Source organism: Stegostoma tigrinum, chromosome 7, assembly GCF_030684315.1.
Source record: "Stegostoma tigrinum isolate sSteTig4 chromosome 7, sSteTig4.hap1, whole genome shotgun sequence".
NCBI lineage: Eukaryota > Metazoa > Chordata > Chondrichthyes > Orectolobiformes > Stegostomatidae > Stegostoma > Stegostoma tigrinum.
The window spans coordinates 102058639-102202817 of record NC_081360.1 but is presented as its reverse complement, the minus strand read 5'-3'; the positions used below and the strand labels follow the sequence as shown (position 1 = coordinate 102202817).

The following is a 144179-nucleotide window of genomic DNA, read 5'->3' as shown; positions in this document are numbered from 1 at the left end:
GCTCCTCCCACCTCACTCACCAGTCCACCATTACCTACCTGCACTCACCTATCACCATCCCACCTACCTTCCCCAGCCCAAACCCCTCTCTCTATTTATTTCAAAGCCCCCTTCCCCTCCTCCATTTCTGATGAAGGGTCCCGGCCCGAAACACCAGCTTTCTTGCTCCTCTAGGAATAATTGGGTGTTTTTCTGAATACCAGGTGGTGAAGACAGGTTAGATGCAGGAGTTGAGTACAAGTGTTGGGGATGTGATGTTACAGTGGTGAAAGACATTGGTAAAGCCACATTTGGAGTACTGCATGCAGTTCTGGTCTCCCTGCTATAGTAACAATGATATTAAACTGGAAAGGGTGTAAAAAAGATGTATAATATGTTACCAAGACTAGAGGGTTTGAGTTAAAAGGAGAGGCTAGATAGGCTGGGACTTTTTTCCCAGAGGATAGGAGGTTGAGGGGTGACATTATAGAGGCTTATAAAATCATGGGAGGCACGGACAATGTGAATAGCCGAGGCTTTTTTTTCCCTGGGGTAGGGGAATTCAAATTGAGAGAACATAGATTTAAGGTGAGAGGGGAAAGATTCAAAAGGGACTTGAAGGGCAATTTTTTCACAAAAGGAGTGGTGCATGTATGGAGTGAGATGCCACAAGAAGTGGTAAAAGGCAGGTATAATTACAATATATAAAAGACTTTTGGACAGGTACATGGACAGGAAAGTGTAAGATCTTAACAAGGTCAGCCAGGCACACCTCATAGATATGAGCTCCCTAATTGGGGCTGTTAATTGGTCCAATGAGAGAGCCTCAGCTCTCAGATAACAGCTGGAATGTCAGACATCCTGTCACTCAAGGAACTGGCTCTGTGGGAGCAGAATCTGTGTCAACAGCACTCCATGTGAAAATAAAGGATGACCTGGTGACAGGATACTGGCCTATGTGGAGTTATTTAAATGAGACGAGAGACGATCACACTCCTCAAGAAATTATCTTGCAACTCTCCTTTGAGTTGGGAATTAGTATTTCTGGCATCATGCTGTAATTTATGAAGCTTGACTCATTTGATGATGCCATTGAAGACAGGGCCCACCCAGTATGCGGAAAGAAAAGTGTTATTTTGTTCTAGGCAAATAATGTTGGGCCAGATTGAAAGCAATGAGTAATTTTCCTGACAGCTTGTAGACTCACAGACCTTTCAGTTGTTAGGAGCCTAATATTTCCTGAAGCAGCAGGTATGAAAACTTTTCCAGAAATGACGGATTTATTTAAGGAATATTACGACTCCCATCCTCCTCTAATACCAAGATGCAATCGGTTTTACTCAACAATTCAAGAACCATGGGAATCCGGATCAGGGTTTTTGACTAGGTTAAGATGACTAGCAGAGGTATATGACTCTCGTTTAACCCTTAATGAGATGCTGAGAAGCTGCTTGGTATGTGGAATTAATGATGTGGCTACACAGAAGCACCTACTAGCTGAAGCCCAACTGGACTTCAAACAGGCACTACAACTGGCTTTATAATTAGAAAATGCAGAAGGTGGAGTATATGTTTCTGAGCATTCTGACATCCTCATCAGTCCAACTGAGGTTATGGAACATCACTTGAGTGAAGGAAGTTTCATAGTGTCTTTCAGGACTTTTCCTGAACAGGGGACTGCAGGCCAGCCCGCAGCAAAACCCAAAACAAAGCCCAGCCTTGTCTAAACAGTTAAAATTTTCTTCAGGTACCAAGCTGACAAGTCATTGTAGTTGCTGCTGGTATGAGGACTCAAGACAGCAAAGGGTCCCACTGGATATAAAGTGAGTAGGACAATTCAAAGGCCAATATCCAGGAGAGTGCACTCCCTGGAAAGTCCACTATGTCTGGTTTGGAACAGTTAAGTTGCTTAACAACATCCAAATCAGATCCAATCAAAGTAAACGTCTGGTTAAATGATCACCGATTTCTAATGGAGGTCGATATTGATGTGGCCATTTCAGTGACCACAGAATGCATTCTTTAATAAAAATTGCCTAAACTCCAACCCTTAGGTTTGCACAAGACCTCTTCTAGACTGAGAACCTATACTGGGGAACCATTACAGCTTAAGGGAACAACTTCAGTTCTCATCTCATGAGGAGCGGCTGGTTCAGTTATGGCTGGTTGTAGTAAAAGGCTTGAGCCCAAGCTTGTGGGTAAAAAACGGTTGAGAAAGATTAATTTAAATTAGTTCAACAGTTTTCAATTAAAAAATGGCTGCCAAAGTGAAGTCTTAATTAAATACCTAGAGGTTTCTCAGATAGGTATAGGGACTATGAAAGGAGCCATGGCCACATTACATGTTGACCAGGAAGCAATTCCATGATACTGCCAGGCCTGCTCAGTGCTATTTGCCTTACAGGCAAAAGCAGAGGCAGAAATCAGAAGACTGGAAAGCGAAGGAATCATCAAACCAATCCAGTTTGAGGAATGGGCAGCACTGGTCGTACCAATTGTGAAACCCAATGGGTCGGTTTGCCTTTGTGGGAATTTTAAGCAAATTGTAAACTGCTTTTCACTGCTGGGTAAATAACCGATTAAGAAAATCCAAAAAAATTCATCGCATAGAGAATTTGTACACAAAGCTGGCAGGAGGGGACTGTCTTTCACAAAGCTGGACGTGAGATATGCGCACTGGCAGTTGTGGTTAGATGAGGATTCCCAGAACTAAGCTACAATTAATACCTACAAGAGTTTGTACCAATATACAAGACTGCCATTTGGGATATCATCAGCCAGTGCAACTTTTCTGCAGACAATGGAGAACATTTAAAAGGTGTACCTCAGGTTGCCATTGATCTAGATGACGTGCAAATAACAGGGAAGATTAATAAAGAGAACTTACAGAACTTGGATATCATCCTTAGACATTTCTCCCAGGCGGGCGTAAGCCTTAGAAGGGAAAAATGTCTGTTCTAGACTCCTACATAATCTACTTTGAGTTGACAAGACCGCTTAAACTCTTTGGAAGATAAAGTGAAGGTGATCAGTCTTCTAGCTCCCACATCTGTACCGGAGCTTAGGTGTTTTCTTTGGCTCATGAATTATTATGGAAAGTTCATACATAACCTGGCCTTCACCTTGGCAGCTTTGCATCAACCCTTCAAAAAGGTTCAGCATTGGAAATGGTCACATAGCCAAGCCACAGCTTCCAGGGAAGTGAGGAAACAGCTATCATCCTCCAAGATGTTGGCACACTATGGTCCCAGGTGAGATATGATATTAACATGCGATACCTCAGTGCCATATGTGGAGGCATTATTAGCTCACAGGATGGCCCAATGGAGAAGACTACCCAATAGTGTATGCATCCAGGATTCTGAGGAAGGGTCACCAGACCTGAAACGTTAACTGTGTTTTCTCTTCACTGATGCTGCCAGATCTTTTCCAGCAACTTTGTTTTTGTTCCTGATTTACAACATCCGTAGTCCTTTTGGTTTTTATTCCAAAATAAAGCTGTTGGCAAGATGTCATGTTTTGTGGTCATGATTGGGTGCAGACATAGACGCTTTGGTGGAGAGAGCACAGACTGCCAACAAGGTCAAAAATTACTGCCAGCATGCCCCCCACATTCAAAGAAATGATGAGGTAAACCCTGGACTCAGTTCCACGTTGACTGTGCAAATTCTTTCATGGACTTAATCTCACTCAAAATGGCTGTATCAAATGCAGGGACGACAATAGAAAAACTGCATGCATCTTTTATAACACATGGGACTGTTGATCACAGGTTACAGGCCATCATTTACCAGCTGGGAATTCAAGTATTTCCTAATGTCGAATGGTACTCATCATGTAAAGACAGCTCCATACTATCCTTCATCCAATTAGTACCAAACTGTCCTACTTGATGACAGCACCACCCCTCATTCAAGTACAGGCATAACTCCAGCAGAATTGTTACTGGGGAGAAGACTCCACATCAGGTTAAATCTGATCTTCCCAGACCTGGGGGGTAGGGTGAAACAGCATCAGAAACTGGTCGCAAGTCTCAGCTAAGTTAAAGAGAGAGTTTATTCCAGGGAAGGAAATTTGGTGTAGGAACCACAAGAATGGCCCTGCATGGGTGAGAGGCATGGTTGATGCACGGTCAGGTCCAGTGACATATAAAGTTCAGCTAAGTGCGATGGTCCTGAACAAACATGTAGACCATATAAAAGGTGCAAATTCATAAACATTGTGGAAGCCCGCTGGGAAACCAGGTGGGTGCCCCGTTCCTCAACAGCTTTTCTAACTGTTCTGGAACTCATGGGTTTTCCCAGGTATTTGAAGATTCCTCAGGATCTGGGTAGGATGTTGCCAACTATATGCCTTTGCCACATGAAGAAGCAAATGAACGTCTTGCAAGACGCTCCAGTCGCAAGGGGCGACCTACAGCCACCCATATCAGAGGCACAGTTGGAGGAACTTGGCTCAGTGCTAAAATGCCCCAGGTGTAACACAAAAATATTAGAACTGGCCTATGTCCTCAGATTCAGAAGGACAGGGATGTGGTGATCAGCCAAGTGGACATCGTAGAATATGACATCCCTGATGGTGGCTGTTATTCAGGCAGCCATGACTGACAGATAAGAACAGGAGCGTCTGATATCCGAGATAATGAGAACTGAAGATGCTGGAGAATCCAAGATAACAAAGTGTGGAGCTGGATGAACACAGCAGGCCAAGCAGCATCTCAGGAGCACAAAAGCTGACGTTTCAGGCCTAGACCCTTTATCAGAGAGGGGGATGGGGTGAGGGTTCTGGAATAAATAGGGAGAGAGGGGGAGGCGGACCGAAGATAGATAGAGGAGAAGATAGGTGGAGAGGAGAGTATAGGTTGGGAGGTGGGGAGGGGATAGGTCAGTCCGGGGAGGTCGGACAGGTCAAGGAGGCGGGATGAGGTTAGTAGGTGGGAAATGGAGGTGCAGCCTGAGGTGGGAGGAGGTGATAGGTGAGAGGAAGAACAGGTTAGGGAGGCGGGGACGAGCTGGGCTGGTTCTGTGATGCAGTTGGGGAGGCGGGGACGAACTGGGCTGGTTTTGGGATGCAGTGGGGGAGGGGGAGATTTGGAAGCTTGTGAAGTCCACATTGATACCGTTGGGCTGCAGGGTTCCCAAGCGGAATATGAGTTGCTGTTCTTGCAACCTTCAGTTGGCATCTTTGTGGCACTGCAGGAGGCCGATGACTTTCCATATTAAGCAGACGTTCACCTGCACATCTGCCAGTGTAGTATATTGTATCCACTGTGCCCGGTGTGGCTACCTCTACATTGGGGAAACCAAGTGGAGGCTTGGGGACCGCTTTGCAGAACACCTCCGCTCCATTCGCAATAAACAACTGCACCTCCCAGTCACGAACCATTTTAACTCCCCCTCCCGTTCCTTAGACGACATGTCCATCATGAGCCTCCTGCAGTGCCACAATGATGCCACCCGAAGGTTGAAAAACAGCAACTCATATTCCGCTTGGGAACCCTGCAGCCCAATGGTATCAATGTGGACTTCACAAGCTTCAAAATCTCCCCCTCCCTCACTGCATCCCAAAACCAGCCCAGTTCGTCCCCTCCCCCCACTGTATCCCAAAACCAGCCCAGCTCGTCCCCACCTCCCTAACCTGTTCGTCCTCTCACCTATCCCCTCCTCCCACCTCAGGCCGCACCTCCATTTCCCACCTACCAACCTCAACCCGCCTCCTTGACCTGTGCATCCTCTCCGGACTGACTTATCCCCTCCCCACCTATCTTCTCCTCTATCCGTCTTCGGTCCGCCTCCCCCTCTCCCTCTATTTATTTGCGCCTGATATTCTGTTCACTTTTTGAGCTGGCTTTGAGAGAGCTGGATCAGTGTCAAGGCCTCTCCACATGTAATTAAAAGGTGAATTAGTGATGGGTTACTGACCTCTGTGGAGAAAAGTTTAAAGAGATATAGGTCAAATGTGGGCAAATGGAACTAGTTCAGTTTAGGAAACCTGGTTGGCACGGACAAGTTAGGCTGAAAGGTCTGTTTCCATTGTGTATGATTCCATGACTCTGGGAAGGATGTTCCCAATATTGGGAAGCCCAGAACCATAGGTTATAGTTTAAGGATAAGGGGCAAACCTTTTAGGACTGAGATGAAGAGAAATTCACATCAATGCTGCTTTCAATCGAGTATAGCATCAAAGAGCCTTAGCCAATTGCTATCAATAGGCAAGTTCTCTGTTAGTTGTAGTCATAGGTGGCACATAGAATGTTGGTCATGGTTCATGGAGGTCAGTCATCACAGCTCCAGGATATCTCTACAGAAGTTCCTCAAAGTAGTATCCTAGGTCCAACCATTTTCAGCCGTATCATAAATGACCTTCCTTCCATCATTATGTCAAAAGCGGAGATGTTTGCTAATGATTGTGCAATGTTCAGCACTCATGGCTCTGCAGATAATGAAGCGGTCCATGTTCAAATGTAACAAGATCTGGACAATATCCAGGTTTGGACTGATAAGTGGCAGCTCTCATCTGTGCTGCACAACTGCTAGGCCATGACCATCACCAATAAGAGACAATCTGACCATTGCCCCTTGACGTTCAATGGTGTTCCCATCATTGAATCTCTCACTATCAACAAGATTGGGTTTACCATTGACTCCCTAAAGCCATCTATGAGGCACAGGAGTGTGACGGGATACTGTCCACTTGCCCGGATGGGCACAGCCCAACAATACTCAAGAAGCAACACTCAAGAAGCTCGAAACCATCCAGGACAAAACAGCCCATTTGATTGCCACCATATCCGCAAACATCACTTACGCCACCGCTCAATAACACCAATGTATACTATTGACAAGCAATTCACCAAAGATCTTCAGACAGCACCTTCCAAACCCACAATCACTTCCATCTAAAAGGACAAGGATAACAGATACATAGGAACACAGCCACCTGCAAGTTCCCCTCCAAGCGGAGAGACACAATGGCCTAATAGTATTATTGCTAGATTGTTAATCCAGAAACTCAACTAATGTTCTGGGGATCCCAGTTCAAACCCCACCATGGCAGATGATGGAATTTGGATTCAGTGTAACTATCTGGAATTAAGGGTTTGATGATCATGAAACCATTATATGTGTCAGGAAAAACCCATCTGATTCACTTATGTTCTTTGGGGAAGGAATCTGCCACCCTTACTTGGCCTGGCCTATATGTGACTCCAGACCCACAGTAAGGTGGTTTACTCTTAACTGCCCACTGGGTAATTGTAGATGGACAAAAAGTGCTGACCTAGCCAGAGATGCCATTTCCATGAATGAATGAATAAAAAAAAACTCGGAAATATATTAATATATCAAGAAACATCTGGACAGCTCCATACCATCCTTCATCCAATGGTTTGGCAGAACGAGCAGTCCAAACTTTGAAGGCAGACTTAAAGAAACAGTCTACAGTTTCCCTAAGTACCAAACTGTCCTACTTGATGACAGGACCACCCCTCATGCAACTGCAGGGATAACTCCGGCAGAGTTGTTACTGGGAAGAAGACTCCACACCAAGTTAAATCTGATCTTTTCAGACTGGGAGGCAGGGGTGTGTTGGGTAAAACGACATGAAGAACATCAATGCCGGTCGCAAGTCTCTGGTAAGTGAGAGACGGATTATTTCAAGGAAGGAAATTTGGTGTCGGAACTACAAGAATGGCCCTGTGTGGGTGAGAGGCACAGTCGATGCAAGGTCAAGTCCAGTGACATATAAAGTTCAGCTGAGTGTGATGGAGAGATACGGATCATGCAAGTACAGGTAGTTTTAGTATGAAAGGGCAAAATGTGCTCTTACAGGCTTGTTGGGCGTAAGGGCCTGTTCCTGTGCTGTATTGTTCTTTGTTCTTCAGTGTTGCACGTTCAAAATCCTGGAATTCCCTCCCTAAGGACGTTGTGAGTCAGTCCATAGCAGGCAGACTGCAGCCGTTCAAGAAGCAGCTCGCAACCACATTCTCAAGGGCAACGAGGGACCAAAAATAAATGCTTGCCAGCCAGCAATACCCACAACCCACAAATGAAAGGCAAAAGCACACTTTTTTTCACCCAGTGTGATGAGCCTATGGAATTCACTGCCACAGAAAGTGGTTGAGAACAAAACACAGTGTGTTGTCAAGAAGGAGGTAGATGTAGCTCTTGTGGCTAAAGGATCAAGGGATATGGGGGTGAATGGTATTAAGTAATTAGTTCAGTAATCAACTATGATGATCTTGAATGGAGGAGCAGGTCCGAGGGGTTGAATAGCCTACTCCTGCTCCTACTTAACATAGATTAAGAGGGACAGGTGTCCCTCCATTGCACTGAGTCTGCTGCTCCCAACTAGTCTGCCTTTCTGCTGACACCCTGTAGGAGCCCTCGCTTTGTTTCTGTCATCCCATGTCATGATCTGACCCTTGAAATCCTAGTAGTGCACTGGCGAATCTGTACAGCGCTCAGTCTCTCCTCCTCAAATCTGGAGTTATGTAACCCACACCTCAAGATGAACCAGAGCCCAAGCTGAAGATGCCAGGTGATTTTGCAACATTGAATAAGAATGCAGGCAGGTTGTAACAGCAACACTGAAAGCAACCACAAATTGGAGGAAATAAACACAAGCTTGAATGTGCCTCAGGCAAGCAATTTTCTAATCTTGGCCATGCCGACACAAGTATGCACAGCCAAACAAAGCAACAGCTGCAGTTGGGAGATAGTAAAGTTACATAATCTTACTTGCAGCCCAGACAAAAGCCATTCAGCCCATCATGCCCATGATAGCTCTCTAACAATCACATCCAATTCATCCCACTCCCCAGTGTCTTCCACATTGTGGAAAATCACATTCACATGTTAGTTAATGTGTCCCAGTACATGTCTAATTGCTTTTTTAAAAGCTCCTCTGCAATCTGCCTCCAGTACGCTCTTAGAACATGCATTCAGGATTTTAACAACGCTCTGAGTGAAACAATGTTTTATTTCCTTCAGCTCCTATTACCAGTTACCTTAAACCCCAGAACCTCTGGTTAACCGCCATTTATCAGAGGAAACTCTGTCCTGTCAAACCTGCTCTAACAAGCTCGTCATAAGTTTGGATACTTCTATTCGGGATCTTCTTAATCTTGCCTGCCCAAAATGAAAAATCGTACCTTCTCCAGTCCCTATACACACCCATGATCCTAGTCTCATTCTAACAAAACTCTTCTGCACTGTCTCCCAAAGTCATGCCATTATCCGTAAAATCAGGCGGTGTCTGGGATTGAACACTATCCTCCCACTGAAATTGAACCAGTTTGACTATAACTTCCTCCTGTTTGCATTCTATGCCCCTTATATTGTGTTTTTTTTTGGAAAGGGCAGGGGAGGGTGCTGAGAAAAGTTAACTAGCCATAGCCCCTTGACTGACTACTCCTTTCCAATAAGCAAATTATTCAGTTTAAATAGGAAGACATTTGACAGAGCATGTTGATTGTTCAACTTACCTTGAAACTTGATCAGTAAATGTCTTTTCTCCGGCCTCTTCAAAAACTGAGTCCTTATGGTGCAAGAGAAACAAAAGCTTAAAATATTACAAAAAACTATTCACTGTTGCATGTCTTCCAAAAGGACTGAGCTGAACTAAAAGACTCTCAACTATATTACAGTTAAGTCCCACCCCTCATCAATACATTTTCCCCTGTAAAGAAAGAGCAAAAAAATTTCAGTTCAAAACAGGAAATCATTAACGTGTCAAGTCTGAATTCATTCTCCTTTAGCTGAATATTTTACAAACTTGTCTGCTCATGCATCAAAACTGTTTCCATTTCCAACCTCCTGGGCTGTGCTGGTGACTAATAGTTTTTAAGAACTTTAGCCTTTAACCTTTCTTTTCCTTCACCGTTTCATGGGGGTTGGCACTGTCTCTCGGAATCAGAAGAAGCTGCAGCTCCTTTTGTGACTCTCTCCATTCACGGTACTGTCCAACAATGGGATTGTATCATGAAGATCCCTTAATGTAGTTCCGTCTGAGCTGAGCACATTCTTCATCAGATTTCTGTGTATCTCTGAATTCAATCAGTTGCTGCGTTGTTCTGGGTAGTTTGCTGTTGTTATCAATGTGAACGTTTTCACCTCTTCAGTGAAATCTACACCTCCACCTATAACTTTCCCCCCAGGAAAAGGGACAAATCATTTGCTGTTTGCACAAGCATACACTCTTTCCATTAAAATCTCATCACCTCAGTTACAGTCATTAAACATGTAGATGTTTTAAAAGTCATTTACTTTAACAGTCACTGAAAGTTTACCTCTATCTCGAAGTGAAGTCTAAGAAGTTAACCTGCCAATTTTTCACAAGCCCAAGTACGGATCATGTTTTTTTTTCTATACTACGTATCCCGCTCAGTATCTGGTCAATGAATGGGATACTTAGTAAATAGGTATACATTTTCCATCTACCTGCATCTGAAAGTGTGCAGCAATCAAGCCTATAGAATCTACAGCAATAATAGTAGATAGTCAGTGGTGTAGTGGTAATATCACCATACTAGCATCTAGTAATTAAACCTAATGCTCGGGGGATATGCTTCCAGTCCCACCAGGTTAAAATTTGAAATTAATGGAAGTTTGGAATTAAAAAGCTAGTCTACTGGTGATCATGTTGATTAGTATTAAAACCCATCAGGTTCACCAATGCCTTTCAGCAGAGGAAACCTATTTTGCCTCTTCTGCCTGGCCTATATTTGACTCCAGACCCACAAAGCTGTGTTTGATTCTTAACTGCCTTCTACGTAATCAATGTACCAACTCTGTAATCTGGTACCAAGCTCCTACTTTTCCCTCATATCCCTGGACACCTTTTCTATCCAAATAATCATCCAATACTTCAAATGATCCCACCTCCACCACATTTCCATTGCATTCCAAACCCTAGAACATGTTCTATGTTCTATAGAACAGTACAGCGCAGTACAGGCCCTTCGGCCCTCGATGTTGCGCCGACCTGTGAAACCAATCTAGAGCCCATCTAACCTACACTATTCCATAGCTTCTCATTGTGTGAAAAAGTTAGTTTTTCACTTGAGCATCTTGCAGATAGTGCAAGATAGTTCACATTGCATCAGAAATCATGGGAACTGCAGATGCTGGAGAATCCAAGACAACAAATTGTGCAGCTGGATGAACACAGCAGGTCAAGCAGCATCCCAGGAGCACAAAAGCCGACGTCTCGGGCCCAGACCCTTCATCAGAGAATTTTGGGCCGGAGACGTTGGCTTTTGTGCTCCTGGCATGCTGCTTGCCTGCGTTTGTTCATGTGCTGTGTTCATCCAGCTTCACACTTTGTTGTCTCACATTGCATCATGTAGTGTTGCACAATGCTGAATCAGGAGGTGAGTTACTCGTTGCAGTATTCCTAGCCTCTGACCTGCTCTTGTAGCCATTGTATTTATATGTCTAATCCAGTTGAGTATCTGGTCAGTGGTAAAATCCAGGATGTTGATGTTTTGGTACCAGGACTGTCCCCGATCAGCGGCTTGTTGGTTTTATCCTAAGTGAAATAATCTCAAACAAAAACAAAGTTGCTGGAAAAGCTCAGCAGGTCTGGCAACATCTGTGGAGGGGAAAACAGAGTTAACGTTTTGGGTCCGGTGACCCTTCCTCAGAACTGATGGTGGCTGGGAAAACATCAGTTTATATGCAGAAAATAGTGAGGTGGGTGGAGTGGGGAGTAAACAATAGGATAGAGCCAAAGAGAGAGAAAGACAGTTGGACAGACAGAGGAGTTGCTAACAATCAGGCTGGGAAGGTGAGTAGTGGTTAATGGGGACTGTTAGTGACTAACAACAAGGGGTGTGTAGCGGCAGACTATGTGGTAACAAGGCCCGGTGTGTGGGGCCTAGGACATGGGAGAGTTTAGGCCCTAAAATGATTGAACTCAATATTGAGTCCGGAGGGCTGCTGGGCCCCAAGCGGAAAATGAGGTGTTGTTCCTCCAGCTTGCGCTGGGCTTTACTGGAGCACTGTAGCAAGCTGGAGACAGAGATGTTGGCCAGGGAGCAAGGTGGTGCATTGGAGTGGCAGCATTTGCAGTTCTTTTGGTTTTTATGAAGTAATCTCTTGTTTCAACATGAAATCAATCTCCTTTGTTACCTTTGGCAAAAGCTGATGAGGACCTTTTCTGGATATAAATTGACGAAATAGTTTTGTTTCAGCTCAGAGGGTGATGTGTTCACCTTTCCCCATTACACAATCATAGAATTGTTTAAATGAAGGAGGAGGTCATTCGGCCCTTCATATCTGCACTGGCTCTGTGAATGAACACTTCTGCTAGTGTCAATCCCATAAACTGAGACATTCTTCCTCTTCAGATATCAGTCTATTTCTCTTTTGAGCTTTTTATTTGAAAATTCCTTCCTCATATTATCAGGTAGCACTTTCTAGTACTTGACCACTCACTACAGGAATAATTTTTTTCCAATGTTTTGTTTGCTTATTTTACCAATTACTTCAAATTTGTGCCTACACCCCTTGATACGTTCACCAATGAGAACAGTTTCCACACCACTTTACCCAACCTCCAAACAATGTTAGTCTCATGATTTTGGTAACTTCAACAAATCCCTCTCAACCTTCTCTTCTTCAAGAAAAACAGTTGCATCTTCTTCAATTTGTCTTCTTAACTGAAGCTCTTCATCCCTGAAAGCAAACCTCATTATCACAAACCTCATCTGTACTGGCTCCAGTGTGTTCGTATCCTTCCCAAAGTGTGGTTCCCAGAACTGTACACAAACCTCCAACTGGGGTCTAACCAGTGTTCTTATGCAAGTTCATCATAACTTGCTCAGTGGTATGCTGTATACTTTATTAACAATTGCTAGGACACTGAATGCTTTGTTAACTGTACTGCCAACCTGCCCTGCCATCTCAGCTACGCCAATGGGCTGAGAAGTGGTAGATGGAATTTAATTTAGATAAATGCGAGGTGTAACATTTTGGTGAGACAAACCTGGGCAGATCTTTTCCCTAGGTTTAAGGGGAGGGGTAAGATTTAAGAGATCAGAGAGGCAACTTTTTCACACAGAGGGTGGTGCATATATGGAATGAACTGCCAGAGGAAGTTGCAGAGTCGGGTACAGTAATAACATTTGAAAGACATTTGGACAGATATGCGAATAGGAAAGTTTTAGAGGCTTTTAGGTCAAACACAGGCAAATAGCACTAGTTTACAATGGAAAACATGGTCAGCATGGACAGATTGGACCATTCCACGCTGCATGACTCTATTACTCTATACCCAATACGCTATGCTCCTGCACACCATTCAGACTTAGAAAGATAGGAACAGGGGTTGGCCATTCAGCCCATCAAGCACAGCACACCATTTAATTAGATCACGGCTGATTATCTACTTTCCTTTGCCAAAACCTTATCCCTTGATGTCATTGGCAACTAGAAATCTATCAATCTTTGCCTTAAACCTGTTCAAGGACTGCACTTGCAGTCTCCTTTGGGGTCAAGAATTCCAGAGATTCACCACCCTTTGAGTGAAGAAGTGCCTCCTCAGCTCAGCCCTGAGTCTATGGTTCCATACTCACCAGCCTGGGGAAGCATCCTATCTACATCCATCCAGTGACATGCTATAAAAATTTCAATGAGATCACTCTTCAAAATTCTTAAAAATACAGACCCAGTTTCTTCTGTTTGTCCTTATAAAACAAGCCCTTCATCTCAGGGATTACTTTGGTGTAAAGGTAAAGTCACCATCACTCTGCTTCCTGTCACTCAATCAATTCCACATCTACATTACTCCTGCCTCTTCTATTCTGTGAACTATAATTTACCCATGATACTGTTGCATAGTGATTTGTCAGATGCTTTCTTGAAGTCGATGGACACCCATCACCTGCATTGTCCTCTTCAGCTCTCTCTGTTATCTCTTCAAACATTCTGCGATTAACTGTGGAAACTCAGCTTGGAACTTCTTCAGCTTTTCAGCTTGATTTCCTAGTTCTACTACTCTGCAAAATAGATGCAAGTATGCACAGGCTTTCTTGTTTAAGCGTGATCAGCTCTGGTTTTGGATCACCAAGAAGATATCTATGATTTTTTTTCTCTCTCTCTCTATACTGAAGGGTTGTAGTCAGTTGTCCTACAACCTTGAATTCTGTCCCTCCTAGTCTATTCAGTTTTATGTGTGATGGCAGAAGAGAAGTTTTTCAGCCATTATATAGTGTCAGAAAGAACCAAAGCACCTGTACCTGTGTCTCACCTTAATGGTCCCCTTGTTTCTATCTACAAGGATATTACCATTCCAGTGGCTCCCATATCCCTCCTTGAACTTACCAGAAAAAGGTACCTTCATCTCATTCACATATTCAATTTTATGGATCTTGCCATTTTTTGAGGCCCCTTCTTTTGGTGTATTCTGTGAAGCTCTTTCTGTTCCACATGGCTTGTAAGGCAACCTTTTTACAAAAATCGCACTCAATATCTTTGGTGAGATGGTTATCCTGCTATTCTTGCCTGCCACTGTGGACTGGGATGGTTGATCAATGCATTTCCTCCCTTCCCTGCTTTGTATGGCCACCTCTCTATCATTCCAAATCACAGATCAGTGTTTCTGCCTGAAATCAGCTTGTCCACTCAGTTGGACAGCTGTTGTCATTGTTAAGCCAGCACTTGACTGCAAGTGGTCAACAGTGCTTCATCTGACCCTAACACCAGCACATTTTCTCTGGTGACCTTTACTTATTTCCTTCTCCCCCTCCCCCTTTGCTCTTTGATTATTTAGTATTTTTGACTTTTTTTTTAGACCTAATGTAACATATTCCATTATACAATTATTCTATGGTACCTGTGTGCAAATTTTTAGGGGAAAATAATTAGATGATATATTGGAACATCATCATCTCCAAGTTCCCCTCCAAGCCACTCACCATCCTGCCATGGGAATATATTGACGTTCCCTCACTGTCGCTGGGTCAAAATCCTGGAATTCTATCCCTAAGGCCATTGTGGGTCAATTACGAAGCTGTGGACTGCAGCAGCTCAAGATGACAACTCACCACCACCTTCTCAAGGGCAACTAAGGACAGCGAATAAATGGTGGCTGAGCAAGCAGCACCTACATCCCACAAGTGAATAAAAAAGGAGGAACTCCTTCTCTCAGAGAGTTGTGAATCTTTGGAATTCTTCACTGTAGAGCACTGTTGAGGCTAGGTCATTCAGTTTATTCACAAGACTGTGATAGATTTTTAATCTGTAATGGAATCAAGGGTGATGGGGATAAGATGGGAAGGTGAAAGTGGGAATTATCAGATCGGCCATGATCCCATTGAATGCAGACTCGATTGGCTGAATGACTTACTTCTGCTCCTATGTCTTATGGTTTCCTGTAGTTACTTCAACAAACAGCTCATCGTCCCCAACTTCAATGAATTCACTCAATCACCAGATTCCCAAATGTTTAGGGCTTTTTTCGGCTCAATGGTAGTATCTCTGCCTCTGGTTTGAAAGGTCCAGATTCAGGTCTTATCCATCCTGGAGATGTGACATAATGTATCCAAATGGGTTGACTAAAATAACTGCACTACGTATCCAGTTACACTCAGTGATGATCTTACTTCCTCGCTTGATCTCAGGATTTGGGTGATACGTCAACTTTGATTGATGTAGTGTCCTCATCCCTATAATTCTTTTCAGATACTTCACTGAACCATAACTGAGCAAAGTTTAGAAAAGGAGAGAAGTAAGGCAGGAATTCCAGAATTTAGGGTCCGGGCACCTGAAGGCACAGGTCTGTGGTCCTGCAATTGAAACTGGGGGTGCTAAAGAGGTCGTATTTGAAGGAGTGCAGAAGTCTCAGATTGTCATTTTAAGGGAGATTCTAGAGATAAGGAGAGTGAAAACCATAGAGGAATTTGAACAAGAGAATGAGAATTGAGTCTCCCTCTCTCAAAGGCGATATACTTGCTTGAGTGAGTGCAATGGAGGTTCACTCAGCCGATACCAGAGGGTGGCAGGACTGTTCTCTGTGAAGAGGTTGGCTTGACTTTTTTTAACTTACTCGTGGGGTGTCGATGACACTGGCTGACCAACATTCTTTTCCATCCCTCGTTGCACTTGAGAAAGTGGTGCTGATCTATTTTCTTGAACTGCTGCAGCCCAAATATTGTAGGTTGACCCATGATGCCCTTGGGGAGGGCATTTTAGGATTTTGACCCAGGAGCACTGAAGGAACAATGATAGATTTCCATGTCAGGATGGTGAGTGGCTTGGAGGGGAACTTGAAGGGGGTGGTATTCCCATGTATCTGCAGTCCTTGTCCTTCCGGATGGAAGTAATTGTGGCCTATGTGACACCCTTGTTTAAAAAGGGAGAAAGGCAAAAGATGGAATATTACAGGCCGATTAGCCTAACCTCAGTCGTCGGTAAGATTTTGGAATCCATTGTAAAGGATGAGATTTCTGAATATCTGGAAATGTATGGTTAAGTAGGACAAAGTCAACATGGTTTCATCAAGAGGAAGTCAAGCCTGACAAATCTGCTAGAGTTCTTTAAGGAAGTAACAAGCAGGGTAGGCCAAAGAAGGCCAATAGATGTTATCTACCTGGACTTCAAGAAAGCCTTTGACAAGATGTCACATAGGAGACTGCAGTGTAAGATAAGGGCCCATGGTGTTAGAGGCAAGGTGCTAGCATAGATAGAAGATTGGCTGTCTGGCAGAAAGCAGAGAGTGCAGGTAAAGGGATCTTTCTCAGGATGGCAGCCAGTGATGGGTCACTGTTGGAACCAAACTTTTCACTTTATATGCTAATTATCTATGTGAAGGAACTGTGCGCATTCTGGCTAAGTTTGCAGACGATACAAAGATGGGTGGAGGTTCATGTAGTATTGAGGGGGTGGCAAGGCTTCATAAGGATTTGGACAGGTTAAGAGAGTGGGCAAAGAAGTGGCAGATAGAGTACAACATTGGAAAGTGTGAGGCCATGCACTTTGGTAAGAAGAATAAAAGCATGGACTATTTTCAAAATGGGGAGAAAATTCAGAAGTCTGAAGTGCAGAGAGACTTGGGAGTTCTAGTCCAGGATTCCCTCAACGTAAACTTGCAGGTTGAGTTAGTAGTGACGAAGGCAAATGCAATGTTGGCATTTATTTTGAGAGGACTTGAATATAACAGGAGGGATGTACCACTGAAGCTTTATAAGCCCTGGTCAGGCCACATTTGGAGTATTGTGTGCAGTTTTGGGACCCATATCTCAGGAAGGATTATTGGCCCTGGAGCAGGTTCAGAGGAAGTTCACGAGAATAGTCCCAGGAATGGAAAGCTAACATATGAGGAATGTTTGAGGGGGACTATTCTCATTGGAGTTTAGAAGGATGACGGGGGATCTAATTGAAACTTACAGAACACTGAATGGCCTGGCCAAAATGGATGTTGGGAAAATGCTTCCATTGATAGGAGAGACTATGAACCTTAGGCCACACCTTTTAGAATGGAAATAAGGAGAAACTTCTTCAGCCAGAGTGGTGAATCTATGGAATTCACTGCCACAGAAGGCTGTGGTGGCCAGGTCATTGAGTACATTTAAGATTGAGATAGATGGGTTCTTGATTATCAAGGGGATCAAGGGTTACGGGGAGAAAGAGGGAGAATGGGGTCGAGGAACTTATCAGCCATGATTGAATGGCGGAGCAGACTCGATGGGTGGAATGACCCAATTTCTGCCCCTATGCCTTATAGTTTGAAAGGTATTGTCAGATACTTTAGAGACCTTTGAGTGACTCTTGGATAGGCACATGAGGATAGTAAAATGTAGGGCATGCAGGGTAGATTGATCTTGGTAGGATAATAGGTCAGCACAGCATTGTGGGCCGAAGGGCCTGTACTGCGCTGTATTGGCTTATGTTCTATGTAAACATATTTGGTGAATTCCTGCTGTGCGTCTCATAGATGGTATACATTGCTGCTACTGAGCATCGGTGGTGGAGGGAGTGGATGTTTGTGGAGGTGATGCCAATCAAGTGGGCTGCTTTGTCCTGGATGGTGTCAAACTTCTTGCCTGTTGCTGGAGCTGCATTCATCCAGGCATGTGGGGAGGATTCCATCACCCTCCTGACTTGTGCCTTGTAGATTTTTATTTTCGGTTAGCACAGACTCTTTTTCCTTTCTTTAATCATGCACAGAATGATGGCATCACTGTGTAGGCAGCAGTTATTGCCCATCCTTCAACACCATTATCCCCCCCAGCCTGATTTCAAAACTTCATGACCTTGGTCCAGGCTCCACCCCCTGCATCTGGATCTTAAGCTTTCTGCCTCACAGATCGCAATCAGTGAAGATAGGTAACTGTACCTCCTCCACAATAATACTCGACACTGGAGACCCCCAAAGATGCGTCCCCAGCCTCCTACTGTACTACGCGTACACCCACGACTGTTACCAAGTTCTGAATGAACGCTATCTACAAGTACACTAATGTTACCACTGTAATGGACAGATAACTGACAATGACAAGACAAAATGCAGAAGGGAGATAGAGGGTTTGGTGACATGATGCAATGAAAACAATCTGTCTCTGTGTTGGCAGAACTAAAGAACTGATCATTGACTTCAGAAAGGAAGGAGAATATACCCCCATCTAGATCAATGGAACTGAGGTTGAGAAAGTGGAAAGCGTCAAGTTCTTCAGAGTGATGATAACCAACAACCTGTCCTGGACTCCCCACATAAGTGCGACAGTCAAGAAGGCACAACAACACCTCTTCTTCCTCAGACAGCTCAGGAAATTTGGATTTTCCATAAGGTCACAAACTTCTATAGATGCACCATTGAAAGCATAGTGTCCGGGTGCATAACAGCCTGGTATGGCAACTGCTGTGCCCAGGACCATAACAAACTACAGAAGGCGATGTGCACAGTCCAGACTATCATGGAAGCAGACCTTCCACCCATGGACTCCATTTACATGACTCGCTGCCACGGAAAGGCTGCCAACATCTTCAAAGACCAATCGCACCCTGGTAATGATCTCTTACGATGTCTTATATCAGGTAGAAGATACAGAAGCCTGAACACACACACGAGCAGGTTCAGGAACAGCTCTCTAGCCTCCAATAATGCTGATCTTGCTAACATTGATCTTGCCTAGCGCATGCCCTGTACAGTGTAACCTGCATGTCTCTGTCTAAGACTTTTTGATCTGTACATCCTTGCTTACTATGAACTACCTTTGCTCTTTGTACAATTAGCTTTTCACTACACTTCAGTACACATGACAATCAATCAATCCCTAATTACCCAGAGAGCAGTTAGGAGTCAGATGTAGACCAGACCAAGTGAGGATTGCAGTTACTTTCTCTCAGGGACATCAGTGAGCTGAATGGGATTTTCCTGACAATCAGGCAATGGATTCATCATTAGACACTCAAATTCCAGATATTTATTGAATTATTGTGGCGTGATACGAACTCAAATCCCCAGAACATTATTCGGGTTTCTGGGTTAACAGTCCAGCAATAATATCACTCGGCCATCACCTCCACTCACAGTACTCCTGGAAGAGTGGGTGGGTGGTGGGGGGGTAGGCGTAGATGGAGGGAGCAGGGGTTTCACTCTAAAGTCAATATATCCCCCCTAAGGTTAATAGGTATTTGTGCTCAGGTCAGAGATTACCTCTGATCTAACTGAATGGAGAGCAATGTTCCAGGGGCTGAGTGGCCTCATCCTGAGTCAGTTGGTGTATTGAATGATTGCAAATGCACATGTCTGCTTATATTTTTTCTGAAGAGGTGTTTCAACCTGAAATGTCAGCGTTCCTGCTCCTCTCATGCTGCTTGGCCTGTTGTGTTCATCCAGCTCTACACCTTGTTATCTTAGATTCTCCAGCATTGGCAGTTCCCATTATCTCTGTCTGCATATATGTTTGTACACATGAATTATGTGTGTGCACGTGCCAGTGCGTGGGTGTGTGTTTGTCTAGATATTTCCTGGGAACAGCTATAGCTTTACTGGGGTGCTTCCATGGATATATAGCAATTCGTGAACATTATGTAGAGCAAGATGCTACTTCCTTAGGCTATCTAAGCACCTGTCTTGTGTCGCAACTCATCTATTCCCCTGTCCCCAAAGTTGCGATGAGTAAAGATGATCTGAGTACAAGAAATGACTCATTCAAGCGGCAGTGTGGAGGAACAGCGGGATCTTGGTGTTCAAGTGCATAGCTCCCTCAAAGTTGCCACCCAGGTGGATAAGGTTGTTAAGAAAGCCAATGGTGTTTTGGCTTTCATTAACAGGGGGATCGAGTTTAAAAGCTGCGAGGTTATGCTGCAGCTCTACAAAACCCTGGTGAGACCACACTTGGAATATTGTGTCCAGTTCTGGTCGCCCTATTATAGGAAAGATGTGGAGGCTTTGGAGAGAGTGCAAAGGAGGTTTACCAGGATGCTGCCTGGACTGGAGGGCTTGTCTTACAAGGAGAGCTTGACTGAGCTCGGACTTTTCTCTCTGGAGAGAAGGAGGAAGAGAGGTGACCTGATCGAGGTGTACAAGGTAATGAGAGGCATGGATAGAGTCGATAGCCAGAGACTTTTCCCCAGGGCAGGATTGACTGCCACGAGGGGTCATAGTTTTGAGGTGTTAGGAGGAAGGTATAGAGGAGACGTCAGAGGGAGGTTCTTCACCCAGAGAGTTGTGAGCGCATGGAATAGTTTACCAGTGGTAGTCGTGGAAGCTGAGTCATTAGTGACATTTAAGCGACTGCTGGGCATGCACATGGACAGCAGTGAATTGAGGTGAATGTAAGTTAGGTTATTTTATTTTTGGATTAGGAATATTCCACGGCACAACATCGTGGGCCGAAGGGTCTGTACTGTGCTGTACTTTTCTATGTTCTATGTTCAAACTGACTTGAAGTTATTGACTCATTTTGACTTATGTTTAAAAACTAGATGTGAGCAAGACATCATAACCAGCAAGTGTTTGGTGGGGCAGTGTAGAGAGAAGTTTACTCTTCCTTTAACCCAGTGCTGTACTGTACAAGGAGTGTCTGATGGGGACAGTGTAAAGGGAGCTTTACTCTGTATCTGAGTCAGTGCTGTACTTATCCTGGGAGAGTCTGCTGGTAATAGTCGTAGAGGAAGCTTTACTTTCAGTTTAAAAGAATGGGGGGATTTCTGTATCTAACTCTGGTCTCAGTCAGGTGCCATGCTTAGTCACAACATACCAAAGAAGAAGGGGCATGACATGAGCCACGTCCAGCTGTGATGTTTTTCATAGAAATCTTTACTGTAGACTGGTTTTCTTGCAGTTTTCCTGTCAGGACCTGTTGCAGAATAGGGTTACACTTGAGCACAAAATAATCTAAATCAGACTGCATTTGTGAGCAACTCCTCATCCTCAAGCAGAGTTGAATGCAAAGAATATGAACCAATCATTCCCAGTGTAAGTTGTGCTGAGCTGGTACTTCCCTGCCCTTGGTTTTTTGTGTAATTAGGAGATAATTCTAAGAACAGGTTTTGCTTCTGTTTTCTTTATTGGGATATGTGTGTCGCTGGTCAGGACAGCATTAATTGCACGTAAGCACAGTGGCTTGTGAGGCTACTTCAGGTACAGTTAAGAGTCAATTGCATTGCTGTGGGTCTAGAGTCACATGTAGCTGGATTGGCAGATTTCCTTCCTTTAAGGACTTGTAGCGATTGGTACATCTGAATGGCTTGTGAGGCTATTTCAGAGGGCAATTGAGAGTCAACCATGTTGCTGTGGATCTGGAGTCACTTGTAGGCCAGAAAAGGTGAGGGTGGCAGATTTCCTTCCTTAAATGGCATTAGTGAACCAGAAGAATTTTTTCCGACAATCAGCAATGATCTCATGGTGATCAGTAGATTCTTAATTGAAGACTTTTTAAAAATTTAAATTCCACCATCTGGGTGGGATTCAAACCCACATCACCAGAATGTCACTTGGGTTTCTGGATTAATAGCCTAGTGATAATACTACAAGGCTATCACGTACCCGTGCTTACAACACTGGTAAGATAAGGCCCCACGGTGTTAGAGGCATGGATAGAAGATTGGCCGTCCGGCAGAAAGCAGAGAGTGGGGATAAAGGAGTCTTTCTCAGGATGGTAGCTGGTGACAAGTGGTGTTCCGCAAGGATCAGTGCTGGGACAACAACTTTTCACTTTATGCATTAATGATCTAGATGAAGGAACTGTGGGCATTCTGGTTAGGTTTGCAGACGATACAAAGATAGGTGGAGGGATGGGTAGTATTGAGGAGGTGACATGGCCACAGAAGGATTTGGATAGGATAGGAGAGTGGGCAAAGAAGTGGCAGATGGAGTACAACGAGGGAAAGTTGAGGTCATGCACTTTGGTAAGAAGAGTAAAACCAAGGACAATTTTCAAAATGGGGAGAAAATTCAGAAGTTTGAAGTGCAGAGACTTGCGTGTTTCAATCCAGGATTCTCTCAAGGTAAACTTGCAGGCTGAGTCAGTAGTGACGAAGGCAAATGCAATGTTGGCATTTTTTTTTAAGAGGATTGAATATAAAAGGAGGGATGTACTACTGAAGCTTTATAAGGCTCTGGTCAGGCCACATTTGGAGTATTGTGTGCAGTTTTGAGCCCCGTATCTCAGGAAGAATTTACTGGCCCTGGAGTGGGTTCAGAGGAGGTCCACAAGAATAGTCCCAGGAATGGAAATTTTAACATATGAGGAGTGTTTGAGGAGATCTATACTCATTGGAGTTTAGAAGGATGATGGGGGATCTAATTGAAACTTACAGAATACTGAATGGCCTGGCCAAAATGGATGTTGGGAAGATGCTTCCATTGATAGGGGAGACTATGACCTGAGGGCATAGCCTTAGCGTAAAGGGAAGTCCTTTTAGAATAGAGATAAGGAGAAACTTCTTCAGCCAGAGAGTGGTGAATCTATGGAATTCACTGCCACAGAAAGCTATGGAGGCCAGGTCATTGAGTACATTCAAGACTGAGATTGATAGGTTCTTGATGATCAAGGGTTATGGGGACAAAGTGGGAGAATGGGGTTGAGGAACCTATCAGCCATGATTGAATGGTGGAGACGACTCGATGGGCCAAATGGCCTAATTTCTGCTGCTATGCCTTATGGTCTTATGATATCTACCCGACAATGTGAAAAATTGCCCAAGTATGTCTTGTACACAAAAAACAGGACAAATCCAACCCGGCCAATTAATGCCCTATTAGCCTACTCTCGATCGTCACTAAAGTGTTGGAAGGTGTCATCAACAGCGCTATCAAGCAGCACCTGCTCAGCAATAACCTGCTCAGTGATGCCCAGTTTGGGTTTCGTCAGGGCCACTCAGCTCCTGATCTCATTACAGCCTTGGTTCAAACATGGACAGAAGAGCTGAATTCCAGAGGTGAGGTGAGGTGACAGTCCTTGATATCAAGGCTACATTCGACCAAGTGTGGCATTCAGGAGCCCTAGCAAAACTGGAATCAATAGGTATCGAGGGCAAATGCTCTGGTGGTTGGAGTCATACCTGACACACAGAAAGATCGTTGTGGTTGTGGGAGGTTAATCATCTCAGCTCCAGGACATCTCTGCAGTAGCTCCTCAGGGTAGTGTCCTAGGCCCAACCGTCTTCAGCTGTTTCATCAATGACTATCCCTCCATCATAAAGTCAGAACTGAAGCTGTTTTCCGATGATTGCACAATGTTCAGAACCATTTCATGACTCCTCAGATACTGAAGCAGTCCACGTTCACATACACCAAGACCTGAATAATATCCAGGCTTGGGCTGAGAAGTGGCAAGTGATATTCACGCCACACAAATGCCAGGCTATGACCATCACCAATAAGAGACAATCTAACCATCATCCCCTAACATTCAATGATGTTACCATCACTGAATCTCCCACTATCAACATTCTGACAGTTACCATTGACCAGAAACTTAACTAGACTCACCAAATTAACACAGTGGCTACAAGAGCAGGCCAGAAGCTAGGAATGCTACAGCGAGTAACTCATCTCGTGACTCCTCAAAGCCTGTCTGCCATCTACAAAGCACAAGTCAGGAGTGTGTTGGAATACTGCCCACTTGCCTGGATAAGTACAATCCCAACAACACTCAAGAAGCTTGACACCATCTAAGATTGGCACTACTTCCACAAGCATCCACTCCCTCCAACACCGACGCTCAGTTGTAGCAGTGTGTTCTATCCATAAGATGCACTGCATAAATTCACCAAAGACCCTCATATAGCACCTTTCAAACCCACAACCACTTCCATCTAGAAAAACAACGGCATCAGACATATGTGAACACCACCACCTCCAGGTTCCCCTCCAAGCCACTCACCATCCTGACTTGGAAATATATTGCCGTTCCTTCACTGTCACTGGGTCAAAAACCTGAAATTCCCCCCGCCAATAGCATTGTGGGTCAACCCACAACCGGAGGACTGCAGCAGTTCAAGGCAGCTCACAAAGGGTAACTAAGGATGGGCAAGAAATGCTGGCCAGCCAAGAACACCCACATCCCATGATAGAATGAATAGGGAAAACATGGACATGAGTGAACCAGATGGATTTTTACAATGATCAGTAAAGTTTTCATAATTACTGTAATATGTTCAACACTCCCATCAATTTTTTTGTTTGTTAGTGGGATGTGGGTGTTGTTGGTTGGGCCAGCACTTATTACCCATCCCTAAGTTGCCTTTGAGAAGGTGGAAGTGAGCTTTCTTCTTGAAACTGCTACAGTCCATCTGCTGAGGGTAAACCCGCAATGCTGTTACGGAGGGAATTCTAGCATTTTGACCTAGTGACACCAAAGGAGCAGAAATACAATTCCAAGTCAGGATGATGAGTAGCTAGGAAGGAAATTTGCTTGTGGTGATGTTTCCATGCTTTCCTTGCACTTCTAGAAAAAAGTGGTTGTGGGATTGAAAGATGCTAGCTTTCAAGTCTTGGTACATTTCTGAAGAGCATCTTGTAGGTGGTACACAGTATTGCCACTAAGAGTTGGTGGTGGAGAGAGTGAATGTTTGTGGATGTGGTACCACTCAAGTGGGCTGCTTTGTCCTAGATGGTGTCAAGCTCCTTGAGTGTTGTTGGAGCTGCACTGATCAAGGCAAGTGTGTAGTATTCCATCACACTCATTTTGGACCAAAATGTTGACTTACTGGTCCCTCGAATGCTGGCTGTCCTGCTGAGCTTTTTCAGCTTCATACCTGTGGACTCGAGAAGTGAGTTACTTAATACATGATTCCTGGTAACTGAACTTCTCTTAGAAACACAGAAGCATAGAAAATGGGAGCTGGAGTAGTCCATTTGGCTCTTTGCCCCTGCCTAAGCCATTCAATATGATCATGGCTGATCATCCACTTTCACCCTACACACTTTGAATCATGTCTAGGTCCTTCTTGAATACATTCAATGTTTTTCCCTCAACCACTTTTTGTGGCAGTGAATTCCACAGGCACACCACTCCATGAGTGAAGAAATTTCTTCTCATTTCAGTCGCAAATGGCCCACCTCCTATCACTAGACTGTGACCCCTGGCTCTGGACTCCCTGGTCATCAAGAACATTCTTCCTGCAATTACCCCATTAGAAAAAAGGAGAATATGGCCCCGTCTAGATCAATGAAACTGAGACTGAGAGTGAAGAGCATCAAGTTCCTCGGACTGACAACAACCAACATAGAACATTACAGCGCAGTACAGGCCCTTCAGCCCTCGATGTTGTGCCGACCTGTCATACCGATCTCAAGCCCATCTAACCTACACTATTCCTTGTACGTCCATATGCTTATCCAATGACGACTTAAATGTATCTAAAGTTGGCGAATCTACTACCGTTGCAGGCAAAGCGTTCCATTCCCTTACTACTCTCTGAGTAAAGAAACTACCTCTGACATCTGTCCTATATCTTTCACCCCTCAATTTAAAGCTATGCCCCCTCGTGCTCGCCGTCACTATCCTAGGAAAAAGGCTCTCCCTATCCACCCTATCTAACCCTCTGATTATTTTATATGTTTCAATTAAGTCACCTCTCAACCTTCTTCTCTCTAATGAAAACAGCCTCAAGTCCCTCAGCCTTTCCTCGGAAGACCTTCCCTCCATACCAGGCAACATCCTAGTAAACCTCCTCTATACCCTTTCCAAAAGCTTCCACATCCTTCTTATAATGCGGTGACCAGAACTTTACACAATACTCCAAGTGCGGCCGCACCAGAGTTTTGTACAGCTTCACCATAACCTCATGGTTCCGGAACTCGATCCCTCTGTTAATAAAAGCTAAAACACTGTATGCCTTCTTAACAGCCCTGTCAACCTGGGTGGCAACTTTCAAGGATCTGTGTACGTGGACACTGAGATCTCTCTGCTCATCTACACTACTCAGAATCTTACCATTAGCCCTGTACTTTGCCTTCTGGTTACTCCTACCAAAGTGCATCACTTTACACTTGTCTGCATTAAACTCCATTTGCCACCTCTCAGCCCAGCTCTGCAGCTTATCTATGTCTCTCTGCAACCTACAGCATCCTTCGTCACTATCCACAACTCCACCAACCTTAGTGTCGTCTGCAAGTTTACTAACCCATCCTTTTATGCCCTCATCCAGGTCATTTATAAAAATGACAAACAGCAGTGGACCCAACAGCAACCCTTGCGGTACACCACTAGTAACTGGTCTCCAGGATGAATATTTCCTATCAACTACCACCTTCGTTCAGCAAGCCAATTTCCGATCCAAACTGCTATATCTCCCACAATTCCATTCCTCCGCATTTTGTACAATTTTTTTTCAATTTTTTTTTGCTGTTTGGATTTCCCTGTTAACGGTGCTCCTGCACTTTTTATTGTCATCTTGTGATTCACTAGAGCCCAATAGCTTAAACCCAACGTACGCCTTCTCCATTTTCCTGATTAGAGCCTCAAAAATCCTCATCACGCAGGGACCCCTAAACCTGCCAGCTTTTCCCTTCACCCTAATAGGGACATACTATCCTTGGACTCTTCATATCACATTTTTAAAAGTCTCCTATTTGCCAGTCGATCTGTCCCGGACTCCCCACATAAATGCAGCAATCATGAAGACACAACACCTCTTCTTCCTCAGGCGAGTCAGGAAACTTGGCACGTCCATAATGTCCCTCACCAGCTTCTACAGATGTACGATCGAAAGCTTACTGTCCGGGTGCATAATGGCCTGGTATGGCAACTGCTCTGCCCGCAACCGTAAGAAACTACAGAAGGTGGTGCGTACAGTCCAGACCATCATGAAAGTCAGCCTTCCATCCATGGACTCTGTTTGCATGTCTCACTGCTGTGGAATAGTGTAACATCATCAAAGACCCTAAACGTCAGCTTTTGTGCTCCTAAGATGCTGCTTGGCCTGCTGTGTTCATCCAGCTCCACACTTTGTTATCTTGGATTCTCCAGCATCTGCAGTTCCCATTATCTCTAACCTGCAATGTAACCTGTATGCTTTTAAGGCTTTTTGATCTGTACATCGTTTGCTTTCTGTGATCTACTCATACCGCTCATAAATAAAACTTCTCACTGTACACGTGACAATAAATCAGTCAATCAATCAATCAATTTTATAGGTTTCTATGAGATTGCCTCTCATTCTTTTAAACTGCAATGAGTAACCGATCTAGTCTCTCTTTGTACATCAGTCCTGCCATCCCAGGAATTAGTCTGGTAAATTTATGTTACACTCCCTTTGCAGCAGAACATTCTTCGCCAGAAAAGGAGATCAAAATTACACACAATAGACTCAACATATACACAGTAGTCGTACCATATTGTTTAAATGACGAGCCCAGTTCAGTCTCTGGTCAATGATAACTTGTCAGAACGTTGATAGACGGGTTTCAGTGATGGTATTGACAATGAATGGCACATTGTGATGGCTAGATTGTTTCTTGTTGCCAGTGGTCATTGGCTGGCATCTGTGTGACATGAATGTTACTTACCTCTTATCAGCCTAAGCCTGGATATTGTCCAGGACTTGATGTATTTGGACACAGACTGATAGCCGACGAGGGGAGAGGCCATTCTAGACTTGGTGCTCGGAAACGAGCCGGGGCAGGTATCAGATCTTGTGGTGGGAGAGCATTTTGGTGATAGTGACCATAACACTCTCTCATTCTACATAGCTATGGAGAAGGAGAGGATTAGGCAGAATGGGAGGATATTTAATTGGGGAAGAGGAAACTATGATGCGATTAGACACGAGTTAGGAAGCATGGACTGGGAGCAGTTGTTCCATGGTAAGGGAAGTATAGACATGTGGAGATTGTTTAAGGAACAGTTGTTGGGAGTGATGAGTAAATATGTCCCTCTGAGACAGGCAAGACGGGGTAAGATAAAGGAACCTTGGATGACGAGAGCGGTGGAGCTTCTAGTGAAAAGGAAGAAGGTAGCTTACATAAGGTGGAGGAAGCTAGGGTCAAGTTCAGCTAGAGAGGATTACATGCAGGCAAGGAAGGAGCTCAAAAATGGTCTGAGGAGAGCCAGGAGGGGGCACGAGAAAGGCTTGGCAGAAGGAATCCGGGAAAACACAAAGGCATTTTACACTTACGTGAGGAATAAGAGAATGGTCAAAGAAAGAGTAGGGCCGATCAGGGATAGCATAGGGAACTTGTGTGTGGAGCCTGAGGAGGTAGGGGAAGCCCTAAATGAGTTTTTTGCTTCTGTCTTTACGAAAGAAACGACCTGTGTAGTGAATGAAACCTTTGAAGAGCAGGTGTGCATGCTGGAATGGATAGAGATAGAGGAAGCTGATGTACTGAAAATTTTGTCAAACATTAAGATTGACAAGTCGCCAGGCCCGGATCAGATTTGTCCTCGGCTGCTTTGGGAAGCGAGAAATGCAATTGCTTCGCCACTTGCGAAGATCTTTGCATCCTCGCTCTCCACTGGAGTCGTACCTGAGGACTGGAGAGAGGCAAATGTAATTCCTCTCTTCAAGAAAGGAAATAGGGAAATCCCCGGCAATTATAGACCGGTAAGTCTCACGTCTGTCGTCTGCAAGGTGTTAGAAAGGATTCTGAGGGATAAGATTTATGACCATCTGGAAGAGCATGGCTTGATCAAATACAGTCAACACGGCTTTGTGAGGGGTAGGTCATGCCTTACAAACCTTATCGAGTTTTTTGAGGATGTGACTAGTAAGGTTGATGAGGGTCAAGCTGTGGATGTGGTGTATATGGACTTCAGTAAGGCATTTGATAAGGTTCCCCATGGAAGGCTCATTCAGAAGGTCAGGAGGAATGGGATACAGGGGAACTTAGCTGCTTGGATACAGAATTGGCTGGCCAACAGAAGACAGCGAGTGGTAGTAGAAGGAAAATATTCTGCCTGTAAGTCAGTGGTGAGTGGGGTTCCACAGGGCTCTGTCCTTGGGCCTCTACTGTTTGTAATTTTTATTAATGACTTGGACGAGGGAATTGAAGGATGGGTCAGCAAGTTTGCAGACGACACAAAGGTCGGAGGTGTCGTTGACAGTGTAGAGGGCTGTTGTAGGCTGCAGCGGGACATTGACAGGATGCAGAGATGGGCTGAGAGGTGGCAGATGGAGTTCAACCTGGATAAATGCGAGGTGATGCATTTTGGAAGGTCGAATTTGAAAGCTGAGTACAGGATTAAGGATAGGATTCTTGGCAGCGTGGAGGAACAGAGGGATCTTGGTGTGCAGATACATAGATCCCTTAAAATGGCCACCCAAGTGGACAGGGTTGTTAAGAAAGCATATGGTGTTTTGGCTTTCATTAACAGGGGGATTGAGTTTAAGAGTCGTGAGATCTTGTTGCAGCTCTATAAAACTTTGGTTAGACCGCACTTGGAATACTGCGTCCAGTTCTGGGCGCCCTATTATAGGAAAGATGTGGATGCTTTGGAGAGGGTTCAGAGGAGGTTTACCAGGATGCTGCCTGGACTGGAGGGCTTATCTTATGAAGAGAGGTTGACTGAGCTCGGTCTCTTTTCATTGGAGAAAAGGAGGAGGAGAGGGGACCTAATTGAGGTATACAAGATAATGAGAGGCATAGATAGAGTCGATAGCCAGAGACTATTTCCCAGGGCAGAAATGGCTAGCACGAGGGGTCATAGTTTTAAGCTGGTTGGTGGAAAGTATAGAGGGGATGTCAGAGGCAGGTTCTTTACGCAGAGAGTTGTGAGAGCATGGAATGCGTTGCCAGCAGCAGTTGTGGAAGCAAGGTCATTGGGGTCATTTAAGAGACTGCTGGACATGCATATGGTCACAGAAATTTGAGGGTGCATCCATGAGGATCAATGGTCGGCACAACATTGTGGGCTGAAGGGCCTGTTCTGTGCTGTACTGTTCTATGTTCTATGTTCTATGATACAGTATCTGAAGAGTGGTGAAAACTACAGAAAATTATGCAAACATCAGCATTCATCCCACACTTCTGACCTCATAATAGAGAAACCATTAAAGATATAGAAGCAGAATTAGGCCATTAGATCCCAGAGAGGCACCACCCTCTATTTGTAGAAATTCCTCTTCATCTCAATTCTAAAGATCATCTCTTAACTCTGAAGCTTTGCCCTCAGCTCTTACTCTCTCCTACTCATGGAAACGTTTCCTTCATGTCCACTCTATCTAGGCCTCTCAGTATTCTGTAAGTTTCAATCAGATATTACCTCATCCTTCAAAACTTCAACTTCAGAATGTTTGCAGGATACTGGTGTGATTGATTAGCTGTCTCCCTTCTCTGAAGCTGGGGAGTGTTCTTCAAAACACAGGTAATTTGTAATCTGCAACATTGCGCTGAAACACGAATTTCCAAATTTTTTTTATTCATTATGAAATAAGTAATTTTGTGTCCTATTCAAAATAGTTGGAAGGTGAAATCATTACTCAATACCTTTGTGGAAAGGAACTTATTTATGTAGCATTTTCCACAACCTCAGTACTCCATGAAATATCAGCCAAGTTCTTCTGAAAGTGCACTTGTTGGAAACACAGCAGAAAGTTTCCTCTGATAACAAAGTGTGTAGCTGGATGAACACAGCAGGTCAAGCAGCATCTCAGGAGCACAAAAGCTGATGTTTCAGGCCTAGAGTTTCCTCTGTCTGCTCTCTGAGGTGGTTCCATGATCTCAGGGCACTGAGGGCAGATATACTCTTCCTGTTGATGGCAACAACTTATTCACAAACCACCTTTAACAAAGCGAGATGCCCCAAGGTGCTTCACAGGAGTATTATAAAACAAATTATTAAATTGAGACACATAATATTCAAAGAAGCGCATTGCAAATTCAAGGAACAGCACCTAATTGCCTGTTTTAGGCACCTTAAGGCCTCAAGATCTCAAAGATGGAATTTCATAACTTTAGAAACTGGTCATGTTAAATCAAGTTTTCCAATTTTCTTATAATCCGTTCCCCCACAGCATTGTTTTATTTCCTTTGCTCTTTGTAGAGAGGATCTGTTCTCTCCCTTTCACACGTTAATTTATGCTCATTTTACATCTCTTTTCTCCTTCTCCAAAATCAACATTCTTTTGACTTTTTGCATGGTCCTCTACACACCTGCCCTCTTGCTCACCTTCTACCTCTGTCCAGAGTATGAAAAATAATACTTCCCAACACCTTTCAGTTCTGAAGATGAGTCATCCTGGACTTGAAACATCTCTTCATAAATGCTGTCAGACCCACTGAGTTTCTCCAGTCAACTTCTGTTTCTGAAGAAGAGCCCTGACCTGAAACATTAACTTTCCTGCCCCTCTGATGCTGCCGAACCTGCTGTGTTCCCTCTGATTCCAGCAGTTCTTGTTATTTCCAATTTCTGTTTCCATTTGTTTCACATGAGGAGATATTGGGTCAGATGACAATATTATAAGACGATAAGAAACACGAACAGAAGCCTTTGGGCTTCTCAAGCCTGCTTTGTCATTCTTTCATATTAGGGCAGATTCCACATTCCTCATGTCCATTTTCCTGCATTTTCCCCATTACTCTTGATCCCCCTTCTGAATCTATCTCAGTCATAACCTAGACCAAAGAGCTAAGTTTTAAGGAGTGTCATATAATCATGGAGCCATATAGACCCCTCTTTGCTCTCACATTACCTTAAGATGCCCATGCGTTTCCATACTCCACTGCTATGGCTTTACGAGGGTACTGTAGGTACTGCAAAACTGTGGGTTCTTCTGGGTACTCCAGTTTCCTCCCACAGTTCAGAGAAGTGCAGGTTAGGTGGACTGGCCGATAACTAAATTGTCGATAGTGTCCAGGGATGTGCATGATTTGTGGATTAGCCATGGGAAATGCAGGGTTACAGGGATATCATACTATGGGAGAGATGCTCTTCAATGGGTCAGTGTGGGCTGAATGGCATGCTTCCTCATTGTAGAGATTCTATGAGTAGTACCTCTGTTGATTTGCATTCTTTCTGCCTTTTTAAAACTTGCTGTAGTGTTCTGAACGTTCCTAGACAGCCAGAGTTTTATGGGCAAATTGCTCCTACATTTCACTCTTAACATTGTTGCACTTCACTCCATTGCCAAAGCACCTTTCCTCAGGTTCTGGATTTCTCCTCACATATCTAGTCTTCACAGGATGAACTATCAGGGAAGGAACATGGATGCTTGTGGTCTCACGAGTATGTTCAGGGAGAGGTTGGAAGCCACTAGTTGAGGAGCGCTCACTGTCACCATTGTGATGGAAATCAACAGGAGGCAAAGGGGAAGAAAATGTTGCAACCACACTCGGAATGCAGGGGCTGCAGGACCCAAAGATGTGAGACCCTTTAGAGGGAAACAATATTACTCTTTATCCAGGCATTGTATAGGAAACTGACCTGTAGGGCCCCTCAACCCTGACCATCCTAAAAGCATTAGCCCTCTGTTTGCTGTGCAACTAACTCTGTCCCACACATCACTGAGCACTTCATTCACGCCAACATTTTGTGACAGAGGTTAGAGAAAGATTAGGGGTGTTGTAGGATGAGGGGGAATGGTGCTAACAGAACCAATTGTCCTCATGCGTCTTGTTCCTCTTGCATCCACTTGCTGTTGCAGGCTCTCAACATAGACATTGATCTATTGTACATCCTATGTGGACATGGAGTCAGACATCATGCTGGCACTGTTACTTTTGAGGCAAGAGATTCAAAAAAGCAAGTGTAGAGGCAAAACTGTTCAGTTTATTCAAAAGTGAGAATTCATAAATAATGCAATACATTTGTGTCTTTCTCTCCCTCCCACTACATCTCAGCGTAGTCCCAAGTTCCACAGCTGGGAGCCTGCTCAGCAGTTTGGCCTTTCGTTGGGTGGCTTGGGTTGTAAATGTGTCTAGACAGCCCAGACATGCTACGTTCTCCTCACCAGAGACAAGTGGACTATCTAGGGGATCATTGCAAGAGTTGCTGTGGAATTGACTGAGGTAACAGTGGGTGGCAGGGCTTACAATGCTGTGCAGGTGGGATAATGGTGAAGATTTGATTGATTTGATCATTGTCACATGTACTGATACAGTGAAAATCTAGGCAAATCGTACCATACTTAAGTACATCAGGGTAACAGAACAGAATGTAGAATATATAGTGGACAAATTTTGAGAAGTCAACAGTTGAGTTTTGCAGTGCAGGATACCCCTACCTCTGACCAATAGTCACTGTGTTTATTTGACAAGCCCAGATGAGTTTCTGCTGAATCGTATATAATCATAGAATCCTTACAGTGTAGAAACAGGCCATTCAAGTCCACACCACCCCTCCAAAGAGCACCCCACCCTGAATCATTTCCCACGTCTAATCCACCAAACCTAAATATCCCTGGGCACTATGGACAATTTAGCATTGCCAATCCACCTATCCTGTACATCTTTGGACTATGGGAAGAAACCCACACAGACATGGGGAGAATGTGCGAACTCCACACACACAGTTGTCCAAGACTGGAATTGAACCCAGGTCCCTGGCACTGTGAGGCAGCAATGCTAACCGCTCAGGCACTGTGCTGCCCAGGTAACTTCCAGGATGTTGATGATGGGATTCAGTGAAAGTAGAAGCACTGAATATCAAGGACAATGGTTAGATTGTCTCTTACTGGAGATCATTGACTTGTCCTGTACTCCCTACAGAGGGGATCTGATTGAAGTGGATAATATTCTAATAGAGCTGGACAGACTAGATGCAAGGATTCTAAAACTGAGGAACACAGCCTCGGGATACAAGGTAGACCATTAAAACAGTGTGAACCCTGGTAATGAACCTTTGCAATTCACTTCAACAGATAATCTTGGAAGGCAAGTCACTAAACATGTTCAAGAAAGAGATAAATAAATGTTTTGGACTTAAAAGTGTCAAAGAATATGGGGAGTAAGCAGGAATATGTATTGATTTGAAGGATCAACCATGATCATATTGAATGGCTGAGCAAGTGCTGTGAGCAAAGGCTAAGTGGCTTACTCGTGCTCCTAATTTCTATCCATATATTAACATTTTTATAGACAAGGGAGTTGCTATGTCTGAGATGGGAGCCCCAGGAAGTACAGTGTTGAGGCTGGGTGGGCCAAGGACTATTTGCAGAAGCTATTCATGTTTCAGAGGCTTTTCCCATTATCAAACTGGAGGAGGTTTTGACTCATTCAGGTCTCGTTGCTTGTTAGGTCTAGGGAAAATATGGTAATGGGCCTTAGCAATAATGGAGAAGATGGGAAGGCATAGCTAGGCCTCTTCACCAATCACATGGAACTTGTTCATCTCACCGTGCCTAATATCAGACATTGAATATGAAGAGTAGAGGGACCAAGGATAAATGTGTTGCAATCTTCACTTCTCCGTTGGTGACTGGGCCTTGAGGAGACTGAGGCCTAAATCTGCAGAATTTCTTCCTGAAAGCTCGCTAACTCCCTTTTTTTCTTGAACGATACATCCAAAGTTTTGGCAAAGAACTGTGGCTTGGGTTGTGGATGAGGTTGTTGACTTGGTCACCGAGTTGGCTTTTTTTCTTCAGACCATGCAAGTTGACATCATTAGTGGAGCCTCGGATGCAGCAATGTTATTCTACTCCGCTTGGAATTTATACTGCCCAGTCCATTATAGTGAGTACTGTATTCCATAGTGAGTACTCCACCCATACTTCAATTGCAAACATATAGAATTGGACCCTATGTATCAACCCATACAGACCAAAATCGGAAATGACAGTACTCACCATAACAAACCAGACAGTATAAATTCCAAGCAGAGTAGAATAACATCACTTCATCGGAGGCTCCACTTATGATGCCACCTTAGCATGGTGACAAAACATCTGAACAAAACAAAAGCCAGCTCAGCGAGCAAGTCAAAAACTCAGTACATCCAGAAACCCACTTTTTTGACGCAAGCTTTCAATGAATTCTTATAGTCCCTCCTCGCATGGCTTGCTGTCAACCTCGGAGACCAGATTCCATGCTTGATCCTGCTGTGTTTAAATACAGGAGACTTTTAAAATATGGTATTAGGCCTATCCACCTGCTCACCGGCAACCTGCCCACCTGTCACATGGGGTCTGCCCACTCCTTACTGCTCACACCCCCCAGCTTATTTCCATTGTACAGGTGAGTCGCTGGAGTGAGCGGACTGTGCACACACTTAGAGGCCACTGAGGACCTTCAAGTAGCCAATAAATTACCAGTTGAGGATCTCATTCCACCTCTTCCACTATTTTACCTTTGACAGGGGGAGTAGATAACCCAGCAGCTTTCATTTGATGACAAGGGACAGAAACTTTTCTCGTTGGTGAGTGGTTGGGGTGTGTGCAATACACCTGTCTTTCAACTGCCAGGTATAGAAGGACTGTCTTTTGTCTTATGAGGAGAGGTTAAGCAAGTTTTGTCTGTACTCGTTGGAATTTGGTAAAATGAGAGGTGGGCGTATGAAAACATACAAGAGTTTTGAAATAGAAATCGGGACATAACACGAGCACTTTATCGGAGGCTCACTGATGATGTTACCTAGAATGGTGATGAAACGTCTGAAAACTAACCTTCCAGCTCAGCGAGCAAACTCACATCCAGAACGTACAAGAGTCTTAGGGGACTTGACAAGGTAGATGCGGAGAGGATGTTTCCCATTGTTGGAAAATCTAGGACCTGAGGCATCATCTCAAAGTAAGGGGTCACCCAGTTAGCATCAAGATGAAGAGGAACTCCTGCTCCCAGACAGTTGTAAATTTGTGGAATTCTTTACCACAAGACCTGTTAAGGCTGGATCATTAAGTATATTCAAAACTAAGATAGACAGATTTTTCAGCAGCAAGGAAATCAGTCGTTATGAGGAAAGGCAGGAAAGTGGAGTTGTGGATTATCAGATTAGCCATGATCTCCTTAAATGGTGGAGCAGACTCAATAGGTTGAATGGCCTACTTCTGCCATAACGTTGAATCATAGGAACATGTCATGATGCAGAAAATAATCAAGAAATCTAACGGAATGCTCGTCTTTATATCTAGAGTATAAGGATGTAGAAGTTATGCTACAGTTATTCAAAACCCTAATTAGACCCACTAGGAGAGCTGTGAGCAGTTCTGGGCACCAAACCTTAAGAAGGATATATTAGCCTTGGAGGGAGTACAATGTAGATTTGCAAGAATAACATCTGGACTTCAGATTTTATGAGGAAAGATGATACAAATTAGGCCTGTTTTCTGTAGAATTTAGACCTGTTTCCTCTAGAATTTAGAAGGTTCAGTGGTTATCTGATCGAAGTCTTCAAAATATTAACAGGAAAAGACAGCAATGAATTATTTCCACTGGTTCCAGTGGAAATAATTCATTGCTGTCTTTTCCTGTTAATATTTTGAAGACTTCGATCAGATAACCACTGAACCTTCTAAATTCTAGAACCAGGGGACATAGAATCTCAATAATGTGGAAGCAGGCCACACCAACCATCTAAAGAGCATGCCACCCATAACCTTGTATGTCCAATCCACTTAGCCTGCATACCTTTAGATTGTGGGAAGAAACCACAGCACCTGGAGGAATTCCACACAGACACAGGGTGAACATGCAAACGCCACAAACACAGTCACAGGTGGAATCAAACCTGGGTCCTTCGCCCTGTGAGGCAGCAGTGCTAACCACTGAGCCACTCAGACAGAGTCTGATAATTATTGCCAGAGATGCTAGAAAGCACATCCATGCTCAAATTGTGGTAGATGTTTAGAAGTCTCTTCCACAAACAATAGTGGATGCTGGATCCATTGTTAAGAGTTAGGCCACAGATCAGCCGTGATCGCATTGAGGAGGCTTAACGGTCCAAGGGCCTAGTCCTGATTCTCCTCCCCATTTACTTGATTGAGTGCAGCCTCTACAACACTTACGAAGATTGACGTTAGCCAGAGTAAATCATTCTATTTGACTGGCATACTGTCCACCACCTTCAACATCCACTCCCTCCACCACCGATGGTCAGTAGCAGCAGTGTATACTATTTATAAGATGCGCTGCAAAAACTCACCAAGGCTCCCACCAAGCACACAACTACTACCATCTCGAAGGATAGGAGTAGCAGATTCATGGGAATACCACAATAAGTTCTCCTCAAAGCCACTCACGATCCTGACTTGGAAGTACACTGCCGTTCCTTCAATGTCACTGGATCAAAATCCTGGAACTCCCTCTCTACCAGCATTGTAGGTCAACACAAAGCACATGGACTGCAGCAGTTCAAGTAGGCAATCATCACCACTCTCAAGGGCAATTAGAGATGGCGATAAATGCTGGCCCATCCAGTGATGCCCATGTCTCATGAAGGAATAAAAAAAGTTAAAGGGTCTGTTGAACATTTAATAATAACCTTGGCAATTCACTAACCATTGTAAAACCCCATCTGGTTCACTAATGCCCTTTAGAGAAGAAAATCGGCTGAACTGGCCTGCATGTGACTCCAGACTTAGCGGCAATGCAGTTGACTCTTAGGTTTCCCTGAAATGGCCTCACAAGCCACAAACCAGCACTTTCTCAAGGTAACCAGAGACGGACAATAAATGCTGGCCCAGTCAGTGACATCAACATACCACAAAGGAATAAAAGAACTGAATAAATAAATGCAGGTTTTTATTTGTTATTGCTGGAAAATGCAGTGGAGTCAGAAACACAAGTAACCAACAAGAGACAAAGATCAGTTTGAAAATGCAATAAATCATCGGCAGCGCTTTGTTTAACCTCCCTACAAATAAGTTCAAGAACAGTAAAAGACACCAGTGAAATGGATCAGACTAAATTAAGTCACCAGTGGTATGTCAGCGGCTACTTCTCCAAGTGCATCATTGGCTAAGTATTAGCCTCTGTTCATAAACTTACAATTCCAGACAATAGCAGTTCATCTTGCAAATATTATTGAGCACTGGGGGTACAAATAATGAACACCATGAAATGAAAAACCATACTTCAAGCAACTGGCTCGAAATGTATTGGACTTCAACACACAATGCAGAACAAAAATATCAAACACATTTAGAGATGTTCACAAACATCTCCTATCCCACTTAATCTCTACAATAACCCTTATAAAATGTAACACTAATACAGCAAACATCTACACGCTTTTATCTAAAATTAAAAAAAAGAGTAAGACACAAGGTTATCTTTGGTTTGGTGTTCCTTACAAAGAAAGAGGGAAAATAAAATTAATTAAGCTAAATATTGGCACTAGAGCCAAAGCGATCCCATCAATTAATCAATGCCTGCCCAGAACTGGCACTGTGCACCTTTCCCGCGTTCCATTGATGGGATCAATAAGAACGTTCTGGGCAGTGTGTTCGAGCACAGAGAGAAAAACGCAGTTCCACTATCCACCCATTGATTGGAGACAGGGAATCATCTCAGGGTCATGGCGATCCCAATGTTGACAAGATTCTTCATATGAAGGATGTTGCAGGTTGGGAGAGTGAGAGGTCCTTTATGTCCCCATTAAGACCCTAGCATCTTCAGGAGTTAGAGATTAATCTCTAGGATGTCACCAACAGCAATAACTAACCTGTGACTAAAATTGTGCAAAGGCTTTCAAATTCTTTGAGGCCTGTTTGAAATATTGGAGGAAAGGGATAAGGAATTGGGAAAATATTCTTACAGGAGATTGAAAATCATTAGTCAGGAGACCAAAAAAATGTTCTGGGCACTGAGGTTCAAATCCCTCCGTGGCAGATGGTGGAAATTGAATTAAATTTGGAATTAAGAGGCTGTAGATGACCATAAAATGATTGTCAATTGTCAGGAAAAACTTACTGGTTCATCAATGTCCTTTGGGGAAGGAAACTGCCATCATTACCTGCTGTGGACTACATGTAACCCCAGACCCAAAGCAATATGGTTGACTCTCAGCCGCCCTCTGGGCAATTAGGGATGGGCAATAAATGCTGCTGTAGCTGGTGACATCCATATGCCGTGAACAAATGAAAAAAAATTGGGAGTAAACAATCTGTTACTTCCCATAGGTATTGGGAATGTGGAAAATCTCAACAATAGATATATCATGTGTTTGGAAAGATATTTTTGTGAACTCTTGGTTTCTGTGTTGTATATTGCAGATGTATCAGCCCCTAATGATGATTAGGTTACTGTCTATACCATCTACCAGAGACTGTGGGAGTTTGTAATTCTCATGATGAAACTTCAAGCTGAAGTCTAACCATAACTGGAACCTTGGGCATCCCCTCATTTGGAGTTGAACCATCGTTCAATTAATCAAATTTGAAAGCATAAACAGTATGGAGGGGTTGATTGACCTCCTTCTAGTCCCAACAAATGACAGACATTTAAAGAGTTGAAGCAAAATGTTACGCCACTCTAGGAGTCTAGACCATACATAGAGTATCATGTGCAGCTTTGGTCTCTGTATCTGAGAAAGGATGTTCTGTCTGTGGAGGGAGTGCAACAAGGTTTACCAGACTGTTTCCTGGGATGATAGAACTGCTGTATGAAAACAGTTTGGATTGGTTAGGACCATGTTCACTGGAGTTTAGAAAACTATAAAATTCTAACTGGATAGGATGTTCCCAATAACCATGGAGTCCAGAAACAGCAGTCACAATTTAAGGGCACAGGATAGGCCATCTAGGACTAAATTGAGGAGAATTTTTTTCACCCACAGAGTGGTGAGCCTGTGGAATTGTCTGGCACAAGAAGCAAATGAGGGCAAAACATTGAATATTTTCAAGAAAAGTTGAGATACAGTTCTCGGTTAAAGAGATCGAAGAGTGTGGGGAGAAAATGGGAACAGGTTATAGAATTGAATGATCAGTCATGATCACATCGACTGGCAGACTGGCTTGAAGGGCTGAATGGTCCAGTCCTGCCCCTTGTTTGTATGTTTCTATATCTGGCCCTTTTCAGAAGAATCCCAGAACAAGCAACAAACTAAAATGAGGTGTTCACTGCAGCAGGAGCACAGTTACCTGGCAGCAGCATAGTAAGGATTTAAACCAAACTCAGGAAAGGAGGCAGTCACATAGTATGGCTGCAGCTGGACTACAAGAAGATACAACTTCGACTTCAGCCTGATTCTGACACTCCAGTCTTTGCAGCCATTCTTCACAAGAGAGAATTTCCTTGGGAACAGGTGAGGTCAAAACATGGAGTCTCAGCTGGAGAGGCACAACACTGCTCACCCCTTCACAGCATCAGCTGAAAGCAGACTCCACGCTAACCTGAACTGTAAATACGAACAGGATGTGCCTGAGGTCTTGTCGAACATCTTGTGGAACATGAAGGGACTGAATGTATGGCTGTTAAATTGGCTAGTGGCATAAAAATAGGTTGAAATGTAAGTTATGAAGAAGACAAAATGAATCTACAAAAAGATACAGGTAAGTTAAGTGAATCGGGATCAGATCAGAGTATAATGTGGCAGAATGCAAATTGGCCCACTTTGGCAAGGAGGATAGTAAAACAGCACATTGTGTGATTGGAAAGAGATTGCAGAGCCCTGAGGTGCAGAGGGACCTAGGTGTCTTTATACGTTGAATCACAAAAATTGGTGGACAGGTATAGCAGGTGATTAGGAACATACATGGAATGTTGGCATTTACATTCCAATCCTCTTACAGAAAATGTAGGAAGTTTTAGTACAATTGTACAGGGCCTTGGTGAGGCCACATACAGAATATTTGAGTATTGTATAATAGGTGCCCTTATTTAGAAAATACATTATGAACATTCCTAAAAGGTTTGGTTGATTCATTTCTGGGATGAGAGGCTTGCCTTATGACGAAACGTTGAACTTGTTGGGCCTTTATCCAATGGAGTTGAGAAGAATGAGAGTTTGGTCTTATTGAGACATAAAACTCTCTGAGGGGTCTTTTCCTTCCAATGAGATACAGGAGAGAACTATTGAACATGGTAAAAATAAGGGATTTCCAACTTAAGACAAAAACTACAACGTTTTTCTCCCAGAGAGACCTGAGTCTGTGGAACTTTCTTCTTGAAATTTTGAGTCGACAAGATTATTTAATGTTTTTAAGGCTGAGATAGAAGATTCCCGAGTATGCAGGAAGTCAAATGTTATTGGGGTTCGGTGGGAATGTGGAATTAGGGACAAAAATCAATTCAGCAATAATCAAATTGAATGGCATGACAAGTGAGGTGATGGTCTAGTGGTACTTTCACTAGATTATTCATCCAGAAACTCAGGTAATGTTATGGAGACTGGTTTCAAGCTTTCCAATGTGGATGATGGAATTTGAATTCAGTAAAATTCTGGGATAAAGAGCCTAATGATGACGGTGAAACTGTTGTCAATTGTCAGGAAAAGCCTATCTGGTTCACTAACGCCCTTAACGGAAGAAAACAGCCTTACCTAGTCTGACCTACGTGTGACGCCAGACCTACAGCAATGTGGTTGACTCTTAACTGCTCTCTGGGGTAATAACTGCTGGCCTAACCAGAAAAATCCACGTCCAATGAATAAGAAAAACAGGCTCAAAAGGTCAAATGGGCCTCCACTTGCTCCAATTTCAATGCTTCAATTGGAAAATTGTTTGATTTCTGCTATGAAAGGGAACCAAAGTATCTTTAAGATACAACCTTTTAGATAAATGGTAGAATGGGCTTGTGGGACTAAATGATCTCCTATAATTTCAGAGCCACTGAGCAGCTAAGATTTGTGATTAGAAAACAAGGAAGAATATTAGCTTCAACAAGAATTAGGTTATGAGATGAAAAAGTAAAATCTCACACACACACTCCCAAAAAATTAGTGGAACCACTTGGTAAGCTGGAGATAATTCAAGGCTGAGGAAGGCACAATTGGCCCAACCTAGTGAAATAGTCACAAATGAAGCAAAACATTTTATCAAAAGTACCAAAAGGAAGAAATAAAATCATCAACAAAAGTAACTGGGTTCATTATGGCTCTCGCTCAATGTTCTGGAATGTTCTAAGATTGTAAACAAAACAATTTGTCATTAATTGTCCTATCACTACTGATTTTTTTTAAAATTACCTAAACCCAAGAACAAAAAAAGTAAAGATTTCATGAAGAATTAAACTAACCCAAGACCAGAGAAACAGAATGAATGATGAATTCAATAATGAAAACAAAAAAAATACTACACATGCTACCTGGCTGAGCCAGTTCTGTTGGATTGTACCTGATTGTATTGCTTCAGGAAAGGATCAGCCTCTCAGCTCCTTCCCCAGTCTCCAGCAAGGGGTCTCCCTTTCAATTATGAAATCTGGCTCTCAGTGCCTCAAGCACTACAAGACAAGTCTTAGAACCTACAGTCGGTCCAACAATTACTGGACTTGATTTGGAATGTTCTGGATATCAACAAAACAGCACCAAGGTGTATAAGCCAGTTGGCTAGTTTTAAAATTCTCAACACCTGTCCAGTTTACCTAAACTTCACCCTAACCCCTGTCACCCTGCCCTCCCACCCAGCCCTAAATCCAGTGTCCCCTCCCAATCCGGCTCATTCCAGTAGTTTTACAAGTTGGTGATATTTAAGCCGAAAGAGTGAGAATGAAATGTGAATCTTTCCAGTTGAGGTCCCTAGTTGCTTCAAGCGTTGACTCTCTCCAAATCTCAAGGTTGAAGAGCCCGTTCCATCTGCATCACCCACGCAGACCTGTGAAAAGTAACAGAAGATGTAGTTATCCAGTAGGATGGTGAGGGATCAAGTGGATTACCCAGTTCATCAGTGAGATTAGAAAGAACGGTAACAACAAAGTTGCCTGAGCCTGTTACACAAAGACAGGAGGCGATTCAGCCCCTAAGGTGGTAACAGGAATAGGAGGAGGCCATTCAGCCCTTCAAGTTATTACATATAAACAGTAAGCAGCCATTAAGCCCCTTGAGCATGTTACACCTATCAATAAGTTGATCTATAATCCAATACCATCTACATGATCAATTACAGAACACTTAACCAGTAAAGAAATTACTAACGGCAGAATGTATTGAGAGAAGAGATCCTGGAGGTTTGTAGGACTGGATGAGGTTAAAGAGATGGTGAGGGTAGAGTGGAATTGGGAAAACAAGGAAAAAGATATTAAATAAAATCATTGTTGGATGGAGTGTCAACGTAGATCAGCCAGCACAGGCCAGTATACCCTCATCTCTGGTTCTCTCTGGAGCGTCTTGCAAACATTTCAGCTCTCCTACAGATAGCAGCAGCTCTCAATGTCATTTTGGGGCAGTAATGTATCACCATTGTCTGGTAGAAGGCTTTTCTGTGTTTCAAATGTTTACAGGGATGTCTCAGATTGACTGCAGGACATTCTGAAGGGGGAGGGTGAACAGCCAGCTGTCGTGGTGCATGTAGGCACCAACGTTATAGGTAAAAAATGGGATAAGGTCCTACAAGCAGAATTTAGGGAGTTAGGAGCCAAGTTAAAACATAGGACCTCAGAGGTAGTGATCTCAGGATTGCTATCAGTGTCATGTGCTAGTCAGAATAGAAATGAAAGAATAGGCAGGATAAATGAGTGGCTTGGGAGATGGTGCAGGAGGGAGGGGTTCATATTTTTGGGACATTGGGACTGGTTCTGGCGGAGGTAAGACTATTACAAATCAGACGATCTACACCTGGGCAAGACTGGAACCAATGTCCTGGGGTGCTTTTGATAACGCTGTTGGGGAGGGTTTAAACCAATGTGGCAAGGGGATGGGAACCAAATGAGGAGGTTGGTAGACAGTAAGGAGGTAGTAACTAAAGCCTGTAAGGAACTAGATAATGAAGTCAGTGTGACGAAGGGGAAGAGTAGGCAGAGAGCAGATGCTGAACACAAAGGGACAGGTGGTCTGAGATCCATTTGTTTTAATGTGGGAAGTGTAGTAGGTAAGGCAGATGAACTGAGGGCTTGGATTAATACCTGGGAGTGTGATGTTATTCCTATTACTGAGACTTGGTTAAGGGAAGAGCAAGATTGGCAACTAAATATCCCAGGATATAGATGCTTCAGGGGGGATAGAGAGGAAGGGAAAAGGGGTGGAGGAGTTGCATTACAGGTCAAAAAGGATATTACAGCTGTGCTGAAGGAGGGCGCTATGGAGGACTCAAGCAGTGAGGTAATATGGGCAGAGCTCAAATAGGAATGGTGTGGTAACAATATTGGGGTTGCTTCCAACAGCGAGCGTGAGATAGAGGTTCAAACATGTAGACAGATTATGGAAAGATATAGGAGCAACAGGCTGGTGGTGATGGGAGATTTTAATTTTCCCAACATTGGCTGGGATTCACTTAGTGTTAGAGGTTTAGATGGAGCAGAATTTGTAAGGAGCATCCAGGAGGGATTTCTAGAGCAATATGGAAATAGTCCAACTCGGGAAGGGGCCCTACTGGACCTGGTGTTGGGGAATGAACCAGGCCAGGTAGTTGAAGTTTCAGTAGGGGATTATTTTGGGAATAGTGATCACAATTCTATAAGTTTTAGAATACTCATGGACAAAGACGAGAGTGGTCCTAACGGAAGAGTGCTCAATTGGGGGAAGGCCAGCTACAGCAAGATTCAACAGGAGCTGGGGAATGTGGATTGGGAGCAGCTATTTGAGGGTAAATCTACATTTGATATGTGGGAGGCTTTTAAAGAGACATTGATTTGAGTGCAGGGCAGACATGTCCCTGTGAAAATGAGAGATAGAAAGGGCAAGATTAGGGAACCATGGATGACAGGTGAAATTGTGAAACTAGCAGAGAGGAAAAAAGAAGCATACATAAGGTGCAGGTGACTGAAAACAGATGCAGCTTTGGAGGAATGTTGGGAAAGTAGGACCAATCTGAAATGAGGAATTAAGAGGGCTAAAAGGGGTCATGAAATATCCTTAGCAAACAGAGTTAAGGAAAACCCAAAAGCCTTTTATTCGTATATAAGGAGCAAGAAGGTAACTAGAGAAAGGGATGGCCCACTCAAGGACGAAGGAGGTAAGTTATATGAGGAGTCAGAGAAAATGAGTGAGATTCTTAATGAGTACCTTGCGTCAGTATTCACCGAGGAGAGGGACATGATGTATGCTGAGGTCAGGGATAGATGTTTGATTACTCTAGGTCAAGTTGGCATAAGAGGGGGAAAGTGTTGGGTATTCTAAAAGGCATTAGGGTGGACAAGTCCCCAGGTCCGGATAGGATCTATCCCAGGTTGCTGAGGGAAGCAAGAGAGGAAATAGCTGGGGCCTTAACAGATATCTTTGCAGCATCCTTAAGCACGGGTGAGGTCCCGGAGGACTGGACCATTGCTAATGTCCCCTTGTTTAAGAAGAATAGCAAGGATAATCCATGTAAATATAGACCAGTGAGCCTAATATCAGTGGTGGGGAAGCTGCTGGAGAGGATACTGAGGGATAGGATCTATTTACATTTGGAAGAAAATGGGCTTATCAGTGATAGGCAGCATGGTTCTGTGCAGGGAAGGTCATGTCTTACCAACTTTGGTAATAGAATTCTTTGAGGAAGTAACAAAGTTGATAGATGAGGGAAGAGCTGTGGATGTCATGTACATGGACTTCAGTAAGGCATTTGATAAGGTTCCCCATGGTAGGCTGATGGAGAAAGTGAAGTCGCATGGCATCTAGGGTGTACTAACTAGATGGGTAAAGAACTGGCTGGGCAACAGGAGGCAGAGAGTTGTAGTGGGGAGGACTTTCTCAAAATGGAGAACTGTGACCAGTGGTGTTCCACAGGGATTCGTGTTGGAACCACTGTTGTTTGTGATGTACATAAATGATTTGGAGGACGATATAGGTGGTGTGATTAGCAAGTTTGCAGATGACACTAAGATTGGTGGAGTAGCAGACAGTGAAGGGGACTGCCAGAGAATGCAGCATTTTGTAGATAGATTGGAGAGTTGGGCAGAGAAATGGCAGATGGAGTTCAAACGAGGCAAATGCGAGGTGATGCATTTTGGAAGATCTAACTCAAGAGCAAACTGTACGGTAATTGGAAAAGCCCTGGGGAAAATTGATGCACAGAGAGGTCTGAATGTTCATGTCCATTGCACCCTGAAGGTGGCAACACAGGTCGATAGAGTGGTGAAGAGGGCATATGGCATGCTTTCATTCATTGGACGGAGTATTGAGTACAAGAGTTGGCAGGTCATGTTACAGTTTTATAGGACTTTGGTTTGACCACATTTGGAATATTGTGTACAGTTCTGATCGCCACATTACTAAAAGGATGTGGATGCTTTGGAGAGCGTGCAGAGGAGGGTGACTAGGATGTCACCTGGTATGAAGGGCACTAGCTATGAAGTGAGGTGGAGTAGATTAGGATTAGAAAGATGGAGGTTGAGGGGGGCCCTGATTGAGGTCAACAAAAGTGTGAGAGGCATAGACAGGGTGGATAGCAAGAAGCTTTTTCCCCCCAGAGTGGGGTCTCAATTACTAGGGGTCACGATTTCAAGGTGTGAGGGGAAAAAGTTTAAGGGAGATATGCGTGGAAAGTCCTTTACACAGAGGGTGGTGGGTGTCTGGAACATGTTGCCAGTGGCGGTGGCAGGGATAGGCACAATAGCGTCATTTAAGATGTAACTAGACAGATACATGAATGGCAGGGAGCAGAGGGTTACAGATCCTTGGAAAATAGGTGACAGGTGTAGATAGAGGATCTGTATCAGCGCAATCTTGGAGGGCTGAAGGGCCTGTTTCTGTGCTGTAATTTACTTTGATAATGGGAACTGCAGATGCTGGAGAATCCAAGATAACAAAGCGTGAAGCTGGATGAACACAGCAGGCCAAGCAGCATCTCAGGAGCACAAAAGCTGACGTTTCGGGCCTAGACCCTTCAGTCAGACTGGAAGTGCAAGAGAAACTCACCAGGTCTGACAGCATCTGCGGAAACAGAAACAGTGTTAACATTTCAGGGCCAGGATGCCTCTTGTTCAGAACTGAAAGGGGATGTAAAATGGTGCTTTTTTTGTATGCTGTTAACAGTGGGGGACAAGGAGCAAGTGGAATAGACAGTGAGGTTGCCCAGAGCAAAAGACGAAGTGAGTATTAATGATGGTAGGGGAGAGAGATCGAGTTATCACAGGTGTAAAAGCAGAAAGGAGGAAACAGGTCCACTCTGATGAAGGAGGCCCGAAACGTCTGCTTTTGTGCTCCTGAGATGCTGCTTGGCCTGCTGTGTTCATCCAGCTCCACACTTTGTTAACAGGCCCACTCTTCTGTTTTTATTCCACAATTCCAGCATCTACAGTATTGTGCTTTTATTTCAGGCATTCTACTATTCTCTAAAGAGTTGGTTAGCTCAGTTGGCTAGACTGTTAGTGAGAGATGCCTGCACTGGCTGAGGCTACCATGAAGACGTTCTCCCCATGCCTGAGGCACAGTGACCCTCAGGTTAGACTATTACCTGTTTGTCTCACCCTAATAAGAATGCAGCCCTATGTCTTGATAGAGCTATGGTGATTTTATCTTTACTGTTCTAGGCCAAGTGAAAGATCCCTGGTCCTGCAGGATCCTTTTAGATTCTGAAATCCAGCCATCAGATCATCACTCAAACCTTCCCTTGGCAAGTCATGTTGCAGCTGTATAAGATTTTAATTTGACCACATTTGGACTATTGTGTGCATTTCTGGTTGCCACACTATTGTAAGGGTGTAGAGGCTTTGGAGAGGGTGCAGAAGAGGTTTATCAGTGTTGCCTGGTTTGGGGTGTACTAGTTATAAGGAGAGGTTGAGCAAACTTGTTTCACTGGAGGCTGAGGGGCGTCCTGATAGAAGTATATAAAATTATCAAAGACGTGGATAGGGTGAATAGTCGGAGCCTTTTTCCTGGGGTGAATATGTCAAATAGTAAGGTGCATAGGCTTATGATGAAGTATATGGGAGACATGTGAGGGAAGTTTTTTTTATACAGAGGATGGTAAGTGTCTGGAATGCGCTGCCAGGGAAGTGGTAGATGCAGGCACTGTAGCAATGTGTAAGAGGCAATTAGACAGACATATGAATAGGCAGGGAATAGAGGGATGTGGACCATGTGCAGGCAGGTGGGAATAACATTAGAATGGCATCATTTTAGGCTGAAGGACTTATTTCTGACCTTTAGAGTACTCTGTTGCTTCTTCAATAGAAATCTGCTCAAAATGCATAGTCTGTAATTATAGAAAAAGCCCACCAACTCATTGAAGTAAACATCTAAAGTAGATGTTATCAAAGTGGAACATCTACAATCAACACTCAATTGAAACCCAGGTCTGACAAGAGAAAGGGCCGCACTAATACTCAGTAAAAGCCAGGAGGCACTATTTAATCTATTTTCAATGTTCATGTTGGCCATGGTTCTCATGGGGCAGCTCTGTTGCTTCAGAGTCAGAAGATTCTGTGTGTGTTTGAGTTCCCACTCCAAAAACCTGAGCCTATAATCTGGATGGACACTCGCTGTGGTGACCATCTATGGTCTGATTGTCATCTGTACAAGTTTGCTTTCTAATACACTGCACTTCAATGGCTCTAGAAAAAAAATAGTAGATTGAAAACAAAAACAGAAATTGCTGGAAAAGCTCAGCAGGCCTGGCAGCAATTGTGGAGAGAAGATAGGGTTAACATTTCAGGTCACTCGTCATTGAACCTGAAACATTAAATCTGCTTTGACAATACAGATGCTGCCAGGTCTGTTGAGTTTTTCTAGCAATTTGTTTTTGTTTCTGATTTCCAGCACCTACAGTTCTTTTGGATTTTTGAAATTACGTCAGAGGCAGTTCACAAAAGAATCATTAGATTAATTCCAGAAATTAGTCTTATGAAGAGATATGAGTGGAGTCTTCATTGATAATGTCAGAAACAGAAAGAAGTTGCAGACTAGGTAAGGACACAGGAACATGAAGAAGCCATTTAACCTCTTTTACGCCATTCAATCGATCATGGGTCCTCTGTAACACCATTTCTCTGCTGTGTCTGTGTAACCCTCCAAAGCCTCAGCTAATAACCCCACAATCTCCATTTAATAAAGGACTTCATTTGGGATGTTCTTCCTCAGAAAGCAGGTAGAGGCAGGGTCATTCAAGGTTCCTGATTAACGAGGAGGTGAAGGGTTCATGGGTGGAGGAGTGGCTGAAAGGTAGAGATTTTGTCACAATCAGATCAGCTTTGTCCATATCAAATGGAAGTGCAGTGTATTGAAGGCCAAGTGGCCAACAGATGCCTCTAACTGCTAGGGCTCATAAACACAGGGTATCCCAAAATCATTTTTACAATCAATGATGCACGTTTAAGGTATAGTCACTGTTTTCATGGAGAAAATCTAATTTGCATACAATAAGACCACGTGAGCTTGCAACAAATATATTGCCAAGTAATAGGCTTCCAGCAATACTGTTTGGAGGAATGAACCCCATCTCTTCTTTAAATACTGCCATCTTTTACACCTACCTCAGGGAACTAACAGCTCCTCAGTTAAACATCTCACCCAAGAGACAGCACCTTCAGCGGCACTCCTCAGTACTACATCGAGTATCAGCCTAGATTTTGTGCCAAAGACCTTGATGGGATTTGAGCCCAAAGCTTCATGGCTCACAATTTAAACTTGATTGACCTCAATAAATGATCAATGATTTTACCTGCTTTGTCGGCACAGGCGCCATCCCTCTCCTGAGCAAAGTTCAGTCGGTTCTGCTCAACAGCTGTGCCATTTGACTCAGGGCTGCCACTCCTCGGTTGGTGAGGGAGCTCTCCTGATGCCCGATACGCCATGTTCAGCTGCTCCTGTGCAAGCTTTAAGTGTCGATGAACTGCCTCGGACATCTCAAAGTTCCCTGGCCCTAGTCCACCAAGGTTGTCCCGGTACGGCACATTTCCATTGCCCAGCTTGGTCTTGTCTTTGCGAAGCACAGAGTGATAGCCTGGAGGGGCATAAGGGGTACTCTTGGAGGGGCGGTGGGAACGGGAGGCCTGCCGCCTGCCCCTCAAGCCATCCCTGATGCCACCGAGGCCAAGGTGGAAGAGCTCAGCAAAGTTGAGCAATAAGCAGAGACTACTGACCACATACATGATCAACAGGAAGATGGTTTTCTCTGTGGGACGTGACACAAAACAGTCGACGGTATATGGACAAGGAATCGTACTGCACACAAAGCCAGGAAGCACCTCAAAACCGTACAGAAAGTATTGGCCAGCCAGGAAACCCATTTCAAACAAAGTTCTCATCAGGAGCTGGAAGACATACATCTTCATAAGTCCATCTTCCTTGATACGCCTCCTGCCATCATGTGGCTTCTTCTCGGGCGTTTTCTTGTCAGCCTCAGTCTCGGGTTCATGCTCAATCTCCTCGCAGACCATGGGGTCCTCCTCGTCATCACCCTCTGCCTCCTCATAATCCCGGGCAGCTCCCCGATGCACAATGGGCATCTTTCTCTTGGGTTTTGGCTGGGCACCCTCCATCCGGGCTATCCGGTGTATGGCATAGCCAAGGTACATGATGGATGGCACTGAGATCATGATGATCTGGAAGACCCAGAATCGGACGTGGGAAAGGGGTGCAAAGGAATTGTAGCAAACGTTCTCACAACCTGGTTGCTGAGTATTACATGTGAACTTGCTTTGTTCATCATGGTAGATAGGCTCACCGCCAACTGCCAACAAAACAATGCGGAAGACAATGAGGACTGTCAGCCAGACCTTGCCAACAAACGTGGAGTGGTTATGGATCTCCTCAAGGAGTCTTGTCAGGAAGGACCAACTCATTGTGGAAGAGTGAGACCTTCAGCACAAAAACACTGAAAGAAATGAAGAGAAGATAACCATCAAGCCTGCTGAAATTAACTTCAGAACACAGAAGCAGCATGCATGGTATGGGTGTACACCAGTCAGCCCCTTAAACCTAAGATTCTGTCTGATCTGACTATGGTGATAGCTCCACCTTTTTATCTGTCCCCAGTAAGCATGAAGAGCAAAAATGCATCCAATTTAAACTTGAATACTTATAATGACTTAGTGCCCAATGCCGTCTGGCTTGAATATTCCACATATTAATGGTCTTCAAGAGAGAACAAAATTATCCTTGTCTTAAAGAGGGAAACCCCTTCTTCTTAAACTATGTACCAAAGTTCCAGACTCCCCACAAGAAATATCCTCCCAGTATCCACCCTACTGTTCTGAAGAAAGGTCACTGGACCCAAAACATTAACTCTGCTTTATCGCCACAAATGTTGCCAGATCTGCTGAGTTTTTCCAGCAATTCCTGTTTTTGTTTGTGATTTTCCAGCTTCTGCAGTTCATTGTTTCGCTCAGGATCAATTTTGTTTTTCATTCATTTACAGACTTTGGATGTTACTAGCTAAGGCCACATTTATTGCCCATCCCTAATTACCCAGAGGGCAGTTAAGAGTCAGCGACATTGCTGTGAGACACATGTAGACCAGATCAGTTAAGGATAATAAAATGTGAGGCTGGATGAACATAGCAGGCCAAGCAGCATCTCAGGAGCACAAAAGCTGACGTTTCGGGCCTAGACCCTTCATCAGAGAGGGGGATGGGGAGAGGGAACTGGAATAAATAGGGAGAGAGGGGGAGGCGGACCGAAGATGGAGAGTAAAGAAGATAGGTGGAGAGGAGAGTATAGGTGGGGAGGTAGGGAGGGGATAGGTCAGTCCAGGGAAGACGGACAGGTCAAGGAGGTGGGATGAGGTTAGTAGGTAGATGGGGGTGCGGCTTGGGGTGGGAGGAAGGGATGGGTGAGAGGAAGAACCGGTTAGGGAGGCAGAGACAGGTTGGACTGGTTTTGGGATGCAGTGGGTGGGGGGGGAAGAGCTGGGCTGGTTGTGTGGTGCAGTAGGGGGAGGGGACGAACTGGGCTGGTTTAGGGATGCAGTAGGGGAAGGGGAGATTTTGAAACTGGTGAAGTCCACATTGATACCATATGGCTGCAGGGTTCCCAGGCGGAATATGAGTTGCTGTTCCTGCAACCTTCGGGTGGCATCATTGTGGCAGTGCAGGAGGCCCATGATGGACATGTCATCTAGAGAATGGGAGGGGGAGTGGAAATGGTTTGCGACTGGGAGGTGCAGTTGTTTGTTGCGAACTGAGCGGAGGTGTTCTGCAAAGCGGTCCCCAAGCCTTGGAAGCCACACCGGGTACAGTGGATGCAGTATACCACATTGGCAGATGTGCAGGTGAACCTCTGCTTAATATGGAAAGTCATCTTGGGGCCTGGGATAGGGGTGAGGGAGGAGGTGTGGGGACAAGTGTAGCATTTCCTGCGGTTGCAGGGGAAGGTGCCGGGTGTGGTGGGGTTGGAGGGCAGTGTGGAGCGAACAAGGGAGTCACGGAGAGAGTGGTCTCTCCGGAAAGCAAACAGGGGTGGGGATGGAAAAATGTCTTGGGTGGTGGGGTCGGATTGTAAATGGCGGAAGTGTCGGAGGATGATGCGTTGTATCCGGAGGTTGGTAGGGTGGTGTGTGAGAATGAGGGGGATCCTCTTTGGGCGGTTGTGGCGGGGGCAGGGTGTGAGGGATGTGTTGCGGGAAATGCGGGAGACGCAGTCAAGGGCGTTCTCGATCACTGTGGGGGGAAAGTTGCGGTCCTTATAGAACTTGGACATCTGGGATGTGCGGAAGTGGAATGTCTTATCGTGGGAGCAGATGCGGCGGAGGTGGAGGAATTGGGAATAGGGGATGGAATTTTTGCAGGAGGGTGGGTGGGAGGAGGTGTATTCTAGGTAGCTGTGGGAGTCGGTGGGCTTGAAATGGACATCAGTTACAAGCTGGTTGCCTGAGGTGGAGACTGAGAGGTCCAGGAAGGTGAGGGATGTGCTGGAGATGGCCCAGGTGAACTGAATGTTGGGGTGGAAGGTGTTAGTGAAGTATCAATGTGGACTTCACCAGTTTCAAAATCTCCCCTTCCTCTACTGCATCCCTAAACCAGCCCAGTTCGTCCCCTCCCCCCACTGCACCACACAACCAGCCCAGCTCTTCCCCCCCACCCACTGCATCCCAAAACCAGTCCAACTTGTCTCTGCCTCCCTAACCGGTTCTTCCTCTCACCCATCCCTTCCTCCCACCCCAAGCCACACCCCCATCTACCTACTAACCTCATCCCACCTCCTTGACCTGTCAGTCTTCCCTGGACTGACCTATCCCCTCCCTACCTTCCCACCTATACTCTCTCCACCTATCTTCTTTACTCTCCATCTGCGGTCCGCCTCCCCCATCTCCCTATTTATTCCAGTTCCCTCTCCCCATCCCCCTCTCTGATGAAGGGTCTAGGCCCGAAACGTCAGCTTTTGTGCTCCTGAGATGCTGCTTGGCCTGCTGTGTTCATCCAGCCTCATATTTTATTATCTTGGAATTCTCCAGCATCTGCAGTTCCCATTATCTCAGTTAAGGATAGTAGTTTCCATCTGTACAGGGCATTAGTGAACCAGGTGTTTTTTTCCAACAATTGACATTAGTCATTATTATATTCTTGATTCTAGATTTTGTCTTACTGAATTCAAAATCTGCCATCGGCTATGGGAGGATTTGTACCCAGGTCCCCAGAACATTACCAGGGACTCTGGAGTAATAGTCTAGTGACAGTATGAAATGTTCCTATTTACCTTCCTAAGGGTAGAAAATAGAAGCAAGAATAGGCCATTTGGCCCTTCAAGCCTGCTCCACAATTCAATATGATCCAACTCAGTCTCCTGTTCCTGTTTTCTCCTTGTATCCTTTATTCCCTTTGCCCCGAAGAACCACATCTATGTTCTTCTTGAATATATGCTGGTATTCTTTTGTGAATTCATGGCCCTGACCATCCAGAGTCCTCTGTACCACTCAGTTCTATAATAAAGCTGCATTTCTACTTGACCTGTCCAAGTGGAAAAGTTCACATTTACCCACACTGCCCTTCATCTGCCAAATTTTGGCCGCTCCTATCTGTATCGTTCAGACTCTCGAAATCTCACTTTCTCAGCCACCCTTGTTGTCATTGGCAAATTAGAGGAAGAGAACAAAGAGTACAAAGAACAATACTGCACAGGAACAGGCCCTTCAGCCCTCTAAGCCTATGCCAACACATTTTTCCTTTCCATGCTAAAACTGTCTTCACTTACAGGATCTGTATCCCTCTATTCCCTTCCTATTCATGTTTTCGTTGACGTGTTTCTTTAATGAGTAGTGTAATACCACCTCCTTGTGGACATTGTTTAACAATCAAAATAAACCAGTTTTAATTTGGTGATGAGTTTCAGGTGTTGCACTGTTTAAATCTACCTCACAACAGTACCATAGGTGACATGGGCAAGTTCAGCCATTTCACATTTGGCCTTTTCAAAGTCATCACTGTAGATTAGGAATAGTTGAGACCCCTGCACAGATCCCTGTGGCACTCCACTTGTTAGACCTGGCCAATCTGAGAAAGATCCATTTGTGCCTATTTTCGGCTTTCTGTGTGCTACCGATCTTCTACCCGCACTAATATACTATCCCTACACCATGTGCTTTTATTTTACAAAGCAATCTTTGATGTAGTACTTCATCAAATATCTTCTGGAAATTCAAAGTACACCATATCAATAGGTTCTGCTTTACCCACCTTCCTTGTTATTTCCTCAAAAAGTTCCAAGAAATCAGATAAACACAATTTCTACTTCCATTCCAGAGTCAGTTTAACTCTGCCTGATCCATTTTCTAAGTATCATTCTATAACCCTCTGTAATGGATTCCCACAAATTTCTAATGACAGATACCAGTCTAACAGGCATTTCCACTTTTCAGTCTTTCTCTTTTCTTGAATAGTGATATCATGTTTATAATCTTCCAGTTTGTTTCCAGAATCTAAGAAATTTTGGAAAACTATAACCAGTGCCTCCATGCTCCCTGCAACTACTTTTTTAAGATTCTAGACACAGTCCATTTGATCCCGGCGACCTTTCGACCTCTAAGAGTAATATTTTTCATTTTTCCTTAATGCTGGTAAATGTTTTAAGTTCCTCCTGTCCTTCACTTCTTTTCAACTACCTATGAGATTTTTTTTTAAAAGCTTCCACAGTGAAGATAGAAAGTCTGTTCAACACTTCTGGCATTTCTTTCTAATCCATGGTCATTTCCCCAGACTTACACTCGAAAGGAATAACACCTGCTTTAGCAACACAAAAAATACCACAACAAATTGGAAGATGGCAACACAGGGTCCAGCTTATCACAGATGGTCAAATTCATAATCTCAGTTATACCCGAAAGCAGGAGTCACAGCTAAACAAAGAAATCACTGCAGTGGGAGATAATGCTGAGTGCTAACTTAATCAGAGCAGTAGCAACCCCTGCCAATTCTGTTAGGACATGGTTTCAAAACCCACCATGGCCACTGATGGAACTAAAACTCTAATCATTAAAAAAATATGAAATTGAAATGACGTAATATATTGTATTGATAACTCTGATGCTATCCCTGATCGTTATAAAGACCCTTTAAGTCACTCAAGTCACGTGCAGGTGCAGTAGTCCATTAGGTGGCCTTGTGGAATGGTAGCTTTCGTCGCAAGAAGATTTGCATATCGACCACACTTGGAGTACTGTGTGCATTTGTGGTCTCAGGAAAGATATTATTGCCATATAGGAAACATGTGATCTCTAGAAAGATTACTGGACGTTGCCTTAGCTGGAGCAATTCGGCTATGAAGAGAGACTAGATAGGCTGGGATTGATTTCCTTAGAGCAGCGTCACTGCTCCCTCAGCCAGTGAACAGCAGCATTGTCCCCACAGCCAGTGCACAGCAGTCCTCATGTCCCCCACAACCAGTGCACAGCAACGTTGTCCCCAAGCTGTGCTGAGCAACACTGCTCCCCCACCCAGTGCACAGCAACCCTGTCTGAAGTACTATAGACCCCGAAAACCTCAGGCCTTCGTTAATGCACCAGCTGGTCCTCAGCGCTGTGTAGAAGACCTGTTTACCAATCATTGATATCCAGAAGTATATGTTATACTTAGAACTATCAAATCATGCATTATAGGAGAATGCCATTCAGACCCTCTAGAACTATTACATAGAACATTACAGCACAGTACAGGCCCTTCGGCCCTTGATGTTGTGCCGACCTGTCATACCGATCTCAAGCCCATCTAACCTACACTGTTCCATGTATGTCCATATGCTTATCCAATGACGACTTAAATGTACCTAAAGTTGGCGAATCTACTACCGTTGCAGGCAAAGCATTCCATTCCCTTACTACTCTCTGAGTAAAGAAACTACCTCTGACATCTGTCCTATATCTTTCACCCCACCTCTGTACTAGTTATTTCAGGAAGCAATCTGGTTAGTCCTATTCCCCTGTTTTTTCCCCATATTGTTGCAATTTCTTTTCTCATCAAGATTTATTTATCTCTCCTGTGAAGCTTGCTCCTGAACTTGTGTCCTACCAGGCAGTTTATCACAAATACTGAACGCGCAACAGAGGCATGGTAGCAGACCCTTTGGTCCAACCAGTCCATGCTGACCATTGTCCCAAATTAAAATTAAATGAAGTTAAACTAGTCCCACTTGCCTGGACTTGGCCTGTATCCCTCCAAACCTTTCTTATTTGTGTACTTATCTAAATGTTTTTTAAATAGCGGTGCCCAGATCCAGCACATGCTTTGGAAGTTTATTCCATACACGAAACACTCTCTGTGTAAAGAGATCCCCCTCGTGTCCTTTTTAAATTCCTTTCTCCTCTCACCTAAAAATATGTCCCATAGTCTTGAAATCGCCCATCATAGGGGAAAGACACCTGCCATTCACCTTATCTATACCCCTCATGATTTTGAAAGATCCTATAAGGACACACCTCAACCTGCAATGCTCCAGTGAAAAACGTCCCAGCCTATCCAGCCTCCCCCTTATGTTAATTTTGGTTCTCTTGCAACAACCTTGACCATGTGCTATCCATTTATCAACCAGTCAGCCAATTGGAAACACTTTCTCCTTTTTTAGGCTACCTCAGCAATTCATAATTTTGCTTTGCCTCTTAACAAATACCCCATTACATCATACACTCATAGATTTATAGAGTTCTACAGCACATAAAAGGTCCTTCAGTCCTCTGGGCCTGTGCTAGTCCAAATGAACCACCTAACTCTTCTAATTCCATTTTCCAGCATTGTATCCCTTGACATTGCAAGCAGGCACCTAAATACTTCTTAAATGTTGAGGATTTCTGTCTCTACCACCCTTAAGTAATGAGTTCAAGATTCCCATCACCCTCTGTGTAAAAACGTCTTTCCTCATATTTTGTCTAAACCACCTGCCTCTTAGCTTAAATCATGGCCCCTGATTACTGATCTCTCTACCAAGGGAAAACATTCTTCCTATTTGTCCTATCCATGTCCATCTTCATTTTACCCCCCACCCCCCACCCCGCCTCAGTCTCCTCTACAGTAAACAGAATGGCCCCAGCTTCTCTAATAAATCCATCCAACTTAATTCCCTCACTCTTGTCTTTGTGGCTCCCTTTCTGAATCCTTCACATCTCCTTCCACACCTGTGGTGTCCAGAATCAGACAAAATGCTCTATGCAGAATCACTCAGAGGAAATAGGGACATAAACAATGTCAACCTGTCTCATAGATAACAAGGTGCAGAGCTGGATGAACACAGCAGGCCAAACAGCATTAGAGGAGCAGGAAAACTGACATTTCAGGCCTAGACCCTTCTTCAGAATCGTCAACTTTCCTGCTTCTCTGATGCTGCTTGGCCTGCTTTGCTCATCCAGCTCTATACCTTGTTATCTCAGATTCTCCAGCATCTGCAGTTCCTACTGTCTCTCAACCTGCCTTGTGTTGGCCAAACCTAAAACCACAGGTATGCCCAGCCTGCTGCTTATTAGGTGGTTGGTTTTAGTTGTTACATATTGATAATTGGTTGGTGCAGTGATGAGCTAACAGGTTGTGCAGTGAGTCCAGCAACAAAATGAGAAATGATCAGGGAACATTCTCCTCTGAACTCCTCCACATCCACTCAGACATTTCTGAAACATTCACTGCTGCCTCTTGCAAATCCCTGGGCCAATGTATGGCCACGGTCAGGAAGCCTGTCTGAAAAGGAACATAATTTATTGCTGCTCCTCCATTCATGTTTATACCTGATCCAATATAACCACACCTCTGCTCTTTCTTCCCTTTCCTGTAACACGTGATTCCCCAACTGACCTAGAATCTATCCCTCTCAGCCTTAAATATACACAAAGATTCTGACCCCACAGTTAAACCAGGTTCTGATAAAGCTGTCCTGAAGAAGAGTAATACCCAAAATGTTGACTTCACCTGCTGCCTGGCTTGCTGTGTTCTTCCAGCATGAATTGCAGCATCTGCAGTTTTTATTATCTCTGATAAAGCTGAGCTGCTTTGGGCCATTTCGGAAGGCCATTAAGAGTTAACTATGTTGCTGTGGATCTTTTATCTCAGGTTGGCCAGACCAGGTAAGGTCGGAAGATTTCCTCCCCTGAAGAATGGTTAACTAATTAACCTACCTATCAATATTTCCACTTTACGTCCCAAAGAGTCTTCCGTTTGCGCAGCTTTGTAAGTCCCGAGCAGCTATTCTTCATGTGCCTGGAAGGTATTCAACTATAATGTGCTCTTGTCCTCATTAGGCAATACACATTCCACATAGGGGCCAACATCTTCAAATGAAGATAATAGGAACTGCCAATGCTGGAGAATCTGAGATAACAAGGTGTGAAGCTGGATGAACACAGCAGGCCAAGCAGCATCAGAGGAGCAGGAAAGTTTGACGTTTCAGGTCGGGATCCTTCTTCAGAAATGGGGAAGGGGAAGGGGATTCTGAAATAAATAGGGAGACAGGGGGAGGCGGATAGAAGATGGATAAAGGAGAAGATTGGGTGAGAGGAGACAGACAGGTCAAAGAGATGGAGTTAGAGCCAGTGAAGGTGAATGTAGGTGGGGTGTTAGGGAGGGGATAGGTCAGTCCAGGGGGATGGACAGGTCAAGGGGGCGGGATGAGGTTAGTGGGGAGGAGATGGGGGTGGGGCTTGAGGTGGCAGTAATGGTTAGGGAGGCGGGGACTAGTTGGGTTGGTTTTGGGATCTGGGTCGGGGGAAGGGAGATTTTGAAGCTTGCGAAGTCAACATTGGTATCCTTGGGCTGCAGGGTTCAAGCGAAATAGGAGATGCTGTTCCTGCATCTTTCGGGTGGCATCATTGTGGCAATGCAGGAGGCCCAGGATGAACATGTCGTCCGACGAGTGAGGAGGGGAGTTGAAATGGTTCACGATGGGGGGGTGTAGTTGTTTGTTGCGAACTGAGCGTAGGTGTTCCACAAAGCGGTCCCCAAGCCTCTGTTTGCTTACCCTGATGTAGAGGAGGCCATAACGGGAACAGCAGATACAGTATATCACATTAAACAGATGTTCACCTGCACATCTGTTAATGTGAAAAGTCTTCTTAGGGCATGGGATGAGGGTGAGGTATAGGGGCAGGTGCAGCACTTGCTTCGGTTGCAGGGAAAAGTGCCGGGGGTGGTGGGGCTGGAGGGGAGTGTGGAGCGGACAAGGGAGTCACGGAAAGAGTGGTCCCTCCGGAAAGCAGATAAGGGTAAGGAAGGAAAAATATCTTTGGAAGTGGGATCAGATTGCAGATGGCGGGAATGTAGGAGGATGATGCGTTGGGTTTGGAGGTTGGTGGGGTGGCACGTGAGGACAAGGGGAATTCTGTTTTGATTATTATTGCGGATAGGCGGTGTGAGGGATGAGTTGCGGGAAGTGCAGGAGACATGATCGAGGGCATTTTCGATCACTGCGGAGGGGAAGTTGCGGTTCTTTAAAAAAGAAGACATCTGGGATGTTCGGGAGTGGAAGGCCTCACCCACACCCTCCACCTCCTCCAGAACTTCCAATTCCCCACTCCCCAACACCTCATTTTTAATACGGACATCCAGTCCCTATACACCTGCATTCCCCATGCTGATGCCCTAAAAGCCCTCCACTTCTTCCTATCCTGCAGAAAAGACCAGTTCCACCTCCAGTGACACCCTCATCTGCTTATCCAAACTCGTCCTCATACTCAACAACTTCTCCTTTAATTCCTCCCAATTCCTACAGACAAAGGGTGTGGCCCTGGGTACCTGCATGGGGCCCAAGCTATGCTTGCCTCTTCGGCACTCCCGAACATCCCAGATGTCCTCTTTTATTAAAGAACCGCAACTTCCCGTCCGCAGTGATCAAAAATGCCCTTGAAAATGCATTTCCCGCAACTCATCCCTCCACCCCCATCCGCAATAATAACCAAAACAGAATCCCCCTCGTCCTCTCGTACCACCACACCAACCTTCAAATCCAATGCATCATCCTCCTACATTTCCGCCATCTGCAATCTCCCCTCTACCAAACACATTTTTCCCTCCCACCCATACGTGCTTTCCGGAGGGACCACTCTTTCCGTGACTCCCTTGTCCGCTCCACACTCCCCTCCAGCCCCACCACCGCCGGCACTTTTCCCTGCAACCAAAGCAAGTGCTACACCCGTCCCTATACCTTCTCCCTCAACCCCATCCCATGCCCTAAGAAGACTTTTCACATCAAACAGATGTTCACCTGCACATCTGTTAATGTGATATATTGTATCTGCTGTTCCTGTTGTAACAAACAAAGAAACCAACAGCACAGGAACAGGCCCTTCGGCCCTCCAAGCCTGCGCCGATCAAGATCCTCTGTCTAACCTGTCATCTATTTTCTAACAGTTTGTGTCCATTTGCTCCCTGCCCATCCATGTACCTGTCCAAATATATCTTAAAAGACGCTAACGTGTCTGCGTCTACCACCTCCACTGGCAACGCGTTTCAGGCACCCACCACCCTCTGTGTAAAGAACTTTCCACGCATATCTCCCTTAAACTTTCCTCCTCTCACTTTGAACGCATGACCCCGAGTAATTGAGTCCCCCACTCTAGGAAAAAGCTTTTTGCTATCCACCCTGTCCATACCCCTCATGATTTTGTAGACCTCAATCAGGTCCCCCCTCAATCTCCGTCTTTCTAATGAAAATAATCCCAATCTATTCAACCTCTCTTCATAGCTAGCACCCTCCATACCAGGCAACATCCTGGTGAACCTCCTCTGCACCCTCTCCAAAGCATCCACATCCTTTTGGTAATGTGGCGACCAGAACTGTACACAGTGCTCCAGATGTGACCGAACCAAAGTCCTGTACAACTGCAACATGACCTGCCAACTCTTGTACTCAATACCCCGCCCAATGAAGGAAAGCATGCCATATGCCTTCTTGACCACCCTATTGACTTGCGTTGTCACCTTCAGGGAACAATGGACCTGAACACCCAGATCTCTCTGTTCATCAATTTTCCCTAGGACCTTTCCATTTACTGTATAGTTCGCCCTTGAATTTGATCATCCAAAATGCATCACCTCGCCTTTGCCCAGATTGAACTCCATCCGCCATTTATCTGCCCAATTCTCCAGTCTATCTATATTCTGCTGTAATTTCTGACAGTCCCCTTCACTATCAGCTACTCCACCAATCTTAGTGTCATCTGCAAACTTGCTGATCAGACCACCTACACCTTCTTCCAAATCATTTACATATATCACAAACAATAGTGGTCCCAGCACAGATCCCTGTGGAACACCACTGGTCACAGGTCTCCAATTTGAGAAACTCCCTTCTACTACTACCCTCTATCTCCTGTTGCCCAGCCAGTTTTTTATCCATCTAGCTAGCACACCCTGGACCCCATGTGACTTCACTTTCTCCATCAGCCTGCCATGGGGAACCTTATCAAACACCTTACTGAAGTCCATGTATATGACATCTACAGCCTTTCCCTCATCAATCAGCTTTGTCACGTCCTCAAAGAATTCTATTAAGTTGGTAAGACATGACCTTCCCTGTACAAAACCATGTTACCTATCACTGATAAGCCCATTTTCTTCCAAATAGAAATAGATCCTATCCCTCAGTATCTTCCCCAGTAGCTTCCCTATCACTGACATCAGGCTCACCGGTTAATAATTACCTGGATTATCCTTGCTGCCCTTTTTAAACAAGGGGACAACATTAGCAAGGCTCCAGTCCTCTGGAACCTCACCCGTGTTGTGGCCTCCTCTACATCAGGGAAACCAAACGGAGGCTTGGGGACCACTTTGTGGAACACCTATGCTCACTTCGCAACAAACAAATACACCTCTCGTTCGCAAACCATTTCAACTCGCCACCCCACCCCCAAATAACTCCATGGACAACATGTCCATCCTGGGCCTCCTGCATTGCCATGATGATACCACCCAAAAGATGCAGGAACAGCATCTCATATTTCGCTTGGGAAGCCTGCAGCCCAAGGATATCAATGTGGACTTCACAATCTTCAAATACTCCCATCCCCTGACCAGATCCCAAAACCAGCCCAGCTAGTCCCCGCCTCCCTAACCATTCCTCCCACCTGAAGCCACACCCCCATCTCCTACCCATTAACCTCATTTCGCCCCCTTGACCTGTCCGTCCTCCCTAGACTGACCTATCTCCTCCCTAACTCCCCACCTACATTCACCTTCACTGACTGTAACCCCTCCTCTTTGACTGTCAGTCTCCTCACCCTATCTTCTCCTTTATCCATCTTCTATTCGCCTCCCCATCTCCCTATTTATTTCAGAATCCCCTCTCTCTCCCCCATTTCTGAAGAAGGGTCCAGACCCGAAACGTCAAACTTTCCTGCTCCTCTGATGCTGCTTGGCCTGCTGTGTTCATCCAGCTTCACACTGTGTTATCTTCAAATGAATCCCAATTTAGAATGCCCTTGGATCACACCCAGAGATTGGAGCAACAATGCAGTAAGTAGCAGATGCACTGCCATTGGAAGCTGCAACTTTCAGCTGAGATACTAAACTAAGATCCCAGACTGGCCTCTTGGGATGTGAAGGATCTCATTCTCACCATCTTGAAGAAGAGCAGGTGGAATTCTCCCCACTGTTATGAGGCCAACATTTGAAAAATACCTGGAGAGGCATGGTGGGTCAGTGGTTAGCAGAGTGCCTAGGGACCCTGGTTCAGTTCCACACTTGGGTGACTCTCTGTATGGAGCTTACACATTCTCCCCATCTCATAGCCCAAAAATTTGCAGGTTAAGTGGATTGACCATGCTAAATTGCCCGTTACAGTACAGGATGTGTAGGCTAGGTGGATTGGTCATAAGTGCAAGGCTGCAGAGATATGGTAGGATGCTGTTTTGGGAATTGGTGTGGACTCAGATGGTCTTCTTCCATATTGTAGGGATTCTATGAATCAACAGGCCTCAGTCAAGATTTCAGATACTTTTTTGTTGGGAGGTTGTGAAATTTACATATTTTAAACTTAATTTTTAGAAGGCATCTGGATGAGTATATGAATAGGAAGGCTTTAGAGGGATATGGGCCAAATACTGGCAAGTGGGACTAGATCAATTTAGGATACCTATTTGACGTGAACAAGTTGGACCGTAGCGTCTGTTTCTGTACTGTACAACTCTATGACAATATAATTTACAATCAAGATCACAGCCTTGATGAGACTTATCTTTCAATATGTTTGATCAACTTCAGCAAGTATCCAAGGCAGGAGGGTGAATGCAACTGGCAAATCGGCACATTTGTTAAGAGTTACAACACAGTGCATCTGGACAAGAACCTGGACAGGATCCTGTTTAGAAGTAGTGGAGAGGAGCTGCTTAAAACCCTGACGCTCAATAACCAACATCAGAACATCGAAAACAGGAGCAGGAGTTAGCCATTCAGCCTCTCGTGCCCACTCTGCGCCCCAAGATGATTACGGCTCATCATCCAACTCAGTCTGCTGTTCCCTCTTGTTCCCCATATCCTTAGATCCTTTCAGCCCTAACAGCTCTAACTCCTTCTTGAAAACATTCAATTTTATAGTCTCAACCGCTTTCTATGATAGCAAATTCCACAGGCTCACCTCTCTCTGAGCGAAGAGATTTCTCCTCATCTCAATACTAAATGGCTTCCATATCCTTAAACTATGACCCATGGTCTGGGCTCCCTGTTCATTGGGAACATCCTTGCTGTGTTTACCCTGTATAGTCCTGTTAGAATTGTGCAGGTTTCTGTAACTTCTCCCCAATTCTTCTGAACTCCAGTGAATATAATCTTGATTGATCAGTCTCTGTTCATACACCAGTCCTACTATCCCAGAAATAAACCTGGTAAACCTGTCAGCTTTATTCATGCCTGCCCTTAATTTATGGTATCTTAGTTTTACACTCCACTTCACAAGTGGAAATACTTCCTCCGCTGAACTCCATTGATATTTATAGACCTCTGCCTGGTCACCAATCTAATCCCAGTGGGAATTCTGCAGGTGCGCACATGCAAGACTGGGGAAGAAAATTTGCTGGAGGAAACCGAGACCTCACAGCAATCGTATCCAGGTATTAAGTGTGCTGAAGAGTTTCAGCCCTACTACTAACTGCTCCTTTCAATAAGCAAACTTGTCTTGTGCAAAGGGAAGCCTTGTTAACAAAGCAAGTTGTGTAACTTACCATAAAACTGAATCAATAAATGGCCTTGTTCCAAACTCTTCGAAAACCGACTCCTTACCGTGCCAAAGTAAAAAAAGGAATTTAAAATATTGCTTTGAGCACTCCCTGCTGTCATGGCATCCAACAGGCACTGAGCTAAACTAAAAGACACTCAGCTATTTAAAAATTAAGATCCTCCCCTTGAGCAACACCTTTCACTCAGTAAATTCTGAGGAAGAAAATTCCATTTCAAAACAATGAATCAATGATGCGTCAAGTCTGGGATAATAATCCTTTTGCCCAACACTGTGCTAACCTGTCTGTGCATGCATCAAAACAGCTTACATTTCACAACATGCCAGTTCTGCTAATATTTGAGAGCAATTTACTGCCTCATCTTGCTCCCCACTTGACAATTTATTAGCATAGGGGAGTTAGCACTTTCCCATAGGAACGGGAGTAGGCTATTCAGTCACTCAAGCATATTCCATCATTCACAGAGATCATAATTGATCTGTGGCCTGACTCTATATGCTTCCATATATAATTTATCTATCTCAAGTTTAAAATTAACCACTGATACAGCATCTACTGTTATTTGTGGAAAAGAGGTAAAACCTCTATCACCCTTTGTATGTGGAAGTACTTCCTAACATCTCTCCTGAACAGATTGGTCCTAATTTAACAACTACGCCCCCTAGTTCTCTAATCCCCAACCAGTGGATTTACAGGACTACCCTGTACTCTCTTATTTGTATAACACCATAACAAATAGAAACAGGAGTAAGCCTTTCAGCCCCTAGAGCCTTCTCCACCATTCAATAGGATCATGACTTATCTGACATTCCCCACATTCACTTTTCATGTAACTCCTTGATTCCTTTTCCGATCAAGAATTTATCTATGTCGGCATTAAATATACACAAGGACTCTGTTCCCACAACTCTCTGTGGCAAGGAGTTTCAAAGACTCGCTACCTTCTGACAGAATAAATTCCTCCTTACCTCAATCTAAAAATGGTGCCTCTATCTTGAACATTTTGATCAGACAACCTTTAACCTTCTAAATTCTAGAGAACATAGATTTAATTTGTATAATCTCTCCTCATAATTTAATCTTGGAAGACCAAGTATTATTCCCCCCAAGATCAAGATATCCTTCCTAGGGTGTGGTGCCCATATCTGGTCACAGTAGTGTCAAGTGGGCTGTAACCATGGTTTTGTACAAGTGCACATAACTTCTGCATCCTTATACTTAAGTCCTCTAGACATAAAGGCCAACATTCCATTAGCTTTTTTTTATTATTTTCAACGCCTGTTCGTGCTGGAAAAGCTCAGAAGGTCTGGCAGTGTCTATCAGAGTTACTGTTTCAAGTCCAACATGGCAAGTGGATGATACAGGAACAAGGCACATAAGGACAACGGGTTCTGTTGTTCTGTTGGCACTACTCCCCCTTGTCCTGCAACGTCCCTAATCTTTCTGTAACCTCCGGGTCACAAATTGTTGGTGTGAATGAGGTGCTCAGTGATGCGCAGGACATGGTGCTGCATAACAAACAGGGGACTAATGCTGTAAGATGGCTGGGGATTAGGACCCTGCAGATCTGTGTCCTATATAATGCCTGGATCAATGAGTAATGTTTCCCTCTCAAGGGCATAACATTGGTGGATTCTGAAGCCCATCCCTCTCTTACCCTGTCCACTCCAAGTATAATTGCAGCCATTTTCTTCCCCATTGCCTGCTGTCGATTTCCAGCACAATGGAAGGTAACAGTGGATACTCCTCAACCAGTGGCTTCCAACCTTTGCCTGAATATATTGGTGAGACCCCAAACATCCATGTCCCCTCCCTGATAGCTCACTGTGTGTGCCCTAATTGCCACATGCCCCACCCAACTCATCTACATAAGCGTGCAGTTGCTGACCTGGCCCTCCTCCAGACCAGGGCGTACTCTATCCCCACTTTGAAGCCAGAGTGCTCCTGACCATGGGCAAACCCTTCGCACTTCTGCATTACCCTATTCCGAATCAATGCTTTACTGTATTCCACACCCCCTTACAAACTATTGCGTCCTTGACAGTTATCATCCATCTTCCCCAAAGCCTGCAGTTTCTGACAGGTTCCCGAGTCTTCCTTCTATGACGGCAGTCCCCCTCGTCCCACTGCCCACCTTTTGCCTTTGTTTCTGTGGACTGTTTGACAGATTGAGCATGGCCCATTGCCTTCAAAGCCCAGAAAGTGCCCAGATCCAAATGATGCTTGTGGATCTCCCCAACCTCATTGGCCAAAACCCCTGTCTCAGGGCCGTAGGACAGGTAGTGACCCACTCCCCTGGACTGCAGAGGCATTTTCCACCTGACTGATGTTATCCCGACCAGACATCTGGCTATGCTCAATTGCCTGGTCTGGTTTTGGGAGGCTGCCCTTGACTGACTGTGCCGTGACCCCCAGACTGACAGTGCCTCCATGGACTTCAGTGGGGTCCACTCCCCTGAGACTTTGAGATAGGATTGCTTGCTTGCTGCACATGCAGTGTGTTTGTCGTGGAGTGGATGCAAGATTAAGGAGACAAGCTGCAGAATAGCAAGATGTGCACCAACCAGATTGATATGGTGTTTGGCGCAGAGCAACAGAGGTTCCACAAAGCCAGCGGTGAACCGAAGTCATTGGTTCTTCCATCTGACTGCGATGTCAAGAATTCTCGATGCCTAGCTTATTATATTTTTATTTATACATTCATGTGATGAAGGTGTCGCTGGCTGTGCCAGCATTTATTGCTTATCCCTAATTGTCCAGAGGGCAGTTAAGAATCAACCACAATGCTGATGTTCTGGAGTCATATAGGCCAGATAAGGTAAGAATGGCAGTTTCTTTCACAACAGGTCATTAGTGAACCAGATGGGTTTCCCCAACAATTAAGAATTGTTTCATGGTCATCATTAATTACAGATTTAATTCCAGATTTTTGCTGAATTCAAATTCTACCCTCTGCCATGATGAGATTCAAACCTGGATCTCCAAAACACCTACACAGGACCAAAACCCCACCTCTTCCTCCGGTACATTGATGACTGTATCGGCGCCGCCTCTTGCTCCCCAGAGGAGCTCGAACAGTTCATCCACTTCACCAACACCTTCCACCCCAACCTTCAGTTCACCTGGGCCATCTCCAGCACATCCCTCACCTTCCTGGACCTCTCAGTCTCCATCTCAGGCAACCAGCTTGTAACTGATGTCCATTTCAAGCCCACCGACTTCCACAGCTACCTAGAATACACCTCCTCCCACCCACCCTCCTGCAAAAATTCCATCCCCTATTCCCAATTCCTTCGCCTCCGCCGCATCTGCTCCCATGACAAGACATTCCACTCCCGCACATCCCAGATGTCCAAATTCTTCAAGGACCGCAACTTTCCCCCCACAGTGATCGAGAACGCCCTCGACCGCGTCTCCCGTATTTCCCGCAACACGTCCCTCACACCCCGCCCCCGCCACAACCGCCCAAAGAGGATCCCCCTCGTTCTCACACACCACCCTACCAACCTCCGGATACAACGCATCATCCTCCGACACTTCCGCCATCTACAATCCGACCCCACCACCCAAGACATTTTTCCATCCCCACCCCTGTCTGCTTTCCGGAGACACCACTCTCTCCGTGACTCCCTTGTTCGCTCCACACTGCCGTCCAACCCCACCACACCCGGCACCTTCCCCTGCAACCGCAGGAAATGGTACACTTGCCCCCACACCTCCCCCCTCACCCCTATCCCAGGCCCCAAGATGACATTCCACATTAAGCAGAGGTTCACCTGCACATCTGCCAATGTGGTATACTGCATCCACTGTACCCGGTGTGGCTTCCTCTACATTGGGGAAACCAAGCGGAGGCTTGGAGACCGCTTTGCAGAACACCTCCGCTCGGTTCGCAACAAACTACTGCACCTCCCAGTCGCAAACCATTTCCACTCCCCCTCCCATTCTTTAGATGACATGTCCATCATGGGCCTCCTGCAGTGCCACAATGATGCCACCCAAAGGTTGCAGGAACAGCAACTCATATTCCGCCTGGGAACCCTGCAGCCTAATGGTATCAATGTGGACTTCACCAGTTTCAAAATCTCCCCTTCCCCTACTGCATCCCTAAACCAGCGCAGTTCGTCCCCTCCCCCTACTGCACCACACAACCAGCCCAGCTCTTCCACTCCACCCACCGCATCCCAAAACCAGTCCAACCTGTTCTTCCTCTCACCCATCCCTTCCTCCCACCCCAAGCCGCACCCCCATCTACCTACTAACCTCATCCCACCTCCTTGACCTGTCCGTCTTCCCTGGACTAACCTATCCCCTCCCTACCTCCCCACCTATACTCTCTCCACCTATCTTCTTTTCTCTCCATCTTCGGTCCCCCTCCCCCTCTCTCCCTATTTATTCCAGAACCCTCACCCCATCCCCCTCTCTGATGAAGGGTCTAGGCCCGAAACGTCAGCTTTTGTGCTCCTGAGATGCTGCTTGGCCTGCTGTGTTCATCCAGCCTCACATTTTGTTGTCTTGGATTCTCCAGCATCTGCAGTTCCCATTATCTCCAAAACATTACCTGGCTCTCCGGATTAACAGTCCAGCAATAATACATGCCTTCCCCAGTTGTCGAGTTTGGTAAAATGGGAGGCTGAATGTTAGTGAGCAGAGCTTAATTTAACAAACAACAAGCCCCCTCAATTAGCAACTAGCTGCATGGCTCAACAAATGCATAAAAGATGCAGCAAGCTGCGTAAGCCATTAAGAGACCTCGCTCAACTTCGTCTGACTCTTACACAAATCCCATCAATGACTGAGGACCCTGTATGATTCTGCCCTATTACTTTTCAATTCTCTGCCTCATTAGGCAGTGGTGGCAGGGTCCTTAAATATCATTACAGTGGAGGTAGATGATCCTTATTAGGCAGGGGAATGGAAAGTTATTGAGGAAGTAGATTGGAATGTGGAATTTGAAACGGAAACAGATCAGGCCTGATCCTATTAGAAAATGACTTGATAGGTCTCTTGAAGACAAGACGTGAAGGAAGGAGACCAGAGATAATGGGAACTGCAGATTCTGGAAAACCTGAGATAACAAAGTGTGGAGCTGGATGATCACAGCAGGCCAATCAGTATCTTATGAGCTCAAAAGCTGACGTTTCGGGCCTAGACCATTCTGATGAAGGGTCTAGGCATGAAACGTCAGCTTTTGTGCTCCTAAGATGCTGCTTGGCCTGCTGTGATCATCCAGCTCCACACTTTGTTATGAAGGAAGGAGACTTCCTCCATACAGAGGAGTCTAGAACCTGAGGAAGGGCTTTCTGGCTGTACGGTGAGTGCAACAAAGGTGAGGGTGAAATGTAGGAGCAACAAGCCGTAGAACACTGGCTGTCAAGGAATATTTAGAACTCAACTGCGGGTTTTAAAAAGGTACAAAGAATGCAAATCAGTGGAAGCGCTAGTGGAGCATAGAAAGTGCAAGGGCATCTTAAGAAAGCAAATGGGAGATCAAAGACACTGTAGGGATTCTATGATTCTAAGAGGAGCCTGTTGATGAATTTTTCTTTTTCTTTATTCATTCACGGGATGAGGGCATCGCTGGCCTGGCAGCATTTATTGCCCATCCCTAATTGCCCAGAGGGCAGTTAAGAATCAACCACATTGTTGTAGGTCTGGAGTCATGTGTGGCCCAGATCAGTTAAGGATGGCAGGTTCCTTCCCCAAAGGACATTAGTGAACCAGGTTGGTTTTTCTGACAATTGACTGCATTTATGGTCATCATTAGATTCTTAATTCCAGATGTTTATTGAATTCAAATTCTACCATCTGCCATAGTGAGATTTGTACTCGGAATCCCGACAACATTGTCCAGGTGTCTGGACTAACAGTCCAGCGATAATACCACTGGGCCATTGCCTCGCCCCAAATGGCACTCCTTAAAATTTAGCTCTTTGACCTAGGTTATGACCAAGATAGATTTAAGAGCAATGGGAAAAGTGCAAGAAAATGGACATAAGGAGTGTGGGTTCAGCACTTATTCTACTGAATGGCAGAGCAACAAAAAGGCCTACACGTGTTCCTGTTTCTTATGGTTGTATAATATTGATATCCGACCCAATATCTCCTCATGTGAAACAAACAGAAACAGAAATTGACTGGAGAAACTCAGCAGGTCTGGCAGAATTTGCGAAGAGAGAAGCTGTTAACTTTTCAAGTGGTTCCTAGATGGCGGCGCTGGCAAAGTCTCAGGTCCTGAGCCCATCTGCTCCAGGTCAGCCGCATCCTTCTTTCTCTTTCGTTTTCGTCTTTGCTTTTCTTTAACTTTATCTTCTTCTTGGTGGCTGTATCAGTGAGGCAGGGCGGCAGCTTTGGCCATGTGGTAGGCCCGGATTGGGTCTCCTAGCCATGTCAGTGAAGCAGCAGCTGCAATTTGGCTGTCTGGTAGACCCCGATCAGGACTCATAGCGATGTTGGTGAGGCAGCAGCAGTGGAGCAAGGGTCTCCTGGTGCATTAGCTGAACTCGGAAAAAGGACTCATTGTGGCCCAGAATCACAACACCTTACAGAAACCCCAAAGACCTTAAGAAAGTCCAGATTTGTGCTTGACAAGGATTGTAAAATTGAACATTATTTCTTATTTTTCTGGCTTTATATTTTTTGTCAATAGAACAGAATATGAAGCTTTATTTAAGTTAACTTTTTTTTATTCATTTTGTAATCCAAAATGGTGCCAGATCATGGCAACAAACCACTTATGACTGTATCCTCCCAAATACATAGAACAATAAAATCACTCTTCCATTCATTCCAGGATCACTCATCTTCAGAACTGAAATATGTTGGAAATATTATTTTTCATACTTTCAACAGAGGCAAAGAAGGAGCAAGAGGGCAGGTGTTTAGAGGCCCAATGCGAAAAGTCAAAGGGAACATTAATGTTGGAGAAAGAGAAAAGAGATGTAAAATGAGTGTAAATTAACGTGTGAAAGGAGGAGACCAGGTCCTCTCTACTAAGAGCAAAGTAAACAAGACAGAAACAAGACAATGCCGCGGGAAGGGAATATAAGAAAACTGGATGACTTGTATAAATAACAATGTGTAGAGCTGGATGAACACAGCAGGCCAAGCAGCATCAGAGGAGCAGGAAGGCTGACGTTTTGGGCGTAGACTCTTCTTCAGAAATAACATGATCAGTTTCTAAAGATGTGAAATTCAGTATTTGAGACCACAAGACTGAAAAGTGTCTAAAGGAGAGGATGGAGCGCTGTTCCTTCAGTTTGCATTGTGCTTCTTTGGAACGTTATGTGTCTCATTGTCATACTTTGTTTTATAATGCCCCTTGGAAGCACCTTGGGGCATTTCACTGTGGTCAGGATCAGGATTCCCGGAAGGTATGTTGCCTCCCTGGTGCCAGGGTCCGGGACGTCTCCGATCGGGTGTATTAAGGTTCTAAAAGGGGAGGGCGAACAGCCAGAAATCGTGTTACATATTGGCACAAATGATATAGCCAGAAATAGGATTGACGATATAAAAAGTGATTTCAGGGAGTTAGAATGGAAGCTGCAGAGCAGGACGAACAGAGTAGTGTTCTCTGGTTTACTACCGGTGCCACGAGATAGCGAGGCGAGGAACAGGGAGCGGGCACAGCTGAACACGTGGCTACGCAGATGGTGTAGGAGGGAGGGCTTCAGATATGGAGATAATTGGGATGCCTTCTGGGGAAGGTAGGACCTGTACAAGAAGGACGGGTTGCATCTGAACTGGAAGGGGACCAATGTCCTGGGTGGAAGGTTTGCTCGAGTAGTTCGAGACGGTTTAAACTAGTATGGCAGGGGGGTGGGAACCTGAGCTGTATACCAGAGGTGAGAGTTGATGCAGGTGAGGCAGTAGCAAGAGGTAGACCAGCTAGTGGGAAGGAACCAAGGGATCGGTTAAAGTGTGTTTGCTTTAATGCAAGGAGTATCAGGAATAAAAGTGATGAACTTAGAGCATGGATCAGTACCTGGTGCTATGATGTTGTGGCCATAACAGAGACATGGGTTTCTCATGGGCAGGAATGGTTGCTGGATGTTCCAGGGTTTAGAACATTTAGAACATAGAACATAGAACAGTACAGCACAGAACAGGCCCTTCAGCCCACAATGTTGTGCCGACCATTGATCCTCATGTATGCACCCTCAAATTTCTGTGACCATATACATGTCCAGCAGTCTCTTAAATGACCCCAATGACCTTGCTTCCACGACTGCTGCTGGCAACGCATTCCATGCTCTCACAACTCTCTGCCTAAAGAACCTGCCTCTGACATCCCCTCTATACTTTCCACCAACCAGCTTAAAACTATGACCCTTCGTGCTAGCCATTTCTGCCCTGGGAAATAGTCTCTGGCTATCGACTCTATCTATGCCTCTCATTATCTTGTATACCTCAATTAGGTCCCCTTTCCTCCTCCTTTTCTCCAATGAAAAGAGACCGAGCTCAGTCAACCGCTCTTCATAAGATAAGCCCTCCAGTCCAGGCAGCATCCTGGTAAACCTCCTCTGAACCCTCTCCAAAGCATCCACATCTTTCCTATAATAGGGCACCCAGAACTGGACGCAGTATTCCAAGTGCGGTCTAACCAAAGTTTTATAGAGCTGCAACAAGATCTCACGACTCTTAAACTCAATCCCCCTGTTAATGAAAGCCAAAACACCATATGCTTTCTTAACAACCCTGTCCACTTGGGTGACCATTTTAAGGGATCTATGTATCTGCACACCAAGATCCCTCTGTTCCTCCACACTGCCAAGAATCCTTTCCTTAATCCTGTACTCAGCTTTCAAATTCGACCTTCCAAAATGCATCACCTCGCATTTATCCAGGTTGAACTCCATCTGCCACCTCTCAGCCCATCTCTGCATCCTGTCAATATTTAAAAAGAATAGGGAGGGGGGAGAAAGAGAAGGGGGTGTAGCACTACTAATCAGAGAGGGTATCACAGCTACAGAAGCTTCCATTGTCGAGGAAGATCTGCCTACCGAGTCAGTATGGGTGGAAATTAGGAACAGCAAGGGAGCAGTCACGTCGTTAGGGGTTTACTACAGGCCCCCCAATAGCAGCAGGGAGATTGAAGAAAGCATAGGTCGACAGATTTTGGAAAAGTGTGGATGCAGTAGGGTTGTTGTAATGGGTGACTTTAACTTTCCTAATATTGATTGGAACCTCCTTCGAGCAGAAGATTTGAATGGAGCTGTTTTTGTAAGGTGTGTTCAGGAGGGTTTCCTAACGCAGTACGTTGACAGGCCGACAAGGGGAGAGGCCATTCTAGACTTGGTGCTCGGAAACGAGCCGGGGCAGGTATCAGATCTTGTGGTGGGAGAGCATTTTGGTGATAGTGACCATAACTGCCTCACATTCTACATAGCTATGGAGAAGGAGAGGATTAGGCAAAATGGGAGGATATTTAATTGGGGAAGAGGAAACTATATCGCGATTAGACATGAGTTAGGAAGCATGGACTGGGAGCAATTGTTCCATGGTAAGGGAACTATAGACATGTGGAGACTGTTTAAGGAACAGTTGTTGCGAGTGATGAGTAAATATGTCCCTCTGAGACAGGCAAGAAGGGGTAAGATAAAGGAACCTTGGATGACGAGAGCGGTGGAGCTTCTTGTGAAAAGGAAGAAGGTAGCTTACATAAGGTGGAGGAAGCTAGGGTCAAGTTCAGCTAGAGAGGATTACATGCAGGCAAGGAAGGAGCTCAAAAATGGTCTGAGGAGAGCCAGGAGGGGGCACGAGAAAGGCTTGGCAGAAGGAATCAGGGAAAACAAAAAGGCATTTTACACTTACGTGAGGAATAAGAGAATGGTCAAAGAAAGAGTAGGGCCGATCAGGGATAGCATAGGGAACTTGTGTGTGGAGTCTGAGGAGGTAGGTGAAGCCCTAAATGAGTTTTTTGCTTCTGTCTTTACGAAAGAAACGAACTTTGTAGTGAATGAAACCTTTGAAGAGCAGGTGTGCATGCTGGAATGGATAGAGATAGAGGAAGCTGATGTGCTGAAAATTTTGTCAAACATTAAGATTGACAAGTCGCCAGGTCCGGACCAGATTTGTCCTCGGCTGCTTTGGGAAGCGAGAAATGCAATTGCTTCGCCACATGCGAAGATCTTTGCATCCTTGCTCTCCACTGGAGTCGTACCTGAGGACTGGAGAGAGGCAAATGTAATTCCTCTCTTCAAGAAAGGAAATAAGGAAATCCCCGGCAATTACAGACCAGTAAGTCTCACGTCTGTCGTCTGCAAGGTGTTAGAAAGGATTCTGAGGGATAGGATTTATGACCATCTGGAAGAGCATGGCTTGATCAAATACAGTCAACACGGCTTTGTGAGGGGTAGGTCACAAACCTTATTGAGTTTTTTGAGGATGTGACTAGAAAAGTTGATGAGGGTCGAGCTGTGGATGTGGTGTATATGGACTTCAGTAAGACATTTGATAAGGTTCCCCATGGTAGGCTCATTCAGAAGGTCAGGAGGAATGGAATACAGGGGAACTTAGCTGCTTGGATACAGAATTGGCTGGCCAATAGAAGACAGCGAGTGGTAGTAGAAGGAAAATATTCTGCCTGTAAGTCAGTGGTGAGTGGGGTTCCACAGGGCTCTGTCCTTGGGCCTCTACTGTTTGTAATTTTTATTAATGACTTGGATGAGGGGATTGAAGGATGGGTCAGCAAGTTTGCAGACGACACAAAGGTCGGGGGTGTCGTTGACAGTATAGAGGGCTGTTGTGGGCTGCAGCGGGACATTGACAGGATGCACAGATGGGCTGAGAGGTGGCAGATGGAGTTCAACCTGGATAAATGCGAGGTGATGCATTTTGGAAGGTCGAATTTGAAAGCTGAGTACAGGATTAAGGATAGGATTCTTGGCAGTATGGAGGAACAGAGGGATCTTGGTGTGCAGATACATAGATCCCTTAAAATGGCCACCCAAGTGGACAGGGTTGTTAAGAAAGCATATGGAGTTTTGGCTTTCATTAACAGGGGGATTGAGTTTAAGAGTCGTGAGATCTTGTTGCAGCTCTATAAAACTTTGGTTAGACCGCACTTGGAATACTGCGTCCAGTTCTGGTCGCCCTATTGTAGGAAAGATGTGGATGCTTTGGAGAGGGTTCAGAGGAGGTTTACCAGGATGCTGCCTGGACTGGAGGGCTTATCTTATGAAGAGAGGTTGACTGAGCTCGGTCTCTTTTCATTGGAGAAAAGGAGGAGGAGAGGGGACCTAATGAGGTATACAAGATAATGAGAGGCATAGATAGAGTCGATAGCCAGAGACTATTTCCCAGGGTAGAAATGGCGAGCACGAGAGGTCATAGTTTTAAGCTGGTTGGAGGAAAGTATAGAGGGGATGTCAGAGGCGGGTTCTTTACACAGAGAGTTGTGAGAGCATGGAATGCGTTGCCAGCAGCAGTTGTGGAAGCAGGGTCATTGGGGTCATTTAAGAGACTGCTGGACATGCATATGGTCACAGAAATTTGAGGGTGCATACATGAGGATCAATGGTCGGCGCAACATTGTGGGCTGAAGGGCCTGTTCTGTGCTGTACTGTTCTATGTTCTCTGTAAAGGTGTTTCATGAATAAGTGTTGTCATTAACAGGAAGGGTATGTCTGCCCTCCGTGCCCTAAGATCATTCAACCAAATGAGAGAACAGATAGAGGAAAGTTTCGGCTGTGTTTCCTACGTTGCAACAGTCAGTGCACTTCAGGGAGAACTCGGCTGAGAACTCATGAAGTACTTAAGTTGTGAAATATGCTATATATCTAAAATATAAGTTCCTTTCCAAAAAGGTACCTTTTACCACTGAGTATTGAGTAACGATTTCACCCTCCAACTACTTTGAATAGGACACAACATTACTCATTTCACACATTTGGAAATCGGCGTTTGTGTGCAATGATGCAGATCACAAGTTATCATTATAGCAGGAAGTCAAACCTGTGTTTCTGAAGGACGCACCCCAGCTTCAAAGAAGGGAGAGAGCTAGTCAATCCACTGGTATCTTGCACACACTCTGAAGTTGAAGTTTTGAAGGGCGGGAGTCAATCTGATTTAAACTTACAGAATACTGAGAGGCTTGGATAAGAGGAAATGAAGAAAATGCTTCCATGAGTAGGAGAGACTAGGACCCAAGGGCACAGCCTCAGAGTGAATGGACAGTCTTTAGAATTGAGATGAGGAGGAATTTCTACAGTCAGAGAGTGGTGAATATATGGAACTCATTGCCGCAGAGAACTGTGGAGGCCAGGTCATTAAATATATTTAAGACAGAGATAGATAGGTCCTTGATTATTATGAAGACCAGGTGCTACAGGGAGAAGGCAGGAAAATAGGGTTGAGAAACATATCAACTATGATCAAATAGCGGAGCAAACTTGCCTGGGCCAAATGGCCTAATTCTATTCCGATATCTTATTGTCTTGTGATCCCTCTATTATAAAGTCAGAAGCGTGGATGATCACTAATGATTGCGTAATTTTCAGAAGTATTCGCCACTCCTCAGATACTGTGTCAGTCTGTGCCCCAATACAGCAAGACCTGGACAATATCCAGGCTTAGACTGATAAGTGCTAAGTAATATTTGTGCCACACAGTTGCCACCCAATGACCATTGCCAGCAAGAAATAATCTAGCCATCATCATGTGACATTCACTGGCATCACCATCACTGAATCCCCCTCTATCAACATCCTGACAGGTTGCCATTGACCAGAGGCTGATATGGACTCACCATTTAATCAATATGGTACAACTGCTATGTGCCATTTTGGTCTATTGTGTACAGTTTTCGTCTCCTCATCTGATGAAGAATGTTCTAGCTATAGAGGGAGTGCAACAAAGGCTTCACCAGACTGAATCCTGGGATGCCAGGACTGATGTATGAAGAGAGACTGGATCAGCTGGGACCATATTCACTGGAGGTTGGAAGAATGAGGGAGAATCTCATAGAAATACATAAAATTCTAATAGGGCCAGACAGGGTAAATGCAGCAAGATGCTCTTGACCAGGGAGGCTACAGCCAGGGGTCAAAGTCCAGGGATATGAGGTAAGCCTGGGACAAGCAGAAATTTCTACACTCACTGAGTGGTGAGCTTGTGGAATTCACTCTCACAAAAGGTGATTGAGGGCAAAAATTGAATGTTTTCAAGAAGGACTTAGGCATTGTTCTTAGGGCCAAAGGGATCAAAGTATACAGGGAGAAAGTGGAATAGGGGACTGAATTGGATCATCGGCTATGATCATATTGAATGGTAGAGCAGGCTAAAATGGCCAAATGGCCTACTCCTGCTTCTATTTTCCATGCTTTTGTGTTTCTAACAGAAGGGCAGTTAATTGGAATCCCTCAACAGATGACTCACTTCCCCTACCTTCAGTTCACCTGGGCCATTTCCAGCACATCCCTCACCTTCCTGGACCTCTCAGTCTCCATCTCAGGCAACCAGCTTGTAACTGATGTCCATTTCAAGCCCACGACTCCCACAGCTACCTAGAATATACCTCCTGCCACCCACCCTCCTGCAAAAATTCCATCCCTTATTCCCAATTCCTCCGCCTCCGCTGCATCTGCTCCCATGATGAGGCATTCCACTCCCGCACATCCCAGATGTCCAAGTTCTTCAAGGACCGCAACTTTCCCCCCCACAGTGGTCGAGAGCGCCCTTGACCGCGTCTTCCGCATTTCCCGCAACACATCCCTCACACCCCGCCCCCGCCACAACCGCCCAAAGAGGATCCCCCTCATTCTCACACACCACCCCACCAACCTCCGGATACAACGCATCATCCTCCGACACTTCCGCCATCTACAATCCGACCCCACCACCCTACAACGCATCATCCTCCGACACTTCCGCCATCTACAATCCGACCCCACCACCCAAGTCATTTTTCCATCCCCACCCCTGTCTGCTTTCCAGAGAGACCACTCTCTCCGTGACTCCCTTGTTCGCTCCACACTGCCCTCCAACCCCACCACACCCGGCACCTTCCCCTGCAACCGCAGGAAATGCTACACTTGCTCCCACACCTCCTCCCTCACCCCTATCCCAGGCCCCAAGATGACTTTCCATATTAAGCAGAGGTTCACCTGCACATCTGCCAATGTGATATACTGTATCCATGGTACCCGGTGTGGCCTCCTCTACATTGGGGATACCAAGCGGAGGCTTGGGGACCGCTTTGCAGAACACCTCCGCTCGGTTCGCAATAAACAACTGCACCTCCCAGTCGCGAACCATTTCAAGTCTCCCTCCCATTCTTTAGATGACATGTCCATCATGGGCCTCCTGCAGTGCCACAATGATGCCACCCGAAGGTTGCAGGAACAGCAACTCATATTCTGCTTGGGTACCCTGCAGCCCAATGGTATCAATGTGGACTTCACCAGCTTCAATATCTCCCCCTCCCTCACTGCATCCCAAAACCAGCCCAGTTCATCCCCTCCCCCCACTGCACCACACAACCAGCCCAGCTCTTCCCCTCCCCCCACTGCATCCCAAAACCAGCCCAGCCTGTCTCTGCCTCCCTCACCTGTTCTTCCTCTCACCCATCCCTTCCTCCCACCCCAAGCCGCACCTCCATTTCCTACCTACTAACCTCATCCCACCTCCTTGACCTGTCTGTCTTCCCTGGACAGACCTATCCCCTCCCTACCTCCCCACCTATACTCTCCTCTCCACCTATCTTCTTTTCTCTCCATCTTTGGTCTGCCTCCCCCTCTCTCCCTATTTATTCCAGAGCCCTCACCCCATCCCCCTCTCTGATGAAGGGTCTAGGCCTGAAACGTCAGCTTTTGTGCTCCTGAGATGCTGCTTGTCCTGCTGTGTTCATCCAGCTTCACACTTTATTATCACACTTCACAAAGTCTGCCCACTATCTCCAACTCACAAGTCAGGAGTGCAATGGAATATTCCCCACTTGCCAGGATTGGTGCAGCTCCAAAACACTCAAGAAGTTTTACACCATTCAAGACAAAGCAGTTGCTTGACTACCACCACATCCACAAACATTCGCTCCCTCCACCATGACTGTCAGCAGACGCAGTGTGTACCATCTACAAGATGCATTGCCAAAATGCACCAAGACTCCTTAGACAGAGTCTTTTGAACCCATGATCACTTCTTTCTAGAAGGACAAGGAAACATCACCACATGCAAGTTCCCCTTCAAGCCTGTCAGATCCATCCTGATGGGAAATATATTTCTGTTTCTTCAGTGTCACTGAGTCAAAATCCTGGAATTCCCTCCATAACAGCATTCTGGGTTTACGTACCGCATATGGACTGCAGCTGTTTTAAGAAGGAAGTTCACCTCCACCTTCTCAAAGTCAACTTAAGGATGGACAATAAATGTGGGCCCAATCAACAACACTCACATCCCATTCATAAACAAAAAAAATGAAGCGAGTGCTGAACATACAAAAGTAATTATGACAACTTTACTGATCATTGTAATAATCCATCTAGTTCACTCATGTCCCCAAAGGAAGGAAACCTGTCAATCCTGCCTACATGTGACTCCACAACCACAGCAATGCAATTGATTCTTAACAGTCCCTGAATTGGCTTCACAAGCCACTACGCTTACGTGCAAAAAATGCTGGCCTGACCAGCGACACACATATCCCATTAAAGAAAACAGAAGCAAATCCTGTTGTTAGAAATATCTCCTAATTACACCAAAAAGGTGGGGAAGTACCAGCTCAGCACAACTTGCACTGGGAATGTACGTTTCATATTGTTTGATTTCATCTCTGCTTGAGGATGAGGAGTTGCTCACGAAGGCAGTCTCATTTAGATTATTTTGTGCTCAAGTGCAACCCTATGCTCCAACAGGTCCAGACAGGAAAACTCTGTGTCATAAAAATTGACTTGACCACAAGGAAATCAGTCAACAGTAAAGATTTCTATGAAAAACATCAGAGCTGTATGTGGCTCACTTCATGTCCCCTCTTCCTCAGTTATTGTGACTAAGTATGGTACCTGACTGAGACCGGAGGCAGATACAGAAATCCCCCCATTATTTTAAACTGAAAGCAAAGCTACCTCTACACAATTATTAGCAAACACTGCCAGGACAAGTACAGCATGGAGTTAGATACAGAGTAAAGCTGCCTCTACACTGTCCACATCAAACATCCCCAGGACAGGTACAGCAAGGGCTTCGACACAGAGTGAAGCTGTGTCTACACTGCCCCATCAGACACTTGCTGGATGCCATGTCTTGCTTGTATCCAGTTTCTAAACATAAATCAACAAAAATTGAGTCAATAATTTCCTGTCAGTTTGAATGAGCCATTTCCTGCATTCGCTTCATCTTTTACTGATCACAATTTTGGGGACAGGGAAATAGATTTTGTGACACAAGACAGGTACTTAGTTGGCCCGAGAAGGTAGCAGCTTGCTATACACGCAGTTCACGAATTGCTTCATAACCATGGAAGCATGCCAGTACAGGCTACCGTTGTTCCCAACAAATACCTAGACAAACACCCACCCACACACTGGCACATGCACATACGTAATTTATGTGCACAAACATATACGCAGACATTTGTGTTTTCAATCATGCGACACAACAACTGATTCAGGAGGAGGCCACTCAGCCCATACAGTGCAATCAAGGCGGATCTGTGACCTAAGCACAGATACCCGTTAACCTTCGGAAGGATAATATTGACCTTGGAGGGAATACAATGCAGGTTTATAAGAATGAAATCTGGACTTCAGGTGTTACAAGGGGCATTTTGTTTTATTCATTTGTGGGAATTGGGCATCACTGGCTGGCCAGAATTTATTGCCCATCCCTAGTTGCCCTTGAGAAGGTAATGGTGAGCTGCCTTCTTGAACCACTTCTTGGGTTGACCCACAATGCCATTAGGGAGGGAATTCCAGGATTTTCACCCCAGTGACAGCGAAGGAATGACGATGTACTTCCAAGTCATAGCACTAGGCCACTGTCTACCCTTTATACAGATTAGATCTATTTTCTCTAGAATGTACAAGGTTTAGGGGTGATGTGGCCAAACTCTTGAAGATATTAACAGCGTAAGATAGGGTGGGTAAAGAGAAACTATTCCACTAGTTAGGAATTCTAGAAATAGGGTACAGTCTGAGAATTACAGTCAAGCCGTTCAGGAGAGATGTTTGGAAGCATTTCTACACATAAAACGTAAGAGGTGTTTAGCACTCTCATCCGCTCATGGCAGTGGATACTGGATCAGTTGTTAATTTGAAATCTGAGACAGATGAATTTTGTTAAGCAAAGATATTAAGGGATATGGGCCAACGGCAGATAGGTATTAGATCACATATCAGCAATGATACGATCTGGAACCAGGTTTCTAGCGAAAAGGATAAATAGGTGGCCACTCGGACTTTAAGCTAGTGAAATGGGGGGAAAGGTAGGAGGAAACAACAGGAAGTGTAATGGTAAATAGAAAAGGAAACAATAGGTTAATATTTATGCAGGAGGGTTTAACTACATTGAGGACTATGAAGGAAGTTAAGCGGAAGGAAAACTCAGGAGATATTTAAGGTTTTGGAGTAGATCTGTAGCTCAGGTTGTAGGTGTTGAGGTTTGTTGGCTCGCCAAGCTGGTTTGTTGTTCTGCAAACGTTTCGCTACCGCGCTTGGTAACATCCTCAGTGCAGCCTCTGATGAAACGACGGTGTATTTTCCTGCCTGGTTTTTAAACTCTGGGGTCCGTTGCGAAGGATTGCCTCAAGTCTGGGTTTCCTCCCTGGTGGAATGTATACAGGGTTGAGTTCAATGTGTTTATTAATAGCATGCTTCATGGATTGCCATGCTTCCAGGAATTCCCGTGATAGTAGAGTCACCAACTTTAAGGGCATTTAAATGGTCATTGGATAAACATATGGATAATAATGGAATAGTGTAGGTTAGATGGTCTTCAGATTGGTTTCACAGGTCGGCGCAACATCGAGGGCTGAAGGGCCTGTACTGCGCTGTAATGTTCTATGCTCTACGTTCTATAGCCTGTCCCAGGATCTTGGTGTTGTCCCAGTCAAAGTCGTGGTTCTCCTTACCCATGTGGATTGGGATGAGTGAGTATTGGCCGTGTCTTTTTGTAGCCAGTTGGTGTCCATGTACTCTTGTTGTTAGTTTCCTAACTACGGAGGAAACCCAGAAGTGAGACAATCCATCGTAACAGACCCCTGAGTTTACAAACCAGACGGGAAAACACACCGACGCTCCATCAGAAGCTGCACTGAGGATGTTACTGAACATAGTAACGAAACATCTGCGGAACAACAAACCAGCTCGGTGAGCCAACCAACCTAGTCAGGAGATATTATTAATGGATATGTTAGAATCCAAAAAGAAGGAATAAATACTAGCATAAAGGCACTTTACCTGAATGCTCATAGCATTCAAAACAAGGTAGATGAGTTAATGTCATAAATTATGGCAAACGAATATGATTTAGTAGCCATTACGAAGACATGGTTGCAGGATGGTCACAACTGGAAATTAAATATCCAGGGGTATCAGACTATTCAGAAGGACAGATACGAAGGTAAGTGGCGGCCGGTATTGCTGGGTTATTTAAGGACAACATCAGGGTGTTAGTGAGAGATGCTATAGGTTGTATGGAGAATGAGGTTGAAACCATTTGGTGGAAGTTAGAAATTCTAAGAAGAACAAGTCACTAATAGGCTGAGTCAACAGGTCATGTTGGGACAGGTAATACAAAGGTAAACAAAGAAATAACTAATGCCTGTCAAAATGTTACAGCAGTTATCATGGGGAATTTTAATCTACATGTCGATTGGTTGAACCAGGTCAGTCAAGGCAGCCTCGAGGAGGGGTTCATTGAATGTATCTGCGATAGCTTTTTCGAACAGCATGTAATAGAACTGACAAGAGAGGAAGCTATCCTAGATATGGTCCTGTGCAATGAGACAAGGATAATTAATGATCACATAGTTAGGAATCCTCTTGGAAGGAGTGATCGCAGTATGGTTGAATTTAGAATACAGATGAAACGTGAGAAGATAAGATCCAGTACCAGGGTCCTGTGCTTAAACAAAGAGCTCTAAAATAGGATTAGGGAGGAGTAGGCTAAAGTAGACTGGAAACAAAGACCCTGTGGAGGGATATTTGAGGAACAGTGGAGAGCTTTCAACACAATTTTTCAAAGTGATCATCAAAATTTAATACCAGTGAAAAAGAAAGACTATAGGTAAAGGGGTAATCAGCCATGGATGTCTAAAGAAATAAGGGAGGCTATCAGATTGAAAGATAAGGCATACAAAGTGATAAATACCAGTGGGAAACTAAAAAATTGCAGAAACTTTAAAGGTCAACAGAAAGCCTCAATAAAGTGATTTTTCTTTACCTATTGATCTTCATAGTGGAGATATTGAGTACAGAAGTAGGTAAGTTGCATTATGCTTTATCAAGTTTTTGAGTATTGTGCCCAGTTCAGGTCACCACACTTTTGGAAGGATGTGAGCATCCTCAAGAGGGTACAGAGCAGTTCAATGGAAATCACTCCAGGGTTGAGGAATTTTTGTTCTCCTTGGAGTAAAGGAGATTGAGGGGAGGCTTGGTATAGGTTGTCTTCTCCAGGCGACTCAGTGGGTTGATTTTTAAAAAAAGTAGACAAAGATAGGATGCATGTGGTACAGTCGTAGTAACCCTAACTCTGAGTCAGGAGACATGGATTTGAGTCCTACCTGCTTAAGAGGGTTTGTGAAACACGTTGATGAACAATATCCATAGACTAAAGACAGATGTGCTCATTAGTAACAGTACAACAATTCAGAGTCACAAATTTGAGGTTTTGAGCAAGAGGTACGCAGGTAATGGGTAAGATTTTTACGTTGTGGCATTTAGGACGATGAGAGATGATCTCATTGAAATCAGGATTATTAAGGGACTTGACAGGTTAAAGGGTCTAGGGCCAGAGGGCATTGTCTCAGAATAAAGAGGTGCCAATTTAAGACTGAGATGAGGAGGAATTTCTTCTCTCGTAGGGTTGTGAGGTTAAACCTCCTTGCTACACAGAGCTGTGGGGGCAGAGTCCTTGTGTATATTTTAGTCTGAGATAGACAGATTTTTGATTAGCCGGGGAATCAGGGGTTACAGGGAAAAGGTAGTAAAGTGGATGTGAGAAGTGCTGGATCAGACCTGTAAATACTGGCACACTGCCCCCACCACAGATCACCTGTAAATACTGACTCAGTCCCCAGGGACCTCCTATAAATACTTACACACTACCCAGGAAGCCCCTGTAAATACTGACACTCTACTAATTACAACCTCACCATCCTTTATTTTCAAAAGTGGAGACAAAAAGTTTTCCAGAACAACTCTGATTTCAAAATTGATAGTGACAAAAAGATCGCAGTAACCAGGTCTGAAGAAAAAGTGATCTAATGGATTCACTGTACAATATGAAAACGCTTGCGCTATGTCAAATGTGACCCAAGACCCTGACTCTCTTCCCCACCCCATCTGTCTCGACTCTCCTCATTTCTCTTCCTCCAAAGCTGGCCGAAATGCAGCGAACAAGGATGCTAATTTTCCAGTTTTCAGAATAGAGCTTGTTCTCCCTGCAGATTTACTGCTATGTATAAAACCTGACAAGAGTCATCTCTAGAACTGTTCTGTACAAGCATGCATGTTGTGTACAGACCGGCTTCAGCTCAGGGTTAGCAAACAGGTTAGGGAAACAGTTCAAACTCTGCCAGATGTATTCTCTCTGTGCAACATGTTGATAGTTTTTGAGAAAAGTTCCTTTTGTGTCTTTCTTGTTCAGCCAGCGACAGTCACAGGGCATGTGTCTGAAGGCTATGAATTCACCCAGTATTATGCTGTGTGTATTGGAATGCATGCTGAGCCTATTAAACGGAGTCTGGAAGTCTGGATAACCTGTAAACTGAGTCGTACACGAGCAGTGATTATATAGAAACCGCACTCACTTCTGGAGGCCCCAAATTCTTTCACTTTAGATTAGCCACACAAACAAAATACCTACAAAAAGCAGGCAAACTTCCTTCCTAAAGGACATGGGTGAACCAGTTGGATTTTTTGGAGAATCTGTCAGCTTTGTGGTCACTCACTGCAGAGACCAGCTTTTCATTTCCAGGCTATTCATTGGTCTTAAATTGAATTTAAACTCCCCAACATAATAAAGTGTGAAGCTGGATGAACACAGCAGGCCAAGCAGCATCTCAGGAGCACAAAAGCTGACGTTTCAGGCCTAGACCCTTCATCAGAGAGGGGGATGGGGTGAGGGCTCTGGAATAAATAGGGAGAGAGGGGGAGGCAGACCAAAGATGGAGAGAAAAGAAGATAGGTGGAGAGGAGAGTATAGGTGGGGAGGTAGGGAGGGGATAGGTCAGTCCAGGGAAGACAGACAGGTCAAGGAGGTGGGATGAGGTTAGTAGGTAGGAAATGGAGGTGCGGCTTGGGGTGGGAGGAAGGGATGGGTGAGAGGAAGAACAGGTGAGGGAGGCAGAGACAGGCTGGGCTGGTTTTGGGATACAGTGGGGGGATGGGAAGAGTTGGGCTGGTTGTGTGGTGCAATTCCCCCTTGTGTCTTGAGCCACTACTTGTCCCTAAATCTACATAATGAAAAGAAAAAGATAAAGGTGGTCTTTATTCCTATACTGCCCATTTATTATACCTCAGCTGGAATATTGTGTATAGATCTGGGCACCACATTACAGGAAATATGCGAACACATTGGAGAGAGTACAAAAGCAATTGACAAGAATGGTTCCAAGGATGATGATAAATTGAAGAAGTTAGGACTGTTCTCTTCACAAAGAAAGCTAAGAAGAGATTTGATAAAGTTGTTCAAAATCATGAGCTGATAAGATAGACAGGGAGAAGCTGTTCCTTTTCTACTTTATCATGTTTCAACAACAAACAAGAACGAGAGGGGCATAGATTTAAAGCGATGTGCAAACAAAGCAAGGGTGATCTGAGGGGAAAAAAAATTCACTCAGCAAGTAGCCAGATCTGGAATGCAATGCTTGGAAATGTGGTGGACAGAGCTTTAATTGAGGCACTGAAGTGCAGCATTGGGTAGTTATTTTGGAAAAAAAAGTGAAAGGGAATGAGGAAAAGGTGGGGAATTTGCAATTAGTGATAGAACGGGGTAAGGCACAGTGGGCTTCATGGCTTCTATCTGCACCTCAATTTTGTGATTTATGGTTTCTTACTGTGCATATGTTGATTGCTATCCATATTTCCAATATCCACCAGTTACTGTATTTTGCATTTGCAGTGAAATTGCAATTAAATCACAGAGGCCCTTACAGAGCTTCGAGAGAACAAAGGAAGTTCAGTGTTACTGGATTTGCCAACAAATGCTTCAGTGAAACGAAAACACGGTGATGCAGCAAATATGGGAATATGCCTTTGTTGTTCAATTGTTCTTTGATTCATTCGCAGGATGTGAGTATCACTGACTAGGCAAGTATTTATCGCCCATCCCTAATTGCCTAGAGGGCAGTTAAGAGTCAATCACATTCCTTGGGTCTAGAGTTACGGGTATTCCAGACCTGACAAGGACTGCGGACAGTGATAATGGGAACTGCAGATGCTGGAGAATCCAAGATAACAACGTGTGGAGCTGGATGAACACAGCAGGCCAAGCAGCATCTCAGGAGCACAAAAGCTGACGTTTTGGGCCTAGACCCTTCATCAGAGAGGGGGATGGGGTGAGGGTTCTGGAATAAATAGGGAGAGACGGGGAGGCGGACCGAAGATGGAGAGAAAAGAAGATAGGTGGAGAGGAGAGTACAGGTAGGGAGGGGATAGGTCAGTCCAGGGAAGAAGGACAGGTCAAGGAGGTGGGATGAGGTTAGTAGGTAGGAAATGGAGGTGCGGCTTGGGGTGGGAGAAAGGGTTGGGTGAGTGGAAGAACAGGTTAGGGAGGCAGAGACAGGCTGGGCTGGTTTTGGGATGCAGTGGGGGAAGGAGAGATTTTGAAGCTGGTGAAGTCCACATTGATACCATTGGGCTGCAGGGTTCCCAAGCAGAATATGAATTGCTGTTCCTGCAACCTTCGGGTGGCATCATTGTGGCACTGCAGGAGGCCCATGATAGACATGTCATCTAAAGAATGAGAAGGGGAGTTGAAATGGTTCGCGACTGGGAGGTGCAGTTGTTTATTGCGAACCAAGCGAAGGTATTCTGCAAAGCGGTCCCCACGCCTCCGCTTGGTTTCACCAGTGTAGGGGAAGCCACACCGGGTACAATGGATACAGTATACCACATTGGCAGATGTGCAGGTGAACCTCTGCTTAATATGGAAAATCATCTTGGGGCCTGGGATAGGGGTGAGGGAGGAGGTGTGGGGGCAAGTGTAGCATTTCCTGCAGTTGCAGGGGAAGGTGCCGGGTGTGGTGGGGTTGGAGGGCAGTGTGAAGTGAACAAGGGACTGCAGACATCCTTCTCTAAAGGATGTCAGTGACCCAGATGGGTTTTACCCCGAACGCTTCTTGGTCATTATTTAATTAGCGAGTTTTGAGAAGATTTGTAGCTCAGGTTGAGGTTCTAGATGTGAGTTTGCTCGCTGAGCTGGAAGGTTCGTTTTCAGACGTTTCGTCACCATACTAGGTAACATCATCAGTGAGCCTCCGACGAAGTGCTGGTGTTATGTCCCGCTTTCTATTTATCTGGTTAGGTTTCCTTGGGTTGGTGATGTCATTTCCTGCGTTGGTGATGTCATTTCCTGTTCTTTTTCTCAGGGGATGGTAGATTGGCTCCAAATCAATGTGTTTGTTGATGGAGTTCCGGTTGGAATGCCATGCTTCTGGGAATTCTCGTGCGTGTCTCTGTTTGGCTTGTCCTAGGATGGATGTGTTGTCCCAATCAAAGTGGTGTCCTTCCTCATCTGTATGTAAGGATACGAGTGATAGTGGGTCATGGCGTTTTGTGGCTAGTTGATGTTCATGTATCCTGGTGGCTAGCTTTCTGCCGGTTTGTCCAATGTAGTGTTTGTCACAGTTCTTGCAAGGTATTTTGTAGATGACATTCGTTTTATTTGTTGTCTGTATAGGGTCTTTTAAGTTCATTAGCTGCTGTTTTAGTGTGTTGGTGGGTTTGTGGGCTACCGTGATGCCAAGGGGTCCGAGTAGTCTGGCAGTCATTTCGAAAATGTCTTTGATGTAGGGGAGAGTGGTTATGGTTTTTGAGCCCGTTTTGTCTGTTTGTTTGGGTTTGTTGCTGAGGAATCGGCGGAAATCACCTATACAGCGTATTCAAAAAGAATGGGTACCCTATGAACACAGTCCGCCGATCTCTCAGCAACAAACCCAAACAAACAGACAAAACGGGCTCAGAAACCATAACCACTCTCCCCTACATCAAAGACATTTCCGAAATGACTGCCAGACTACTCGGACCCCTTGGCGTCAGGGTAGCCCACAAACCCACCAACACACTAAAACAGCAGCTAATGAACTTAAAAGACCCTATACAGACAACAAATAAAACGAATGTCATCTACAAAATACCTTGCAAGAACTGTGACAAACACTACATTGGACAAACCGGCAGAAAGCTAGCCACCAGGATACATGAACATCAACTAGCCACAAAACGCCATGACCCACTATCACTCGTATCCTTACATACAGATGAGGAAGGACACCACTTTGATTGGGACAACACATCCATCCTAGGACAAGCCAAACAGAGACACGCACGAGAATTCCTAGAAGCATGGCATTCTAACCGGAACTCCATCAACAAACACATTGATTTGGAGCCAATCTACAATCCCCTGAGAAAAAGAACAGGAAATGACATCACCAACCCAAGGAAACCTAACCAGATAAATAGAAAGCGGGGCATAACACCAGCGCTTCGTCGGAGGCTCACTGATGATATTACCTAGTATGGTGACGAAACGTCTGAAAACGAACCTTCCAGCTCAGCGAGCAAACTCACATCCAGAACATTATTTAATTCTTAACTCCAGATTTTCATTTATTTCAAATTCCACCATTTTTAATGGTGGGATATGAACCCAAGATCCCAGAACATTACCTGGCTCTGTGGATAGATAATCTAGCAACAATACCTCTAGGCAATCACCCTCCCCACACCTCCCACCCCACATGGCTCACACCTTACTATGGCTGACTGTAGACAGTAAAAGGCACTGGGAGACAGGGAGAGCTTGTTCTGAAAGAGTTTAGTAATCCTGTGCTGCTTAGTGTACTATAGTCAAATGAATGCAATACCGTCTGTTGTGTTATCAATATGGTCAAACATCTTCCTTTTGTTTTTGCCCTACCGTGCGTCATTCTGGAGCAGCTGTGCAGACCAGCATGCATTAGACTCTCAGGATTACAGGTTCCTCAGCTGAAGAAGATTCCACATCTACTGTCACCTCTTCTGGCAGTCCCATTGTGCAGCATATTGGTGTTGTCCCATAATTTCATAAGATACAGGAGCAGAATTGTGCTATTCATCCTATTGAGTCTGCTGCACCATTCAAATCATGGCAAGTGTGTTCCTCAACCCCACTTTCCTGCATCCTCCCCATAACCTTTGATCCCCTTACCAATCAGAAAACTTTCTATTTCTGTTTTAGATCTAGTTGATAACTTGGCCTCCACAGCCCTCTGTGGCAATAGCTTCCACAGACTCACCACTCTGTGGCTCAAGAAATTCCTCCTCATCTAAAGGACCGTTGTTTCACTCTGAAGTTGTGCACTTGGATCCTAGTCTATCCTACACAGGGAAGCATTTCCTCCACATCCACTCTATCCAGACCTCTCAGTATCTTGTAAGTTTCAATCATTTCCCCTCATCCTTCATTGAGTATAGACCCAGAATTCTCAACCACTCCTCATATGTGAGGAGGATGTTATGAGAATACAGGGTGACTTGGACAGGCTAGGTGAGTGGATGGATGCATGACAGATGCAGTTTAATGTGGATAAATGTGCGGTTATACACTTTGGCAAGAACAGGAAGGCAGATTACTATCTAAATGGAGTCAAGTTAGGTAAAGGGGAAGTACAACGAGATCTAGGTGTTCTTGTACATCACTCAATGAAAGCAAGCATGCAGGTACAGCAGGCAGTGAAGAAAGCTAATAGCATGCTGGCCTTCATAACACGAGGAATTGAGTATAGGAGCAAAGAGGTCCTTCTGCAGCTGTACAGGGCCCTGGTGAGACCGCACCTGGAGTATTGTGTGCAGCTTTGGTCTCCAAATTTGAGGAAGGACATTCTTGCTATTGAGGGAGTGCAGCGTAGGTTCACGAGGTCAGTTCCTGGAATGGCGGGACGATCATATGTTGAAAGATTGGAGCGACTGGGCTTGTATACACCTGAGTTTAGAAAGATGAGAGGGGGTCTGATTGAGGCGTATAAGATTATTAAGGGATTGGACACTCTGGAGGCAGGAAGCATGTTTCCGCTGATGGGTGAGTCCAGAGCCAGAGGACACAGTTTAAAAATAAGGGGTAGGCCATTTAGGACAGAGTTGAGGAAAAACTTCTTCACCCAGAGAGTGGTGGATATATGGAATGCTCTGCCCCAGAAGGCAGTGGAGGCGAACTCTCTGGACACTTTCAAGAAAGAGATAGATAGAGCTCTTAAAGATAGCAGAATCAAGGGTTATGGGGATAAGGCAGGAACAGGATAATGATTGTGGATGATCAGCCATGATCATAATGAATGGTGGTGCTGGCTCGAAGGGCCGAATGGCCTACTCCAGCACCTATTGTCTGTTGTCTATTGTCTATATGACAAGCCCGTCATGCGCTGGGATCGTTCTTGGAAATCTCCTATGGACACCCTCCAATACCAGTTCTTGGATACAGGGCTCAAAACTGCTCACACAATTCCAAATCGTTCTCCTTAGGCTGAGTGTCATATTCACTCATGCTGTAATTCCCTTGCCAGCCGAGGGTACAGTAGAGGAAGCCTCATTATCTGGGTGCTTGTTTGCTCACTGCTCCTTCTGCCTCTCAGCACCTTATGTAGTTCTGGCCTATTTTTGAACCTGGCATGGCAAATGCAGTTGGTCACCTTCCTTCATGTCTTCCTCCTCATGATGGGCTGAGGATGTTCTCTGCTCCAGCTGCCGGTATTACACGTGCAGAGGCTTCCTCAATGTTAGGATTGGGTACCATGTGCATCCTTTTCCTTCAGCAGAAAGAATACCAGCTTTTATCAAACTGACCCAAGATGCTCACATTACACTTGAGGAATATCTGTCAGAATTCTGAGCGGAATCACCCACTCCTCAGCAAGCCCACCTTTTGCTACTTATCAGTCTTTCATTTTCTGTATTGACTTCACCTTAACACCAAATTGACAGCCATGATCATATTGAATGGTGGAGCAGGCTCAAAGAACTGAATGGCCAACACCTGCTCCTATTTTCTATATTTCCAGGATAGCATTTTTAACTTTATCATAGGTTCAGACAGACCTGAAGGATTTAGGATTTGCCAGGGCAAATGCAGAGAGGTTGTTTCCCTTTGTTGGAGAGTCTAAGACCAGAAGGTATAATATCAGAATAAGGGGTCGTGCATTTAAGACAGTGATAAGGAAGAATTTCTTAGAACCTCGTGAATCTGTGGTATTCTCTCCCTCAGAGGGTGGTTGAGGCTGGGTCATTAAATATATTCAAGGCTGAGATAGACAGATTTTTAATTCGGAAGAGAACCAAGACCTTTGAGGGAAAGGCAGAAAAGTGGAGTTAAGGATTATCGAATCAACCCTGACTACATTGAATGGTGGAGCAGACTCGATGAGTTGACTGGATTATTTCTGCTCCTATGTCTTATGGTCATAACATCCTTTCACAGAGATATCTCAATGTTGAATGACGGTTTGCCTGTGATTTTACGCTCTAGCCAGGACTATATCTAAGATTAGTTGGTGCGGTCATGTTGAGCCAAGAACTAACCACTCTCAAGTTAGAAGACCCCAGAACGTCATTTAATTGTGAGCATCCTTCTGTTGGATTCCCTATTCTGCTGGTAGGAACACTGACAACTTTGATACAACCAGAATTGTGGCTTATTCGGATTTGACTCCTCGCAATTTCAGTGCAGTGATTAAGGAGCCATTAGGATAGATGACTAAAAGCTTGATCTAGCTTTTAACAAGCAGTTAAAAGAAGGACACAGAGGGATTTGTGGATGGAATTTGGACCTTACAGTCCATGCTGCTGAAGACACAACCAACGGTGGGGCTGCAAAGAAATTTTGGGTTGCACAATAGGGTAGAATTTAGAGGAATACAAAAATAGAATCATAAATCCCTATAGTGCAGAAAGAGGCCATTCAGCCCACTGAGTCTGCGCTGACCCTTAGAATTGCATCCCATCACCACCCCCACCTCCCCAAAATCTTACCCTGTAACCCTGCATTTACTGTGAGTAATCCACTTAGTCTGCACAACCTTGGACATTACAAGGCAATTTAGCAATACCAGTCCACCTAGCCTGTACATCTTTGGATTGTGGGAGGAATCTGGAGTAATTGGCAGAAAACCACACAGACATGGGTAGAACCTGAAAACTCCGCAGTCGCCCAAGGCTGGAATCAAACTTGACACCCTGGCACTGTGAGGCAGCTTGTGTTACATCTCAAGGTTGTAACAGGCTAGTCTTTTATTCTAGCTTTATATTGAATTCAAGTTTCACCAACTGCCATGGTGGGATTTGAACCCAGGACCCCAAAACAGCAGCAAAGGGCTCTGTATCACCAGACCAATGAACTAACACTACACCAGCATCTCCCCTTTCTGTGGTGATAAGAGGTTTTTGAGGTTCCCCATGGCAGGCTGATGGAGAAAGTGAAGTCACATGGGGTCCAGGGTGTGCTAGCTAGATGGATAAAAAACTGGCTACGCAACAGGAGACAGAGGGTAGTAGTAGAAGGGAGTTTCTCAAATTGGAGACCTGTGACCAGTGGTGTTCCACAGGGATCTGTGCTGGGACCACTATTGTTTGTGATATATGTAAATGATCTGGAGGAAGGTGTAGGTGGTCTGATCAGCAAGTTTGCAGATGACACTAAGATTGGTGGAGTAGCAAATAGTGAAGGGGACTGTCGGAGATTACAGCAGAATATAGATAGACTGGAGAGTTGGGCAGATAAATGGCAGATGGAGTTCAATCCGGGCAAATGCAAGGTGATGCATTTTGGAAGATCAAATTCAAAGGCGAACTATACAGTAAATGGAAAAGTCCTAGGGAAAATTGATGAACAGAGAGATCTGGGTGTTCAGGTCCATTGTTCCCTGAAGGTGACAACGCAGGTCATTAGGGTGGTCAAGAAGGCATATGGCATGCTTTCCTTCATTGGGCGGGGTATTGAGTACAAGAGTTGGCAGGTCATGTTGCAGTTGTATAGGGCTTTGGTTCAGCCACATTTGGAGTACTGTGTACAGTTCTGGTTCCCACATTACCAAAAGGCTGTGGATGCTTTGGAGAGGGTGCAGAGGAGGTTCACCAGGATGTTGCCTGGTATGGAGGGTGCTAGCTATGAAGAGAGGTTGAATAGATTAGGATTATTTTCATTAGAAAGATGCAGATTGAGGGGGGACCTGATTGAGGTCTATAAAATCATGAGGGGTATGGACAGGGTAGATAGCAAGAAGCTTTTTCCCAGAGTGGGGGACTCAATTACTAGGGGTCATGAGTTCAAAGTGAGAGGAGGAAAATTTAAGGGAGATATGCATGGAAAGTTCTTTACACAGAGGGTGGTGGGCACCTGGAACGCGTTGCCAGTGGAGGTGGTAGACGCAGACACGTTAGCGTCTTTTAAGATATATTTGGACAGGTACATGGATGGGCAGGGAGCAAATGGACACAGACGGTTAGAAAATAGATGACAGGTTAGACAGAGGATCTCAATCGCTGCAGTCCTGGAGAGCCGAATGGCCTGTTCCTGTGCTGTAATTTTCTTTGTTCTTTGTTTTGTTTTTTTTAAACAGGATTGAGCATTTGTTAAAAATGAGGTGGGAGACACTTCTGTCAACAATGGTCATTTCACCAACAATAGTCACAGGGACTCCTTAACTCCAGCATGGCCACAGTTTTGAGGATCTCTGCTAAATTCAGGACTGCGTATCATTTCAATACAGTTGCAGACTTGGGAATATGGAGCCATCAAGTTCCTGTCACAAACCCATCCCTCAATGCTTTTGCCACCTTTGATGAAAGTATTCATTTCTAAGATGACCACTGCATGAACAGCAAGCTCATACTTAAAAACAATGAGGTGAATGATTAATTCATTATCATCAATTAGTTACTCAGGTCATCAATATCAAGGAGATTAAAGTCCAGAAGAATGAGAGGTCATCTTATTCCAATGTAAACAAAGGACTCTATATTAGCAGTGGTACAGTCTATCTCTGAACCAGGATGCCTGGGTTCAAGCCACATGTGCTCCAGAGGCATGTCATAACATCTCTGAACATAGAGTCATAGTGGTCACCAGCAAAGGAAACAGGCCATTCAGCCCATTGTTTTTGACTGCCACAAATTCAACCACTTAACTGTTCTGACCCTATTCAGGTAGCATTCAATTTCTAAAAATGTATCATGGCAGCAGAAAAGCTGCCATTCCTACCTTTATCTGAGCAAAATAGTTAATTTCCTCACTTGTCAGGAATAGAAACACTTTCTTTCTCTGTCCAGCAAGAATTTCTTTTCAATTATGTACCTCTTTGCAAATTAGCTTCAATAGTCTACAAACAGGTTGGTTATTATAGCCATTGAAACATGAGATAAAGAGGGGGATTAACATTTCAGATGTTCCCCTTGATAGGGGAATGTCTTGAACTAGGACATCACAGCTTAAAGTCCAGGTTATCCCACTTTAGACAGAAATGATGAGAATTTATTCTTCTCTTGGAGGATCATTCGAACATAGGGCATAAAACAATACAGCACAGGAATGGGCCCCTTGGCCCATGATGTTGCGCTCAACATGACACTAAATGAACCTAATCTCTTCTGCCTGCCCTTAGTCCATATCCCTCCATACTAATCTTTGGAATTCTCTCTCCCAGAGAGAGTGGTAGAGACTGGATCATTGAAAATATTCAGGGTCAAGTTGAACAGATATCTGATCGACAAGGGAATCAAAGGTAATGAGGGTACTGCAGTCAGTGGAGTTAAGACCATAATTAGTTCCACCAGGACCTTAGTGAACAGTAGGGAAGGATTGATGGGTTGATGTCCTGTCCTGCTGCTATGATCTTATAACTGTGAACATTAGGTATCAATTGCTTTATGCCTTGTGGCACGCTAATACCATCAATACTTGGAGGCTAGAAAAGTCCTGCTTCAATTCTTGCCTACCCCAGAAGTGCATTACATGCTCAGACAAATGGAGCAAAAGCTTATTTTTTTTAAAATCTCTTTAAAGAAATAAAGCCCAGTCAGACATTGATGTAAGCATCTTTCTTTGGAAATCTCAATGCAGTTTACATGTAATTAAGTCTTCTGGTTGTGTAGCTACTGCTGTAACACTGGTGATAACAATGGTGCACAGCAAGATCCCACACACAACAATGTCAGCAAGACTTGATAACCTGTTTTTATGGTGTGATGTCAATGGAGGTGTAAATACAAGCAACAGCAAAACTCCTTCTCTTTCAATAGTAATCCAAAATCCCAGGCAAGTTAATGTTCTGGGGATGTGGGTTCAAATCCGACCATGGCAGATAAGGTTTGACTTCAATAAACATTTAGAATAAAACCTGGCCTCATGGTGACCATGTAGCCATCATGATTGTCATTAAAACCCAAATTATTCACTAATGTCCTTTAGGGAAGGAAATCTGTCATTCTTACCTGGTCTGGTCTATATGTGACTCTAGATCCACAGAAATGCAGTTGACACTAAACTGCCCTCTGGGTAATTAGGGATGGGCAATAGATGCTGACCTAGCCAGAGAAGCCCACATCTCATGAATGATAATTAGAAGAAGTAGCAACAGGGTCTTTTGTATCTACCTGATGGGGCACATAAGGTCTCAGTTTAATATTGCATTGTAAAGGTGGGGTTTCTTTGTCAAATTTGCAAAGCAATAATTCTGTGCTCAACTTTCAAGAATTGGTTCCAAATCAATGAATTTGTAACTCAGGAGGGGAGTACGTTACTCACCGAGGCTTAGCTGGTGATTAGCACAACAGGATAAGATAATAAAATGTGAGGCTGGATGAACACAGCAGGCCCAGCAGCATCTCAGGAGCACAAAAGCTGACGTTTCGGGCCTAGTCCCTTCAGAGATGATGAAGGGTCTAGGCCCGAAACGTCAGCTTTTGTGCTCCTGAGATGCTGCTGGGCCTGCTGTGTTCATCCAGCCTCACATTTTATTATCTTGGATTCTCCAGCATCTGCAGTTCCCATTATCACCAGCACAACAGGACAAGATCAGTAACAATGATAAAATCTCAGGAAAGTATCAAATATAATTCTAATTTATCACAGAACTGCACAGACAAATTCTGTAAGCTCCGCAGCTGAGTCTGTGAGCACAGATGGGAGGTAATGAGAGCCCCACTTAGCCCAAGGGACAGGCAAAGCAGAAGCCAGAGGAAATTGTTGGAGAACACATCTGCCAGCAGCCCAGGAACTTCCTCAATCTCATCAAACACATGCTGGTCAAAGTGAGGATTTTTGCCTGATTTCACATACAACAAGCCTGAAGGTCAGGCACTATTAAGCAGGTGTCAGGTTTCAGGAGTGCAGTAATCAGAGAAGAGGAATAATGGACCCCAGATCCACATTATTAGGTCCATGGCTCCCTGCAGCTCCTCAGCCCTGTAATCCAGGCTGACAAAGTCCAGTACAACACTGAGTGAGCCACACTTTCAGAGGTGCCCTCCTGCAGATAAAATACCAAAGTGAGGTCCCCTCTACTTTCTCAGGAGGGTGTAAAAAAAATCCTCTTGCCAGTATTGTGAAGAGAAAATGGAGGAGGGACCACTGAGAGGGTGGTTAGCCTGTGGAATTCTCTACAGCAGAAGGCTGTGGAGACTGAGTAATCGAACGTATCTAAACTGATATGGTATTAGGTTTTAAGGGCATCACAGGTAATGGAGAAAAAAATGGGAAGATGGCATTAAGATACAGGATCAGCCATGATCACATTGAAAGGCAGAGCAAGCCCAAAGAGCCAAACAGCCAACTTCTGCTCCTGAGAATTCCTTTCCCCTTCCCCACAGAGATCTTTTGGCCAATATTTATCCCATGACCAACATCACCCTTCACTGTAATCTGTCTTGTGGGATCTTGTTTATACTATTTGCGCTCCACCTTTCAAAAGTTTATGGTAGCACCTACAATACAGTGGCTGCAAAATGCTTTGGGCTGCTCCCAGTTACAAGTAGCAACCTCTCAACATCACACTAGAACTCAGAATCCCACGCATCTCACAGACTGAACTGCCCCTTTAAGTTCCCATCTGAAAGAAACAATGGATTTAAAAGCTCTGCAAGTTGAGAGAATGCATTGGTTGTGAAAGGTGCTATACAAATGCAAGCATGTGTGTTGCAGTTTTGGTCCCACCCAAAACCTGCGTGGGATCTTATGGTGGGATATCTGTTCACCCACTACGGACAGAGGAGGTATAATCATTTACTGGCAAGTTATAGGATAAAGAAAATATCCTCACTGAATCCCCAAAGAAAGCCCCAAATTGTGACCAAAAACCCATATGCTACTCTTTTAAACATTACCCATACCCTGTAAAGAGTAGAGCCAATTTTAAACTTTTAAATTTAAGAACTGAATTGATATAACAGCTTTTATTACCAGCTGACATTCCAAAGTGCCTTCTTACTAATAAAGCACTGTTCAGAAGTGGAATCAGTGTTACAAAGTCAGGAGCACAGCAAGTTCCCACAGACAGCAATATGTTAATGCCATTATCTTATTTTTTAAATCAAGAGCTGAGTATTGGCAAAATTTTGCTTGTCTTCAAAAAGGCAGCAGTGAGATCCATCTCACCCATCTAAAAGACAGCAAGGCATTCCCTCTACACTGCATTTGGGAATGTCAGCCTTGTTTGTCACATTCAAGTGTTTGGAGTGGGACTTGAACCCACAACTTCCAGCTTCAGAATCAAGAAGTGGCACCCATCACACCAGAATTGACCCTGCAGTAATAGATTACTGATCAAGTGAGAATGGAGAAGTTCTTTCCACTTTTGGCAGGAGGGCCAACAACTATAGGCCACAGATTTAAAATAATTGGCATAAGAGACGGAAGCAACATTTGAAAACACGACTTAAAACAAAACACACAGCAAGTAAAGATTTGGAACACCAGCCTGAAAGAATGGTGGAAGCAGATTCCAAAGTAACTTCCAAAAGGGAATTTGATAAACGTTTGAAAAAGAAAAGTAATGCAGGGCTGTGGGATAAGAGGAGCATGTGGGACTAACAGGATTTTTCTATCGTCTTTGATCAGCCATGGTCTTGGTGAATGGCACAGCAAGCACGATGGGCCAAATGGTCGATTTTTACTTCAGATTTATTTGCATTCTTTCGAAAACAGCAGCATAGACACAGTGGGTCAAATAGCCTTCGTCTGTGCCATATGCTTCCATGTGGCACAGTGTCAAAGGTAGGCTTCCATATTTGGTTAAGAGATGCAAACCCAGTAATATGTTGCAGGACTGATGACGCTTGGCAGACCTGCTACACCCTACCACCACCCACCCACTGCTCCCTTATTCACTTTAACAATAGGAAGATGATTAGAGGATTAGATAGGGTGGACAGTGAGAGTCTTTTTCCAAGGATGATGACGGCAGCTTGTACGAGGGGGCACAGCTACAAATTGAGGGGTGATAGATTTAAGACAGATGTCAGAGGCAGGTTTTTTATTCAGAGAGTGGTAAAGGCATGGAACGCCCTGCCTGCCAATGTAATTAACTCAGCCACATTAGGGGCATTTAAACAGTCCTTGGATAAGCATATGAATGATGATGGGATAGTGTCGGGGGATGGGCTTAGATTAGTTCACAGGTCGGCACAATATCGAGGGCCGAAGGGCCTGTTCTGCACTCTATTGTTCTATGTTCTATGTTCCAAGAAGAAAATTACAAGAAGGTTTATACAGCACAAAAATGCTTAATGCATTTGAGTGAATCAAAGGGACAGGCAGAGAGGGAAAGGAAACAGCATAACAAAGATTCAGAGGAGCAACATCAACCCATTCAAAACAAAAGGTACGAGGTGAAGGATATTAACTCACAGATGGTACAAAGCACTTTAATGGCTTTGTGCATTGTCAAACACTCTCAGCCCCTCCCCCAGTAAGCCACAGGCCCATTGGCAAGGGGAATAGTCGTCTCTTTCTAACGTCTTCCATCCTTGTTCACCTAACCATTAAAACCTGCACAAATCACACTGCATGTGGTTTATAAATAAGCTTCAGGATACGGAGGAATACCTTTTATTCTCCACTTACTGGAGGATTGGCACAGATGGCACTAATTTAACTCCCTTTTCTGCTTCAGAGACCACAGACTCCCACTGGATTTTCTGTGCCAGTATGCTTGCTCTTATTTGCCCCATCCTTGCCAGAGGCTAGTTCACAAGGGGTCAAAACAAAGGGCACCAAGTTAAACACTGTCATGGCTTGTTAACCCCAGATGCTCACTGTCATCTAACCAAGAGCTGAAGTTGCAACTACCATGTGCGACAGCCTGGAGGGGAAGAAAGCAGGAGGCTGAGAGGTGACCTAGAGAGTTCTTTAAGATGATAAAGGAGTTCTATATGGAATACAGGGAGAAGACATTCAAACTTGCAACCAAAACTAAAGTAGGTACTGCAGATGTATATAGTCACTCATTGTTCCTGGTTCTAGGAATTAGAAACTTCAGTAATGAGGATAGATTGAAGAAGTTGGAACTGTTCTCCTTGAAGAGAAGTCTGAGAGGAGTTGTGACAGAGATTTTCAAAATTATATGCGGGCTGGATGCAGCAGATAGGGAAAAGGTATTCCCATTTGCAAAAGTAACAAGAACAAGAGGTACATAGATTTAAAAGTGATGGACTAACAAAATGAGGCTGATGTACAGAATTTTTTTCACTCAGTGAGTAGTGGAATACACTACCTGGAAACGTGGTGGAGGCAGGTTCAATTGAGGCATTCAAGATGGCATTGGATGATTATATGGATAGAAATGGTATGCAGGAACATGAAGAAAAGGCAGGAAATCAGTATTAGGTAATAGAACCGGTGCAGACATGATAGGCTGAATGGCCACTTGCTGCACCATAATAATTCTGTGATTCTGGGATAAAACTAATTGGAAATACAAGAGAAACTGCTTCACCCAGAGAGCTGTAAGGATGTGGAACTTACACTCAGGAGTGGTCCGAGATTGTATGATAGACCTAAAGAGGTGAAGAGTTAGCGGCAAAGCAGGGTAAACATGAGAAGTACAGAAGGATATGTTGATTCAGCAAGATGAAAAGAACCTGGAGGAGAGTGGAGTGCAAACATCAGCCAAAATAACAGCCGAGTCAGTTGGCCTGTTGCTTTGCTATGGGTATTTCGTAACAACATGTAGTAGGTATACTATAAAGAACAAAGCCCCTAGATCAGGTCTTTGCCCACAAGTGAAAACCTCTTCTCTAGTGACCCTATCAAACCCCTTTCAGAATTTTAAAGCTCTGCATCAAGTTGGTCCTCAACCTCCTATTTTCTAGGGTAATATTGTCCTTACCCAGTCTGACCCACATATGACTCCAGACCTGTAGCTATGCAGTTGACTCTTAACTGCCATCTGAAATGGCCCTAGCAAACCACTCAGATCGAAGAGCAATTAAGCATAGGCAACAAATGGTGATCCACCCAGAGATAATAAAATGTGAGGCTGGATGAACACAGCAGGCCCAGCAGCATCTCAGGAGCACAAAAGCTGACGTTTCGGGCCTAGACCCTTCATCAGAGAGGGGGATGGGGAGAGGGAACTGGAATAAATAGGGAGAGAGGGGGAGGCGGACCGAAGATGGAGAGAAAAGAAGAAGATAGGTGGAGAGGAGAGTATAGGTAGGGAGGGGATAGGTCAGTCCAGGGAAGACGGACAGGTCAAGGAGGTGGGATGAGGTTAGTAGGTAGGAGATGGAGGTGCGGCTTGGGGTGGGAGGAAGGGATGGGTGAGAGGAAGAACAGGTTAGGGAGGCAGAGACAGGTTGGACTGGTTTTGGGATGCAGTGGGGGGAGGGGAAGATCTAGGCTGGTTGTGTGGTGCAGTGGGGGGAGGAGACGAACTGGGCTGGTTTTGGGATGCGGTGCCAGTGATGCCCAGATCCTGTGACCAAATAAGAAAAATTGCTGCGGGCCTGGATTCACAAGCAGGTACGGATAGATTTTTCTTCCCCAAAGAACATTAGGGAAGCAAATGAATTTTACAATAGTTGAGTATAGTTTTACGGTCAACATTAGAGACTAGCTTCCAATTCCAGATTTAGTTATTAAATTCACATTCCATCTGCTGCTGTGGTCGAATTGAAACCTGTGCCCCCAGGGCATTAGCAGGGGTCTATGGATAACTAGTCCAGTAGTATTGTCTGCCTTCCGGGTCACTTCATGCAAGATATATCAGTCCTGGAGATGGAGCAGAGAATTAGTGGAAATTGTTTCAGGAGGAGGGTCTTCAGTAATGGAGAGAGACTGGGGAAACTGCCTATTCTCCTTAGAACAGAGGTAGTCAAGAGGAGATCTACAGATCAGTTCAAAATTGGAAATGGTTTGGTTCAGGTAAATACACAGAGAAATAGTGTCCATTGATAAGACGGTCAGGGACCAGAGGAAACACAGCTTCAGTATAACCAGCTGAGAGGAAAGTGGGGAACAATGGTTTTAAACAGTGAGCTGTCATTATCTGGAATGCCTCTAATTTTTCGTACAACTGTGTGCCAACGTTTTCATTTTTAAAAAAAGCCTTGGTGTTCCTGGAATGAGGGATTAGGTCTCCAGCCCCTCAGTCTGCCCAGAGACACCTGAGCAAATATATAGGTCCCAGATCAACACAGGTTTGGGGATGGGGAATGGGTTGTTCGAATGAGAGAGGTTTCTGCTGTGATGCCTCATGTAGTCAATCAGCCAGCAATTGCTGTCCCATGCCCATAAATTAGGGCTATTGTGTGGGAGGAATGGTGAAAAGAATTGGAATGAGGTGTTCCCTCAGCAGTTACTGCCCTCATCTCCGTGCGAAAGAAAAAAAGCAGGAACGGAAGTGAAACCACATTTGGTAAGTCCACATTGTAACCCAGAGAGGGATCAAATAGCCGGAAAAAGAAAAAGGACAGGATGAAATGAATGAACAGAGCTTTGGGAAGGGGTAGAAGGGGGAGGGAGAGAGTCTTAGGAGGAGGGAGAGTGAAGGAATCCGGCGAGAGGGACAGTAGACAATGTGGAGGTTGGGGCAAGAGAATCTGGAGAGGGGAAGTGATATCTGGTCAGGGGTGAAAATCTGGGGAGAGGGGAAAGGTGGGGACGGGGAAAGAGCTTGAGGGACAGAATTTGGGGCGGGGGAATATCTGAGGAAAGTGGGAAAGCCTGGGGAGAGGGGAAAGAATCTGGGGAGGGAGAGCAAAAACAGATGAGAAACTTCTGCTTTCTCCACTTCTGATCGTCAAAACAATTCTTCCCGGTCCCAGGACAAAAGGTGGGTTTGCAGCTCAGTCTATCCATCTAAACAATCCTTCCCCTCCTCTTCCTCACACACACACTGTCTTTCCCCGCCGCCAACCTTCCCGCCAGCTTCCCACATGCAAAAACAAAGCGCATTGAGAACAAGGTTTACACAAAAAGAGCCCCCTTCACCAACAGCTCAGGCACGAGGAGCAGGAGATTTAATCGAAAAAACATCTGATGGAGAGGACAAGATTCAGAAATCCCCCAGTTGAGAGGGGCAAGTGTTTAAGAGGGAGGAAAGGTGAGAAACTGTGATTGGGGTGATAAAAAAAGAGTAAACAGAGCAGAGTGAGACGACAGACAATTGCGAAAGTTTATAAAACTTTGCTGAAAGTTTTACACTCTACGCGCGACAAGTTCGTTTTGTTTTACATTGAAATTGACCCGACATCGCAGCCAGTGATCAGAGATGGCCAAACTCTAAAAGCCCAGGGACGTGCATGACTCAACTCACCAAAGTCCGGGAACCTCTCCCTCTCAGTCCCAAGTGCAAGATACACAAAGACGCACACTCTGTCTTGCTCTGCCTCTCTCTCTCTCTCTCAAACAAAGACCACGCAAGAAGAAGACAAACAGAAAAAAGCTGGCAGAGAAAGAGGAGGGGGCACGTGATTCCTCAACTCTCCTAAAATCTCCCAACTCCTCCTCCCCGGCCTCCAGCCCAGAGCAGGATCCGGAGGAGAGACATACCTGGCATGCAGGGACAATGTGCTAAGACCTTGTTTAAATCCTGATCTCCTCTGCCTCCCCTCCCCAACGCCCACCAACTCGCATGTATACATACATATGCACAATCAGTTGTAAATTTGAAAGCTAATTCTCCGATGACGTGATTAATCATTATGAACTGGGATTGAAGATGATATCGCTCTACCTAGCCCTCACCTCACAGTGTCCAGGTTCATTAGGAATTAAAGGGGATGTCAAAATTCACAGGGGCAATTTTCAACACCTCCATCCACAATTTCCACCCTGGTATCTCCCATGTGCCTACATTCCAAAGCAGCATTATTCCCAAACTCATTTGCCACTCAAGAATTATCCCTGACTCCCCATATCCCACCCCAGACCCTTTCTTCCCCTATATCCCAACCCATCACCCTTCCCTCCTCATATCCCATCCCAGCACCTTTCCCTCCCCATATCCCACCCCATCACATTTCTCTCCCCATATTCCACCCCATCATCTTTCCCTTTCCCATTCCACCCCAGTACCTTTCTGTTCCATATCCCACCCCAACACCTTTACCCCCATTCAACCCTATAATCTTTCCCTCCCCATCCCACCCCACCACGTTTCCTTCTCCGTATCCCAACCCATCACCTGTCCCACCCCATCACCTTTCCTTCTCCATATCCCAACCCATCTACTTGCCCTCCCCATATCCCACACCATCACCCTTCCCTCCCCATATCCCATCCCACGGTTCAGAACTATTCACAACACCTCAGGTACTGAAGTAGCTCATGTTCAAATGCAACAAAATCTGGCAAGTTTTGAGAAGATTTGTAGCTCAGGTTGAGGTTCTGGATGTGAGTTTGCTCGCTGAGCTGGAAGGTTAGTTTTTAGATGTTTTGTCACCATTCTAGGTAACATCATCAGTGAGCCTCCGACAAAGCGCTGGTGTTATGTCCGGCTTTCTAGAAAAACTAACCTTCCAGCTCAGCGAGCAAATCACATCCGCAACAAAATCTGGACAATATCCAAACTTGGCCTGACAAATGTCAAGTAACATTCACAACACACAAATGCCAGGTAATGCTCATCTCCATTAAGAGTCACTCTAACTCATTACCTCTAGACATTAACGCATGTTACCATCACTGACTCCCCCACTATCAGCATCCTAGGGGTTACCATTGACCAGAAATGGAACTGGACTCACTATATAAACACTGTGATGACAAGATCAGTTTGGAGACTGGGAAAATTGCAACGAGTAACTCACCTCATGACTCCCAAAACCATCTACAAGGCACAATTCAGGTATGTGATGGAATACTCCCAATTCACCTGGATAGGTGCAGCCCCAACAGCATATGAGAAGCTTGAGGAGGCAATGACCTAGTGGTATTATCACTGGGCTGTTAATCCAAAGACCAGGGCAATGTCCTGTGGATCTGTGTTCAAATCCCACCATGGCAGATCATGGAATTTAAATTCAATTAAAATCTGGAATTAAGAGTCCAAAGCTGACCATGAATCCATTGTCCATTGCCAGAAAAAACCCATCTGGATCATTAATTGGGGGAAACTGCCATCTTACCTGGTCTGGCTGACAGATGACTCCAGGCCAACAACAATGTGGTTGACTCTTAGCTGCCCCCTGGGCAATTAGGGATGGGCAATAAATGCTGGCCTGGCTAGTGACACCCTCAATCTGTGAATGAATAAAGAAAAAAGAATCCAAAGCAGCTGCTTGGTTGACACCACATCCACAAACATCCATACCTTCTACCACTGATGTTCAGTAGCAGCAGTGTGTGCTATCTACAAGATACGTTGCAGAAATTCACCAAGGCTCCTTAGACAGCACCTTCCAAAATCATGGCCATTTCCATGTGCACAGGACAAGGGCAGCAGATTCATGGGAACACCACCCGCTCCAAGCTACTCAACTATCCTGATTTGGAAATATATCACTGTTCCTTCAGTGTCACTGAGTCACAATCTTGGAATTTTCTCTGTAACAACATTGTGGATCTACCACAGCATGTGGACTACAGCAGTTCAAGAAGGCAGTTCACCACTACATTCTCAAAGGCAATTAGCAATTGCAAAACTGTTGCTTAGGCTGTAATGCCACATCCCTTGAATTAATGAGGAGAAGTTGAGCGAAAGTCCAGAAATCTGAAGTGCAAAGGGACTGGGGTCCTAGTCCATGATTCTCCTAAGGTAAACTTGCAGGTTGAATCAGTGGTTAGGAAGGCAAATGCAATGTTGGCATTTATTTCAAAAGGACTAGTATATAAAAGTAAGGATGTACTTCTGAGGCTTCATAAGGCTCTGGTCAAACCACATTTAGAGTATTGTAAACAATTTTTGGCCCCATATCTCAGGAAAGATGTACTGCCCCTCGAGCGGGTCCAGACGAGGTTCACAAAAACGATCCCAGGAATGAAAGGCTTAACATCTGAAGAACCTTTAAGGACTCTTGGTCTACATTCAATGGAGTTTAGAAGGATGAGGAGGTATCTAGTTAAAACTTACAGAATACTGTAAGGCCTGGATAGAGTGGACATTGGGAAGATGTTTCCATTAGAGATTAGGACCCGAGGGCACAGCCTTAGAGTAAAGGGAAGACCCTTGAGAATGGAGAAGAAACTTTTTCAGCCAGAATGTGTTGAATCCATAGAATTCATTGCCCCTGAAGGGCGTGGAGGCTACATCATTGAGAATATTTTTGATATAAATCATTAGGTTCTTCATTGTTAAGATGATCAAACGTTGTGGGGAGAATGTGGGTTGAAAACATATCAGCCGTGATTGAATGGTGGAGCAGACTTATGGGCCAAATGGCCTAATTTCTGCTCTTATGTATTATTGCCTTATGGTCTATCAATAAGAAGAAAATCAGCAATGGCCAAGAGACAAGGATTGAAGAAGCATAGAAATCTTGGAGGTTTGGTGAACTGGAAGAGATTGTAGGGAAAGGGAATGTTGAGGCCATGGAGGGATCTGAACACAATATGATTTTTATCACTGAAATGTTGAAGACTAAGAGACAATCCAGATCAGACAAACGAACAGGACTTGGTGTGAGATTCAGTTATAGACAGCGGGATTTAGGATGAGGTTGACCCTGAACTGCCCTCTGGGCAACTAAGAATGGGCAATAAATGCTACCTGGTCAGTGACGCTCTCATCCTATGAATGAATAATAAGAAAAAAATTCTGTTAGCGAGCTTGACAGGGTCAATGCTGAGGGGATGTTTCCCCTCATGGAGTGTCTAGCACCAGAGGGTATAGTTTCAGAAAAACGGGGCACTAATTTAAGACAGAAATGAGGAGGAAAGAGGGTTGTGAGTCTTTGGAGCTCTGTGTACATTAAGACTGAGATAGATAGATTTTGAATCAGTCAGGGAAGCAAGGGTAATGGGAAAAGGATAGGAAAGTGAATGTGAGGAATGCAAAAATAACCGTGTATCTATTGATTAGCCAAGAAAGTTCAAGGGGCTGAATGGCTTTCTCCTGTACCTATTTCTCTCGTCTCCAACTGCAGCTCGCTTCGGTCACACATTCCCTTCTTCACTAAAATTGACATTCCTCTTCCATCATCGCCATTGTCTCTGTCCCGAAAATATTATTTATCATTTATGTGTCTTCAAGATCTTTCAGGGCGAAGGTGAGCAACCAGCAGTCATTTATACGTTGGTACCAATGACATTGTAGAAAAAGGACAGAGAATGTGAAAAACGAGTACAGGGAGTTAGGTTGGAAGCTGAAACCCAGGACAAACAGGGTAGTTATCTCTGGATTACTACCAGTGCCACATGATAACAAGGTAAGAAATAGATAGAGAGTGCGGCTAAACCGTGGCTATGGGGTTGGTGTAGGAGGGTGGGCTTCTATTATGTGGATAATTGGAGCACATTCCGGGGAAGATGGTACCTGTACAGGAAGGACGGGTTACACCTGAACTGGATGGGCACAAATATCCTGGGAGGGAGGTCAGCTAGAGCTGTACGGGATGATTTAAACTAGTTTGGCAGGGAGTGGGGAACCAGATTTATAATTCAGAGGATGAGGTATTCGACCTTCCAACAGACACAACAGGGAGTGAGGTTGTTAATAAAGAAATGCGGTCAATGGAGTGAAATTGTGGACACAGGGATGGTTTGAAGTGTGTATACTTCAATGCTAGAAGTACCAGAAATAAGGCGGATGAATTTAGAGCATGGGTCGGTACTTGGAGCAACGATGTTGTGGCCATTACAGAAACTTGGGTATCTCGGGGAGAGGAATGGTTGTTGGAAGTTCCAGGATTTAGATGCTTTAAAAGAAATAGGGAGGGTGGTAAAAGAGGCGGGGGACTGGCATTGCTGGTCAGGGATAGTATAGCAGCTTCTGAAAGGCAGTTCGAGAATGATATGTCTACAGAGTCAGTTTTGGTTGATGTCAGAGCAAGAAAGGAGCAGTCACTTTGTTGGGGTATTTTTACAGACCCCCTAATAGTTGCAGAGAAGTAGAGGAGCGGATTGGGAGGCAGATACTGGAAAGGTGCAGAAGTCACAAGGTTGTAATCATGGGTGACTTCAACTTTCCAAATATTGATTGGAAACATTTTAATTGTAATAATTTATATGGAGCAGATTTTGTGCTGTGAATTCAGGAAGGATTCCTGACACCGTACGCAGATAGACCAACAAGACGAGAGGCCACTTTGGATTTGGTGCTTGGCAACGAACTGGGCCAAGTGTTACACGTTTTTGTAGGAGAGCATTTTGGCTGTAGTGATCACAATTCTGTTTCCTTCAAGATAGTCATGGATAAGGATAGGTACATATGGCAGGGTAAGGTTTACAATTGGGAGAAGGGTAATTACAATTCAGTCAGGAAAGAACTGGAGAACATAAATTGGGAACAGATGCTGTCAGGGAAGAGCACCACAGAAATGTGGAGATTGTTTAAGGAATGTATGCTGCATGTGCACGATATGTTTGTCCCTAGCAGGCAGAGAAGATGCAGTCGAGTGAGGGAGCCATAATTCTCAAGAGAGGTTGAAAGACTGGTTAAGAGGAAGAAGGAGGCTTATGTAAGGTTTAGGAAAAGAGGAACAGAAAAGGCTCTAGAGGGATATAAGTTAGCCAGGAAGGAGCTGAAGAAAGGGCTTAGAAGAGCAATAAGGGGGCATGAGAAAACCTTGGCAGATAGGATCAAAGAAGACCTTTTTACTCGCCGAACAAGAGAATGTACAGAGAAAGGGTAGGTCCGATCAAGGATTGTAAAGGGAATTTGTGCACAGAGCCTAAAGAGATTGGAGAGGTCATTCATGAATACATTTCTTGAGTTTTCACAACTGAGAGGGACCTAGTTATAGATAGGGACAGTGTGAAACAGGCTGGTAGGCTAGAGGAGGTTGATGTTCGTTAAGGAAGATGTGCTAGGAATTCTGAGGAAGTTGAAGATAGATAAGTCCCCTGAGCCTGATGGGATTTATCTAAGGATTCTATAGGAAGCAAAAGAAGAGATCGCAAGGTCTTTGGCGATGATCTTTTGCCCTCACTGCCCACGGGTATAGTGCCGGAAGATTGGAAAGAGGCAAACATCATTCCCTTGTTCAAAGAAGGGAACAGGGATAACCCCGGAAATTATAAGTCAGTTAGTCTAATGTCAGTGGTGGGCAAATTATTGGAAAGGGCTCTGAGAGATAGGATTTATGATCACTTGTAAAGGCACAGTTTGATTTGTGATAGTCAGCATGGATTTGTGAGGGGTAGATCATGCCTCACAAACCTTATTGAATTCTTTGAAGAGGTGACCAAACACATGGATGAAGGTGGAGCAGTGGATGTGGTATACATGGATTTAAGTAAGGTGTTTGATAAGGTTCCCCATGGTTGGCTCATGCAGAAATTAAGGAGGCATGGGATAGGGGGAAATGTGGCAGATTAGATTCAGAATTGGCTGATCCTTAGAAGACAAAGGGTGGTAGTGGATGGAAAATATTCAACATGGTGCTCAGTTACGAGTGGTGTACCACAAGGATCTGTTCTGGGTCGTCTTCTATTTGTGATTTTTGTAAATGATTTGGATGAAGGAATGGAAGGGTGGATTAGCAAGTTCGCGGATGATACAAAGGTGGGTCAAGTTGTGGACAGTGCGGAGGGTTGTTCTCGGTTACAAAGGGGCATTGATAGGATGCAGAGTTGGGCTGAGAAGTGGCAGATAGAGTTTAATCCTGAAGAGTGTGAGGTGATTCATTTTTGAAGGGCAAACTTGAAAGCAGAATACAGGGTCAGTGGAAAGATTCTTGTCAGTGTGGAGGAACAGAGGGATCTTGGGGTTCATGTTCACAGCTCCCTGAGATCTGGCACCCAGGTAGATAGAGTTGTTAGGAAGGCATCTGGCATGTTAGTTTTCATTAATGGAGGGATTGAGTTCAAGAGCCGTGAAGATATGCTCCAGCTATACAAAAGCCTGGTTCGGTCACATCTGGAGTATTGTGTCCAGTTCTGGTCACCTCATTACAGGAAAGGTGTGGAATCGTTGGAAAAGGTGCAGTGGAGATTTACTAGGATGTTGCCTGGAATGGAGGGAAGGTCTTACGAGGAAAGGTTGAGACAACTAGGGCTTTTCTCTTTAGAACGACGAAGGATGAGAGGTGACTTGATAGAGGTGTACAAAATGATCAGAGGTATAGATAGAGTGGACAGCCAGAGACTTTTTCTTTGGATGGAGGTAGCTTTTACAAGGGGACATAGTTTTAATGTGAAAGGAGGTAGATATCGGGGAGATGTCAGAGGTAGTTTCTTTACTCAGAGAGTGATAGGGGTGCGGAATGCATTGCCAGAGAGGGTAGTGGAGTTGGCCTCATGAGGACCATTTAAGCAGGTATTAGATAGGCATATGGATGATAGTATAAGGTAGTGGTAGAGGTTAGATAGACCTTAGGTTTAGGGTAAAAGTTTGGCACAACATCGTGGGCTGAAGGGCTTGTACTGTGCTGTACTGATCTATATTCCATGTTCTGTCTGCCCAGCTGTGCCAGCTTGCAGCCAGGATTCAGTCGTGTTGAATTCCAATCTTCCCTGGTAGATTTATCGCTCATTCCCAAACTCTGAAAATTTAATTGAGGCATCTTATCTGAACTTGTTTGTTCTCAATGCTTTCCTTTGATCCCACTGTCCAACCTAATTCCTCGGTACCTTATCTGTATTCTTACTCTGTATTTGTGTGTTTATGTCATCTACTTGCACTTTCTGATCTATTTCACCTTCCCTTCCTTCCAATTTTGACGCTTGCCTTTTATCTCAGTTAACACTGAAAAGTCTATTTCTGTGCCATACAACTCTATGACTCCATGTGGATTCAAATCCCACCAAATTTGCTAGTGCGATTGGAGTTTGATTAATAAATCTGAAATATAAAGTTGGTACTGCTGACTGTTGAATAATTGTTGATGGTCTTGCCCTACTGAATGTTTGAGTCTACATGAACTTGCTCAGCGTACCTTGTAGATGGTACACACTGCTGCTACTGAGCACCAGTGGTAGAGGGAGTGAATGCTTGTGAATGAGTTGCTAATCAAGTGGGTTGTTTTGTTCTGGGTGATGTCAAGCTTCTTGTGTCAGAGACTTAGTGAAAGAGGTAAGGAAAAGTCTTAAAGAAGGAGAGAAAGTCAAATTCAGCATGGCCAGCCAAAGCTGGAGTGACTAATATCAAGGATGCTTAAGAGGCCAGAATTTCAGAAACACAAAGTCTTGGAAGATTGAGGGGATGCAGGAGGTTACCAAAAAGGGGAAGCAACCATATTACGTGACCCCTAAACAACCCTTGAATTTAATTGCTTCAGCCCTATTACTGAGTGCTGCAATATTCCGGCGGCTCAACATATGCTTCCCGGCCAAATATGCTTCCCAGCCAAGAGCCCTCAGGGAGATTCAACTATGGGCCAACAGCTGGTAACTGCTTGACAGATTTCAGCATGAAATTTTCATGAAGGACTCCAGTCTGTCCACAAATCTGTGTGTGTACCTGTACGTGGCAGTGGTGGTTCTAAAACCACATCAAAAATTGAGATGGTCCTATCATAGTCAGTTTGGGAATTCGGATGCAGGTTAGAACAAAATCAGGTAAAAATCACATTGAACCTGTCAAAGAAAATCTCACCTGGTTCAGGAATAGTTTTTTTTGTATAGGGAAAGCTATGCTACCCTACCCCACACAGAAACCTGCTTGATTCTTAATTCAGTTTTTATGAGCACATCCTGAAAAACTGACCAGAGTTAGACACTTCATATGTAACACATTGAGTGTACAGCCAGAATCAGCAGAACTGTTCCAACCTGATATCCTCTGGCCATCTGCCTATCTTTGTTTAGCCTTCCCTAAATTTGAGTAGAGGGAGTTAAGATACAAATCATGATTGATGATGTAGTTATGTGACCGATCAGACTCAAGGGGATAAGTGGGACGCTCTTGCTCCGCTGTTTTTCAGTAAGTGGAATGCATTAGTAGTTGATGCAATGTTGAGGAGAAGGGAATGATTGCCATGCTTACTCAATGATGACAACATACACACAATCTGCAGCCATGACCCAAAAGATGAAGAATGAATCTCACTCAGCTGTCAAGACTCAAGTTGATAGATATTTGTTAGATTAGGGTCACGAGGGATGTGAAGCAGAGGCCAGCAAAGCAGACTTCAACAATGAGCCAATCCACCCCCCACATCAAACGAAAGATTGATTTTGCATTTATATAGCACCTTTCATAACCTCAGAATTTTCCAGAACATCATTTTTGAAGCGGGGTTGCTGTCTTAATCTAGGAAATGTAGCTGGTCTATGCATTGCAAGACCCCATGAAGAGCTGAACCTGAATTTTGATGATAAAGGAAGTCAAGAGATCATTAAAGATTTTCAACTCCTGTTCATCAGGACAAACACAAGAATGCCAAATTTTGAAGAATCACAACATTTTATACAACAGGATAAAATGATGTGGATTTGGTTTTATCTTTTTCTCCTATGCTTTTTAGCATTTTTGCATTTGTCCAAACCTAAGCAAGTCAAAGAAAAAACTTTGACAACGTGCCTCACTATTCAGCAACATGGGAGTTATAAGATGATCTGTTTTCATTGGTGATATCAGTTGAGGGGTGGACTTGATCACGACATCAGGGAAAACATAGCATGTGGGTCTAGGTATTGAACTTTCCTGTAAAGAGAATTGACCCCACTGCATTTACCCTGTTGAACCTCCTTGATAATTTTATATATCTTCATTAACTCTGGCAGGTTCTACCCTTTCTCTTTCAGCCAGCTATTTTTTTACCAAGGTCAGGGAACTAGCAAATATTGATTTCTCTACTTTTCTACTCATTTGGAGATAGAACAGAGAGCCGCTAATGAATATGGAATTTGGCCAATTTTTCCTGGACACTGGTATAAATGTGGATCTCACTAAAATAGGGTATAGTTGAGGAAGCTAGCATGGAGCAGATAGTGGTGTAATGGTAACATCACTGGTGTAATAATCTGATCATGCTGTAGGGATACAGATTAAATTGTCATAGCAGCCAGTGAAATTTAATTAACAAATCTAACATTTAATAAATCTAAATTGTTATAATAAACCAGTCTGGTTCACTAATGCATTTTAGAGAAGGATATCTATCATCCTCACCCAATCTGGCCTGTGTGTGACTCCATACATGTAGCCACCCTCTGAAATAGGAGTTTGTATTCTCCAGGAGCTCCACTCCTGGAAAATAGTATGTAGTTTTGGTCTCCTTATCTGAAAAAAACTATTGCTACCATAGATGGAGTGCAGTGAAAGTCCACCAGCCTTGCTGCTGGAATGGTGAGGCTGTCCTATGAAGAGAGATGAGGAAAACAATATTGGCATAGACAAGATTAATGCAAGTAAGATGCTTTCCCTGGTCATAAAACCTAGAATCGGGGGTGCTTAGGTCTAAAATAAGGATAAATTATTTTATTCAGAGGTTTGTGAACCTTTGGAATTCTCTGCACAGAGGGCTGTGAAGCTCAGCCCTTGAGTATATTTAAGATAGAGACTGATAGATTTCCGATTATCAAAAGTGTAAAGGGTTATGCGGATAAAATGAGTAAAAAAGGCATTGATTAGCCAGGATGATACTGAATGGCATGATAGGATGATAGGCTGAATGGCCTACCAAGCCACTCAGTTCAACAACATTTAAACATTGGTTAGTACATATAGCAGAGGATTGTACAAAATGCGGAGGAATGGGATTGTGGGAGATATAGCAGTTTGGATCAGAAATTGGCTTGCTGAAAGAAAACAGAGGGTGGTAGTTGATGGGAAATGTTCATCCTGGAGACCAGTTACTAGTGGTGTACCGCAAGGGTCGGTGTTGGGTCCACTGCAGTTTGTCATTTTTATAAATGACCTGGATGAGGGCGTAGAAGGATGGGTTAATAAATTTGCAGACGACACTAAGGTCGGTGGAGCTGTGGATAGTGACGAAGGATGCTGTAGGTTGCAGAGAGACATAGACAAACTGCAGAGCTGGGCTGAGAGGTGGCAAATGGAGTTTAATGCAGACAAGTGTGAGGTGATGCACTTTGGTAGGAGTAACCGGAAGGCAAAGTACAGGGCTAATGGTAAGATTCTTAGTAGTGTAGATGAGCAGAGAGATCTCGGTGTCCATGTACACAGATCATTGAAAGTTGCCACCCAGGTTGACAGGGCTGTTAAGAAGGCATACAGTGTTTTAGCTTTTATTAATAGAGGGATCGAGTTCCGGAACCAAGAGGTTATGGTGAAGCTGTACAAAACTCCGGTGCGGCCGTACTTGGAGTATTGCATACAGTTCTGGTCACCGCATTATAAGAAGGATGTGGAAGCTTTGGAAAGGGTGTAGAGGAGATTTACTAGGATGTTGCCTGGTATGGAGAGAAGGTCTTACGAGGAAAGGCTGAGGGACTTGAGGCTGTTTTCATTAGAGAGAAGAAGGTTGAGAGGTGACTTAATTGAAACATATAAAATAATCAGAGGGTTAGATAGGGTGGATAGGGAGAGCCTTTTTCCTAGGATGGTGACGGTGAGCACGAGGGGGCATAGCTTTAAATTGAGGGGTGAAAGATATAGGACAGATGTCAGAGGTAGTTTCTTTACTCAGAGAGTAGTGAGGGAATGGAACGCTTTGCCTGCAACGGTAGTAGATTCGCCAACTTTAGATACATTTAAGTCGTCATTGGATAAGCATATGGACGTACATGGAATAGTGTAGGTTAGATGGGCTTGAGATCAGTATGACAGGTCGGCACAACATCGAGGGCCGTAGGGCCTGTACTGTGCTGTAATGTTCTATGTTCTATATAGGTGTTGGGATGTCATTGCCACGACTTTGGTTAGGCCACTCCAGAAAGATGTTGTGAATCTTGAAAGGGTTCAGAAAAGATTTACAGGGATATTGCCAAGGTTGGAGGGTTTGAGCTATAGGGCGAAGCTAAATAAGCTGTGGCTATTTTCCCTGGAGCATCGAAGGCTGAGGGATGACCTTAAAGATATTTACAAAATCTGAGGGGCACAGTTAGGGTGAATAGCCAAGGTCTTTTCCCTGAGGTAGGGGAGACAAAATAGGGGGCATGGGTTTAAGGTGAGAGGGGAAAGATATAAAAGAGACCCAAAGAGCAACTTTTTCAGGCAGTGAGTCGTGGATGTATGGGCGATCTGCCAGAGTAAACGGTGGAGGCTGTACAATTACAACATTTAAAAGGAACCAGGATGTGTACATGAATAGGTAAGGTATAGAGGGATAACAAGGTGTAGAACTGGATGAACACAGCAGGCCAAGCAACACCAGAGGAGCAGGAAGGCTGACATTTCGGGCCTAGACCCTTCTTCAGAAACTATGGGCCAAACACTGGCAAATCCGTCTATATTAGGATGCCTTTTCAGCATGGATGAGTTGCAATGAAGGGTCTGTTTCTGTGCTGTATCATGCTGTGGCTCCATGACTCTATAAATGCTGAACTTTCCAAAGACATTCATGTTCTATGGAGGAATAAGGAAAACAAGGTAACTTTTAAGAGGATGCTAGATAAACACATCAGGGAATAGTGTGTTCTAAGTAGGTGAAATGAAAAGGGGTGGGTGGAGGTTTGTGTAAATTATTAACACTGGGAGAAACAGCTCCCAATTTTTTAAAAAAAACAAAAGTTAGAGGGAATAGATGAAAATGGTTTACAAAAGAAACAATGACAGTATGTGAAAAAACTTTTTCACACAGTGAGTAGTCACAGTCTGGAATGAACTGGCTGGAAATGGAGGCAGGTTCAACTGAGGGATTCAAGAGGAAATTGGATGATTGTTTAAATAATAAAAATGATGTACGAGGGTAAGGGGAAGACCAGGAGATTGGCACAAGAGCTAGTCTGGCCAGGATGGGCCAAATGGTCTCCTTCTGCACCATAAGTAGTCTGTAATTCATTAGTGTGCATCAGTTGGCTAAAATGGCTGTCTTCTGGGCTGAAAAAAATCAATATAATTTACCCCCCTCAACCTTTTCTCTGAATCCTTCAATACATTTCCCTCAAGCTGACGAAAAAGAAAATCTATCGATCTTGGTCTTGAAAGACCCCCTTTGTGATTTCATTTACAACTGCATGATTGAAACTCTGAAACCAGGCTGACTGGCCTGCCCAACTGAGAGCAGGCTTTTTTAAGAACAGGAGAAAGACAGTCTTGTGTTTTCCACATAGCGAGGGATGCATTAAAGAAGGTGGTAAGAGCCTCGGCCTGGGCAATGTAACCGAACACACCAACATCAGAAGAAAAGGTAATGAAAGCATGACTGACCCCTTTGATGTGCAGTGGGGCCCTGTACAGAGTCAGTGAACAGCACTCAACCTGGACTGGTTAATGACAAAGCTCATTGTTTTCACTGAAGGCTCTCTGTGAAGACTTAGAAGCCTGTTTCCATGGAGATGTCTTCTCTCAGGGCAATTTTATTAAAGCAAAGTAGGTGGACTTCAAGACTGCCTTCCCCCACCTCATTTACCCAGTTCTCTCTAAGGCTATCAGCCAAGACACAGTTGCACGTAGCAATGTCCTAAACAAAAAATATGTATTGAAGTGAATGGATTAGCCAATTAAGTTCATGACATTGTTTGTATGAAGGTGTGGAAATCAAGATAGTTACTGATGTATTAGAAAAAATTAGGTATCTGGATGTCAAGTTAGATGATGTGTTGAATCAAAGGGTACATTGCACTGATGTGGTGGCCAAGGAATAGACACAATTGTACAGAAGTGAATTAAAATCCTCTCAAGTAAAGTCCACAATCATGAAATGTTTCTAAATGGCTCTAGTTGAGATTGCTATCCCTCACAGATGTCCGTTGTGGTACCTTTGACTTAGGAAAACAAGCGCTTTAGGAGGGCAGCGATTACTGTACTGGTCAGGAAAGGTAATAAAAACAGGAAGTGCTGGATAAACCCTGGTTTGGAGGGACTGTCTTATGATGTTTATCTTATGAAGAGAGGTTGACTGAGCTCGGTCTCTTTTCATTGGAGAAAAGGAGGAGGAGAGGGGACCTAATTGAGGTATACAAGATAATGAGAGGCATAGATAGAGTCGATAGCCAGAGACTATTTCCCAGGGCAGAAATGGCTAGCACGAGGGGTCATAGTTTTAAGCTGGTTGGTGGAAAGTATAGAGGGGATGTCAGAGGCAGGTTCTTTACGCAGAGAGTTGTGAGAGCATGGAATGCGTTGCCAGCAGCAGTTGTGGAAGCAAGGTCATTGGGGTCATTTAAGAGACTGCTGGACATGCATATGGTCACAGAAATTTGAGGGTGCATCCATGAGGATCAATGGTCGGCACAACATTGTGGGCTGAAGGGCCTGTTCTGTGCTGTACTGTTCTATGTTCTATGTTCTATGTTCTATGTTGAATGGATTGGGCCTGTACTCATTGGAAGTTAGAAGAGTGAGAAACGTCGTTTTTGATATATACAGATTCTTAGGGAACAAGAGGGTAGATGTGGAGATAACAAGGTGTAGAGCTGGATGAACACAGCAGGCCAAGCAGCATAAGAGGAGCAGAAAAGCTGACATTTCGGGCCTACACCCTTCTTCAGAAAAGAAGATGTGGAGAGCTTATTTCCTCTTATGGGAGACTCTAGGACCAGAGAGCATCATCACAAAAAATGGGCACCCATTAGCAACAGAGATGAGGAGGAAGTACATCTTTCAGAGGGTAATAAATCCGGAGACTTCTTTCCCAGAGATGGCTGTTGAGGCTACATCTTTAACATATGTTTGAGGGTGAGACAGTCAGATTTTTAATCAGGAATGGAATCAAGGGTTATGGAAAAAGGGGAAAAGTGGAGATGGGGATTATCAAATCAGCCATAATCTCATTGGCGGAGCTGACTCAATGGGCTGAATGGCCTACTTCTACTCCTATGTCTTATGGTTTTAAACTTAGCATCTGTGGCAAGGGAAACAGAGTTAACATTTCGAACCCAGTATGACTCTTCTTCAGTTCTGAAGGACGGGCCCCCATTCTCAAAATGTTAATTCTGCTTTCTCTCCACAGATGACGCCAGACCTGCTGAGTTTCTCCAGCATTTTCTGCTTTTGTTTCAGATTTCCAGCAGTATTTTACTTTATTTTTGACTGCAGGAGAGGTATTTAAACATAAAACATAGAACAGTACGGCATAGGTACAGGCCGTCCCTGCCAACCATGACACCATTCTAAACTAATTCCATCTGCCTGCACGTGGTCCACATACCACTATTCCCTGCCTGTTCATTTGTCTAATTTGATAAGATGATCTTTGTTCCTGAATTCTGCTCTTGAAGCATTTTAAATAATGTGCACAGTGTTGTAGAACAGTGAGAATCACACTTTCTCACTCTTACTGTTTGAACACATTCAGGGAAAAGTCTACACCTCCTCAGATACAGGGAAAATTGATTCCAGAGCTCATTAGTGTCATTCTACACAAGAATACTTAACAGGAACTGGTGTATGGGTGAGGTTATGTATTTGGGGCAGGGCTCACTTACAGATTATTTAAATCAGTGGAATATTTGAGTACATTTTCATTGAAGTTAGTCGTCTGTGATAGGCCATTTGTTTGCAATTATTCTTAATGAATGTTCAGTGCTGGAAATTAATTTCTCTATTGTCAGTAAAGTGAAATTGAACTTAATTCATACCATCATATCCAAGGAACTTAGTTGTCACAAATTAGAGTTGATCTCTTCAAATGAAAGAGAGAATTTGTGCTTCCAAAGTGCGATTCTCGATCTCACAATATCTCAAAAACACTGGATAACGAATGCGTTATTGTAATGTGGGAAACTGCAGTAGCTAGCTTGCACACAACAAGCTACCACTAACAGCAAAAGTAACAAAGATCAGATCATCAAATCTTAGCTGTTGTTTGAGTTAGAGATATTGTCAGGACACCAGTTAGGCAGGTTAATGAGAAACGATGAAGTAGTAGAGATGGAAAGAAATCACACAGTGAGACACATGTCAAAAGGAGTAATCTTTGATGGATAGAAAAGAAGACAATAGTGACAGATACTGGGGGCATAAAGGACAAAGATAGCAAAGCATCACCTGAAAGGATTGCAGCATCAAAAGAAAGTGTACAGAGTGTATCAGTGAATTGTAGATATTTTTAACCAACCTGAACCTTTCCTTTTTTTCATTTGCAGGAAGTGAGCATTGCCAGCTGGGTCAGCATTTATTGCCCGTCACTAATTGCCCTGTTGAGAAGGTGGTAAGTGAGCTGCCTTCTCGACCACTGCAGTCCATGTGCCATAGATAGACCCATTGTACCTTAGGAGGGAATTCTAGGATTTTGACCGAGCAACACTGAAGGGACAGCGATATTTTTCCAATGGCTTGGAGAGGAACTTGTATGAGATAGTATTCCCAAGTGTCTGCTGCCATTATCCAGCCAGATGGAAGTGTTCGTAGGTTTGGAAGTTGCTGTCAAAGGCAGCTTGTCAAATTTCCACAGTGCATCTTGTAAATGGTACACACTGCTGTTACTGAGCATTGGTTGGTGGAGGGGGTGGATGTTTGTGGATGTGGTGCCAATCAAGTGTCCTGCTTTGTCTGGGATGGTGTCGAGCTTTTTTAGCGTTGTTGAAGCTGCATTCATCCAGGCAAGTTGGAGGGTATTCCATCACACTTCATGTTCAGACATGGAATTGAATGCTGGACTGGCTACAGTGGGCCAAATGGTCTCCTCCTGTTTTCCATATTACGTTATAACCCATTCAGAGATGTTAGTCAGGTTCAGAGAGACCTGGGTGGCCTTGTGCATGAATCAGAGAAGGTTGGTTTGCAGGTACAACAGGTAATTAAGAAGGCAAATGGAATTTTGTCCTTCATTGCTAGAAGGATTGAGTTTAAAAGCAGGGAAGTTATGTTGCAGCTGTATAAGGTGCTAGTAAGGCTACACCTGGAGTACTGTGTGCAATTTTGGTCTTCTTACTTGAGAAAGGCACTGGCACTGGCACTGGGGAGGGTGCAGAGGAGATTCAGTAGGTTGATTCAAGAGGATTGGCTTATGAGGTGAGACTGAGTAGACTGGGATTATATTCATTGAAATTTAGAAGAATGAGGGGGATCTTATAGAAACATAAAATTATGAAGGGAATAGTTAAGATAGAAGCAGGGAGATTATATCCACTGATGGATGAAACTAGAACAAGAGGGCATAACCTCAAAATGAGGGGGAGCAGATTTAGGACGAGGAACTTCATCAGCCAAAGGGTTGTGAATCGGTGGAATTCCCTGCCCAGTGAAGCAGTCGAGGTTTCTTCATTTAATGGTTTTAAAGCTAAGATAGATAATTTTTTGAATAGTAGAGGAATTAAGAGTTACGGTTCGAGGATGGGTAAGTGGAACTGAGGCCACAGAAAGATCAGCCATGATCTTATTGAATGGCAGAGCAGGCTCACCGGGCAGATAGCCTACTCCAGCTCCTGGTTCTTGTTATAACAAACTTCTGGAGCTGGTCGGACTTGTACCCAGGCCTCTTGGCTCTCAGGTAAGGACATTACCACTGCCCCGCAAAAGCCCTCAACAGTGAATTGTATATTGATCCAAATCATAAGAGTCCTCAAAATATGTTGGAAAACACCAGATGAAATATTACATCAGCGGGAAGAATGCTTTGAACTTGATGCATTTAGGAAAAGCTCCAGGCAGAATAACAACAGAACATTTAAAAACTGAAGGAGAGATGAAGTGAGAAGGGAAAGCAGAAATCCCTGATCAAATAGATAGCAAAGGATTTTTTCCAAGTGACTTGAGACATTCATCATTGGTTGTTACCTAAGAAATAGAGCAATAGAGTGCAATCATTTTAGAATGATAAATGTAATGAGTCATCACATTGAAGTGAACTGGAAAATCCTCATAGAAAAAAGATAATAACACATTTGAAGCAGAGATTGTTGAAACACTGTCTGCATTTAGATCTGGAGTCTGAACAGGAGAAAAAGGGTTCAATCTAAGAACAGTATTTAATAAATACCTCAAAGTTACCAAGACGAGTTTCCCAGGCTATGAAAAAAATGCTCGATCGTATTTATCACTAAATGTTAGTCAACTTGTTGCTGAAATATGACAAGGACAGTGAAGCAGTGAGATTTATCCAGAGATTACATTGGGATCAAATTCCCTAGAGTGTTAGGGATGTATTCCGTGGAAAAGGGACAATCAGACAGGCTTCAAATGAAGAGAGGGGGAGCGACAGCGACAAGGTTGTGTACAGTCGCCAACATTATTCAATTTTTACACAGAACAAATTCTCACAGAATTCAATCTACTTCCAGGGTAAATGTTGGAGGCAAGAATAAGACAAACCTGTGCTATACTGACAACACAGCAACAGAATCAGGAGAGGCTCCACAGAATAGCATAGATCAAGAAAAGTCTGGAAATTTAGAATATGGATTGGACATGCACATCAAGAGGTAGTTGGAAGGAATATATGTGAAGACACAACAATGAAAATTAAAGTGGATGGTGTGACTTGAGAACAGTGGGAAAGTTTGCTTGTTTTGGAGGAACAGAAAGAGGGGTGTCAGCCTATCAAGGTTGGATAATGAACAGATTGGTTGCAAACGAGCAACAGTGTGGATGGTGCAAAGAGGTGAGCATGACATACCAGGACAGCACATCTCCTTGCAGCAGGAGCTACAAGCAACAGCAGCAGAAGGGAAATCTGACACTGGGCTATATCAGGAACATTAGAACAGGCAACTGAGAGGCCACGGAGTGCAGTGGAGGCTGGGACGTTGGATGATTTCAAGGCAGAGATTGACAAATTCTTGATCTCAGAAGGAATCAAGGGTTACGGGGAGAGTGCAGGGAAGTGGAGTTGAAATGCCCATCAGCCATGATTTAACTGGCAGAGTGGACTTGATGGGCTGAATGGCCTTACTGCCACTCCTATGTTTTATGGTCTTAACTGCATACTTGGTCAAAGAGGTAGATTTTAAAAGTGTCTTAAAGACAGAGGTGGAGAACCAGTGAGATTTATGCTGTGGAGGTGCTGCTGTTGCACTGGGGTGGACCAGGTCAGAAGTCACACAACACCAGATTATAGTCTAACAGGTTTATTGAAATACACAAGCTTTTGGAGTTCTACTCCTTCATCGCCGAAGCGATCTTGGAGATCCTCTCCACTTTGAGTCGGCAGTTGTGTTGTCAGTGGTAGCCATGATATTGAACAGGAGTGGACAAAGTCAGAACTCACACAACACCAGGTTATTTGGAGGAGCAGTACTCTTAAAGCTTGTGATTTTTAAAAAATCTGTTAAGATAATTAACTGGTGTCATGTAACTTCTGACAGAGTGACTTAGGGAGAGAATTCCAAGTTGAAGAGCAAGGCATCTGCCAATGATGGACCCCTGTAAACTTCTACATCCCCCCCGTTCTAGCTGTGAACTCAGGCAGTGAGCATTGCCAAGCCTGTTCCACTGTGGAGAATACCACAGCCACATTCCTTACCTAAGTAAAACTATTCTGGGCATCAAAGACAGTCTAGAGAGGGTTCACTAAGCTGAGGAGAGGTTGAGTAGGTTGGATCTGTATTCATTTGAATTTAGAAGAATGAGAAGTGACTTTATTGAAAAGTACAAAATTCATATGGGGCTTGACAGGGCTAATGCTGAGAGGTTGATTTCCCCTTGTGGGAGAGTCTAAGACCAGGGAGAATAATTTCAGAGTAAGGAGTCACCCATTTAAGATAGAGATGGGGAGAAACTGCTTCTTTCAGATGATTGAGAGTCTATGGAATTCTTTACTGTAGAGGGCTGTCAAGATTGGGTCATTAAATATATTCAAGCCTGAGATAGGCAGATTTTTAATCAAGAGGGAATTAAGGATTATGGGGAAAATGTAGGAAAGTGGAACTGAGGATCAGATTAGCCATGATCTCATTCAATGGTGGAGCAGACTCGATGGACTGAACAATGGCCGCTTGACTCAGGACGGGAGATGAGAGGATGGAAAGGATAGGAGGAATAAGGAACACTTAGGGGAGAGTGTGAGGGTTATGGCAAAGTCACATACCACAACCATGACTCCTAACATCAAGAATTACTGAACATTCCAACAACAGTTTAAAGCAGTGCCTAATAGCATGTGGGATGACAGCATTATGGCTTATTCACTAACAAAGCATATTTGTAATGGAAGTTTAGACTTGAATCCTGCAACTATCTGGTCCTGAGAGTTATTTTGATATATTCAACAGTCCTCAAAACTTGACTCTTGGCACATCTCTGATTTCTATTGCTTCCATTAATGTTGGATATGCCTTGAGGCCTCAGGCCCTAAAGCTGTGGAACTCCTTCCCTACACCTTTCCACTCCCCATTACAAAATTCCATAAAGCTGTCCACTTTCATATCACTGTGTAGGGTGCACTGGAAATCAGTTCCCTTCATCCCATGAGTCATCGTAAATCATCATGGGGCGGCACAGTGGCTCAATGGTTAGCACTGCAGCCACACAGCGCCACGGACCTGGGTTCAATTCTAGCCTCAGGTAACTGTCTGTGCGGAGTTTGCATGTTCTCCCTGTATCTGCGCGGGTTTCTCCTGGGTTCTCCGGTTTCCTCCCACAGTCCAAAGATGTGCAGACTAGTTGGATCGGCTATGCTAAATTGCCTGTAGTGTTCAGGGGTGTGTGGGTTATAGGGGGATGGGTTTGGGTGGGATGCTGCAAGGGGCAGTATGGACATATTGGGCTGAAGGGCCTGTTTCCACATTGTAGGGAATATAATCTAATCTAATAAATGTGACATCCGACCAATTTAACCTCCACGATGAATGCTATCTAACTGTGTTAAAATAAAAAATTCACACCAGGTCTTATCAGTAAACAAAAAGAAACGTATTTATTATAACAAATGTGTTCTTCCAAAAATGACAAAACTGATTATAAACACAATAAAAACTAAAATAAATGCAGGTGCTATAAATCAGGAACAAAGACAGAAGTTGCTGGAAAAGCTCAGCAGGTCTGACAGTATTTGTGAGGAAAAAAATCAGAGTTACTGTTTTGGGTCCAATGATCCTCAGAACATTCAAGTCACTCAACCTGAAACATTAACGCTGACTTTTTCTTCACAGCTGCTGACAGACCTGCTGAGCTTTTCCAGCAACTTCTGTGATTATAACACACTTCTGTGCAAACTATATCCCTCTAAACCCAAAACATAAATGCATTCATTTACAAACATAGGCAGATTTTGCTGGAAAATCTTGCATGAAAAATATTGATAAAATGAAACAAAATCAGTGGATGAAGAGTTCAAATCATGAGGGTAAATGGGGTGACTTTCTTAAAGGCCTTTTGGTGATTATTTTATGTTGTTGTTGACCGTAGTGACCTTGTTGTGCGCAAATTGGCTGACATTGTTCTCTATGTTTAAAGCAGCGAAGATATTTCAAAACATACTTCATTGGCTGTAAAGTGCTTTAGGACATTCTTTAGTTGTTCACAGGAGGAGCAGGATGTTGGTCGAGTCATGCCAGCAGTGTGGGTTCAATTCCCACAACAGCCATGAAAGACTCTACTCAACCATACCCTCCTCTTGAGGGATGGTGGCCTTCAGGATAAGCCACCACCAGCCATCTCTCTCGAATGAGAAATCAGTCCAGTGGAGGTTGTTCATGGCACATTAGAAATTGTTTCTTTCCTTTTTTCAACAATTAGGAGTTATGTTTGAAGTGGGCACTTATTATCTTCTACATATCATTTGCCACCTAGCTTTCCCTCTTCCTCTTTCCAGACCCACATTAAATGGTGTTGATTTATCTCAAGCCTGTAGACGGTCAGTTGAGCCTAGGTCTTGATTAGACGTTTATCTTTGCCAACTCTAGCAGTTTTATTTCTTTATCACTCACAAAAGGAGAGACAGAGAGATCTGACTTACTTACAGGCTTTTGGAGATCTGAATGCTCATTGCTGTCCTTCAGTTCTGTGAAAAAATTGCTTCTTAAGACCAATCATTAAGCTGTTGTTGGGCAGTTTCTTTTTCTACAACCCAAGGACCCTTGATGCCAGCTGGCATCACGAAAATATAAAATCCAGATCCTCCAAAAGTTAAAACCGAAAGAATTGTAGATGCTGTAAATCAGAAACAAAAACAGAAATTGCTGGAAAAGCTCAGCATGTCTGGCAGCATCTGTGAAGACAAATCAGAGTTAACGTTTCTGTTCACACATGCTGCCAGACCTGCTGAGCGTTTCCAGCAACTTTTGTTTTGTTCCTCCAAACGTTACATGGTTCTTGTATAGCCAACAAGTGAACACCACATGTTCTACTTTCATTTCAATCTGTTTTAAAATACTAGTTCATTCTTTGCAACACAAAAATCCAAATTTCCATTTTCAGCTTATATTTCAAGTAAAATATATTTAGTCCTTAATTGGGACAGACGACACGAAATAATAAGCTCAACCAGATGAGGATATGGCCCGGAATAAACAGGAGCTAGAGAGTTGTGCATCTTCCATAAGACATAGGAGCAGAAGTAGCTCATTCAGCCCATCAGGTCTGCATTCAGTAAGATCATGACTGATCTGATAATTCTTGACTCACTTTGCTGCTTTTTCGCCATAACCCTGGATTACCTTACTGATTGAATGTCTCCTGTAGGGATTCTATGATATCTATGATGATATCTCAGCCTTAAATTTACTTATTGACCCAGCCTCAACAGCCCTCTGTGATAAAGAACTCCACAGATTCACCATGCTCTGAGAGAATAAATTTCTTCTTATTTCTGTCTTAAACTAGTAACCCCCGTATTCTGAGATCATGCCCTCTGGTCCTAGACTCTTCCACAAGGAGAAAGATCCTTTGCACATCTAGCCTGTCAAGTTCGCTAAGAATCTTTAATGTTTCAATAAAGCCACCTCTCATTCTTCTAAACTCCACTGAATACAGATCCAACCTACTCAACCACTTTTCATCAGTCTCTCTATTCCTGGAGTCAGTCACGCGAACCTTCTTTGGACTGCCTCCAGTCTATCTTTCTTTAAATAATGGGATCAAAAGTGCTCACAGTATTCCAGCTGTGAACCTCCTTTCTTCTAAACTCCAGTCCCTTTGAAATAAATGTCAATATTCCATCTGTCTTCCCTATTTCCCGCTGAACTTGGATGCTTGTTTTTTACGATTCATTCATTAACGTGGACTTGAAACCCATTGTGATGCAACTTGCTGCAGTCTTTCTCCATTCCATAATATTCATGTGCTGCATTCTTCCTGCCAAAGTACACAACCTCACATTTTTCCACATTCTGATCTGGCTACCAAGCATTTGAGACTCACTTAAACTGCATTGTCCAGCCCACTATCACAATGTGGCAGAGACTGTGTCAAAGTAGTGACCCTGAGCCCTACCAGGCAAAACTTAGCACAGAGTTGACCATCAGGGCACAAAACATCACCTTATGAGACAAAGATTTCCACAATACTATGTACCAGAATGTTGTCAATTGGAAAGTACACTTATGCCAGCATTTCTTTTTGAGGGACTCAGATCTTTGAGTGGGTTTGGGGTTGGTTGTGAAGGTGTATGGGGGTCTATTTGGAGGAGAGATAGCAGTACAGTGGAAGATGCCCCAGGCTAATGCTGTGGGGATATGGGTTCACATCTCATCATGATTCCTGATAGAATTTAAAATACATCAATAAAATCCGAAAAGTTAGCTGTCAATAGTCGTTGTTGTGAAATCACCATCGTAAAAACTCCCTAGAGGAGCTCAAATAGTTCATCCACTTCACCAACACCTTCCACACCAACCTTCAGTTCACCTGGGCCATCTCCAGCATATCCCTCACCTTCCTGGACCTCTCAGTCTCCATCTCAGGCAACCAGCTTGTAACTGATGTCCATTTCAAGCCCACCGACTCCCACAGCTACCTAGAATACACCTCCTCCCACCCACCATCCTGCAAAAATTCCATCCCCTATTCCCAATTCCTCCGCCTCCGCCGCATCTGCTCCCACGATGAGGCATTCCACTTCCACACATCCCAGATGTCCAAGTTCTTCAAGGACCGCAACTTAACCCCCACAGTGGTCGAAAACGCCCTTGACCATGTCTCCCGCATTTCCCGCAACACATCCCTCACACCCCGCCCACGCCTCAACCGCCCAAAGAGGACCCCCCTCGTTCTCACACACCACCCCACCCACCTCCGGATACAACGCATCATCCTCTGACACTTCCGCCATCTACAATCTGACTCCACCACCCAAGACATTTTTCCATCCCCACCCTTGTCTGCTTTCCGGAGAGACCACTCTCTCCATGACTCCCTTGTTCGCTCCACACTGCCCTCCAACCCCACCACACCCGGCACCTTCCCCTGCAACCGCAGGAAGTGCTACACTTGCCCCCACACCTCCTCCCTCACCCCTATCCCAGGCCCCAAGATGACTTTCCATATTAAGCAGAGATTCACCTGCACATCTGCCAATGTGGTATACTGTATCCATTGTACCCGGTGTGGCTTCCTCTACATTGGGGAAACCAAGCGGAGGCTTGGGGACTGCTTTGCAGAACACCTCCGCTCGGTTCGCAACAAACAACTGCACCTCCCAGTCGCGAACCAGTTCAACTCCCCCTCCCATTCTTTAGATGACATGTCCATCATGGGCCTCCTGCAGTGCCACAATGATGCCACCCGAAGGTTGCAGGAACAGCAACTCATATTCCATTTGGGAACCCTGCAGCCCAATGGTGTCAATGTGGACTTCACCAGTTTCAAAATCTCCCCTTCCCCCACTGCATCCCAAAACCAGCCCAGTTCGTCCCCTGCCCCCACTGCACCACTCGGCCAGCCCAGCTCTTCCCCTCCCCCCACTGCATCCCAAAACCAGCCCAGCCTGTCTCTGCCTCCCTAACCTGTTCTTCCTCTCACCCATCCCTTCCTCCCACCCCAAGCCGCACCTCCATTTCCTACTTACTAACCTCATCCCACCTCCTTGACCTGTCCATCTTCCCCGGACTGACCTATCCCCTCCCCACCTCCCCACCTATACTCTCCTCTCCACCTGTCTTCTTTTCTCTCCATCTTCAGTTCGCCTCCCCCTCTCTCCCTATTTATTCCAGAGCCCTCACCCCATCCCCCTCTCTGATGGGGTCTCTGATGAAGGGTCTAGGCCCGAAACGTCAGATTTTGTGCTCCTGAGATGCTGCTTGGCCTTCTCTCTTCATCCAGCTTCACACTTTATTATCGTAAAAACTCATCTGGTTTACTTCAGTGAAGGAAATCTGCCATTCTTACCCGGTCTGGCCTACATGGGACTTCAGACCCACAGCAAATTGCTTGGCTGTTAACTGCCTTCTGAAATGGCTAAATGTGACACTCATTCAAGTGGCAATGAACAACAGACACGTGATACTGGACTGGTCAGTGACGACCATAGGAAAGAGAACAGAGGATCTGAGAGACTCCTTGCTTCTGTTAGTGTCCCGCCTTCAGCCCTGCAAGCTTTTACACACAACATACAAAATCACTTCCTTCTCCCTAACTCCCTGCATCGGCTTGAACTGTGTCAGCATCAAAGACTAATACCTGTGTTCCACTGGTATTCCTCTGGTTAGTGTCAGCTGCTGAGATGCTAATCCCAAGAAATAAAACCATATAAATGGAAATAATTGGAAAGTGGGTCTTGACGATTTCAAGAGCAGGGACTGTGGCTATTTCCTGATGCCTTTTTGTGATGTGGATTTCAACCTCAGGCTGTGGTTATTTGATCAAATGAGATAAACCCACAAAGCAGCAACAAGAAGCTTCAACACCAACCACCACGTGCATGGCAGATACTCATTTGACTCGGCCAACATTGTCTATCTCAAACATGGCATGCAAAGATGCCCTGAAACATGGTATATTGATGACACCATGCAGACGCTACGATGACGGATGAATGCAACTGCGTAGCAATCACCAGACAGGAATGTTCCCTCCCAATCAGGGAACTCTTCAGTGGTCAAGGACATGCAGCCTTCAACCTTTGGGTAATTGTCCGAAAAGGTAGCCTCTCAGATACACAACAATGCAGAATTGCCAAGCAGAAACTGATAGCTAAGTTCCGTACCCATGAAGACGACCTCAATCGGGATCTTGGGTTCATGGTCTGACCCACCACACTATTCTGTATCTGTAACATCTTCCTTACTGTCCTGTTTTGACACCATCACCTTGATAAATTGTTATGATGTCCCTACCTTAGTTTGTACAGTTTTGGATTATTTATTACTTTGATTCAACACTGGGCATGCAACTCTTGTATTTACCACGTTATCCCAGCCATTTGTAATTATCTCTCTGCCTTATTTAATCGGATTAGAAGTCATCCCTTCATTTGTAATTCAGCTGTTGACACTTTGCACACCATCTAACACTCTTAGTTATCTGCAGAGATGTATTATTTGAAGCTCCACTCATACCATTTGCATGATCTTTTGATCTCTCTGCCTTTTATCTCTGTGCCCAATAAATTCTGTGTTGAACAAAGAACAAAGAAAATTACAGCACAGGAACAGGCCCTTTGGCCCTCCAAGCCTGTGCCAATTCAGATACTTTAACTAAATCTGTCACCTACTTTCCAAGGATCTGTATCCCTCTGCTCCTTGCCCATTCATGTATCTGTCTAGATACATCTTAAATGACGCCATCATGTCTGCCTCTACCACCTCTGCTGGCAATGCGTTCCAGGCACACATTATCGCACATCTTTGTCCATCAGTATTCTAAAACTTATAGAATTATGATCTCTATTCCCAAAGTAATCCCCTACTGAAACTTTAACCACCTGGCTGGGCTCATTCCCCAACACCAGGTCCAGTGTGGCCCCTTTCCAAGTTGGACTATTTACATACTGCTCTAGAAAACCCTCCTGGATGCTCCTTACAAATTCTGCTCCATCTAAACCCCTAATACTAAGTGAATCCCAGTCAATGTTGGGAATATTAAAATCTCCCAGCACCACCACCTTGTTGCTCCTACATCTTTCCATAATCTATCTATATATTTGTACCTCTATCGCATGTTTGCTGTTGGAAGGCCTGTAGCACATCCCCAACATTGTTACCACACGCTTCTTATTTCTGAACTTTGCCCATATTGCCTCACTGCTCGAGTCCTCCATAGTGCCCTCCTTCAGCACAGCTGTGATATCCTGTTTGACCTGTAATGAAACTCCTCCACCCCCTTTCCCTCCCTCTCTATCCCTCCTGAAGCATCTATATCTTGGTATCCCTCCTGAAGCAACTGTATCCTGTTCTGTGTGCTTCTCTCTCACTTCACCTGACAGAGAGGCTACACACCTAAAGCTTGTGATTTCAAATAAACCTGTTGGACTGTAACCTGGTGTCTTGTGACTCCTGACATTATCCACCCCAGCTCAACATCAGCACTTCCACTTCAAGACGCAGTGCATTTTGTGTTAATTAGTCTCAACTGCATTTCAATCTCCTTTGAATTAATTTATTGAACAGTTGTTTGCCCTGATTCAACAATGTGCATGAATAAGGAAATGGGCATAGTTTAATATCAGGCTTGACAAGGGAAAGAGGCAAGACAAACACAAAATGCTAAATGATGCACAGAACAATATGTGCCCACTTCAAACAGAACTTCCCTGATTCCCTACAATCAGAAATTAAAGACTTTCATTCCTATGGCACCGTGAACAACCATGGGACATCCCCGTAGCTCTTTACAGCTAATTGAATACACACTGATGTGTTCTCTGTGCTTTAAAGGTAGAGAACAATGTCTGCCAATTTGTATACATCAAGATCACACACAGCAATGCAATCGTGGCCAGATAATCTAAGCTGTCACTGCTGCAAATGCTGTAAACCAACAAACATGAACTAGGAGCTGGAGCAGGCCATTCATCCCCGCAAGTTTGAGTTGCCATTGAATAAAATCATGGCTGATGAGAGTGTGGCTTCACCTTTACCTTCTCACATGCTCATAATAACTTTGAGTCCCTCGTTAGTCAATAATTTAAGATCAGTTATGATCTTATTGAATGGTACAGAAGACCCAAGAACCGAATGGCCGATTCTAGCTCCTAATTCATATGCCCTTTAGGACATTTGTACATTCAACACAGTACTTACTTTTCTAAACTCTGACAGATATGGGGCCATCCTATCCAAACTGTACCTTAACCCTCCCCCTCCTTGGTATCAAGTGAATGAATCTTCTCTGAACCACTTTGAGTGCATTTACACCCTTTCTAAAACAAAAAAAAAGCTGCATACAGTACTCCAGATGTGGCCTCATTAATGCCCTGTACAACTGTAGCAAAACCTCCCCACTCTTGCGTTCCATTCACTTTGTAATACATGATAACATTATAAAGCAATAAATGTATTTTTTGGAAAACTATTCTTTTACATTTACAGCCAAAACTAGCAACATGTGTGAACTCTTGGGCCTGTGTTTTAAAGGAAAACTAAATCCATATGTATTAAAATGAATCTTGCTGACTTGCTCTGTTTGTGAATAATAGGTAAATTAAACTGTGAAACATGTCATGTCTTCAACAATCTCTCATGGACAACAACAGCAATGTAATTTGTTTCTTCAGAGGTGGCTTGTCTTGGGACCACGAGAGAGATCTCCCATGTTCCTCTTTGAAATGTTGCCTATGTGGTCTTTTACACCCACCTGGGGGGAGCAGACGGACTTTGGTTTAATATCTTATTCAGATGGTAGTGCCTCTAACAGTACAGAAACAAAAAGTCTTTTTATACCATCTTTAAGTTTGCAAATCGTTACAATGACTTCACAGGAGAGAGTATCTAGTAAAATTGCAGTACAACTACTTATTAGGTCAAGTGACCAAATGTGTGGGTTTTAAGAAGGTGGTGTGGTAAAAACGAGGATGACAATATACATGGGCCAGTCAGATGGACAGAATGATGACAAATGAAATTTAATCCTGAACAGTGTGAGGTGATACATTTTGGGAGGATTTACAAGGCACAATAATTGGTAGGACCTTGGGAAGTTCAGAGGATCAGAGGGATCTAAGTGTACGTGTCCATAATTCCTTGATGGCAGCAGGACAGGGAGAGAAGGTAGTTAAGAAGACCAATGCGATACTTGCCTTTGAATATAAGGAGTTATGATTGAGATATATGTAATATTAGCTTGGTCACTGCTGGAGTACTGTGTGAAGTTCTGGTCTCCACACAGGAAGGATGTGATTGCACTGGAGTGGGTACAGAGGAGATTCACCAGGATGTTGCCTGACGTGGAGTGATTTAGCTATGAAGACAGACTAGATAGGCTGGGGTTGTTCTCCTTAGAGCAGAGAAGACTGACAGAGGACCTGAGGTGTTCAAAGTCCTGAGGGGCATAGACAGATTAGATAGGGAGAAACTCTTCCCTTTAATTGAGGGGTCAATAAGTGGGGCACAGTGTTCAGGTAAGGAACAGGATGTTTAGAGTAGATATGAGGTAATATTTTTTCACCCAGTGGATTTGGATATCTGAAATTCACAGTCTGACAGTCTGGTAAATGCAATAGCACTTAAAACAATTCATAAATATTTAGACAAACACTTGAAATACCCCAGCGTACAAGCTACAGGCCAAGTGCTGGAAAATGGGCCTTGAATAGATAGATGTTTGATGCCTGGCATAGACATGGTGGGCTGAAAGGCCTTTTTCCAGAGTGCAAAAACTTCATAACTCTAAAAGGAGAGAAAGCCTGAGAAATGAGGTAGGGCCTAGACAGCTAAATTGAAGTGGTTAGACATAAATATAATACTTCAACTGAAGTCTAATATGGGACTTATAAAAGTTTAACATAATTATAATGGGGCAACTATTAACTGTCAAGTTTGATGTTTGATTGCACAACACAAAGTGAGAATGATGAAAGTTCATGATATATTATTGCCATTATTGTTTGTAAACTTAGGTTTGAAAATGAAGATTTAAGCTTGATTTGTCTCTCTGAATTGAATGTGCAAAGTGGAGGATTAAAATTTCAGTTTCATTTTAGATGCCTTTTCTGTGTAATATTGGGCTGTCTGGAGCTTTGCTTCTATGCACATTAAATGAGATTTTTAAAACCCTTGAGGAGAATAGCTCAGTGCATCAGAAACAAAGAAGCCTCCAAAACAGTCAGGTACGAAGAAGTTCCAAACAGCTAAGAAGTAAGTAAGGAAAACAGAAGGCCTTAAAGTGTCAAAGAGGAAGATATCCTATTAGGGTCTGGAGTGCATGGGTTTAAGGAACACATGTTAAGGAGTAAATGAGCTGTGCTTACAGCTTGTTTGTGGACCTCAGGATAAGGCATTAACTTAAGAATATAGTACTGAATGATGGTATAAGTAGAAATAAGAGGAGCATTCATTGAAGTTTGAGCATCTATAAAGTTGTTTTTGAGAGTAACCAGGTTGAATCTTTATTTTTGACATTTGGAATAAGACTGCTCCAACCAGGGGGAGGAAATAGCCTCGTGGTATTATTGCAGAATTAGGAGCAAGAGTAGGCTATTCAGTCCCTCAAGTTATTCTTTGCCATTCAATAAGATCATAGCAGATCCGATTGTGGCCTCCACATTCCCATGTTCTCCCAGTAACTTTATGGTTTCAGAGCTGGAACCAGGAGACAGAGTCTCAGAATAAGGGTCAGGGAGTCCAAAACTGGAGGGCATAGGTTTAAGGTGAGAAGGGAAAGATATAAAAAGAACCTGAGGACAATATTTTCATGCAGAGGGTGGTGTTTGGATGGAATGAGCTGCCACAGGAAGTGGCAAAAGCTGGTACAATTACATGTAAAAGGCATATGGCTGGGTACGTGAATAGGAAGGGTTTAGTGGGACATGGGTCAAATACTGGCAAATGGGACAAGGTTAACTCAGGATATCTGGTCAGCGTGGACAAGTTAGACTGAAGGGTCTGATTCTGTGCTGTACATGTCTGTGATTCTATGAAGAGGAATTTCTTCACTGAGAGGATGGGAAATCTTGACCCCAGTGGGCTGTGGAAGCTCAATCATTGAGCATGCTCAAGACAGAGGTTTCTGGAGATTAACAACAACAAGTGATCATAACGTACAAGGCCTGACTGGTAAAGCAGATGAGCTCAGAGCATGGATTGGCTCTGGGGTCTGGGATATTATTGCCACAACAGAAACCTGGTTGAGAGAAGGGCAGAAATGGCAGCTCAAAGTACCAAGATAGGGAAGCTACAGACATGACAGAAGTACAAGTAAGTGAAGAAAGGGAGTTGCCCTTTTGATTAGGGAGGACATAACAACAGTGCTTAGAGGTGATATTCTTAAGGGGTCATCAAATGAGGCCATTATAGTTAGAACTTAGAAACAAGAACGGGATGGTCAATCTGTTGGGACTGTATAGCCATTGGGTACTAGAGGAGCACATGTGTAAATAGCTTGCAGAGACCTGTAGGAATAATAGAACAGTATTGGTTAGAGATTTTAATTTCCCCTGTGTTGACTGGGAAGTGTGTAATAGGTGCAGATGGGGTGGAATTTGTGAAATGTGTCCAAGAAAGTTTCCTAAACCAGTATATTGCAGGCCCTACCCGGGAGAGTGCAACACTGGACCTTTTCTAGGAAATGAGTGACTGAAGTGTCAGTTGGAGAGCACTTTGGGTCCAGTGACCATAACTCTCTTAGTTTTAACATAGTTATGGAAAAAGATAGGACAGGTCCACAGGTTAAGGTGCTGAACTGGATCAGGGTCAATTTTGGGGCCATTAGACAGGATCTAGCAGAGGTCAATTGGATGGGTCTGTTTGAAGGAAAAGAAAGGACTGCTAAATGGGAGGCTTTTAAAAGAGTCCAGAGACACTGTATTTCTGTTAGGGTGAAGGGAAAAGCTGGCAGGTTTAGGGATCTCTGGCTGACGTGGGATACTGAGGCTCCGGTCAGGAGAAATAAAGGGACATACATTGGGTTTAGGCTATCAGGCTCAAGCGAATTCCTAGAGGACTATAAAAAGTGGAGGAGCACACTCAAGAGGGAAATCAGAGCAAAAAGAGGATATGAGATGGATCTGCCAGATAAGTTAAAGATAATCCTAAGAGGTTTTATAGCTATATTAAGAGAAAGAGATTGGTTCAGGAGAGAATAGGTCCCCTTAAAGATCAATATGGCTTTCTATATGTGGGGCCACAGGAGATGGGGGGAGATTTTTAATTAATCTTTCTGCTCAGTGTTTATTGAGAAGAGAATCATGGATGCTAAGAGAATAAGGGAAACAAGTAGGGGGGATGCTGTGGGAGGCTAGGGAAGGAATTGCAGAGGCCCTGGTAGAGAGTTTTGCTTCATCTTTAGCCACTGGTGAAGGTCTGCAAGACTAGAGGGGGTTAATGTTGTACCATTGTTTAAGAAAGGGAGCAAAGACAAGCCAGGGAACTACAGTCCAGTGAGCCTGACATTCAGTGGTAGGCAAGCTTTTGGAGAGGATACTGAGGGACAGGATCAACTGACATTTGGATAGCCAAGGTCTGATTAGGGATAGTCAGCATGGATTTGTGCGAGGGAAGTCATATCTGACAAACCTTTCAGAGTTTTTCGAAGAGGTAACCAAGAGGATAGATAAGGGTTGGGCAGTGGATATTGTCTATACGGACTTTAGTAGGGCCTTTGAAAAGGTCCTGCAGGGCAGGTTAGTCATGAAGGTTAGGGCGCATGGGATGCAGGTGTACCTAGCTAATTGGATTCAAAATTGGCTCGATGGTAGGAAGCAGAGGATGATGGTTGACGGTTGCTTCTCGGACTGGAGGGCTGAGACTAGTGGTGTGCCACAGGGATCAGTGCTGGGACCTTTGTTATTTGTTATTTACGTAAATGATCTGGATGTGAATGTACAAGGCATGATTAGAAAGTTTGCAGATGATACAAATTGGGAAGTATTATTGATAGCGAGGAAGGTCATTAAAAATTATAGAAGGATCTTGATTAGATGGGAAAGTGGTCTGAGGATTGGCAATTACAATTCAATACAGATAAGTGTGAGGTGTTACACTTTGGAAAGTCAAACCAAGGTAGGACTTAAGCAGTAAATATGGAACAAAAACAAAGTTGAGGGTCTGGCACCATCTGTGAAGGAAAAAACAGAATTAATGTTTCAGGTCCGGTGACCCTTCTTCAGAACCAGACCTGAAACCGGTCACCGGACCCAAAACATTAAGACCATAAGAAATAGGAGTGGAAGTAAGGTCATTTGGCCCATCAAGTCCACTCCGCCATTTAAATCATGGCTGATGGGCATTTCAACTCCACTTCCCTGCACTCTCCCCGTAGCCCTTGATTCCTTCTGAGATAAAGAATTTGTCGATCTCTGCCTTGAAGGCATCCAACGTCCTGGCCTCCAGTGCACTCTGTGGCAATGAATTCCACAAGCCCACCACTCTCTGGCTGAAGAAATGTCGTCTCATTTCAGTTTTAAATTTACCCCCTCTAATTTTAAGGCTGTGCCCATGGGTGCTAGTCTCCCCGCCTAACGGAAACAACTTCCTAGTGTCCACTCTGTTTTTACCTTCACAAATGCTGCCAGACCTGCTGAGCTTTTCCAGCAATTTCGTTTTTGTTCCTGATTTACAGCATCTGCAGTGCTTTCAGTTCTTATACAGTAAATGGTAAGATCCTAAGAGTGTTGTGGAACAGAGGGACCTACAAGTACATATTTCGTTGAAAGTGGTGTCACAGATAGACAGGGTGAAGAAGAAGGCATTTAGAATGCTGGCCTTCATTGGCCAAGGCATTGAGTATAGGAGTTGGGACATTATGCTACTGTTATATGAGTCATCGGTAAGGCCACATGGTCACCCTGTTATAGGAAAGAGATAATTAAACTGGAAAGTGTACAAAGGAGATTTACAAGGATGTTGCCAGGATTAGTAGGCCTGAGTTATAGGGAGAGGTTGGCCAGGATGGGACTTTATTCCTTGGAACCTGAGGAGAATGAGGGGTGACCTTATCAATGTGTATAAAATCATGAGGGACACAGATAGGATGAGCGCATACAGTCTTTCTCCCAGGGATGGGGAAGTGAAAACTAGAGGGCACAGGTTTAGGATGAGAGGAGAAGGATTAAAGAAGGACCTGAGGGGCAACTTCTTCACGCAGAGCAGGGTGCGTGTATGGAATGGGCTGCCAGAGAAAGCGGTTGAGGCAGGCCAATAGCATCTTTTAAAAAAAAACATTTGGATAGGTACACGGATGGGAAGGGTTTAGAGGGATATGCACCAAGTGTGGGCCGTTGGAACAAGATGAGTGGGCACCATGGTCAGCATGGATTAGTTTGGACCAAAAGGCCTCTTTCCATGCTGTATTACTGTGTGACTCTACACCTCTACGTGATATGTAGGTAGTGCAGGAAAATGGCATTGAGATAGCCATGGCTGAAAATGGCAGTATAGACTCAACAGGCTGAACAGTCTTGTTCTGCCCCATTTCCCCCAAGCACCCACCCCCCACCACTTGTCGTAAACTTCTCTGATTAGACAATCAGATCTAGCGATGTCAGTTGAGGGATCAATATTGGTCAGGATGCCAGGTATCCTTGTTTAGCTTCTAAATATAGCAGCGAGGGACATTATAAATTCATTCAAGGGATAGACAGGTTTCAGTTTGGTGGCTGATCTGAAAGGCAGCCCTCTGTCACAGAGCTGCACTGGGGTATTGGCTGAGATTATGTGCTTCAAATCTCTGGAGTAGGACTGAAACAACCTTATAACTTAGAGCAGAGTTTCACAGCTGGGACCATGTGCAGCTTCAGTTCCCCTGAGCTCAGTCGTCCAGCTCCAGAGCAGCGATAGATTGTGAGAGCCAGTTGGGACTCGAATACTTAAGACAATCATGAATCTGACGCCTGAGCCCTCAGTTATTGTCCTTTCCTCAACATAATTTAAACTTTTAGCCTGCAGCACCATCCTACACCCTCAAACACAGCACTGTGTTCAGCTCTATAATTTGAAAAAGGTTAAAAGTTATAATTTAACCTTTAGGAATTACAGCGTGTCTCTCTCTGTGTAGTGTGGGTGTGATGTTATTGCATGTATATTGACAGCAATGTCTGCACTATCTGACAAATCCCTGTGTAAATACCATGTCTGCTTCTTTTCAGCCCTGAATCAGCATGAACACTGTAACAATCAGGCTGTTCTTTTAAAAATTGCCAGGAAAATTAAAGCTTGAGGGATTATTGGGTTAGTGGCTTCTCAGATATATTAACTGTGAGATTGTTAGCTGACAGAGAAGTGATTAATGCTGGGTTTCAGATTGTTAGCGAATTCACAGTCACATTCCCCAAGGGTCAGTATTAGGACCACTTTTTATTCATTCAGGCCATGCGCTCAGAATAAAAAGGTGCCAATTTAAGACCGAGATGAGGAGGAATTTCTTCTCTCTGAGGGTTGCGAGCCTTTGGAACTCTTTGCCCAGAGAGCTGTGGGGACTGAGTCCTTGTGTATATGTAAGCCTGAGATAGAGTGATTCTTGATCAGTCAGGGAATCAAGGGTTTTCTTTTATCCACTCATAGAATATGGATGTCATTAGTTTATTTGTTGCTCAAACTGAGCTGCAATGGAGAAAGTGGTAATTATCTGATAATTCACAACTCCACTTTCCTGCCTTTGCCCCATAACCTTGATTGACTTACTGATTAAAAATGTCTATCTCAGAACAGGGAAAATGCAGGAAAGTGGATGTGAGGAATTTCGGATCTACCGTGATCTTATTGAATGGAGGCGCAGACTCGATGGGTTGAACAGCCGACTTCTGCTACTATTCTTTATGGTCTTATGTGGATGTCATTGCCTGGCCAGCATTCATTATCTGTTCCCAGTTGCCTCTTGAGAAGGTGGGGGTGAGCTGCCTTCTTGAACTGGTGCAGCCCACCTGCTATAGGTTGACCCACAATGCCCTTAGGGACGGAATTCCAGAATTTTGACCCAGCAGCAGCAAAGGGATGTGATATATTTCCAAGTCAGGATGGTGAGTGGCTCGGAGGGGAACTTGCAGGGGGTGCTGTTCATTTATGTCTGCTGCCCTTGTCATTGTGGATGGAAGTGTTGTGGGTTTGGAAGGTGCTGCCTGAGGATCTTTGATGAATTTCAGCAGGGCATCTACTAGATGGTACACACTGTTGCTACTGAGCGCTGGAGGTGGAGGGAGTGAATGTTTACGGATGTGGTGTCAATCAAGCAGCTGCTTTGCCCTGGATAGTATCAAGCTTCTTGAATGTTATTGGGGCTGCACCTATCCAGGCAGGTGGGGAGGATTCCATCACACTCCTGACTTGTGCCTTGTAGGTGGTGGACAGGCTTTGAGGAGTCAGATGGTAAATTATTCACTGCAGTATTCCCGGCCTGTAACTTGTCCTTGTAGCTACTGCTGTTTTCGACTGTGACCTGGTGTTGTAAGTAAAAGGGCATAAGTTCAAAGTTTGCAGATAACTTGAAATTCAGACATGCAGTAAACAGTGAAGAGCATGGTATTGGAGATCAGGAGGTCATAGATCAGTGAAATGTGCAGATGAAATTCTAACACAGAGAATTGTGATTTATACGTTTTGCAAGGAATGATGAGGAGAGGCAATATAAACTTAACTTTAAACAGGATGCAGGACAGAAGGTTCTAGGACTTTACACAAGCATGTAGGAAATGTTGAGATGGCTGTTAACAAAGGGTCTAGGCCTGAAACTTCAGCTTTTGTGCTCCTAAGATGCTGCTTGTCCTGGTGTGTTCATCCAGCTTCACACTTTGTTATCTTGTATTCAAACTCTGATTTTATTAATAGAGGCAGATTGTGCAGAGAGGCAGAGAGATCATACAATCCAACCTTCATACAGCACTGGTTAGTGGCAACATGCTGAGCTGTTGCAGCCTGGGGTCTTTTTGTGAGCTGTTCCTATAGAAACAGGAAAATCTCAGTTCTGAAGAAGAGTCACACTTGACTCAAAATATTAACTTCACTTTCTCTCTCCACAGGTGCTGCCAGACCAGCTGAGTTTCTCTAGTGCTTTCTGTCTGTATTTCATACCTGCAGCATTTTTATTTTCATTTATAGATGGGTGTCACTGGCAAAACCAGCATTTATATTGCCTTACCTGAGTTGCCTCTTGAGAAGGTTCTTAGCTGCCTTCTTGAAGTGTTGCAGTCCATGTGCTGTAGATAGACCCACAGTGTTCTTATAGAGGGAATTCTAGGATTTTGACCCAGTGACAGTGAAGGAACAGGGACAAATATGGGGGGGCGATGGCCTAGTAGTATTATTGCTGGACTGTTAATCCAGAGACCCAGACAATGTTCTGGGAACCTAAGTTCAAAACCCATCATGGCAGGTGGTGAAATATGAATTCAACAAATGTCTGGAATTTACAATCTAATGATGAGCATGAATCCATTGTCTATTGTTGGAAAAACCCATCTGGTTCACCAATTCATTTTAGGGAAGGAAACTGGTCAGGTAAGTAAATAAGTCTATATGTGACTCCAGACCCACAGCAATGTGGTTGACTCTTAACTGCCCTCTGGGCAATAAATGCTGCCCAGCCAGTGATGCCTTCATCCTGTGCATGAATAAAGGAAAAAAAATGTCAGGATGGTGAGTGGTTTGGGGGGAGTTTGTATCGATAGCACAGGTATTTCATTTTATTTGACTGGAGAAGCTTGGATTGTTCTCGTTAGCGGACAGAAGATTAAAGGGAGACCTGGTGCTAATCAGAATTATGAGATGTGTTAATATAATAAGAACACACTGCTTATGGTGCAGCACTGCAGCAAATGAGATAACCCAGATTTCGGGCTCTGTTCAAAGGTTATGAATTAACCTATGACTTTAGGATTTAAGGCAGGGAACAACAACTGACATGGCATGTTGAGGGAGCGCTGTATGCGTGAAGTTGCATTCCGGGAGCTGGCTGAGAGAGCACAGGTACAAGGGAGACTGTGGGAAGTAGATTAGACAACAGCTGAGTTGGGTTTCTGTGTAAGATCTCCAAGACTGGGAGTTAATCTCTCTCTAGATGTTGGTTAAATGATGTCATGTGAGAGACAGCATTTACCACACACCCTCTTGCTGCTGGTAAATTTCTACATCTCTCAGGATTTCCCATGCCCTCACTGGGAAGTAAATAGATTCCAACAGATTAGCAAAGATGAACATGTTGGATAGTCACAGACTGCAACACAACATTCTGAACAGAGGCTAGTTTGGAGACAAGACAAAAAGAAATTGCTGGAGAAACTCAGCAGGGCTGGCACCACCTGTGGAGAGGGAAACAGAGGTTAACGTTTCCAGTCCAGTGTCAATTTGGCCAGAGCTGCTAAGTGTTTCCAGCAATTTTTGTTTATGCTTCATTGTTCTGTGTCTGCTCTTCCCTGCCTGCCTATGTACACACACTGGCTCCTGAAATACTTTACCCTCCTAGCTCCTCTCCCTGGTGCCTCTACTTCCTCAGGAGGCTAAGGAAATTCAGCATGTCCACAATGACTCTTACCTGTTTTTAAAGAACATACCATCAAAAGCATCCTATCCAGATGCATCACAGCTTGGTTTGGCAACTGCTCTGCCCAAGACCGCAAGAGCCATGAACTTAGACCAGTCCATCATGCAAACCAGCCTTCCACCCATTGACTCTATCTATCCTTCCTGCTGCCTCAGAAAAGTGACCAACATAATCAAAGGCCCCTCCCACCCTGGTTATACTCTCTTCAACTCTTTTCCATCAGGCAGAAGATATAAAAGTTTAAATACACATACAAACAGATTTGAGAACAGGTTCTTCATCGCTGTTATCAGACTTATGATCGGACGTTTCAAATGCCAATTCTGATTTCTCTCTCTGTGCTAATCCTGCAGCTGTAACACTGTATTCTGCACTCTGTTCTGCTACCCTGAAGCATTTTGTATGGTACAATCTGCCTGTTTAGCAGGCAAAACAACACTTTTCACTGTATCTCAGTACATGTGACAACAATCAATCAACCAATCCCTCTCTGCTCACTCCCATCAGTTACCCACCCACACCTGCTCTTCCATGTGCTTGTGCTTCCCACTTCCAGGCTTACTCCCCACCTCCTCATTAGGTTTCCTCTAACCCTCCTCTCCAGACTCCTCTGGCCATGTGGTGCTTGTGGACAAGGGAGGGCTGGACTGAGAGTCTCATTCTGATCAGTCTGTGTGGTGAAGAGGTTCGTCTTGAATGCCCAGACTGATACAGGAAGTTTGATCATTTGCAAAAATTAGATAGCAGTGCTAAAAGAAGAACAGGGCATTTGATCTATTTATATAGAACATAGAACATTACAGCACAGTACAGGCCCTTCGGCCCTCGATGTGCTGACCTGTCATACCGATCTCAAGCCCATCTAACCTACACTATTCCATGTACGTCCATATGCTTGTCCAATGACGACTTAAATGTACCTAAAGTTGGCGAATCTACTACCGTTGCAGGCAAAGCGTTCCATTCCCTTACTACTCTCTGAGTAAAGAAACTACCTCTGACATCTGTCCTATATCTTTCACCCGTCAATTTAAAGCTATGCCACCTCGTGCTCGCCGTCACCATCCTAGGAAAAAGGCTCTCCCTATCCACCCTATCTAACCCTCTGATTATTTTATATGTTTCAATTAATTCACCTCTCAACCTTCTTCTCACTAATGAAAACAGCCTCAAGTCCCTCAGCCTTTCCTCGTTTAGTCCGCGCTCGGACAGAAACAGAAATTACTCGACAAATTCAGCAGTTCTGGTAGCATCTGTGGAGAGAAAGCAAAATAAATGTTATGGGTCCAGTGACTCTTCCTCAGAAAAGAAGAATCTTATTTTCTGATTTCCAGCATCCACAGTCCTTTGGATTTCAGTCCATGTTGGGATCCACAGAGAAATATTCTGAGACATGTTTACCCGTGCCAAGCCCATGAACTAGCAACTCCACTGTAAGCCTGGAGTCACACTTGGTCAGACCAGGTAAAGATGGCAGACTGCCTTCCTGAGGGGCAATAGGGAACCAGATGGGTTGCTACAACAGCCAACAGTGGTTACATAGTCACCATAAAACCAGATTGTTTTATTAATTCCAGATTTTATTGAATTCAAATTTCATCCATCTGTCATAGTGGGATTTGAACCCATGAGTCCAACCACCTTCAGCAGTTTCATCAATGACCTTGCCTTCATCATAATGTAAGAAGTGGGGATGTTCGCCGATGATTGCACAATGTTCAGCACTATTCATGACTCCTCAGACACGGAAGCAGTCCGTGTTCAAATACAACAAGATCGGGACAATACACACGCTTGGGTTGACAAGTATTAAATAATATTTGTGCCACACAAATGCC

At 44.3% G+C, this 144179-nt stretch overlaps 2 protein-coding genes across 5 annotated transcripts in view; both read right to left on the bottom strand.

Annotated features, from left to right (window-relative positions):
• Window positions 1-9953, bottom strand: part of LOC125453767 (gap junction gamma-1 protein-like) — a 16936-nt gene extending 6983 nt beyond the window's left edge. Inside the window, exons 1-2 of one of the 2 annotated variants that reach the window (XM_048533672.2) lie at window positions 9843-9953; window positions 9464-9516 (exon numbers count right to left, since the gene is read on the bottom strand). The gene's annotated coding sequence lies outside the window, so the exon portion shown is untranslated. Of the gene's footprint in view, window positions 1-9463; window positions 9778-9842 lie in introns of those variants that run through there. The other variant, XM_048533671.2, reaches the window with a different exon arrangement.
• A 32921-nt stretch (window positions 9954-42874) lies between these two features.
• On the bottom strand, window positions 42875-104195 carry LOC125454153 (gap junction gamma-1 protein-like). 3 transcript variants are annotated; one of them, XM_059647567.1, is made up of 4 exons: window positions 104050-104195; window positions 91936-92052; window positions 49977-51131; window positions 42875-43052 (listed from the first exon to the last, which is right to left on the bottom strand). In XM_059647567.1, the coding sequence occupies exons 3-4, from the start codon at window positions 51097-51099 to the stop codon at window positions 43039-43041; spliced, it is 1137 nt and encodes a 378-aa protein (XP_059503550.1). In that variant the 5' UTR covers window positions 51100-51131; window positions 91936-92052; window positions 104050-104195; the 3' UTR covers window positions 42875-43038. The 3 variants fall into 3 exon arrangements, with proteins under 3 accessions (XP_059503550.1, XP_048390578.1, XP_048390580.1); XM_048534621.2 differs by lacking the exon at window positions 91936-92052; XM_048534623.2 differs by lacking the exons at window positions 91936-92052; window positions 104050-104195 and adding an exon at window positions 64875-64990.
• Window positions 104196-144179: the final 39984 nt, after the last annotated feature.

What these genes read in the sequence shown, in the direction of transcription:
- LOC125454153 (XM_059647567.1), bottom strand. Translation starts at nt 51,099, where the DNA reads ATGAGTTGGTCCTTCCTGACAAGACTCCTTGAGGAGATCCATAACCAC.